The 144,179-nt window shown below is 41.4% G+C and overlaps 3 protein-coding genes across 5 annotated transcripts; 1 reads left to right on the top strand and 2 right to left on the bottom strand.

Moving 5' to 3' along the window:
* Positions 1-38,297: 38,297 nt before the first annotated feature.
* On the bottom strand, positions 38,298-51,628 carry RBX1 (ring-box 1). The gene is made up of 5 exons (XM_054582429.1): positions 51,469-51,628; positions 49,505-49,583; positions 44,906-44,976; positions 42,112-42,197; positions 38,298-39,272 (listed from the first exon to the last, which is right to left on the bottom strand). The coding sequence occupies exons 1-5, from the start codon at positions 51,544-51,546 to the stop codon at positions 39,260-39,262; spliced, it is 327 nt and encodes a 108-aa protein (XP_054438404.1). The 5' UTR covers positions 51,547-51,628; the 3' UTR covers positions 38,298-39,259.
* A 16,855-nt stretch (positions 51,629-68,483) lies between these two features.
* On the bottom strand, positions 68,484-105,858 carry XPNPEP3 (X-prolyl aminopeptidase 3). Of its 3 annotated transcripts, none has more exons than XM_054582426.1 (10): positions 105,697-105,858; positions 102,240-102,356; positions 92,440-92,847; positions 90,297-90,499; positions 82,931-82,993; positions 81,994-82,107; positions 80,477-80,562; positions 77,531-77,711; positions 76,336-76,456; positions 68,484-71,485 (listed from the first exon to the last, which is right to left on the bottom strand). In XM_054582426.1, exons 1-10 carry the CDS (start codon positions 105,758-105,760, stop codon positions 71,319-71,321), a joined length of 1,524 nt encoding a protein of 507 aa, XP_054438401.1. In that variant the 5' UTR covers positions 105,761-105,858; the 3' UTR covers positions 68,484-71,318. The 3 variants fall into 3 exon arrangements, with proteins under 3 accessions (XP_054438401.1, XP_054438403.1, XP_054438402.1); XM_054582428.1 differs by lacking the exon at positions 105,697-105,858 and adding an exon at positions 100,940-101,086 and having other exon boundaries at positions 102,240-102,318; XM_054582427.1 differs by having other exon boundaries at positions 71,425-71,485; positions 76,267-76,456.
* A 373-nt stretch (positions 105,859-106,231) lies between these two features.
* Positions 106,232-140,747, top strand: ST13 (ST13 Hsp70 interacting protein). Its single transcript, XM_054582425.1, has 12 exons — positions 106,232-106,482; positions 112,221-112,275; positions 114,091-114,166; positions 115,753-115,823; positions 121,175-121,241; positions 126,730-126,814; positions 126,950-127,060; positions 130,189-130,291; positions 131,372-131,488; positions 135,359-135,407; positions 137,700-137,812; positions 138,536-140,747. Exons 1-12 carry the CDS (start codon positions 106,373-106,375, stop codon positions 138,662-138,664), a joined length of 1,086 nt encoding a protein of 361 aa, XP_054438400.1. The 5' UTR covers positions 106,232-106,372; the 3' UTR covers positions 138,665-140,747.
* The last annotated feature ends 3,432 nt before the right edge of the window (positions 140,748-144,179 follow it).

The following is a 144,179-nucleotide window of genomic DNA, read 5'->3' as shown; positions in this document are numbered from 1 at the left end:
GGCTTTTCTGGCTGGGCTCGCTGCAGCGGCTCCGGCGCCCGGGACACCTTTGTGCAAGCGGGAGAGAACGCCGCTCCCCCAGCCAGAGCCCCGCCCCCGGCAGGGGCCCTGCACGGGCAGGCGCGGGGACCCCAGGCTCCTTCTTCCCCTGCCCGCTCCACGGGCAAGGGACCCGCCGCTCAGAGGCCGGATTAGTGCTGTGACTGCGGGCTGGGGAAGAGGATCGGCGAAAGTTCAGTGTCCGCGTCCAGGCAGAACCCTGGGGTGGGGGTGGGCGGGTGGGCCGAGCGGCTCCCGAGGTTACGCCATAACAAAGGTTAGAAAGAGCAGAGCCCGAGGGCGGGGTGGGCTAGCCTGCCCCCGGGCTGGGACGCCGCTCCCGCTGCCCCGGGACCTGGCCTCTCGGCCCCGGGACGCCAGCGCGCCCGGCCCAGGTGTCTGGGTGTGGTCCTCCGCGATCTTCCTGGTCTGCGGAAGTCCCTAGGGCGCCGGCAGCCGGGCCGGGAGGACGCGGTGCAGACCGTCAGCGCCGCCTCCCCGCGCGGAGACGTGAGCCTCTGCCCCCAGAGCGAGCACGTCTGCCTTTGTGTCTCCGGGTCTGTGTAAATGAAACCACTTAGTTCAGTTTAGTTTAGGTTTTTTTCTCTCCCTCCGATCGAGTTCCCTTTTCAAGCCCCACCCGGGCCTTTGGCAGAGCAGACTCCCTTAGGGTCCGGAGAAAACACTTGTTTATTTAAAAACAAACGCGTCCCAAGCTGAGCTGCGGTAGCGTCTTACGCGCCGCCTCCATAAATGGCGCCGGTGTCCCGACTCCAGCCAGGTCACGATCAGCAGACAGGTGTGACGGTGGGGGCCTGACTGCAAAGCCAAGGGGGCCGAGTGTGTGCCGGTGTTTTCCCCAGCCACTGGCACCTCAGGGCTGGGTGCTGGGCGCCGCACTGGGGCGCAGGGGACTCAGGCAGAGACCAGGATTACAGACACGGTGGCTGCAGGGAGCAAGCACGCAAAGCCAAAGGCCAGGTGATGGAGCCTGGGGCTGGGGAGTTGAGTCCTTTATTCCTTCCAACCACAGAACTGACGAGCCTCCTCCGGCCTCGGTCCTGGAATGCTGGGGCGAAGGCACAGAGACAGAGGAGACAGCACACTGGTCTCGGGGCAGGGTCTGTTTGACCTCAGCAAAACGCCTCTTTGTGCCTCGGTTTCCTAGTCTGTATAATGGGAATGGCAGTTTAAAATAGAGCATTTGTGCTTGGCAACTGCAGTACTGGGAAGAAACACCCCGGCCACCTTGATCCTGAGGGAGACACACGCCACAAACGTGCCATAGCACACTTCAGTATGGAACAAACCCAGTCACACGGGTTTCCATTCCTTCCTCGCATGAAATATTCTGAGGCTTCTGGCACCAGGCCTGTGCTGGGCGGAGGCTGCAGTGATGAAGGCAGCAGGCTGGGCCTGAAGAAGCCAATAAAAGACCTGACTCTTTCCTGTGGACCAGGAAGTAGGCCCTGGAAGCTGCTGGAAGCCAGCCTGCCAGGGGCCCTGTTCTGCCCAGAGCCTTTCTGTGTGTCAGGGCTCAAGGTAGTGCCCTGCCCTTGGAATGTTTACTCCCTGACATGTTTTGTAAAAGGCCACGTGGCCCGAACACTGTTGGTGCTTCTTCCAAATGGTGGTGAGACACTCAGGTTAGATGCTGAGAAGACAAACCCTGACCCTTCTGTGGGCTCCGAACGATCCTTCTTTCTTATGATCTCTGCAGTAAAGGCTTCTGAAGGGAGCCTCTTCCTCCCCAGCTTTCCTAAGTCCTGCGGTGAGTAGTGCCTGATGCAGTTTCAAGACTGGCTTAGTTGGTACCATCCAGGGCCCGTCCCAGGTGTCCTGTGGGTGAATAGTGAGTGAATGGAGGAAGTCCTCTTTTGTCTCCCTCTGCGTGTTCCCCACTGAGTCATAAGGAATTAGTAATCCTAGCTACCATTTACTGAGTGTCTCTGCTGTGCCAGGTTCTATGGCAGGTGCTAAATTCATGCTCTCATATGAGAGGAGACATAGCCAATCACTCAGGCAGTTCAGCCAACCCCAGGCGGCACCCTGGTGTTGGGTAGATGGACGGCAATGGGCTTCCCTCCCCGTCCTGCTGGGCTTGCACAGCACCAGTGGCAGCTGAGAAGCCTGGCGCTCCCAGTGCAGTGGCCGGAGTCAGTACCAGGGGCCCGGACTGCCATTTGGGAAGCTTGCAGGACAATCAACCCAGCCAGGGTCAAGGTCCTGCCAATCCTACCCCTAAATGTCCCTCAAATTCATCCAGGCCTCACCATTTGTCCCCAGATCACCACACATATCATCCTCTAAACAACCCCAACTGCTAGTTCCCCCTTTTCAATCCATCCTACCCTGAGACTTCCAAACAAACCCTGTGTCACATTTTTAGCCCATTTTCCAGCCCCCACTGCAGGCGTTAAAATGCAGCAGAACCGAACAGTGTTCACTTCCTTGCCTGCACAGCTGGACCTCCCCCAGGGGTCCCCCTGTGCCACACACCTCCCCAGGCAGGACCCAATGGCCCGGGTGCTCTTCACCTGTTTGCTCTTCTGGTTCCTCTCCAGGACTGGGAGCTCCTTGAGGGCAGGACTGTCTTATTACACACAGGCTCCCTAACGTCCAGCACATCATGCGCTGAGTGAGTTGAGCGAATGAAAAAATAAATGAATGACGGGGTGCAGGTTGGACCAACTTGTTCCTGTGGTTGGTCTCCAGTGAGTTTTCAACATTCACCTCAAGCAAATCATCATAATGTGGTCACACTCTCATCCCACAGCAGCAGAGAAGACTAGTGGCCGGTGTAGGGTGGGGGCTGGGCTGGCCACCCAGGGTTCCAGGACACCCTGGGAAGGCCAGAGAGAGCGGCGGAAGTCACGTGAGAAGAACCACCTTCCCCTCCCTTTCATCTCGAGGCCTGTCCTCCCTTTCATCTCGAGGCCTGTTTTTTTTTTTTGAAAGATTTTTATTTATTTATTTTTAGACAGAGGGGAAGAGAGGGAGAAAGACAAGGAGAAAAATATTAATGTGTGGTTGCCTCTCACATGCGCCCCACTGGGGACCTGGCCCGCAACCCAGGCATGTGCCCTGCCTGTGAATCAAACCGGCGACCCTTTGGTTCTCAGGCTGGTGTTCAATCCACTGAGCCACACCAGCCAGGGCTCAGACTGGCTTTTTTGACCACCCAGAAAACTGTCCTACACCTCAGGATGGCTTTGCAGTGTATAAATACCTCTGGGTGTCCTGTCAAACTTTTCTGCAGAGGACAGGGGAGGGTTGTGTGTCTGAGGTGATTTAATATTAGCTAGGGACTTTCTATGTATAATCTAATTTAATTCTCACATTTCTGTTTTGCAATTAAGGAAAATGAGGCACAGAGTTCAGTAACTTGTGAGGACAGAAAGGGTCAGAGCTGAGATTTGAACATAAATTGTCACCCTCCGCTATTATTTGAACTTAGGATAAAAAGTGGGCTCAGCGGCTCACTGGCTTGCAGGCCACCTGGTGATACAACTGGCCTTCCCTCCCTCCCAGGGTGGTTTAGAAGCAGAGTCTGAGGGAAACTTAAACAGCAACATTGTTACCATGGTAACGGCCCTATCACCGCAGCTGATTTTGCTGGTGGACTACCAACCGTACCTGCACGTGGCCTGAGAGGTTCAGGCCTCCCGGAAGTGGCCACACTCATTCAGATCCCAGGGAGGTGGGGGGCCGGCTAAAGGGGGCTGGCACAGGGGTGGGCCCCTCCACCCCTCACCCCCCACCCCTCAAACAGGCCAGGCCCCTACTACCTTCAGACTGAGGCAACTTCTAAAACACAAAATGTCACAACAATGGCCTCATAGAGCAATCACTCAGCCATGCGAAACCCTTCAGTGGCTCCAAATAATCTGCCACACTGGCGAGTTACCATTTTGGGACAAATAGAATGTGGACTGGCCATAATGTGTTTTTTCCTCTTTAAGAACCAACATCTAAATTCTACCTCTGCAAATCCTCTCCCATCTGGACTCTTTTCTCTCCGCACCTCCCTCCACCCCGCCAAACTGACCCAGAGCAGACCTACTTTCATCTTCCCCTTGGCCACTGCAGTAACTTCGCTGTTCTCCCACAGCTAGCCTCCATTTGCTCAACAAGTTATTTCTTCAACCTCTTGCTCTTAGCTGGAGGCTGTGCTAGGAGCTGGGGACTCGACAAGCAGCAAGGCTGACCCCTCCCCACCTCCTGGAGCTGGTCGGTGGTCTAGCAGGAAATGCACAGGAAGAGAGCCATTGTCAAACCCAGTGATGCTGAGGGTAAAGGTGTGGGGCGCTCAGTGTCTCTGAGATGCTCAAAAGGACAGGGTGAGCTGGGGGAGGGACTGGTCAGGGACGGAGAGAGGAAAAAGAGGCTTGGGGACTGGGCAGGGCTGGAGCCTGGAGGGCATCGTATTCCTTAGCCTGCAGGCAGAGTTCAGGGCCCGCCCAGGAGAGGCCCAAAATTCGTTCTTGTCCTAACCTGGCCCTGTCTCGGTGGAGCTAACCCAGGTAGCTCGGGGACCCGACAGCACGCTCCAGCCTTTGTCTCCTTTGCAGAGAGAGGACTGGGTGAGATAGAGTTTTAAGCCTTTGAACAATTTTAAACCCTAGAGAAAGGTCAGACTTGCGACACAAAAAGTACTTCTGCTTTTCCTGCAGCTTAGATTCCAGTGGAAGGCAAAATGAAAATAAAAAAGTAAGATACTTCAGAGTGCTATGGAGCAAAAGAACTAGGCAGTGTGAGAAGGCGGCAGTTTGGGGTAAGGTGGTCAGGAAATTTCTCTGTTGAGGAGGGTGACATTTAAGACCTAAAGGAGGAGAGGGACTGGGGAGCCACACAGACATCTAGGGGGAGAGCAACCCAGGCCGCTGCAAAGACAGGCCTCCAAGGCGCGAGCCACGGGTTTGAGGGAGGGGGCGGAGAGGAGGAGAGGGCCGGGAGGGGGGAGTGGAGGCCCCAGAGTGTAGACCCTGAAACCCTTGTAAGGCCTGCACTGCTACACCGAGGGAGAGGGGGAGACTTCGCAGGTCTGTAGGCAGAGGAGGGGCAGAATCTGACTTAAAGGAACCAGCATACGCTGCGAAGGGCCTAGCCGGCGAATGTGGAGGATGGAAGGTTGCGATCAGACTCTGGACCAGCCCCCTAGGGGCGTCTAGGGCAGCGGGTGTCCCAACCAAATCAGATTTGCACTGTAGAGACGTCACTCCCACCGGCACAGGGATGGATGGCCTGGGAGGCTTTGCTGGCCTGTACAGTGTGTTCCAATAAAGATTTATTAAATATAAATGAATAAGACAAGTTCCACTTCCAATCTCATCTTCTCCGCTTTCTCTTTCCCTGCCTGCCTTCCTTTCTTCCGGAAACATTTAACTAAAGCCTATTATATTAGCAGCAGTACTGGATTATAACCCACAGAGCAAAATATCCATAACTCCATATTGATACAAATAAGTAAATAGGGGCGTAGGGGAAGAAAGAGCTCTTTCTTACAGAAGGATTCCAATTAATAAGTGCAGAAGGAGTGAGGGAAGTAGAAACCCAACACTGGAACACAATATGAATTATTGCAGGCAAGATCCAGCAATGGATGCTAAAATTAGCGGGCAAAAATTCGAGGAGAAACAGAATATTTGCATTGTCTGAAACAAAAAAGGAAAAATAATAATTGGTCAGTGGAGAAACCTGGCAGACACTGTCTGAGCCAAGCGATTACGCTAACATCCCAGAATAAGGCACGCCAACACCATGGGCCCCCGATACACTGAGGAGAGCGGTGTGTCTGGTTGGTCTTCCCCAGAAGGCGCAGTCCCAGTCTAATCATGAGGAGACACGGAACAAACCCAGACTGGAGGCCATTTTACAAGACACCTGACCAATACTCCTTAAATGTGCCACGGTCCTGAACAATAAGGAAAGATTACGGAGATGTTATAGGTTAGCGGGGACAAAGGAGGCATGACAAGTAAACTCAGTGTGGGATCCTGGGTGGGATCCTCGAACAAAAACAACAACAAAAAGATATTAATGGCAAAATCAGTGAGATCTGAATAAAGTCTGTAGTTTAGCAAATAGTACTGGGCAAAGTTATTCTCTTTGTTTTGATCATTTTACTATGTAGGCTTATGTAATATATAACCTGAAAGGAAGCTGGGTAAGAGGATATACAGGAACTCTCAGTGCTATTTTTGCAACTTTTCTGTAAGTCTAAAATTATTTTAAAAAAAAAGTCTATAATAACCCTGGCACCCAGCTTGTGATCTCTAAATACCATTTCCCTCTAAAAGGGACCAGGGCCCTTGGAGGAGGGCTGGTTCCCAGTCTAGGGCACAATACCAGTGGAGTCTGTAACATCAGGAAGCGCCAGCTACAAAGATGCTGTCAAGACCCACAGGGAAGTTTGTATCTAAAGGACTTAGGAGCCAAACTGAAGAGATTGCCGCAGACTGAAGATGGGGTCATTTGAACATCAGTAATGATAACTGTAATAGACTTTAAAGTACATCAGATGTTTAAATCTATGAGTTTAAATCCACAATGACAGAAAAATAATATATATATTTTCAGCTGGATTTGTCGCCATTGCTGGGTGCTAGAGAACCAACTCATTTTGAAGACTAGACTATAAGAGGCAAGAAGGAAGCATTTATCCCTTCTTGATTTGTAATTCAGGGGAATCAAATGGGGTATGTGGGGAATTTTCTCTTCGTAGAAGTATTCCAGCTAATAGTACAGGGAAAATGATCAAATTCAATGATTTTCATCTTGTAACCCCTCACAAATTCAGGGACCTAAGTATTGAACAATGGTCATTTATGTTGTACAGAGAAAGACAGCCAGATATTACTTGTCTCCTAATGAAATCACACAACACCTCCTATGAATTAGTCTTGTCCAAAAAATTATAATCTGGATCTAATCAGTCTGTAGATAAAATTATCAGTTTATAAGAAATACAAAGGACAGAGAAGCTTGTTCAATTACAGCACAGGAGGGCAATCAGCAAAACCCAGACTGTGGGATATGGTAGGAGAAAAGATGTGTTTGCCAAGGAAACAGAGAGAGATGGAGGGGGAAACCGTGGATGGAAACTATGGAGCCTTAAGACGCATAGCGGTTAATTGCATGGCACTGTCCTCTTATTATCCTGGCCTTTAAAAAAACTGTAAAATGGAAACATCTATGCCACTTATAAGACTTTTGGAAATTTGACCATTGGCTAGTCATTTGATAACATTAAGGAATAATTGTATATCTTTTTTTGTAATGGTATCGTGGTTATGTATATGTTTTTAAAAAGGCTTTGAGATATACGCACTGCAATATTTAGAGAAGAAATAGTTGGTGTGTGGGACTTACTGCCAAGAAATACATAGTGGAGATGTGGGTGGGGCATGTCAGGCGTGGGCTGATTAGTGGGCTGATGAAGGTTCATTATCCTGGTCTGTCTATTTTTCCCATGTATTTCCAATATTCTACATTGTAAATCATTTATTTGTTTGTTTGTTTTTACATTGTAAAGTCTTTTAAAAACATCTGCAATGCACAACTTAGAACAACTATTAACACTCTGTAGTCTACTGGTGTCAGCCTTTAAAAGAAAATACATGTGTGCCCTGACTGGTATGGCTTAGTGGGTCGGTCGGCTGCCCTCCCCCGCAGAGCGGAAGTCCACCCTCTGATTCCCTGTCAGGGCACGTGCCTGGGTTTCTAGCCGGGTCCCTGGCTGGGGGAGCACGAGAGGCAACCAATGACCAATCGGTGTTTCTCTCAGACATCGATGCTTTTCTTCCTCTCTTTCTCCTTCCCTTCCCCTCTCTCTAAAAATAAATAAAATCTTTAAAAAATATATATCTATATGTGTATGTGCCTGTGTATTTTATAAAATTTGGATCATACAGCATAGACCCTTTTAGCGACCTGTTCCTATGTTCCCCTACCAATGAGTATGCTGTCACTGTATAATTTTTAAAAGTCTTTCATGCCTCAGGTGCTGCAGATGTGGATTTAAGCCTGAGTTCCTATGTCCAAGGCAGCCTGCGGTCTAGGGAGTCACAAATTTACAAAAATTTACATCTGTGACTCAGTTTGCTTCCCTGTATAATGGGTGTACCCTTTCTACATCCCAGCTATACAGTTTCAAGGACAGAATATTCACTCTGCTGCCCAGTCACCTCCAGGCCACTGAGGGACAGTGTTCTGGGCATGTAGGCACTTAATAAGTTGTATTAATGAGCTTCACTTCAGAGTGGGGCCTCCCTGCATTATTGTTACATCATTGTGATTTACACATTTCTCTGGGCAGCGTCCCTGCCCCCAGGCCGCATCACAGACTTTTCCGGAGCTCCAGAGCCCCTGGCACTTCCATGGCCGCCGTGTGGTTTCCCGCGGCCTTCCTAGCTTCGCCAGCAGACCCAGAGCCCCTCAGCCCCCAGCGCCTGGCAGAGGGTCGGGCAGCGAGGAAGCTTTCATAAGTGTGTGCAGCTGAAATGAAACATGAAAGAAAAGCCACCAAACCCCAAACCCGCATACCAATTCCTTAGCGACTTTGTACCAAACGAAGTGCCAAGGCAATTGAGGATTAGTCGGCTGAGTTGTGTCCCGAGTCCTTGGGAGGTGCAGGGGTGAAGGGGGTGAACCAGAGCAAACAGCCGGGAGGGGGACAGAGTGCGGGGTTCTCGGCTGGGGAGGAAAGGGAGCTGGAGGATGGGGCCCTTTCTCTGGGGCTGGTGTCTTCCCGATTTGGCAATCGCGATTGCTCCAGACCCAGCGCTCCCCCGCTCCCACACTTCCTCCTAGCCTTCTTGCCTCTCAGCCTGTGCTTGCCCCTGTCTGGTTTGCCCGGGGCCGTTCCCCAGGCCCACACCCTGGCCTCCCTCCTTGGCTGACCTGGTCAGGTGCAGGACGCTGTGGGGGGCGCGCCCTCGGGCTCGCTTGGCCTGGGGGTCAGGGGTCACACCGTGGGAGCTGTTTTGTCTCTGCTATAAATGAGGGGCATCAGTTCAGTTGGACTCCCATTCAGTGGAGCTAATGAGTTGCTGGGGAACGGGAGCCTCCTTGTTCTAGTTTATAAAGCCCCCAGGGACACTGTTGCCCGGACTGTGGCGCCTGAGCCCCTCCTGGCAGGATCTTGACCTGCTCTGTGTGGGCCCTCAGTCTTAGGCTCAGGGCCTGGCCTTCTGGTGAGACGGAGGTGGAGGAGGCTTGAGGTTATTGAATGAATGACTGACTGAACAATGTTAAACCAGCTGCACTGACCACAGGGCAAAGTAGAAAAGAGCAAGAGGTCCAAAGTCCAGTAGACAGATGTGGGTTCACATCCTTTTCCCTGCCACGTACTATGTGACTTTGGGCAGGTCACCTAAAACATTCTGAGCCTGGTTTCTCTACTGTAAAATGGAAGCAAAAAATTCTGCCTTGTTTATGAGTTTCATGTGGCCATCTTTGTAAAGAAGGTGGCACATAATAGGCTTAATAAATGGTCACTGTTTTTATAAGTATTGTTTACTAATTCAACAAATATGAATGAAATGCCTGTTATAGGCCACGTATTTGGACCAGACCACTGAACAAAACATGCCAGACCGCTTCCCTCATGGGGTTCACATTCAAGCAGAGGAGAGAGACAACAAATAACAAATGAATGAAGAAGCGCGTTGGAAAGCGATGACTGTCACATTGGGCGAGGGGGTGGGGGGGCGGGTCGGACTGTTATTTTAAATTGAGCGACAGAGTAGGCACTCATTGAGAGGGTGGCATTGGAGCAAAGGACGGAGGAGCGGGATACAGACTTGACAGGGTCTCACGGAAGAGTATTCGCACAGAAGCGACAGGCCCATGCAAAGCTCCCCGGGCAAAACAGGCCTGGGGTGGCTGGAGCTGGGGAGGGAGTCAGAGGTGGGGCGGCCAGATCACGTGGGGCATTGCCAGCCACTGTGGAGCTGGCTCTTAGACCGAGTGAGGAGGAGCTACTGTAGAGTTTTGAGCAGAAGAGCAACATGATCTGACTTCCATTTTAAAAGGATAACCTGGGCTGCCGGTTGAGCACAGACTGTGAAGGGTAAGGGAGGAGGCCAGGACAGCTGGGGCTGGGACCGCGGTGTGTTGCCAAGTGAGAGCAAGGGTGGGGTGAGAAGTAGTTGGATTCTGGATCCATTTGGAAGGTAGAGCCAGTGTGGTCTTCTGAAGGATTGGATGTGGAATGTGGGAGGAGAGGAGTCCAGGAGGACTTGGGAGTTTGGAGCCCGAACAAGCAGAAGGAATCCGCTGTCACCTGAGAGGGTCAAGGCTGGAGGTGAGACAGGACTGGGGAGGAGATCAAGAATTTAATTTTGGAAGCATGCAGAATGCACAGAGCAAGAGCAGAGCAGGCTTTTTGGACACCTTTGACAATCCAATAAGGAGTCACTATTAGCCATGACAGTTATATCAAGTGCCGCGTCAAGACTGAGGTACGGGGTATAACATAAATGTCCTTAAGTGGGGCCTGGAATGCCCAAAACCTCAGGTCTAGATGTTGGGTATGGACTCCATCCGGACACCGAAATGAGTGGGACCTCCATAACCGATGGGCACTAAGACCCCAGAGTTCTGATGACCCAATGCTCGAGATTGGCTGAATCACGGGTCACACTTGGAGCTCTGCTGAGCTTCCACTCCACTGCGTGCGGCCACTGCAGCCACCTGACTTGAGACCAAGGCCTGCCTCTCCACCTGAGGATGCTGCCAGTGACCGGGACTTTGTGCTGGAGACTCGCTCTTGTTTGCTGCTATTGCCTAAGCGCCCCACTCTCTGTATATAACCTGCAAATGACTCTATTGGCTTATTGGGCAGGTCTCTCCTAGTAAACCTGACATTGTGGAAAGACACAAATGTGTGTGACTCCTTTTGCGGACCCTCCCGTGCTCATGACACAGACCTAGATGTCAGACAGCCACACAGAGATTCTAACGGGCCGCTGACGTATATTTGGGAGTTGTTGGTGCTACAACGACTATTTTTCCTCCGCTCCCATGCCGACCCCTCATACGGCCGGTGAGAACGGCAGGGCAGGGATGATCCTCCCAGCCTAATGGAATGGAAATTCCATGAAGAGTACATGTAAAAATTGAAAATAGGTATTTAAACAAATACTTGCACATGAATGTTCATAGCAGCACTATTCACAAAAGTAAAAAGGTGGAAACAACTCATATTTCCATTCATTTAAAAATGAATATATAAAATGTGGTATGTCAAGCCCTGGCCAGGTGGACTGTTAGTTGGAGCATTGTCTCATACACCAAAAAGGTTGCAGGTTCGACTCCCTGTCAGGGCAGATGTCTAGGTTACAGGTTTGATCCTCTGTTGGGGTGCATATGGGAGGCAACTGATCGATGTTTCTCTTTTACGTCCATGTTTCTTTCTCTCTTTCTCTCCCTCCCTCTCTCACTAAAAAAGTCAGTAAACATCCTCTGGTAGGGATTGAAAAATAATAATAAAAATAAATAAATGTGGTATATCCGCACAACAGAGTATTATCCCGCCACAAAAAAAGAATGAAAGACCGCCCAAGTGCTCATCAGTAGATGAGTGGATAAAACAACTATGGGACATTTCCACATTGGAATTCTACTCAGCCGTAAAAATGAAGAAAATTTTACCCTTCGTAACATTATGGATGGACCTGGAGAACATTATGCTAAGTGAAATAAGCCAGTCAGAGAAAGACAAATACCATATGATTTCACTCATATGTGGAATCTACTGAACAAACTGAATAAACAGAGACGGGCTCATAGATGGAGAACAAATGACAGCTAGCGGGGAGGGGTAGGTTAGGAGATGGAGGGGTCGAGCAAAAGGAAAAAGGACTCATGGTCATGGACAACAGTGTGGTGATTGCCGGAGGGTGGGAGGTATACAGGGACTGAATGGTAATGGAAAAGAAAATACAATAAAGGTTAAATAAAAAAATTTAAAAAAAAAATGGAAGACTAATACATGCTACAAGGTGGATGAACCTTGAAAACATTATACTAAATGAAAGAAGCACAAAGATCACGTATTTCATTATTCCATTCATACAAGATATAGAGAATAGGTGAATCTACAGAGACAGAAAGCAGATTAGTGGTTGCCCGGGGCTGGGGGAGGGGGAAGTGTGGAGTAGTCACTTCATGAGTAGAGGGTCTCCTTTGGGGGTGATGAAAATGTTTTGGAACTAGACAGGGGCGATGGTTGCACAACATTGAAAATGTACTAAATGTCACTGAATTGTACACTTTAAAATGGTTAACTTTTTGCTATGTAAATTTCACCTCAATTTTTAAAAAAACAAACAAAAAAACCTAACTCTGAAGAACCCTATGCCAGGCCCAGTGGCTATTTTGCACAAGGCCCAGCAGCCTGTGTGGCTTGCCCACTGCGAGAAGAGTAGCTCACAGAAGCAGAGATGTGTCTCTTGCATGATCAGTTTAGGACAACTGGATTTCCCAAACCAGGAAATCTGGTCTGACAAGCATGGGATTCACACGTGAAATCAGGTCTGCCTTGGAAAACCTGTGGCTGGGGGTTGCTTTCCTCAGTGTTGCTCTTCGTACTTCTGGGTTTGTTCCAGTTGGGAAGGAAGGAGCGGGGGCAACCCACCTGGCTTCTCAGAGCTCCCATATTTAATCCTCAGGGTCTAAGTCTTCCAGGGCCAGAAAGGACTTTACAGATCATCTATAAGGAGTTGGAAGCTCCCAGAAGGTAAGTACCTTCTCCTATGTCACAGGGACTGTAAATGAATGAGCTGGACTGGGAGGGAAGGAAACCAACATTTACATAATGTTGCTGGTGGAAATGGGCTCCTTTCACAGGATTGCGAGGAAAGCATTTCCAAGGACCCATGCAAGGGTGGTTGAGATGGTAAGATTTATGGTGGAAGCAAAATCAAAGGACTGGCCCTGGGCTCCCAGTGTCTCATCTTCTGTTCTGCTGTGAAGGAAGTCCCGCCTTGTCTTCATCAAGCCCAGAAGAAAGGCCAGTGTCCAGATATTCTGTGCCATTTGTTCAGTCGATATCAAAGCTTAGTCCAGTTTAGTCTTTGTCCCCACCGGCTAGTTTAGTCTGTTCCCTGCTGCACTTCAGCAGGCGCTGTGCCTAGGCCCATGCTTGGAGTCTGCGTGGCTGCTGGGCTGTAGATGGTTGCTAGGGCCACATGGTTGCAATGAAGAGAGAGCAAACGAATGAGGCAAGTATATGTTATGGAGAAAGAAAGAGAAAGGGAAAGGGAAAGAGAAAGAGAACGAGAACGAGAAAGAGAACAAGAACGAGAAAGAGAAAGAGAAAGAGAAAGAAAGAGTAAGAGAAACTGAAAGGGAAAGAGAGAAAGAGAAAGAGAGGAAGAGAGAGAGTGCTTTGTGAGGCTGAGTATATTATCTCAGGCTTGGGAAGGACGAGGCACCCTTTCAAACTAACCAATGAACTTCCCAATCTTTCATGGGCTTCTGCTGTTTCCTCTCTGTAACCAATCCATTTCCTAGATCTTCCCAGGTTCTGTGGCCCTTATCCAATCTAATACTTTTACCAGGCTAGGCTCTGCCCCTTATGGTCACCATCTTAGTTCCTATTGCACTTGCCTCATAGTAGAAGCACCACCCGCTGCGCCATCTTGGCTTCTACTAGTCATGTACCCAGCAGAGGAATTTCTCCTGCTCTTTTATCTTTCCCTTGAGTAATCCTGGCTAATGACCTGTAACGATCTTTCCTGCCCACTTCAGTGATTAGGTCCTGAGGGCGGTGGATGCCCTGGAAAGTGTGTGAAGCTGCAGCTTGCTAATGAAGCAGGCTTATTGTCCAATTCAGCTCCCTAGTTTATTAGACTTGATGTCTGATTCCCTTTGCTCCCTTCCTTTATTGATATCTAGCTACCTGCACTAACAATAGCACCTATTCCATCCATATCCAGGAGCCTTATGGGCATTATCTCAACCACCCTACAAAACAGGTGCTAGCAGCTCCATTCTGCCTATGAGATTCAGAGATTCTCAGTGACTTTGCTATCATCACACAGCTTTTAAAAGGCAGGGCTGGTGGTTGAATATAGGTCTACCTGACTCTTTTTGCTAGGTTTTTATCTGCCTTGTTCACATATGTATCCCTAACATTGAGTGAGAATGATTGAGTCACACCAAGCTCTTTCCACTGTCCCACACCACCATCCAGATTCTCCCCGCTCAGTTACAAGACGCCCTGGGGCTCTCACATAGTTACTATGACAACTGAACTTTTAGAACTTTTAGAAACAACAGCTGCAGGCAATCCCGGACAAAACCAGTGAACTCTTCGCTGGCTAAACTAGAAAGTTAAGGCTTTTCTTTCAAAGCTGATAAGAGCCTCAAAGAACTAGAGAGAGATTTCCTAACATACTTTTATTGATATTGACCATGGTTATTAACCAAAGACCCTTTGTTCGCCCCACCATGGTCACCTTACCACAGATGTGTGGTACCTACTGACACAGGCGAGAAGGCGATGTGGGGATGGAGGCAGAGATTGGTGTGATAACAGCTAAGCCAAGGAACTCCAAGGATTGCTGACGCCACTGGAAGGTAGGGGAGAGGTATGGAGAGGGTTCTCCAGCGGAGCCTCCAGAAGGAACCAACTCTGCAGAAATTGATTTTGAACTCAAAATTGATCCTTGAAGACAATTAAATTCTAACCAGATCAAATACCATGTAAGAAAAATAATGTTATCAAAGAGCTATTCTCCTACCCACAAAGGAAAAATTTCCAAAAGCATCAGGTTCAAACAAGTTACCAGATGAATTCAACCAACTCTTTAAGAAATGATGATTAACAACGCCATTCAAATGGTTCAATATCCTAGAAATAATAATAATAGTACCCTACATTTATTGAGTTCTTATATGGCAGATACACTTTTAAGTGTAGGATTCTTTAATTGTCACAGTAATCCTGTGAAGAAGATAAATAATTGTCCCCATTTTAGAGATAAAAAATACTAAGGCAAAAGAAGTTAAATAACTTGTCCAGGGCCACACAACTAGTAAGTGGCTGATTCAAATGTGAACTGAAAGAGTTTAGCTCCAGAACTCACCTTCTTAACCACCATGCCAGGTCATCTCTTTCAAATTCCTTTTATGAATATTATATATTAATACCCAAATCTGTCAAAGATAGCACAGTATAATGATTGCTATCAGAAAGAAACAGCAGGATAGGGTGGCTGGGAAAGCTGGGTGGTCAGGATGGGCCTCCTAGAGAAGGAAGGAGATAAATGAGTGAATCATGTAAACATGGGTGTGGGAGGAGGGAACACTAAGTCCCTGGGATGGAATTAAGCCTGGTGTGTGCACACAAAATGAGTCACGTCTTTAAAAGCAAAGGATTCAGGTAGACATCCAGTCAAAATGGCAGCGTAGGCAGACATGGCTCACCTCCTTGCACAACCACATCAAAATTACAACTAAAATATAGAACAACCATCACTCAGAACCACCAGAAATCAAGCTGAATGGAAATCTGACAACTACTAAATCAAGCTGAATGGAAATCTGACAACTACAGAATTAAAGAAACTACATCCATCCAAACTAGTAGGAGGGGTACAGATGCAGAATGGGCTGGTCCCATACCCATGTGTGGTATATAAAAATTCAGAAGGGGTATCTTGGGTGCAAGGAGTCCCAGCCCCACACTAGGCTCCCCAGCTCAGGGTTCCAGTGCCAGGGAGATAAGTTCCTACAACTTCTGGCTGCAAAAACCAGTGGGGATTGTGTTAGTGGAAGAAAGAGTTGGAGTCCCAAGCAGTTCCTCTTAAAGAACCCACACACAAACTCACCTACTCAGAGTCACTCCCTCTGAGCTCCAGCACTGGAGGAGCAGCTGGAATAGCACCAGTGGTACATAGGGAGAAACGGAAGTGTCTGCCGTCAAGGTGAGCAGAGGCTGACTTCAGTGAACCCCACATGAGAAACAACCTAGAAGCAACCAGCTTAGAGTCACAGCTTGGCTTTGCCTGGGAATCTCCAAGCCCAGTACAAGCAGCAGCCCTCTCAGATTGCTTAATAGCTCAGGCAGGGAGCCCTGGGCAAAACACAGGTGAGGGCTGACCTTGGCCTTCACCACCCGGCAAATCCTGGGCCAAGTGCACTCAGTGGACAGCTACAGACCACGTCAGAGCACCACCACCCTGCCCCTGCATAGCCGATCCTCCATGGAAGGTGGAGGTTGGTGGTCAGTGGTCACAGCCAGTCCTTGCAGATGAATGGCCTGGGTAAATCCCTCCCATTGATCTGCCAACAGCAACCAAGGCTCAACTACAAGAGGAGGATATACTCCCCGACATTAGGGGCACATCTTGAGTACCCAGCTTGGGTGATAGGGGAGGCTGTACCACTGGACCCAACAGGACACCTACTACATTAAGCCACATTATCAAGATGCAGAGTTGAAGCAGCTCTACCTAATACATAGAAACAAACACAGGAAGCCTGCCAAAATGAGGAGACAAAGAAACATGACCCAAATGAAAGAACAGATCAAAACTTCAGAAAAAGAATTAAACAAAATAGAGATAAGTAATCTATCAGATGCAGAGTTCAAAACGCTAGTTATAAGGATGCTCAAGGAACTTAGTGAGGACCTCAGCAGCATAAAAAAGATCCAGTCAGAAATGAAGGACACACTCATTGAAGTGAAGAACGATATTCAGGGAAACAACAGGAGACTGGATGAAGCCGAGAATCAAATCATTTGGAACATAAGGAAGCAAAAAAACCCCAAAAAACCAACAACCAATCAGAACAACAAAAAGGAAAAAGAATCCAACAAAAATGAGGACAGTAGAAGCAGCCTCTGGGACAACTTCAAGAGGTCCAATATTAGCATCATAGGGGTACCAAGAGGAGAAGAAAAAGAGCAAGAAATTGGAAATCTATTTGAAAAAATAATGAAAGAAAACTTGGTGAAAGAAATAGACATGTAAGTCCAGGAAGCACAGAGAGTCCCAAACAAGTTGGAGGCAAAGAGGCCCACTCCAAGACACATCATAATTAAAATGCCAAAGGTTAAAGATAAAGAGAGTATCTTAAAAGCAGCAAGAATAAAGAAGTTAATTACCTAGAGGAGAATTCCCGTAAGACTGTCAGCTGGTTTTTCAAAAGAAACTTTGTAGGTTAGAAGGGACTGGCAAGAAATACTCAAAATCATGAAAAGCAGGGACCGACAGCCAAGATTGCTCTGCTCAGCAAAGCTATCATTTAGAATCACAGGGCAGATAAAGAACCTCCCAGACAAGGAAAAGCTAAAGGAGTTTATCATCACCAAACCACTATTATACAAAATATTAAAGAGACTCATTTAAGAAAAAGAAGATTACCACTATGAACAATAAAATGGCTAAAAATACATATCTATCAACAATTGAATCTAAATCAACAAACTAAGCAAACAAGAAGAACAGAGACAGAATCATGGATACGGAGAGTGTTTTGATGGCTGCCAGATGGGAGGGGGCTGGGGGAGCATGGGTGAAGGGGTGAGGGGATTAAGAAGTACCAACAGGCAGTTACAGAATAGCCATGGGGATGTAAAGTACAGTGTAGGAAATGGAGTGGCCAAAGAACTTACATGTATGACCCATGGACATGACCAATGGTGGAAGGATTGCCCATAATCAATAAAATAGAATTAAAAAATCAAAGCAAAAGATTTAAAGAATAAGTATTTATATTCATCTACAGGGCACCAGTTAAACAGACGAGAGATAGCTGCCAATGGAATACAACACAGTTATACAAAAGAATAAGGAAACTCTCTATGAAGTGCGATGGAAATATCCCCAGGACATACTGGTTAATGAAAAAAAAAACAAGTGAAATAGATTTAAAAAAAAATTTAATCTTTATTGTATTTTTTTCCATTACCATTTAGTCCCCTTATACCCGCCTCCCTCCATGAAATAGATTATATAGTATGTTAGCTTTGTGTAAGAAAAAGAAGGAAATCAATATAAGAAAGATGTCAATTCTTTTTCAATTTATTTACAAATTTAATATAGGCTCCCCTAAAGAAACAAAAAAGCTACTTTTTAAGAGCTAAGAAGGTTCTTGAAAAGAAGAATAAGGAATGGGACTAGTCCAACCAGACGTTAAAATGTATTGTAAAACTATGGTTTACAATTTGAAAATACTTTTTGTTTGGGAACATGAGTGGAGAGATCAATAGAATAGAATAGAATAGAATATCCAGAAACAGATCCAAATACACAGAAGAAATAATAGATTATTGCAATAAATTGTTTAGGGAATATTGAGTAGCCATTTGGGAACAAATGCATTTGTATCCTTCCTACATTACTTATACTAAAATAAGCTTCAAACAGCTCAAATATATAAATCTAAAATATGAAATTATAAAAGAACCCGATTAAAATTTTTTTATATTCTTGTAGGATTACGTAAGCATGACTCAAACCTAAGAAGTCGTCAACTTTGACCACAATCAAAATGTGTTAATTTTCCATGGAAAAAATAAAATCAAAAGATGACCAAATAATAATACATGCAACACATACGAGAGAGAAATTTCTGTAGCATAAAAACAATTCATATAAATTGAAGTGCAAAAGACTAAAATCCTGTAGAAAAACAGTCCCAGGATATGCACAAAAAGTTTGCAGAAAAGAAAATTAACATGGCTCTTAGGTATATTAAGAGATGCTTACCATCAGTTAAATTAAAACCACAATGAGATTGGCAAAGATAAAAATAGTTTGATAACATATATGGCCTATAATCTATTTTTAGTAGACATTGTGGAGCTAGATTAAGACAAATTTGCCTTGAGTTCCTGCAAGTCCTGGTCCTTCATATACACCTGGACCACCGCGGGAGGTGCCTGGCCTCAGCCCTCAGAGGCCCAGGCAAGGGTGCTCACCCACCATTCCCGTAACCCTCCCCTGCTGCCCCAGATACCATGCCCCCCATCTCTTTTCTCCACATGGCTGTGTGATTCTTTCTCTTAACAACCCCCTGCTTTACACATTTCCAAACCTTTTTTACTTGGCTCTTTGAAAAGCTAGGTCTTGGTTAAAAATCACCTATGCTCTTAGTCTTTGCTGACCTAGTTTAGGGTTTTCTCTGGGGCCAGGCAGGTAAGGAAAATGGGTGAAGGTGAAGGGCTAGTGGCAAGAGGTTCATGCCTGTGCCCGCACCGTGCGTGGCGAGACCTTGGCAAGCTGGAGAGCACCGACCCATCGCCACGGGGGCATGCGGGCCAAGCGTGGCCAGACCCTCAGAAGTTTCAAGCGAGGCAAGAAACCCTCCTGCACTGCTGGTGGAAATGTTGGACAGTTTGGCCGGGGGGCCTAGGAAGATTAAACAGAGTTAGTATATGATCCAGCAACTCCATTCTTAGGTACTTACCCGGGAGAACTGAGAAAAGTTCACACGAAAACTTGTACATGAACCTGCATAGTAACAGTGTTCATAATGCCCGAAAAGTAGAAGCAACCCGAAAGTCCATCAGTGGATGAAAGTCTGCACCAGCAGTACAGCCGCACCAGGGAACGTCGGCTACAAAAGGAATGACTTACTGACGCGGCCTGCGCCGCGGATGGACCTTGGAAGCAGTACGCTAAGGGAAAGCATCCAGTCACAGAAGCCCACGCGCTGTCTGATTCCTCTCAGGTGAAAGGTTCAGAATAGCAAGACCTTCAAGAGAGAAAACAGATTGGTGGTTGCCAGGGGGAAAGGGGAGATGGGATGTGATTGGTGACAGGCTCAGGCTTTCTTTTGGGGTGATGAACATGCTCTAGAAGTAGGTAATGACGATGGTTGTACAACTTTACAGATATACTGAAACCCACTGAACTGTACACGTAAAAAGGGTGGATTTTATGGTAGAGGAACTGCATCTCAGAAACAAAGAAACAAAGAGAGGCCGCGATCTGGATCTTTGTGAGGAACTGCCGGATGTTTTTCATACTGACTTATTTTTTGAACAAGAAAAGCAAACTGGAGATTGGCCCGCAGGCCACCAGTTCTGAGTCTTTAAAAGAAATCAGATCTCCTCCAAAGTCACCACTTCTCAGCCCCTCTCCTTCTTGTCGGCTGTTTCTTTTTCCTCATTCCTTCCCCCTCCTGCAACCGCCCCAAGGCTTCTTCCAGATCTGAATCCTTGGCTGTCAGTCAAATACCCTTTCTGTCTGCTCTGAAGTTCTTGCCTCTCAGCTGCAAGCATATTCACTGGCAACTGTGAGACCCAGACTTACTACTTTCTGCCCCTTCCCAGGCCCCCATTTGTTGTGCTGTCTTTGTGTCCGTGGCTGTAGCCTGTGCAACAGACAACCTGCCTTCTCGGTTCCGTGCCTGCCTTCTCCCTGAGTCCTTCCACCTTCCCTCTATCGCAGCCGCTCTTCACCCTGAGTTACTCTCTCACTGCGGCCTCTCCTTTCCAGCTGTTTGTTCGCGGCTCTCACTTCCTACTCTGACAGCCAGCTGGTCTTAGATTCCACTTCTCCCGCCTTCACCTCCTTCGCCCTCCCGCAGGGCTTCCACACTTCCTCACCTTGACCGCTCTCTCGACAACACCCTCCCTTCTCTGGACCTGTCTCACTGCTGCCTGTGCCTGGAAACCCCAGTTCGGGCCGGCCGGGCTGTCCTTCCTCTCCTCGGTACCCCAGGGCCCTGAGCTATGCTGGAGAATGTCATGTGGCCACAGAGTCCGGGGCCACTAATTCATGAATGTCAACTGTAACTGGACATGCCAATACCACACACCAACTACTCTGCCTTCCTCGTGGGCTCACCCTGCCGTCCTTCACCGTGGCTACTTAAAACCCTCTCCACAGCCCCCAGACCTCTGACTCCGCCCTCTATTACACGGAGGAACTTGAGGCCTTCCAACAGGAATGATCCATCAAGGTGCCCAACTGATTGACTGCACCTACTCGTCACCTCCCAATGGGAAGACATGTGCGTTTTCCATTTGCTATGGTTTGAATATTTGCATTTATAATATAAATAGTAACAAATTCACATGTTCCATCCTAATGCCCAGTGTGATGGTATAGGGAGGTGATTAAGGCATGCGTGGAATCTGTGCCCATAAAAGAGGCTCCGGAGGACCCCTTCCCCTTCTGCCACATGGCCAGTCTGCCGCCTGAACAGAGTCTTCACCAGACAGTGAATCTGCCGTTGGACTTGCAGCCTCCAGAACTCTGAGAAATAAATGTTTGTTGTTTATAAGCCACCCAGTCTATGGTACTTGGTTCTAAAGGCTGAACAGGCTAAGACACTGTCCAAGGCCAGTCCTCCCTGCTGCGCTGAATCCCATGCTCCAAATTCCACCTTTGGCTCCTAGATGCTCTCTCAGGCTTCGTGATCTCTCCACTGATTCCTGGCCAAGGGCAAGCAAGAATCCTCATTTGCCTACCTCCTTCCCACCAGCCGGTGACCTTATCTAGGAACTAGCAGCTTCCCCTTCTAAGTCAAAGTACTGCTTGAAAGAGTTGTCCACACCAGTTGCCTGAGTTTTCACATATACCACTTGCTCCCCAAAGCAACCTGGCTCCTGCTCCCAGATCCACTGAGATTTGCCTGGCAGACCCCCGTCTGCCTCATTGCCCAATCTAACCGACACTCTGAATCATTCGCTTGTGTGGCTCCTCCGCACAGCAGCTAACACCCTGTGGGCCTGCCCCGTGGCGGGTGATGTGATGGGGAGGCCTGTGGGAACTCCTGGGAGAGACATTTCATCCAGCCTGGGAGGGTCAGAGAGGGCTCCCTGGAGGGAGGGGACACCAGAGCAGAGCCCAGAAAGATATATATAAATTGGCTAAGCAGAGAAGGGGAGCAAGAGCATTTTAAAAGGTGGGAGAACCCTCAGAATTTGTGAAACAGTTAGAAGTTCAGTATTCCTGAAGTTGAACTGGGAGACATTATGAAGGACTTTCAAGATCTTGTCAAAGAGTTCGCTGTTTGGGTTTTATTTTGGAAGCAGTGGGGCTGCTTATGTAACCTAAAGGAGAGGTCAGCAAACTTTTTACATAAAGGGCTACGTGGCAGATGTCTAAGCTTGCTGCAGCTTCTCAGCTCTGACCGTGTAGCAAGAGAGGAGCCGCGGATGAGGCAAACAAATGAGCTTTGGCTGTGTTCCAATAAAACCGCACTCATGAACACCGATATTCAGATATCACATACTTTTTATATGTCATGAGGAAATGTATTCTTCTTTTGAATATTTTCTAACCACTTACAAACGTAAAAACCAATCTGAGCTCACAGGCTGTATGAAAACAGGTAGCAGGCTAGGTTTGGCCTGCGGGTTTGCCAACCCTGATGGAAAGCAAGAGAGCGGCCCAACTGGAGCTGGGCTTGCTTTAGAAGGATGGATCAGAGTGGGAGCCGGCACGCCAGCTGTCGGTGGGGGGGCAACTCGGTGAGTGGCAATGAGGGTGGAGCTAAGTGGGTGGGTTAGGGAGACCCTGTGCCAGGGAGGGCATAGGAAGCTCCCCTACCGCACCCTGCTTAGGGGGAGAGTTAGGTGGAATTGGCACCTTCCCTCCCTACCTCACTGTCTGGGAAATAACATGATCACGAAAAGCTACAGTAATGGGAGTATCGCCACTGTCTTCACAAAGAGGAATAATCTCAAGCCCGCTCTGGACTGATTCCCCCAAGGGTAAACCCCGGAGGCTCTCCACTACCACGTGCCCCCAGAGTGTCCAGAGACTCTCTCTGTTTTGGGGAGTGCTTATGTGTGCCGAAGGCATCGACACAGTCATTATTCATGTGCAATACTTTGGATAAACTAAGTGAGGCTTTGAGTCAGAAGGTCATCGCCAGCTGGGCAGTCGGTGGAAGCTCATGGGACTTGATGGTCATGGTCAAGCAGGTAATCTGCTCATGGGAGGTCTTTCCTCTAGGATAAGAATCACAGCTCATAGAATCACAGGGGAAAGGTGGCATGCAGCCCTGGCCGGTGTGGCTCAGTGGATTGACCAATGGCCTGCGAACCAAAGGGTCAGTGGTTCGATTCCCAGCCAGAGATCAAGCCTGGGTTGTGGGCCAGGTCCCCAGAATGGGGTGCTCAAGAGACAACCATACGCTGATGTTTCTTTCCCTCTTTTTCTCCTTCCCTTCCCCTCTCTAAAAATAAATAATAAAATAGTAAAAAAAAAAGGGGGGGTCATGCAGTGTCCACTCAAACGGTGGGCATCGGATGGTCCCAGGGTTGGTTGAGCTCCCTGGAGAGCGCAGGCATCCAGAAAGGATTCCAATTCCTGCTCTTCGCCTGGGTCAGGGAGGCCCTCCCAAGCCCCTCCTGACTCTTCCTGCACCTGTACCCCCAGATGTAATCTCTTCCCACTCCCGGTGAAACCTAACCCCTTATCTCTTTTTTCTTTCCAACCTACTGCTGACAGAGAAATACCCATTCCTCACTCAGGGGCTCGCTGCCTCTGTAGTTTCAAAATCCAGCTTGCATAGATGCAAACGCGCTCTCTGCTTCAGCCCTTCCCACGGCAGGATGGGGGGCAACCCTTAGACCTCATGTCCTGACACTCTCCCCACTTCAGTCAGAAAGAAAAAATGTCTCAAAAGCCAGTGCCAAGAAGGAGGCTGTGTTTAGTGCCTGTTACTGTCCTACTCAGGAGGGGCTTGTACAGGAGCAGACCGGCACTGCGGGTTGGGGTTGCGTTGCTGAGCAGCGCTGAGGCCCTTTTTGAATGTTTGTGTTTTCGTTTTGTTTTTGTTTTTGTTTTCTCATAGAGAAGTGTTTCTAAACAACTGTCCAAAGTAATATGTGTCAGAATTACCTGGAAAGCCTGCCAAAAATAGGAGCTGGGGGGGAGGGGGAGCCTGGGGATCCAGTGCCCCTGGCCCCCAGGCGTGTTTGCCCGCCGCGAGAGCCCTTCCCATTCCACCTTGTTTTTGTCTAATGGCTAAGATGGTATGTTCCTTGAAGAGGGTGAAGGGAAAGTGTTTTACTCATCTTTACGTCACTGTTAGTGTCATCCAGAGGTTGGCACCAATGCAATGCCAACAGGAATCCCCGATTTGGGGTGTGGTGAAGAAGGAAGCTTCATTGAGTGCAAAGCAGCTCACTTGTGATAGAGCACAGCTGTGAGGTGGCCCTGGGGCCAGACCCCTCTCCCGCTGGACAGCTCCGTGCTGCTCCTCCGCGGTGCGCCTTGCGCCGACCGGGTCTGCTTGGCTCTGCTCTGGGCTGCTCCGCTCTGCTCCAGCGAGACATCTTCGGTGTTTCCGCTCAGCCAGGGAGACGCAGTCTTGGGTGGGAAGGGAAAATGCGCTCCTACTTGAGTTTTGTATGATAAAGTGTGACTCATCAGCATGACTTTTTTAAAAAGAATTTATTTATTTATTTTTAGAGAGGGGGATGGGAGGGAATAGGAGAGGGTAACATCAATACGTGGTTGCCTCCCCCTTCTCTCCCTACTGGGGACCTGGCCTGCAACCCAGCATGTGCCCTGACTGGGAATCGAACTGCTGACCCTTTGGTTCACAGGCCTGCACTCAATCCACTGAGCTGCACCAGCCAGGGCACCATGACTGAGTGTCTTTTTTTTCCCCAGCCACATTCAGCTGGTGAGCAAGGACCACAATGGTGGACCACAAGTATAATCGGGATATGAAGGGACATGAGGACAGGAAAGGGGGCAGTGACCAGCTAAAAGATGGAGGGCCACTGGCTTAAGGATCCCAAATATGAAGAAAAATTGTCATATCAGAATAAAGGAAGGAGCTAGAAAAATAGTTAGAGGTAGAGGTCCAAGACTGGGATGTTTGACAAGGAAGTTCTGGAAGTGGCATTTTTCTTGCTATGACAAGGTCCAGGGTATGACAAGGGCAGCAGATGACCTTGGCAGCATAGAGGTCAAGGAACTGAGAGCCTAGGGTTTGGAGGAATTGTCTACGTGGGTGCAGAATTCATGAAGAAGAAAAGTGAGAAGGAGTAGGGGGGGGGAGAGAGAGAGAGAGAGATGGGGGCTCTGGGGACAAGGCTGAGGAAGGCAGGTGACTTGCAATCAGGGGGGTCATTTAAGAGCCTGTGAACCAAAGGTGGCAGTGGGTTGCGGAAAGGAGGGCGGCACAGCAGTCGGGAAGAGGAAGTGGGGAGCCTGGAAGAGGTTGCTCCTGCTTCCGGCTCTTTGGTACGTGGACCGTGGAGGATAAAAGAGTCCCTGTTTAGGGACTGCAAGGAAGCAGTGTCCTCAGGAGCGAGTCGGGCGACCAGAGACAGGTTGGGGATGGAGAGGGCTTTGCTGGGGGCAGGCCGCGGATCTCCAGCCGCGGTGGGAGCATCTGGCAGATTAGGAGGGAGACTGGGCAGGTTAGGGGTGTTCAGAGTCGAATGAGGCTGGGGCTCGGGCGGTGAGAGGCGACCTGGGAGCCCTGGCTTCGGGCAGCATGGGGTATGCAGGGTCCTGTCCTCCACACGTTCCTTTGACCCCTTCTTTTCTCTGTGGAAACTCACTCCATCGGTGATTTAACCCAGTCTCAGGACTCGGAACACTGCCACTGAGCCCTCGCCTCTTCATAGAGCTCCGACAAGCACATGTGACTGTCTGCTGGACACCTCCACTTGAGTGTTTCAAAAAGCCTTCAAAACAGAAGGCGTGAACCTTCAAATCTGCTCTTCCTCAAGTAAATGGCACCGCCATTCACCCTACTATTTAGGACAAAAGCTAGACATTACCCTAGAAAACTCCATTTCCTTTACCCTCCTCTATCCAACCCATCACCAAGTGCTAAAAATGCTTGCTTCAAAATCCACCCAAGCCCTGGCTGGCATGGCTCAGTGGCTGAGTGCCAGCCTGTGAACCAAAATGTCACTTGTTCAATTCCTGGTCGGAGCACATGCCTGGTTGCGGACCAGGTCCCCGGGTCGGGGCGTGTGAGAGGCAACTGATTGATGTTTCCCTCCCTCTTTTTCTCTCTCCCTTTCCCTCTCTCTAAAAAGATATAAAATCTTTAGAACAAACCCCCCAGTGTATCTCATGGCCTTCACCGCTGTTGCTGTTGTCCTTGCTGCGGTCACTTCTCCCCTGGTCCCCGCTGTCACATCGGCCCCCCTGCAGTCTATCCTCATGGAGGAGCCAGAATGAATTTTCCAAAACATATCAGAGCAAGTGACTCCTCTCCCTCGGCGTCCCGAAGTCTTCGCAGTAGAACTTCAGAAGGTCAGTGTCCGAGCCCTGCAGGATCAGGCCACTCTGCACCCTCACCCCTGGTACCCTCACTCCCACTGTGCCCCCTTGTTCGCTCCACCCCAGCCGCGCTGGCCTCCTCGCCCTTCTCAGCCGTTTGAGCTGTCCCCAGCCGGGGCCTTTGCCCGGAATGCTCCTTCCTCGCCACCTTCAGAGCTCTGCTCTGATGACACCACCTTCTCAGAGAGGATCTCCCTGTCCGGTCTGCCCCAAATAGCCCCTCCCTCCACTCGCCCCTTATTCTGCTTTGCTTTTGTTCATATATACCAATGTACTTCATATATACCGATGCACCTCATAGAACTCAACCCTACACTCACGCGATGATTTTCTCTCTGCCGGAGCGCGTTCTTGAAGGGCATCCCACATTTTCCTCTGCTGTATCTGTACGCGGTGCTTCCAACTGCTCCCAGCTCATAGTGGAGGCGTAATAAGTATTTGTTGAATAAACAGATGAATTAAAAAAGTCTATTTTATGTGATAATGGGCCTCAAGAGCTCATTGTGAATGTCAAAAGCTGAATACTGGCAGTTTTGTTGTATGCATTCCTGCCATAGTGATGCTAATTCTCCTCAAAGGCAATTAACCTTCTATATTAGGTGGAGAGTCAGGGAGGAGCAGAGGTAAAGAGCTTGTCAATGAGTATTTTTCCCTCCTTCCTTCCTTCCTTCTTTCCTTCCTTTGGTCGTTATTAGGTCTTGGGCATGGCAGGAAGAGAACATGTGTTTCTCAGCATAGTGACAAACATGCCCTTTTCCTGAAAGTCAGGAACAACTTGCTGCCCTCCATGGTATTAGCCTCTGGAAGCTCTGGAAAGAGGAACAAGCAGGCTTGAAACACCCACCATCATCCCCACTGGTGGGTTGCACTTTGGGGTCCAGGGACTGCGCACATCAGTGTTCATCTAGCTGAATCCAGGTTGGGGGGAGGGGGAGAGACTCTACCTGAACTTGAATTTGGAGAAGAAAGGTCATGCTTGTTTGAGAAAATGAAATATGGTATCTCAAGGAAGAGAGGTGGGGATGGGGAGTGAAAAGGTGTCCAGGAAGTAGGAGCGAGGCGGATTGGCTCTGAAGGTCAGTGTTGCCAGGGAGCTGGGGAGAGTATGGGGGGGCGGGGGAAGCGGGAGAGAGTGTCAGGCAAGAAGCAGTCCTTGCAAGGTGTGACAAGATCCTTTCGGATTGACAGAGCTCCTGGCAGAATGGACTGGAGCGGGCGGAGAAGGGGCAGGGAAACCAGGGACTCTGCTGGCAAGTGTCTAAGTGAGTGATGATGGTGCCTGAGACCAAGGAAAACAATGGAGAGAAATGCACGGACTTGACAGGAATTTGAAGGGTCAAGCTGATGGAGCTGGGTGTAAGTCAGACACGGAGAACAGGGAAGAAGGAGGAGCAAGGACACGTGCTTCTTGCTCCAGCATAGACAGATGTGGCGCCATTTATGAGACGGGGAGACATGGAGCGAAGAGGCAGAGGAGGGACAGACACTGAACCAGAGAAGCAAGAGGGCCACCTGGGGAGTTTTGTGTCACAGAAGTCAAGGCAGATGCCAAAACCAAAGTTAAAGCATGCGTGATGGGCTGAGGGCAAACCTTCGCCACATATATAACAGCTTCATCTTGAAAAGTAGAGAGGATCGTGAAGGGAATAGGAAAATGTCAAATAACCCAATAGAAAACTGCACAACTGATATGGAAGGGTAATTTGCAGAAGAAAGGATCCACATTTCCAGTAAACATATGAAAAGATACCCCATGTCCCTAGAATTTAGAGGAATGCCAATGTTACAGGTTGGGTGGTGTCCCCTCAAAAAAGACAGGTTGAAGTCTTAACTCTCAGTACCTCAAAATGTGGTCTTTTGGGAAATTGAGTTTTCACAGATGTAAGTAATTAAGATGAAGTCACACTTGAGTAGGTTGGGCCCCTAATTCAAAATGACTAGTATCCTTCTTATAAAATGAAGGCCATATGACGACAGAGACACAGGGAGAATGTCATGTGAGGACAGAGAATTGGAATGACACACTAGAGACTGACAGCCACCACAGACGTTAGGAAGAGGGAAGGAAGAAGCCCCCCTACAGATTTCAGAGGGAGCGCGGCCCTGTGAAACCTTGATTTTGGACTTCCGGTCTCCAGAACTGGGGGACAATAAACTTCTGTTTTCTTAAAGCCACCGAGTTTGTGGTGCTTAGTTACAACAGCCCTAGAAACCAATACAGTAAATTAAAACAACATTGAGATGCTTTTTTATTTCTCTCAACAGCTTGGCAAAAAAAAAACAAACATTATAATATCCAGTGCTGGCAAGGGTGTGAGAAAATCCCCACCCTAACTCCTGGAGTGGGATTTAGGGACAACTCTTTGAAGGACCATTTGGCCGTACACCATTGAATAAAGGGGAAAAGGCCCATGACCTAGAACTCAGCAGTTCCTGTTCTTTGTATCATGGAGAAATACATGTCGACAAAAAGAGTTATGTACAAGAATGTTCTTTTCAGTACTTATGTAATGGCAAAAGCCGACAAATCATCACGTCCACCAGTAGTGGATGGTCACAAAAAACTGGTTGGGGGTCTTCACAGGGAGTGGTTCATGGTGAAGTTAAGGAAGCTTAAGCTACAGGGTCTCTGACTTGTATCAGCGCCTTTAAATTCTTGAGAGGGGCTCTAGAAATTTCTCTGTGTAACTTTGTATTATTTTTCTTAAAGAGGTGTCCCCAAATGCAGGTGCTTCAGGCCCCATAAAACCTGAGCCTGCCACTCTTGCCCCGTGTAACACACAATGGCGGGTTAACAGGAACAGGGGGCAGATAACTAGAGAGGGGGTTTGCTGAGCGTCTGCATTCTTGCAGAGAAGGACTGAAAGACGGTTTAGCACACGAAAGATGACTTTAGTGGCACTTTCAGTGGAATGGGAGCTAAGAAATGGCAGACTGCTGGGAGGCATGGTGACAGATTGGGGACCGTGTCTGCAGGCAGTCCTTCAAGGAACATGGCAGTCAAGGGTGACAGACTGCAGGAAATCTCATGAGGGAGGGCATTTTAAGAAAGAGGCTTGAACTTTGTGTTGAGGAAAGGACCAGGTAGTACCCAGCGATGGAGTCAAGTAACAGCAATACTGAAAATATTTGTCATTTTGACAGCTCAGCCTCCACACACTCTTCCAATTTGGGGAATTATCTTGAGCCTCCACCTCCCGTTTTCCACAGAAGTGGAAATGGGTCAGACATCACCCACTTTCACCGCTGAGCATTTAGCATGGTGGGCACATGACCGGGCCTGGGCCTGTCTGAGGCTCTCAAGTAGAAGGCAGAGTGCCCCAGCGTGTCTGTGCCAGCCCATCATCCCTGTGGTTTGCTCTCGGCTGCCCTTTGCCTTCTTGGTTCTGGCCTGTTTTCTTTTTAAAAAATATTCTATTTATTTATTTTTAGAGAGAGGGAAAGGGTGGGAAAAAGAGAGAGAGAAGCACTGATGTGTGAGAGGTTGCCTTTCACACTCCTCCAATTAGGGACCTGGCCCGCAACTCATGCACATGCCATGACTGGGAATCAAACCGGCGACCTTTGGGTTCGCAGGCCAGCACTCAAGCCACTGAGCCACACCAGCCAGGGCTGGCCTGTTTTCTAAGCTGCTTCTCTGGCCTTCCTGCCATTCCACGAGCCATTCAATATTTACTAATAAATCTCTTTCCTGCAGAAGCTGGCTGACTAGTTTCTGCTCTCTGCTACCAGGAACAAGGCTGATGTAGCAGCTTTTCCCCAGTCTTCAGGGATATCGAAGGGAATGAACAGAATCTTTCTCAATCTCATGCTTCTTTCCTGCACATTTTTCTGGAATCTTTGACGTCTTCTACCAACTTGCTTCAACTACAATTTTATGAAGGGTGATATTTGATATGGCACAAAAGGTATGGGTTTCTTTATTGTGAGTTTAGTACTAACCCCAATCTTGTGCTCTGCCATCCAGGAGCCCAGGACCCGGGAAGTCAGAGATCCCTTTTCCGCATGACATAACCCACCAAAGGGGAAGGTTCTCTTAACTTTCAGCACTTGGAACTTTTTCCCTGTGTAAGAGGTAAAATGATTGAGTAGAAAGAGCATGAGATTTAGAGCCAGGAGACTGTGCACAAGGCACAAGTCCGAGCTTGCCTTTAACTAGCTGTGTGCCCTTAAGCACGTCTCCGAAGTGCTCTGAGCCCCAAGCCCCTTGTTTGTAAAGGGGGTAACTGTGCTCCTTCAGGTGAGGAACCCGCAGTCCGGATCCCCGGATGCTGTCATGTGGCAGCCCCTACTGAAGAAAGAGTAAGAAATGGCTCTCTTGCAAAAGTTGTTTGGCTTTGTTCCTCAAGACTTTAGAAATGTGGACCGAGGGAGGATCAGGGCCTGGGGCAAGGCCAGGCAGCTTTGGGGGTCAGCGCTCCGTGAGCCGGCTAGTGTGAAAGCCCTGCCCCATCACGGCGGTGACTCAACAGGACAGGTTACATGCCAGACTTAACAGAGGCTTGGGCAGCAGAGTGACATAGAAACCCAGAGACACAGAAATGAAAGCTCAAAGAAGTCAGCCGCAGTGGGAGCTCTGAGCAGGCCGGAGTCAGGGAGGAGGCGTAAGGGCAGAGGCGGGCGGTGGTGCCGGCTGCGGAGGCTGTTGGTGCCCTGCCCCAGACCCCTCTGGTCCTTCCCAGTCCACCTGCGGGGACCCCAGAGCTTCCCTGTACGCGGACAGCTTTCACCTCCACTACCCCCTGGGCTCTGCTGCGCAGCCTGTGGGATTTTTGTGGAGCTGTGGAAACTCGCTCAGCCTGTTGTGCAGGGTAGCCCAAGAGGGCCACAGATTTCAAACCTCCGGGGCCGTGGGAGTCCGTGGAGAAAGCCCCGCAGTGCTGCGGCAGCTCTGTGTGGCCCCTGGGCCGCCCCGTGGACCTGAGCCCTACGGAGGTAGCCCATTCGTTGGCTTTCCTTCCTCCCCTCTCACTTTGCCTCTCCCTCCCTGGCCTTCCTGGAATCTCTTCCAAAATAAACTACCAAGTTCTTGTCTCAGGTTCTTTGGGGGAATCTGAATGTAGATGGCAGTGCTAGAACAGAGAAGGAGAAATGGAACATCTCCTTCGGGTGCCAAGAAGCAGTGGACGTTGCTCAGGGACAACCAGATGAGGGCCTGTTGCCTCCTGAGTGACATTCCAGCCTCCACAGGCCAATTGCGCAGGTGGGAGGGCTTCCCATTAGCCCAGCTTTTCAGTGTATCTGAAGGAAACTGCTCCTTCCAACCTGAAAGCACCTAGCCTGCGTCCTCCTAAGCATATCCGCTGTCTCTTAAGCTCTACTGTGTGCCAGGCTCTGTGTCAGGCACTCCACTTGCATGATCTCTCATTCCCAATGAGAACATGCAAAGGAGGTATCATCCTCTTCCAACAGACAAAACAGTGTGGCGCTGGCATAAAGACAGGCAAGAGGACCAGGGGATCAGAACAGAGAGCCCAGGGAGAAATCTTCACATACACGGTCGACTGATGGGGGAAAGAACAGCCTCTTTCTCAAATGGTGTTGGGAAAACTGGTTACCCACATGCAAAAGAACGAAGTTGTACCTCTACCTCATACAATATACAAAATACAACTGAAAATAGATCAAAGAGCTAAATCTAAAACTGTAAAACTCTTAGAAGAAAGGCTAATAGTCATGGTGTTGGATTTGGCAATGGCTTTTAAAATACGACACCAACACCAAAAGCACAGCAACAAAAGAAAAAATAGATAAACTGGACCTAATCAAAATGAAAAACTTTTGTGCATCAAGGTACATTACCAAGAGAGTGAAAAGACAACCCATAGAATGGGAACACATTTTTGCAAATCATTTATCTGATAAGGATTTAATTATCCAGTTTATATAAAGAATTCCTACAAATCATCACCAAACAACCCAATTAAAAAATGGGCAAAGGACTTAAATAGACATTTCATTAAAGAAGATATAAAAATGGACCATAAGCCCTGGCCGGGTAGCTCAATTGGTTAGAGCATTGTCCCGATACATCAAGGTTGTGGGTTCAATCCCTGGTCAGGGCACATACAAGAATCAACCAATGAATGCATAGATAAGTTGAACAACAAATTGATGTTTCTCTCTTTCTCTCTTTTCCTCTCTCTCTAAAATCAATAAAGGACAATAAATAAAAAATAAAAATGGCCAGTAAGCATATGAAAAGATGCTCAACATCATTAATCATTAGGGAAATGTAAATCAAACCTACAATGAGATACCACTTCACAAATCTAAGATGGTTATTATTTAAAAAACGGAAACTAATGTTGTCAAAGATGTTACTATTGATTGAATTGTGCTCCCTCCACACCCCCCAAATTCATATGTTGAAGCTCTAGCTCCCAGTTGTGACTATATTTGGATATAGGCTCTTTTTCCTTTAAAGATTTTACTTATTTATTTTTAGAGAGAGGGGAAGGAAGGAAGAAAGAGAGGTAGAGAAACATTGACCAGATGCCTCTGACACAACCCCAACTGGGGACTTGGCCCACAACCCAGGCATGTGCCCTGACTGGGAATCAAACCAGCAACCTTCTGGTTTGCAGGCTGGCTAACTCAATCCACTGAGCCACACAGGCCAGGGCAGATATGGGCTCTTTAAGAGATAGTTAAAGTTAAATGAAGTCATAAGGTGGGGCCTTAATCCAACAGTATTGGTGTCCTTATAAGAAGAGTAAGAAGGGCAAGAGTTCTCTCTCTCTCTCCCCGAGTGCTCATGCCGAGGAAATACCGTGAGGGCTTAGCCAGAAGGTGACCATCTACAAGCCAGAAAGGGAGCTCTCACCAGAAACCAAATTTGCCAGCACCTTGATCTCGGACTTAGCCTCCAGAACTGTGAGAAGTAAATTTCTGTTGTTTAAGCCATGGATTGTAAAAATAGTGCACCCTCTGTGGAAGACAATTTGGCAGTGCCTTAGAAAGCTAAATATAGAATTTACCATAGGATTCAGCAATTCCACTTCTAGGTGTATAGAATTAAAAGCAGAATCTCAAAGAGATATTTGTACACATTATGTTCATTGCGGAAGTATTCATGATAGATGAAAGGTGGGAACACCCAAGGACCCATTGTCAGATGAACGCACAGACTAAATGTGGGACATACAGTGGGATACTATTCAGTCTGAAAAGAAATGAAATTCTGACACATGTTACAACATGGATGAATCCTTAAAATGTTATGCTAAGTGAAGGAAGTCAGACACAAAAGGACAAATATTGTATGATTCCACTTAAACGAGGTCCCTAGAATAGGGAAATTCATAGAGACAGAAATAATAGAGGTTACCAGGGGTTGTGGTGGGGGTGGGGAGAGGTGGGGAGTTATTGTCTAACAGGTAGAGAGTATCTGTTTGCGATGAAAAAGTTCTGAAAATAGTTGGTGATGGTTATACAACTTTTTAAATGTAATACTTAATGCTACTGAATTGTACACTTTAAATGGTAAATTTTATATTATAACTATTTTACCACCATTAAAAAGAAACTTGTAAAAACCAAAACCAAACAACACCACAAACAAGAGATTCAAAACATGGGAACATCCCAAATGTCCTTCAACAGATGAATGGATAAGCAACTTGTGGTCACCCACATGATGAAATAAAATGGAGTGAACTATTCATACACACGACAAATTTTGTTAAATGAAAGAAGCCAATCTCAAAAGGTGACATACAGTCTGATTCCATTATATGACATTCTCGAAAAGACAAACCCTATAGGGATGGAGAAGAGATCAGTGGTTGTCAGGGCTTAGAGTTGGGAAAATGTGTTTGTAAAGAGATAGCACAAGGGAAATATCTGGGGAGGTGGGCCTGCTCTGTACTCTGATTGTGGTGATTATAATAATCTGTATTCTGTTAAAATTCACAAAACTATTTGCCAAGATGTTTTTAAAAGTCAAGTTTATTGCATGATAATTTAAAATAAAAAACAGCCCTGGCTGGTGTGGCTCAGTGAATTGAGCACTGCCTGCAAACCAAAGGGTCGCCAGTTTGATTCCGAAGTGCAGGGCCAGGGTTGCAGGCCAGGTCCCCAGTAGGGGGTGTGCGAGATGCAACCACACATTGATGTTTCTCTCCCTCTCTCTCTCTCTCTCCCTTCCCCTCTCTAAAAATAAATAAAATCTTTAAAGAAAATAAAAAACAGATGAAGGACTCAGATTGAGTGACCTGCCCAAGGTCACATGGCTCCACTGTGGTGGGCTGGGACCTGGCCCCAGGTATATCTCCTTCCCAGGTCACCTCCTCTCCACCTCACTGCCTCTCTGAGGGGAAAATGAGAGGAGGGAGTGAAAGCCCTTTGTAAATAGTTAAGGGCTATACAAATGTCAAGGCTCTTTATTAATCAGGGAACCTGGCTGTTCCTCCAGCCTCAATTTAATGAAGACCATTATTATTATTGATTTGTACACTCAACTCTGACCTTTAATATATTAAGAACTGGGCTTCTAAAAAACAAAACAAAACAAAGCAAACAAACAAAAAACAATAGGTGATACCTTTACTCCTTCTTCTCTAAAATTCATTTCTTTTGAAGAGAAAAGCTAAAATCAGAAGATCTGGCCACAGTAAACTGAAAAGACTGCCTCCTCTGGTTCATGGGCAATGGCCCTGCAGGGTGGGTAAGCCTCTGCACAGGTAGGGTGAGCTGGAACCATTGTCACCAAAGAGTGGGCGAGCCGAATTCTCTGGGTGGGGAGGGGAGAGGACCTGGTGTCCACCCTGTGCCCAGGGAGGAGCAGGAGTCAGGATGACCCCGATTCCAAGTTTGCTCCCACCATTCCCTACAACGAGACTTTACAGTCACTCCAGCTCTGAGCCTGTTTCCTGATCTGCAACATGGGGCAAGAACAGCACTCATCTTATGGAGTCTATTTTGGTGAAGACAAAGGGGATGTGAAAGTTCCCATTGATGGCTGGCACATCAGTGACAGTCAATAAATAGTAAATCATGATCAAAATAAACATTAACAATAACAACCAAGCTCTTAGGCTCATATAACACAAAAATAATTTCAAAGTGAACCACCACTATTACAGAGAAATAATACTTACATGTACACCACCAGTTTAGTACTCCTTCCTGGCGGACCATCCAATTCTGATCAGAGAGTTGGCTTGGCAGGTGTGAACGAAATAAAAGCAAGGGCCATTTGTTCGTTCATTCCTTTGTTTATTAATCCAATGAAGGCTCAGCGGTAGGTGCTAAAGATTAAGAGGCAAATAGGACAGAGGAAGTTTTTGCTCTCCTGGAGCTTCGGAGTTAGAAGGGTAGACAGACTGTAAGCAAGTAATCACTTAAGTGACCAAGACAATTTAGGTAGCGATAAGTGTTTTGTAGACAGGAAAATGGACTGATGTGACAAAGTGAACCGGATGGCCATTTTCACAGGGTGGCAAAGAAGTCCTCCTTGGGGAGATGGCAGTTAATGTATTTGGAGATATGGGGGCAGTCCTAGGCCAAGGCCACGGGCAGGTGCCGACCTCCTCCAGGGTGTTTGGAGTTCTGTGAACACCAGAGGGAATGACATCCTTAGATTAGATCAGGAAGGAAGGCAGGGGCCAGCTGGCCTGGAGATGTTGGCCCAGGTGAGAAGTTTCAACTTTAAGTTAAATGAGAAGCCAGGGACAGGCTCTTTAAGTTATTTAGGTAATGATGCGAATATTTAAAGTGATCAGGCCAAGCTCTCCAAACTGAGGTTAGCTCTGCCAAGGGGTTGAGGAATTCATGCAAAGCTGGAAAGACATGGGCAGAAATGAGGGGTATGCCGTGACATTGCAGGCTGTGTGAGGTTCTGCAGAGCAGGGTGCGGGCCCAGTATATAGGGGGTGGGGATTGCACTCCAGAGAGCTGGGCGATTTTCATAGCGGAGTGCGTATTAAAGGGACATTGGAGAGCTCATGGCAGCTGTTGGAGAATCAGGCTCAGAAAACGGGCAGCCCCTGGGACCACAGCCAAAACAATGCCACAAAACTAGTCCAAGAAGGCGTTGGCTATTGGTGCTGTCATAACCCATTTTGCCACCTGCACTGGGCCTTGGGTGCTGCCAGTGCTGCTGCCCACAGTTATAATGGACGGCAGGGTGAGTGTCTCTAATTGATGATTAGGTGACCCACCTTGCTGCAGCTGCAAGGGAGCTGGAGAGCCAGGATAAGCACGTCCAAGGTCTATGGTGGGCAACGAATGCCACCTCCATCAAGGTGGGGGATTTCTCAACCAGTGGAAGGGGCATCAGACCAAATTAAAAACTCACTTCAGGATATAGCAAGGAGACTAACAGCAGTGTGGCCAGTCAAGGAATTCAACCTTCTTCGAGAAAAAAGAAGAGGGCTGGGCCCTGTCACTGGCAGTGGGAATGGAGAAGAGGACAGATTTTAGGGAGAGCACAACAGGAGACTGAATAGAGGTTAACGATTAATTAGGCGCAGAGGGAAAGGAGAGTATCTAAAATGCCTTGTGAATGCCTGTGGCCTCAGGAATTGGATGAGTGACAATGCCATTAACCAGGCTAGGTCACCCGGGAGGGTTATGTTTTCGGAGAATGATCATAGGTCAGGTATTTTTGAAATGCTGAGTTTGAGTGTCTGAGACACACAACCAAGGACAGTAAGCACAACCATGCAGTGGTGTGCTGGTAAAGGACTAACAAGCTCTCTAGGGAAAAGACTCTGGTTTGTGGCATCTCAGTTTCTGTGCGGTAAACACACTCTCAAGCTACCAACCTGAGGTTACTGAAAGCGAACCTGGGAAGAGGCACAGTCGGCTGTCAGGACCCCATCCGAGGGTCCAGGGCACTGCTCTAATGACAAGTGAGGAGGATAAAGTCTTCCAGAGAGAACAGAACTGAGACCAGAACCTTCAGGGGCAGACTGAAAAGGAACTCCTCCAGGGCACAGCTGTCAGAAGGAAAACCAAGAGGGAGTGGCCATGTCAAGAGCAAGCCCAGTCTGGGCCCTGTCAAGGTCTCCACAATTAGCTTCCATCATTCACTCATTCGTTCGTTCATTCTCTTCATAATCTTCTCCTAGACTGGGAGCTATCTGAGGGCAGACACTAACTCTGCCGCATCTTCTAGCTAAATATAGCACACAGTAGGCACTCGGTAAATAATTCCACTGGTACCTCAGGGAAGATTTATGTCCACCAGTTTCATTAGGCAACACAAAGATAACTGGCTAGGTATGTTACGAGGAGACATCCTGGCTCAATGTAAGAATCTTCCCAAGCAAGTCTCTAGGTAGACACCTCTTGTTTTGCCTGGCGTGGCAGGGGCTGTGGAAGGAGAGGTGGCAGAGGCGTGAGCACCCCGAGTTTTCCTGCCGCTCTGGAGTTAGCCTCTGTGAAGGGGCAGCAGCGGGAGTACCAGCAGCGAGTCCCTGGTTCCACTCATGCCTAGGTCTGCATCCCTAGTCCTTTCTTCGGTTTCATTACATAGCCCCTCATTCTCCAATAAGGTTCTCTTTACCTAAGCAGGAGCTAGACTAGACTTCTGTACTCAGCAACCAAGAGTCCTGATAAATACCGGAGAATTCTCAAATACATAATGTTATCATCTGTGTGAAAAGTAATGTGGTTTTCACTACTGAAAGTATTCATGCAGTGTAAACAACTACATGGCTTAAAAGAGAGGATTTCTGCCATGGGCAGAAGCCCTAAAATAACAGCAACCATAACAGCTACCTCCAGGTGAGTGCTTGCTGTGTGCCAGGCATGTGCAGCAGCTAAGTGGGGAAGCTGGGTTTGATCCAAGTTTATTAAGATTTAAAGTTCTTTATTACTAAGCTAGAGGTTTTCAAACTTTTTAGCCTCAGGATCCTTTTATGACTTTAAAAATTGTACACCTTACAGAATTTTTTTTGTATGGGCTATATCTCTATCTGATAGTTATCATAATAGAAATAAAAACCAAGACATTTGAAAGATTTATAAACAACCAAAACCCATCACATGTTAACATAAATATTTTTATTACAAGTAACTATTTTTCAAAACAAAAAATTTAGATGAGTGGCATTGTTTTACATTTTTGAAAATCTCTTCTATATCTGACTTAAAAGAAGACAGCTGCAATTCTCATGTTTGCTTCTTCACTCAATATGTTGCTTTGATTGAATAACATAAAGAAAAGCTGCCCTCAAACAGGCAGGCAGTTGGAAAAGGAACTTCATGAACCTCCTGAAAGGGTTTCCGGTGCCCCGGGAGCCCTCAGGCTGCTCTGAGAACCACTGCAGTAACCAGACTGCTTCTCAGTCAAAGGCTCTGTGCGGCCGCTGGGCAGGTCCACCACGGCCAACGCAGTTGAAACAAATTTCAAAGAGTGGTGGGTGGAAGAAACTTGAATTCTCTTGTTAATTCAATTTTAAGTGACACAAATTTTAAACTTGAGTTTATAAATTATTCTTTTGCCAGCAAAAATTACTAAGTTTTTTTTCACATTTACTTTTCTAAATTAAGAGAAAGCAACATATCATATACCAAGGTAACATTTGTATAGTGCTTTTAGAGTTTACAAAGCCTCTTCCTGGGCCCACATGATGCCACTGAGTCCTAAGGAGCCACCTGGAGCAGAAGTGACTTGCCCATGACTGCCATCAGTAATCGGGCTGTGGGCAGAAGCCTTGTGACTGAGTGACGCGCTCGCAGGACACCTCTGCTCTGGCTCTTATGAACAAACGTCTCATTTTCACAAGCTGGCTTTCCTATCTAGGAAGAGGGGACCCTTTATTTATGTTCACTTTTTTTCACATACACAAGAGACAGCATCTGTTCTAGAATCCAACTGGATTTTATTCGACACAGAACACAATAGGACTGCAGATTAGCAAACTGAAAAGACAAAGCAGAAAAGACACGGTTCTATCTAACTTATAATTAAGTAACAGGAGGGCAAGTCATTAAATGAATAACAGAACAGTTGAGCTTGATGGAAAAATATTCTTTTTCTAGTGCCCATACCTGAAAGACAAAGTAAATTACTTCATTAATTCCTTAGTAATTTCCTGTTTTGAGACTATAAAACCTGCTTAAACATATGAGCACATTTGATTAAAACTTTAAAGAGATGTATAAGTGTGCTCCAAGATTGGGTTATGACACTGGTCTCTGCCCCTTGTCGCATCATCCTCTGAAATATCTTATCTACTGTGGTCCCAACCCCTGTAGAGAAGGTCCCTCCCTGGGACTCAACCATATCCACCTGCCTCTCCTCCCAGTTACCAGACAGATGCTGGGCAGTACCAGGGAGGTAAGAGGAAGAAGTCGGAGCTGGTGGCTGCAACAGGGAACTCCACCTACGGGCTCCAGTCAGTGGCTCTGACAACTTGAGCTCTTGACCTCTCCCTACCTTTTTTCACGTCTACTCCAGTACTTAGGCAAGTTTGGAGTAAGGCAAGTACAGAGAATAGTACTAGAACAGCCTTCATTTTCAAAATCTATCACCAGTTGCCATTATGGCTCTGACCGCATTTAGCACTACAAAAAGAGCAAAACTACCGAAAGTGCAGAAAAAACTAAGCATGGATTTCAAGTGTTTTCTGATTTCCCCAGAAGCCAAAATTTGGCTCTAACAAGATTATAAAAGTAAACAAGGCCAGGGAATTTCTTTCTCATATAAATGGATTTCTTCAACACAAAATTCTTCATTATCTTACTTAATTTTTTGTCCTGGTTCTTTTGGGGCAGTTAGCCTCTGGGTAAAACACTTCGTTATACGGAGGAGAACCGGGGCACTAGAACTCTGGACCACTGCTTCAATCCTCCGCAAGGACTACTAGGTCTATCAACAAGATAAGCACTTTTCGTAAGAAATCCCTTGAATACTGTCTAAAAAAAGTTGTGCCAAACTCCATAAGGTAGAGCTCTTGTGTTTGTAAGTGAACTGGAGAACAACCCAGGAATTGCCTGTCAGATTAAAAGGATTCTATAATTTGTTCCTCACGGATTTGTTTTCCCAATGCACTGAAAACCACTGTCTGGCAAAGTCACTGGCTGCGTGAAGTGGCAGTGTCAGAGCCCAACAGGAGGAATTCTTCACACTCCCCACTTCTTAGGCTCAAACCCGGGCATATGCAAGGGGCTACATGAGACATTTTGGTCCAAAATAGAATCCTGAGCCAGCTCTAAGAAAGGGCAAGTCACAGAGTCCACTCGAGAATGCAGGGAAGTGCTTCTGCCTTGATACGTATCCCCATGATGGCTGGCACTTGGAACGCAGCTCCCCAAACAGGGGAGGACTGTCTTGTCCATTTTCTTATCTTACACATTGCTCAGCATACACTTTGCTGAATAGAGTGCAGTGGTTAAGAGTCAGACACTGAGTATTTGGCAGGTTTCTTAAAAATGAACACGTGTTTGATATGACCTCCAAAACTCTTTACCTAAGTAAATAACCAAGTCTAAAAGCAAAATAACTGTACCAATAAGGGACTTCTAAACACAACAAAGTAAACCCTATTTTTTGTTTTTAAAACACATTATAGTCTATTAATCAAAATTCACATTTAAATAAAAATCCCCATTCTCATAAAAAACCTGATAAAGAAAATGACCAATAATTTAATAGAAAAAGGGCATTTCACAGAAAAATATGAGGCATAAAAACACAAAAAGCTCAACCTCACTTAAAACTTTCAAAATGCAATTGAATACCACTTTTCAGCTATTAAGAGTAGGTAAGATGGAAAATGAGCCCCCCACTTTAGTCACTCCTGGAGGTAGCCACCAGCAAGAGCTTCTTAGCTTTCCTGGTTATCTCCATGTATGTACTTGTATGTATATGGCTGTATATGCACTGTTTAGAGGGAGTGCAATTTAGCACACATTCTTAGGAAAGGAAAATCTGATACTATCAAAAATAAAAATGTACTTATTCCTTACCCAGAAATTCCTCCTTTAGGAATTACTGCTTCAGACATATACTACTTGCACATATACACAAAGATACATGTATAAAGATGTTCATCCCTACACATTGTTTCTAACAGTGAAAAACTGGCAACCTAAGTGTTTATCAATAAGGATTGATTAAATAAATCACAGTACATCTATATGAAAACATACTCTGCAACTATTTGAAACTAGGTAGTTCTATAAGTATGGATATGGAAAAATCTCCAAAATGAAACAAAAAAGCAAAATAAATTATTATATAAGATGCTCATATGTATGCTAAAAAAAAAAATGTGTATATATATATATCCACCCAGATACATACAAGCCCATATATGGAGCCAGTCAGGAAAGCTAAGAGGCTCGTGCTGACGTTACCTCCAGAGGTGAGACTAGAAAACTAACAAGGGAGACTCATTTTTGTGGCCTATTCTCTTGAGCATCTGAAGTGTTAAAATTTTACCACACCATGTTTTACTTACATAATAGTAATTTAGTTGAGGTAGCCATAAATGCTACCTCAGAATTAATCAGCATGAGATAAACCAAAGAGACAGGATAGGTGGCCATGACTCTGTCTAAAACAAAGATGCCTGACAGCTGGCCCCTGGAGCCCAATCACTGACGTGGTTTTGAAAATACGTAAATGAATAGTTTGCAGATTCTCTTATTTTGTACTTTCATAGACCCTAGAAGTCGGGAACCTCTAGGTTGCAAACTTTAACGCTGACCATACCTTTGTGCAGTTTCCACATAAACGAGTCCTTAATTAAACAGAAGCTAGTTTATAAACAAGGTATGTTCCATGCGCCATGTTTTAAGACGAGGCACCTTTAGCGCGAGAAGAGACAAAGAAGGGCACTGACTAAAGCCCAGTCTTACAAGAGCAAAGCCGCCAGATACCTACTTTTGGAATTCCCACTCTCTGTTGTCCAGCGGACACACCTGTCGTGTTTTGAGCCAGCGAGAGATGCAGTGGAAGTGAAAAGCATGCTGGAAGAAAAGATACATTTTATTAAAAATAACTGTGTAGGCTCAGCCATCTACAGACAATGTGTGTCATATGCAGTGGAGTGGTTACAGGAAACAGGCAAACAAGTCGCAACCCCTACACTTTGGTTAGGTACAGGGACGTTGCCAATGAAACGTCTGCTAGAAATGTCATTGCTATGAAACGGAGAAACTACTGAGGAAGAAGGGTGTGTCTTCTAGCAGTGGGTTCCCCCGCTTTCTCTTAGGAAAGATGCAAAGTGGCATCCTTGGCCTATCCGGCCGGTAAGGACATCCTTCTACATTCCTCGGACACACGCTTGGAGGCTCCTGATCACACGCAGATTTCAAACTTCCCCACTCCTGGTCCCCAGCCACATCGCCTCTCCTTGGAGAACAGGAACCCCAGAAGAGTCTTCTCAGTCCCTGGTAGTGCACCGCCACTGCCCCCCACCCAGAGCGGACATGGCCATTTCCCTGATCTTCCCTCACCCACCTCAACTCCGTTCGAGGGACTTTATTTCCAGGTTTGTTCACAGACATAGTGCTATTACAAGAGCTTGGTGCTCAGTAAGTCTTTACAGGTGAGGGACTTTGTCTTAAAAGGGAATGAGATAAGAAATTAGAGTAAAAGGGTGTGTTAGGATGAACAAACTGCACACAGTAGCTGAAAGACCACCAGAGGGCTCATTTCATGATCAAGATGGGAGTTAGAAGGCAAGAGTACCAGGAATGCTGGCAACAGACAGGGAGCTCGGAGCTGGCTCTCAGATTCGGGGGAAAGGAAAGCCTGCGTGCCTTAACGCCCCGCAGACAGAGCTCGCAGCGCCTCCAACGCCTCTGCGATGGCCCTCACTCCCCATCCCCGCTCAGACGGGTCAGTCTTAAGAGAGAAGCAGCAAGTGTTCCCCCACATCTAACCTGTGATGGGTCAAGCTGAGGTGGGGACACGGCGGAAATGTTGATGCCCCACAAAACAATGAAAGCTTTTGCAGGATTGGTTTAATAACAGCCTTGAAATCTGGTCAGCAATGTCTCCCGAAACATGCATAGAACTTAAAATAGAATTCAGTAATTGAGAGTGGACTCCACAGCTAGTACACTACAGACATTCGACAGGATATTCTCCCAGAGTGACAGCTCCCTTACTGTGGACTCTCATACTAGATGCTGCGCGGCCGGTGGCAGCATCCCTGACGGTTTCTGATCCCAAATTTCTCCTTTAATAATCTAACATGTTATCGGTATGTTGAGCGGTCCCAAAGTACACGGATCAGTGCTTTACAGTTTACAGAAGATATTAACGTGTATTCTGTCATTTGAGCTTGACAGAAACCCTGGCAAGCAAGCATGAAGTATTATCTTCATTTTATAGACAGGAAACTGAAACCCAGACAAGTCAAGTGACCTGCCTATTTCACGGAGCTGGTTAGTAAAAGGCCCAGACCTAGAACCCAGGACTAGTCCAAAGGCTTCTGCCATACCATGCTGCCTCCTCTTCATGGCAGGCTCTCAGAGTTGGTCTCTCAGCAAAATTTAGGGGGTGCCCAGTCCCTTTTCCTTCCACCAAAGGGTAACAGGGTTCTAAGTATATGCCTTAATGCCAAGGAGAGCAAAGAGCCCGATATATTTCTTCATCCCCATAAACGACAAACGCCGTCCCTTAACCAGTACAGGCTTCTATGAACTGCTCCGAGGGCCTCTGGCAGAACTGAGAGAGCCACCACAAGGCGGGGTGAGCCCCAAGTTCCGACAGCTACCCTCTTCAGTAACCGCCACCACCCAAATTTGTGTTCATCTGTCAAACACTTATGCGTACTAAGTGCAAGGAGGTGTTCTAAGCACTCTGAAGATAAAATCACTTCATTCTTGATTAAATTCTATGCAGTCTGTTAGCCCTATTTACATGAGAGAACCCAGGCTGAGAGATGTAAAATATCTGCGCCAAGGCCCTTAGCCAGTCAAGTCACACGGATGCCAAGTCTCTTAGGCCTGTGCCACGCAGGGGTCTGTGGGTCCTCTGCCCCTTGGCACAGGAGATCCACACAGGACAATTTTAGCTCATCTGACTGGGGCTATATGGCTACAAGGATGAATTTTTCACACATGCTAGAAATAACATATTTGATGTGCGTTATCCTTCACAGCTGTCGCACCCTGGGAGGCTGTGCATTCAGTCCAACGATGCTGCACAGAACATTTCTGGCATGAGCCGTGTTAAAAAAAAAAATCCCCCAAATCCGAACTTTGTACATTTGCCACACTTAAAATGCACGTGCATGCTCACGCGCGTGTGCGCACGCGCACACACACTCACTCAGTTTATCTACCAAACTTAGTTCCAGAGGACACCTACCCTTACAAAAAGCTGTTACGAAGGTAAAGGTTTCCACCAACAGAGGAATATTCCAAAACCTGTGCTACAGGCTTTGAAAGCAATTCCCAAAGATGAATCCCCAAAATGTTGCTAACAAAAGTGGGCCCACTATGTAGTTAAGACAAACTAGTGCCTCTGAGACAACAATTTTTACCTTGTAACAGGTGAACAGTACAAAGATTTAATATCTTTTTTTTTTACTCTATTTGTATACATTCTGGGAGAAAGATGGGCTAGTCATTGTTTTTTCTAGTTATGTTTCAAGATAGGCAAATCAGGAAAAGTGGTAACGCATTTTTACAAGCCATGCTGATAGGGAAAGACATTTCCTTACATTACAGACTCCCCACGCAACGGTGCACTCTTCAGAAGTGGCAGACGCCTGGTTAGCCTGACATTCTATGCCTGTGGGAACAAGAGCAACAAGATCACAGCCTGCAGGAGCAGCAACTTTTCGATCTATAGCAGTCCTACCTGCATGGTTACCCAGAGGCATGCGTGAGGGGGCAGCGGGGTGACCTCCACAAAATCTCCAGTGATTAACTAGTCATAACTTTTTTAATGAATGTGAAAAAGGGTTAAGAACAGACAAGGCAGAGATGTGACTTAACAGTATGCTTTGCTACGATTTCCTACCCTTGTTTAAGAATGGAGTAATGAAGGAAAAGGCACTTTTTAATTCTGAACATAACCTGGCTTGTCCAAATGAAAGTGATTCCTCCTAACTTGGTAAATTTTGTAAAGTCTTAGTCACTTCGTAACACACTATCCTGGGAACTGGCATCTTTTCCCTATTCTGTGCTAATACTTCCTCGTAGGCCCTCCAAACACCCAGGCTTGCCTCTGTGAAGCTCCAAAGCCTAAAGGGGTCGGGTGGACACATGTGAACTGGGAAAGAAATGAGGTACGCCCTCCACAAAGACATCAAATCTCAAGTCTTTAAAGCACTGCCAAGAAAGCAAATCTGTTAGGCCAATGGGTTAGAGCTCTGGGGCCTGCCAATTAGTGATGCGTACAACCCCTGAGGTGATTCCCTGGAGTATAGAGAATAAATCACTGAGAATGCATGTATACAATATCAATTTCATAGAGAGGAAAGACAAGGGAACCTAAAAAGAATGAGAACCTGAGATCCAGAAATGATGAGTAAAGCTCTACTAAGGATAAACAAGGACAAGTATTACCAATGTATGCTTTATTTTCTCTGAAGGTGGTAACTAAATGGAGTCTCCCCTCTGAAGAAGAAAAATCTCCAGGAAAGACTATTTAATAGTAGACAATTACTTCAAATTTCTATAGGTGGAAAATAGTAAAACTGTAAGAAAATAATGCTGAGATGTTAATAGTCTTAGGGGAAGAGTTTTACTCTAATAAGGGTTCTTTCCTCGCCCTCTGAAAATATGAAAAGCAAAGAAATCTGAAATCTCAGAACTTGCTTTTGCTATGCAGATTCACATTACAAAGAGAATAACTTTTTCTTTCTGATAAAAGTGGAGATCCAGGGTCTACTGGATATTCAAGTATTCTACTGGATATTCTAGTATTCTACTGGATACTACTATACTGGATAGTATATTCAAGAATTTATTGGGCTTGTGAAGGCATTTCCATATAAAGGGATGGCTGAAAAAATAAATTCTGATGTCCTTCAGGTTGGATTCTCCCACTTACATGAAAACTATTTATTACGAAATTAGTTAAATAAAAGGCACAATTATTGAAGTAACAAAACTTTTTCAAGGTACATTATCATGTATATCATTTTTCTAGGTCTAGATATTTTTAAAGGGCTGTCTTTCTGTGCCAAATGCAAAGCAGGCTCTCAGTAACTGAATATGCAAACAAAAACCACTTCTATAAACAGAGAGAATGGGGAACAAAATGTGTATTTATTCATTATTAGAAAATCTCTAACAAAGAACAAAAACATATAGGAGGAACAGGACTGCAATCTAGAATGCCAGATAAAAGAGCATGAAAAATTACTAAATACAAGTATAAAATGTTCTCAAATAAAGTGTCTTCAAGCTTTTGGTGCAGAGAGTAAATCATTAGTTTAAACAGGGACAACAGGGACAGTCAACCTAGAGCAGACACACAAGCAGCAGGTCACAGGCTCCCATCACAACCCTAGCAAAGGCAGAAGCTTATTTCATGTGCTATACAACACTTGGGGACTTTTAAACTTCAATGCTGCTAAGGAAGCAATGGATTCATCGCGGAAGTGAACAGATTTCACACTTTGAAAACACTGATGAAACTGGTTTTAGGAAGAGAGTAACTTCTTCTGGATAAAGGCTGGGTCTAAGCCTTTCCGGATGCCCTCTTCATCTGGAATTAGATTACCCGGGGTAATGGAGAAAATAACCCTTAGTAGATTGTGTATTTCAGCAACTCTATAAAATACCAAGAAATGGGGCAATATAAAATAAATACGAAGCTGTGGTATCAATTAAATACGAGTATGTAGTATCAATTTGGATTCAAAAAAAGTCTTCAGACCAAGAATACTTTGTAGGACAGTCCAACTGGGGCACAGTCATACCACTCTTATTTATTTACAGCTATGTATATAATTATTCATATAATGCTAGATCAGAATATTTTAGAAAATGGCCATTGCTAAACCAAAATTCTTATTTTCATCCTTAACAATATCTTTTTCAAGAATCATATTCTATTTATTTTTGAAAGACAAGGCCAGTTGTGGCAATCGGATTTCTCTTTAGTGTCTGTATTAAACAAAAGAATATGTTTCTTAAGGATAGAGACTTAATCTCAGTTAGTTTTATTCTGGTGCCTAGCAAAAGGCCCAGGATATAAGTATTTATTGAATGAATAAAAGATACAACCTAAAAATACTTTCATAATTTTTGTTATAGGAGTTCAGTGTTCTACTTCTTCACTGACATTTAAAGATATGATAAGTAAATAAATAAGAATAAAATATGCCATAGGGTAGGTGTCTAACTGAAGCCTACATTGATCCCTTGAGTGATCAACTCTAAGAGAAGACAGGACATCAATGGCCTTTGTCTGTCATGGTTTTCCCAAGAAGTGCATTCTCTTCCATCCAGAGAGACACACAACAACTTATAGAGGTAAAAAGTAAAATTAGGGTTATATAAAATCATTAACTATTTACAGAAGAGAGCCCCAAGAAAGTAAAATTTTCTGTGGGCGCAACTCCCTGTAAAAATACATGGCAAAGAGATTGACAAGCATGTAATCAAACACCCCACCCAAACACATTTTAAAGTGTGCATGTGTTTTTCTGTGATGAGTTCCTTCTGTCTATATCAAACATTACAGTAGCTGCTGATCTGCTTTGCCCGTTGTGTGAAAAGATAAACAGGGTCAAAACTCAAAGAAGCCAAGGGCAATAAGCTACCAACACCTGCCATGATTGCTTTCCAGCACAAAATATTTGATTTGTGCTTCCCAAACCACAATGATCACAAACTATTATCCAATTTTGTATGTATTATTCACTGAGCAAATATTTAGTGAGAACCTATAATGTACCAGACTCTATGCTAGATGCTGGGAATATGGTAATAAATCACATAGACATGATAGTACACCAATTAAATTAAATGGTTGCTACAAAAGAAACTATAGTATGTCTTGGGAATACTGACAGAACTGTCATAGACTTTGTGTGTATGTAAGTATGGTCAGTGAAAACATCTTTGAGCAAGTCCGTGGTGAGTTATGAAGACGAATTATATTAGTTCTGCGTTACTCAATGAAGTAGCCACTAGCCACGTGTCACTATTGAGCACTTGATATTGGCTAGTCTGAATTAAGATTAGACTAGCCGTAAGTGTAAAATACACTTCAAACGGTTAGTACCAAAAAAAAAAAAAAAACCAAACAAACATAAAATATCTCATCTATATTGATTACATGTTAAAATTAATATAGTTTGGATACAGTAGATCAGATAAAATACAAGTCATCTCTTTCTTTTTACTTTTTTAATGTGAGTACTAGTAAATTTTAAGTTATATGTGTGCCTGCATTTGTGGCTCACATTTAGACTCGATAATGCTGGGTTAGACCAAAGCAGCAGGGAGAAGAGGCAGAGAATATTCTGGGCAGAAAGAAGGGGATATGCAAGGGCTCTAAAAAAGACCAAGAATGACAAGCCAGAGAAACTACTAGAGTGAGCAAGTGAGTGACTTAAAGTTGGAGAGGCAGGTGAGTGACTTAAAAAATAAGTGCCTATAATTTCAATTCTGGGAAGTTGAAATTTCTTTGCCCCACTTCTGATCTCAATAATAAACCATTTTAGCACCTGGATGAAAAAGTAATCTCAACTCTTCCTGGTGTGGTCAACATTCTTGTCCTTATTGCTATAAGATTACTAAGTCCGTCCATCAAGAGCTATAATCAAGTCCACCATGTAGAGCAGAATATGTAAATATACAAATGAAATTTCTTTAGTGCAGTTAACTATTTAGATGTTGCCTATTTAGATGTTGCCACTGATATCCTCTTAACTGTGTTTGGGACTAACACTGAAAATCCTTACTTCGTAGGCTTCTTTTTTTTTTGTAAATCTTTCCTGGCAAAAACTAGCTCTGATAGAATATCATTTTAGCTCAAAGTTTACTTTCCTCCTTTCACCTTTGTGTCTGCATATGAGATGAAAAATATAGAGGGATCAACAGTGCCTCTGGGTCCACAATTCATTCTAAATGTGGCCCTGCCATTTTTAGGCTGAGTAGATTTATTCTGAGATGGGTATGCCTCCAGAACACCATAAAAAGCTACTCTTATTTCAAACATACCAATGGACTAGATGCAGAAGACCCCAGTGCTGACTTCGCTTTGTATTTCCTTGGGAAGAATGATACTGGTCACATCAGGATAGCTGCAGTCTCTGTAACCTTCTGAATTTCCCTCCCATCCTCCTCCAATTACTTACAAAGATCCATAATGTGGTTCCTGCAGATGGCACAGTTATCAACCACAATATCCCAGGCCCACAGGGCTACTGCATTCCACTGCAAAGAGAAAAAGGGGGGGACAATACATTCTCCTTGTGATACACATACACACCCTCTAGCATTTCACACTGCAACTGCAGTTATCATCTCTTTGGCCACAAGGACCACCAAATAATAGTTTTTGGATATTCCTTTATTCTTATTATCAGATGGCAACAGTAAGCTACACATACACTCACCCATTCTTCAAAGGGTTGGGTATAGGAACACAAATTAATAAGCCATCTTTTAATTTTACTTTTTTTCCTACAAGCTTAAAATAATTTGGTCGGCCATATCAACGTCAGGAAATCAGGAATCATTTTTAAATGCCTGCTTCAAGTTTAATAAACACAGCTGAAATACTGTGCAGGTTCCCCTGGCAGTTGCAGAAGAGCTCAATTTCTGCATCAGTAAGTATCTGCTCTTCCAGGTAGCTTTGGATGCATGAGTGCGGAGGTGAAAACTAGGAACAAAATGAACTAAAATGATGACTGGATCACAAAATGGGTAATCGTGGGGTGACCTGGATAACTAATTACCCAGTGTCAGAACCCAGAACAAGATCATTATTTAAATCATACAATATTGCTTCAAAACAAACTCTAGAATTCACCAGAATTTTGTTTGGTTCCTACCATCAAAAAAATCTGATGTTCTCAACTTTTCATACTCAGCCTCTTACATATAGTTAAGATAACTCCAGTAAGAATTTATCTAAAAGTAGCATTTAAATAATTCAATCTCCTGCCTTCCGTAATTATAAATATTCCCAAACTCCCCCCACCCCAGTTTGGTCCCCTCCCAAACTGTCATCTCTTCCAAACAACTTCTTCAGCACTTTTCATTCGACAGCTTCAACTTGAAGGAAAAAAATCCTACTTCTATTATTTTTCAATATGGCTGCTGGCCTTAACTGAGCACGCAATGCCCACAATGAAACGCCAAAAAAGCAACTAGGAGGGTGAATATTGTGTTTAGCCAGATGTTCCAGGAATAACACCGTCCCTACTTCAAATCTTCATTTTGAACAGATTTATTTTATCTTGCGAGGGAATCGGCACTTTTCTCCCAAACTGCTGTAAACTACTTTAAGGCATTTCATGCTAAAGGAGACGTTCCACATTTTTTTGCTTCCCCACTTTTAGCAGGTCGTAAGCAACTAGTACTGAATCCTCCCTTAAAAGAATCAAGATTTGGGCTCGCATTTTCTTTTTAACAAATTACACCACGCTTTTTTTTTTTTGAGGGGGGATTCTGGATATGATATGACGGGGACGGCTTGTGTGACAAATCAACAGACCTCTTATATGCGCCAAGAGTTACACTCAAGACGCTTACTCGGCGGGGCTCGGGACAGAGAAGGAGCTAATGGAAATGGACGCCTTAATTAGGCGAGGATCGGGTATCGACCCCTCAGGGTCAGAGGGACCCCAAACTTCAGAAAGAGGCGGGGCAGGGAGATGCACCGGGATCCTCGGAGGCCTCCAATGCGGTAGGACTTCAGGTTCCCGGCTTTCGCCGCACTGCCCCATCCTCCACCCTCCGCATCGCTCCGACTCCCTCTTCACCACCACCCCCCCGCCCCCCCGCCCTCCGCCAAACTCTTCAGTGACAGCTCAGCCGCTTGGCTCCCGTAGCCCAGTCGCAATCCCGCGTATCTCAATAAGAACCTCCGTGATTGGCCCTTCCTCCTCTTAGTGAAACCAATGCTGCCATTAACAGTGGGTCACGCTCATGCCAATCAACCCTAAGACACGCCCCCCGGCTTCCTTGCGTGGTACCCGGTCTCAGGAACGCCCTGAAATGAAGCCCTTTCCCACGCGCCTCGGTCATCCTCGGGCCTGCCAGCCAGATCCGAGCCTCCCTAGCTTCCCTGAGGAAGGCGCTGGCGAGACCCAACCTTTTTCACTTCAAAGCGCTTCTTGCCCGCGCCGCTGTTGGTGCCGCTCGGGGTATCCACATCCATCGCTGCCGCCATTTTGGAAATACACGATCTGCTGTCCGTCCACTGCGCCTGCGCACCAGCGCACTCCTAGTTCGCACTCCGGACCCGGCGCGTCCTTCGGCACCCCACCCCTTACTGGCGCGCGAGGAGTGGGTGGGGGGCGGAGCACGTTGCCACGCCTCTTAAAGGCGCTGACAGAGGTTTCGCCCCTCCTGTGTCGTCTGGGGAGGAGACGGTGGCCCGAGCGGCTGGGGCGGGGCTGGGCGGGGCTGGGATAGTGAACGAGCCGGAGAGTAAAGCTCGGAAGGACTCGCTCTCGTCGCCCTCCTGCGGGAAGCCCCCGGCCACACTGCCTCAGCTGGGGCGGCGGCTGCTTCCTCCGCCAGGGCGCGACCTGAGGCCCTGGCCACGCCCCACTTTCCCGGCCGCTGCGCCCCTCTCCTGCCGGCAGGTTTTCCGCCCCGTTCCGCCGAGGACAGGGCGAGGCTGGCGTCCTCCCTTTTGCTGCCCGAACCCCAGTCTGCTCCCTGGATGTTCGCAAATCCTGAGCGGCTTCCGTGCCGGGCCTGAGGCCAGGGAGAGCTGGAGCCCAGGCACCGTTTGGATTCCTGAGCCCAATTTGGGAAATGCCCAGGATTTGACGGAGAGGAAGGAGCTACCGAACCTCCCCCAAGGGCCGAACTGAGCACGAATTCTCCAGCCCCGCCTTCTTGCCCACCTGAAATAACTGGCAGGAGGAAGGAAGCTCTGGAGCCTGGGAGATGCCATCTCCAGCTGCCCTAGAGTGGACTTTGGTTAAGGACTACGTTGTCAACTCCACGCACTTAAGCACACGTTTCCCGCTCCTTAGTTGGTCATCTGTGGGGTTCTTTCTCCCTAATTTCGGCCCTCTTTCCGCTCCTTGAGCCATAGCCATTCATATCTTTGGTTGCAGTACTTCTTGAATTTGTGTGCGGCATTCAGCTATTCTTACTGCTCATTCCTTCCCAGCCAAGGTTAAAGATGGAAAAGGGGGTCTGGTCTGAGGGTTACATAAAGTACAGGGGCTTTTTGGCTTATTTGAAATCTCCTATGTTCTCTCTGTCTTTAATTTGATTTTAGAGAAGGGTGCGGGGAGAGAGGGAGAAAAACATCGGTTGCCTCCCTCCCTTGCGTGGCTTGACAGTGGGTCGAATCTGCAACCGAGGTGTGTTCCCTGACCAGATCCACCCAAAAACCTTTTGGTGAGCTGGTCCTTAGTCCAATCAACTGAGCCTCCCGGCCAGGGCTCTCATATTTTTCTCTTAAAAGAAAATTGGATAGCAATGGAGTGTGTTGGCTCCATTTGGCGTTGTTCTTAGTTGTAAACAGGAACAACAAATTCCTGAAAACATTACAAATTTAACCAGACTTGGAAAGAGAAAACATTACGGGAACGCTACAAAGTTTTTCTTAGCTCGTTTTATTAATGATTACATTAAGATTCCCATCATCTATTTATTGTGTTCCTACACGCCCCTATATAAAGACTAGAAATCCTTAGTAAATTAGGATATTGGAGGCATGTTTAACCTTCATTCAACAAATTCATTGAGTATGTTCCAAGTGCTGTTACACGAAGGGAACAACAACAACAAAACCTTTATTTATTTATAAAAAATTGTGTATTCTTACATGTTTAAACTTCAGTCACTGCAAGGTACTCTCCATTCGATGCAGTACTCCTTTTTTTTTTTCTACTGCTCAAAAGTTTTTGAACTTGTCAACTGTGAGGCCTTTAAGTGCTTCTGCCGTTTCTGTTTCACCTCTTCCACATCAGCAAATGTTTCTCTTTGAGCACTTTTTTCATCTGGGGAAACAAATTTAAGTTACTGGGGTGAGGTCTAGTGAATAAGGAGAGTGGGGCACAGGGGTTATGCTGTTTTTGATCAAAAACTGCTAAACACTCAGCACGGTGTGGGCAGGTGCCCTTGTAAATCACCCATCATGAAATGGGCAAATGCACTGAAAGAGTCTTCAAAAAATTTCACTGAAGTCGAGCGCAGCCTCTTAAGGTAACGCCAGCTGGTACACTGATACAGATGGATTCTTAGAATACACACCAAGCAGGGGAACCCTGTTCTACAATGGGCCTGCTCTCCAGAAGATAATTCCGTGTTCTTTTCTTGTGGGGAGGGGTCCCCCTCATAAATAGGAGAGAGACAATGATTAAGGAGTCAAACGCCTGGTAGGGAAGCAATTGCACAAGTCAATGAATAAATTCATTAGAAAATCTCTGGTATCACTAAATGCTATGAAGAATACAAAACAAGGTAATGAGAGTGAGGGGAGATGGAAGTAACATTAATTTGGGTGATGAGGCCTCTGCGCAGAGTGATATTTAAGCTACAGTCCTTACTCTGGCTTAAAAGGCTCTGCATAATCTGCTACCCATTAGTTTTACTATGCAGTTCTTCTTTTAAAAAAATGCTACATGTACCTTCTATCATATTTTTCACTTGAATCATTTATTAGGTTTATTGCTTTTCATGTGTCCTTACCTTTGGTAACCCAAACCCCTGGAACAGTGTCTGGTACATTGCAGGTGCTCAGTATATGTTGAATGAATAAATTTGAAACTTATTGAGTAAAGGGAGTGTGGTAAGAGATGTCGGACAGGCAGGCAGGCCCCCAGATCAGGGATTTTATTGCAGATGTTAGGGGAAGATACTGGAAGAGTAAACTAGAGGGGAGGACTAACAGTGACATAATCTTAAAAATTTTTAGTTTTTGAGCTTTGTGAAGAAAAAGAAGGCATTGCAGGGATGCAAGAGAGGATGCAGCAGCAATTTCTAAGCTACAGTGGAGAGATGAATGATTTTAGGGGTGGTTCCATTAAGCTCTGAAAACCTCATGTGCTATCTGTCTTTAGAAGATTTGTCTTGCTGTGTTGATTGGCCATGGCAGTATGTAGACTAGATTCTGCTGCATAAACCTAAGAAAATGTATTGTGGGTTTCACACAGATTCTTATCCTTTATAATTTCACACAGGTTACAATGCAATAGGTTATAATTTTACTTTAGTTCTATTCCTTACAGCCATCCCTTCATTCAATAATTATTTTGAAATTGCTACAGAACATACTATGTGTCAACTACACCATGCGGGTCTAGATAAAAAGGCTTCTGATATTTTAAGAATTTGCAAAAGGCCCCTTTCATCATTCAACTTAGGGTGTAATTGTCAATTAATGACAGACAATTCCAGTGAATTTGAGGAAAGAGAAGTGCAGGATGCTTTGAAGTATTGATAGAAAGTAAGTCCAGAGAGTAGGAGGAAGTCCTCGTCATAGAAACAATGGTTGGAGGTTGAAGGATGAGCCAGACAAAGAGGAGTGGATACAGTAGTATGCTGATGAATGCTTTATTTTATTTTATTTTTTTTAGTCCTGATTTGTAGTTTTAGCAGCCAGATTTCAAAATTCCTGAAAGTTAAACAATTGCTCTTGTAAGCTGCCTCCAGCTGGCTCCAGCACTCACACACTGAGAGATGTGGAAGAATGGCATTCCAGGTAGAGCCAACTGTGTAGGAGGGGCTAGAAGCTGGGGAATGTCTAGTGCTTGGAATACCTGGAGTATAAAGAGAAAGAGTTATAGAAATGAGTCTTCAATGATATGCAGGAGCCAATTGTTAGCATCTCTTCCATATTTAGCAATATCATGTCGGTAGTTTAAAATTGGCCCTAATAATAGCATTTACACCATGGAAATCAGCGAATGCTACAAATCAGGATTCCCCCCTACCTGCCTCCACCCCCCACCCCCCACCCCCCAGCTCCAGAGTTGGTTGTTAAATATTTATCCCTGGTAGGGAGCGGGTCATGCAAGGCTGTCCGACAGAGCCATGCAAAGGGTTCTAGTCTTTATCCTTAGCGATTGGAAGCCACTGAAGGGTTTTATCCAGGAGATCACATGGTCAGATATGGCCTTTTAAAAGTGCTAGGCAGGACTTCCACTTCTGGGAAGTTGGAGTAGATACATTTTTCTCTCTTTTTCTAAGTAAAACTGGACAGAATATATTAAAGGTAAATAAACAAGAAGACTCTGAGAGATGGAGGAAAAAAGGCAGACCAGTTGGGACCTCAGTACTTGAGGAGTGACGTGGTAGTGAATTCCCTGGGTTTTCTTTTTACCTTATACATCCCAGACTTGGAGCTGAAGAAGCTGGCAAGCCCAATGAGTGCAGACAAACAAAAACCCCTAACAAAAGGCTGCTCTCCCTAGCAAACAAATGTTTTAGACAGTAACTGCCCTACTTCATCCAAACAACACAGAAAAAAATGTGGCCCCTCTCCCAACCATGTCGGCAAAGCTGAGTGGGTAGCCTAGTCTATAGGGGTCCCAGGTGTCCCAACACCTGTGCTAGGGTAGTATAAACCTATTCGGGAGTTGGAACCTTTATCCCTCAGCTGGTCATGAGCTCCTTTACCCATGTAGTATAAGGGTGAACCCCAACAGTGTCTTGACTTTCACTCTCACCCAGCACTAATGAAGCAGCCCTTCCCCTCCCTGCTGAGGTGGTGTTGGAGGATACCTAGTGGAGAGTCAGAACTGTCACTATCACCCACAGTCATGAGGCCACCACCTACCCACTGCAGTGTCAGTGGAAACAAGGTGGGAAATTTGAATTCCCATACTGCCCAGCGGTCATAAGGAGCACTTCTACCCTTCGGTGTTAATGGGGATTAAGTAGGGGAACCTAGGCTTCTACCTCCACCTTCCTCTGATGGAGTGGTGTCATAAAAAGGCCAATCGAAACAGAAGTTTTAAGTAAGATCTGAAGTCCAGTAATGATGCCCAGTGTCAGTTGAAAATCACTCAACTTACACAGAAATGTGAGATCTCCAGGTGAATGAAAAAACACTATCAATAGTTGCCAACACCAAGATGACAGAGGTGTTAGAATTACCGGACAGAGTTAAAAGCCACAATGATAAAAATGTTTCAGTGAGCAATTAACACATAACCTTGAAACAAATGAGAAAATAGAAAGCCTCAACAAAGAAACAGATATGTAGAGAAGACCCAAGTGGAAATTTTAAAACAGAAAAATGTAATAACTGAAATAAATATCTCAGTGGGTGGGCCCAACAGCAGAAAGGTAGTGATGTGGGGGGGGGGGAATCACTCAATTGGGAGACAGAACAACAAATATTAACCAATTTGAATGAGAGAGAGAGCATGTTGAATAAACAAAACGAAAAACCCCTGTAGAGACTCAGGAATCTATGGGAGTATAACAGAAGGTCTAACATTTATGTCCTCAAGAGTCCTAGAAGGAAAGGACAAAGAGCAGCAGACTGAAAAGGTAATTGATGCAATAATGGCCGAAGACTTCTTAAATTTGGCAAGAAATATAAATCTATAGATTCAAGAAACTGCGTAAACCCTAAACAAGATAAACCCAAAGAAATGAATGCCAAGACATGTCACAATTAAACTTCTGAAAACTGAAGACAAAGAAAAAAACCAGCCAGAGAGAATGAAACCTTACTGAAAAAAAAAAAAAATATTGAAATGACAGCCGACTTCTCATTAGAAATCATGGAGGCCAGAAATAAATGGAAAAGGTTTTTCTTTTGTCAGTGCAGAAAACAAAACAAAACAAAACTGTCAACCCAGAATTCTAATCGATGGATTATGCCATGATCATGCAATAGATACAGAAAATTTTTTTGACAAAATTCAACGCCCATTCGTTATAAAAATGTCAGAAAAATAGGAACAGAGAACTTCCTGAACTTGATAAAGAGAATCTACCAAAAAACCCTCCACCTAACATTGTACTTAACAGTGAAATATTGAATGCTTTCCTTCTAACATTGGGAATAAGACAAGGATAACCTTTTTTATCACTCTTATTTATTGTAGCACTGGAACTCCTAGCCAGTACAATGAGGAAATAAAAGGCATACAGATTGGAAACAAAGAAATAAAACTGCCCCATTTTTAGATGACACATAGTTTATGTGTCTCTAGGCACACACTATATGTGAAGATCTCAGGAATCTTTTAAAAAACTTTTAGAATAAATATATAAGATCAGCAAGCTCATAGGATACAAGATAAAACACAAAAATTGTATTTGTATATACTAGCTATGAATATGTTGACACAGAAATTTAAAATACCATATTTTGCCATGTATAATGAGCACTTTTCTTGCCCAAATTTTTTAGGGAAAAATAAGGATGCACATTATACTTTGTAGTACCTGAAATACCTTGTGTCTGTTCTTGTGTTTTGTAATTATTTGTTAGATAAAATTTTTTGTACCATAATATGTTCAAAAATAAATGCTAAAATTCCTTTATAATACAAAAAACAAGTATCTAAATATAATTAATTAATTAAGTAAGTAAGTAAGTAAATTAAAAAATGAAAACAAAAGATTTTTTCCTAAAAGTTTGGGCCCAAAACATGAGTGCACATTATGTATGGCAAAATATGGTAATACGTCATTTATTTTAAAAGTGTTTATCTTTTTTTAAAAATTGGTTTTAGACAGAGAGAGGAAGGGAGGCGGGGAGAGAGAGACATTGATTTGTTGTTCCACTTATGTAGGCATTCCTTGGTTGATTTCTGTATGTGTCCTGACCAGGGATGGAACCTGCAACTCTGATGTATTGGGAGGACCCTAACCAACTGAGCTACCCAGCCAGGGCAATGTGCTATTGTAATCATCAAAAAATTAAATAGATATAAACATAACAAAACATGTACAGAGCTGGTATGCTTAAAACTATACAACACTGAGAAAAATTTAAAATTTTTAAAAATAAACAGTGTTCATGGATTTAAAGATTCACTGAAGTAAAGACATCAGTTTTCATCAAATTAATATACAGTTTAACACAATTCCTCTCAAAATCCCAGAAAGTTTTTTGTAGTTATAGGTAAAATTATTCTAAAATTTGCTCTGACCAGCGTGGCTCAGTTTGGCATTGCCCAGCAAACTGAAAGTTTGCTTGTTTGTTTCCTGGTCAGGGAACATAACTGGGTTGTGGGCCAGGTCCCTGGTTGGGGCCCATGTGAGAGACAACTGATCAATGTTTCTCTCTTACATTGATGTTTCTCTCCCACTCTTTCTCCTTCCCTTCCCCTCTCTCTTAAAAAATTTATTTTAATTATATGGATAGGCAAAAGAACTACAACATCTAAAACAATTTTGAAAATGAAGAATCACTAATTTTGAAAATGAAGAATCGTTTTGAGGAGTAACTTTATCTGCTTTCAATACTTACCCAGCTACAGTAATCAAGACTGTGTGCTGCTGGTAGGTGAACAGATATATAGATCAATGGAACAGAAAAGGAAACCCAGGAAAAGACCCACCCAAATATGTCGTACTAAATTTTAACAAAAATGCAAAAGCAATTCAGTGGAGGAAAGAGCATTTTCAATAAATGGTGCTGGAGCAATTTAACAAAACAAACAAAGTCCTTGACCTATTCTCACCCCTTATGCAGAAATTACCTCTTCATGTATCAGGTACTTAAATGTAAAACATAAGACTATAAAACCCTTGAAATAGTACGTGAGGAGTAAATTTGCAGGATTTAGGGCCAGAGTTCATAGAGTTAACACCAAAAGAAATGATCCATAAAAGGAACAATTGATAAATAGAACTTCATCAGAATTAAAAGCTTTTGCTCTGTGAAAGCCTTTGTTAATAGGATGAAAAGACGAGCTACAACAAACAAGTGCTGGCGAGGTTGTAGAGAAAAGGGAACCCTACTGCACTGTTGATGGGAATGCAGGCTGGTGCAGCTGCTGTGGAAAACAGTTTGGAATTTCCTCAAAAAGCCAAAAATGGAACTGCCTTTTGACCCAGCGATTCCACTGCTGGGATTATGCCCTAAGAATCCCAAAACATCAATTCAAAAGAACCTATGGACCCCAACGTTCATAGCAGCACAATTTACAATAGCCAAGTGCTGGAAGCAACCTAAGTGCCCATCAATAAACGAATGGATCAAAAAACTATGGTATATTTACACAATGGAATACTACGCAGCAGAAAGAAAGAGCTACCACCCTTCGCGACAGCATGGATGGAACTGGAGAGCATTATAGGTGAAATAAGCCACAACGTGAAAGACAAATACCATATGATCTCACCTATAAGTGGAACCTAATCAACAAAACAAACAAGCAAGGAAAATATAACCAGAAAAATTGAAAGAGGAAAGAAACCAACAATGATGAGACAGAAGGAGGGAGGTGGGTGATAGGGAAAAGAAGAGGAAGGGTCAAATCAAGGAACATGTATAAAGGACCCATGAACAAAGTCACAGTGGGGAAGGATTGAGGGTGGGAGGTGGGGGCGGGTCGGGCAGGGGAAAGTGGTGGCAGGAAAATGGAGACAAACATATTTGAACAATAAAAAAAAAGACAAGCTACACAGTGGGAGAAAGCATTTGCAAACCACGTATCTGACAAAGCAGTGATATGTAGAACATAGAAAGAACTCTTAAAAGTCAACTGTCAAAAATCAAGTGATCCAATTGGTAGAGGGGCAAATAACAAAGACCTATTTCATCAAAGAGGATATACAAATGGCAAATAAGCACAGGAAGAGATTGTCAACATAATTAGCCATTAGAGAAATGCAAATTAAAGCCACAAATAGATATGACTGCACACCTATTAGAATTGCTAAAAAAAATAACAAAACAAAACTGTGACAACATCGATGTTGGCAAGAATGCAGAGAAACTGGATCCCTCATACATTGCAGGTGGAATGCAAAATAGTACAGCCACCCTGGAAAACAATTTGGCAGTATCTTTAAAACATAAACATGCCTTGGCTGGTGTGTCTCAGTGGATTGAGTGCCGGCCTGTAAACCAAAAGTTCACTGGTTCAATTCCCAGTCAGGGCACATGCCGGGGTTGCAGGCCAGGTCCCCAGCTAGGAATGTGCAAGAGGCAATCGAGCCTCATACACCAGTGTTTCCCTTTCTTCCTCCCTTCCCCTCTCTCTAAAAATAAATAAATAAAATCTTAAATAAAGTAAAAGATAAACATAGAACTCAGCAATTATACTCCTGGGTATTTAAAAGAAATAAAGACTTCTGATCACATAAAAATCCATACACGGATTTTAGCAGATTTATCTATAATAGCCCCAAACTAGAAACATCCAGATGTCCCCCAATGGGTCAATGGTTAAATTGTGGTTACGTCTATACCACTTGGCCATAAAAAGGAATGAACTATTGTTACATGCAACTGAGGACCCGCTAGAGAATTATGCTGAGTGAAAAAAGTCAATCCCACAAGGTTACATACTGTATGAGTCTATTTATGTAACATTCTTTAAATGATGAAATTATAGAAATGGAGACAAATCAGTGCTTGTCAGGAGAGGTATGGAGGTGGGAGGGAAGTCCATGTGCCTCTAAAAGGGCAACAGGAGGGATTGTTGTGGTGATGGTGATGCTGTGTCTTGACAATATTTCTGTCAATATCCTGGTTGTGACGTTGCCCTACAGTTTTGTGAGATGTTGGCGCAGGGGAAAATTGAGTATGGTGCAGACAGGACCTCATTGTATCATTTCTTACAACTGCATGTAGAATCTACAATTATCTCACAATAATAAATGAAGATAAAATGCTAGGCATCATTTTAAGTTACAGACAGTACTGAATAATGTATTATCTGTGCCTTAGAGGAGCTCATAGTCCATCTCATGAGGAGCTGGGCCCATAGGCACAAACTCGTACGATAGACACAAGGTTCCTAGTTTTGGACTTTCCACCATTCCTCAGCCTTGTTTGAGTAGAAAACTTCCCCCTGTTCCCCCCATTTCTGCCCTTACCACCCATTGGGCGTGATCACAACCAGCTGCATAATTTACAGAGCGCTGCACAAAATGAAAATGTAAGGGTCTTTGTTAAAAAATTATTAAGAATTTCAAGACAGCAATAGAGGAGCATCCCCTTTGGAGCCCAGAGCCCTGCACATGACGGCACAGGTCACATTCTTGTGTTGCTGGCTCTTCTTGCGACCCTGGTAGAGTTGCCAATCACCGTCTCACCTCCCTTTGCAAAAGACGGCTCCAGATGACCCAGAGGTGTCATTCACCATACCTCGCCACCCTGGTTGCTTCTCCCGGAATCCTTGCAGAGAAGTCATATAATGAAGCAAGGAGAAACAGAACTCATTTTCACGTGGGATGAGTTGCTGATTGAACAGCTATTTGTTGGGTACCTACCATGCGTCAGGCCCTGTGCTGCATGTAGGAGTTTCAATGGAGAGCAAGGCATGTATGGGTAGTCCTAGCTCTCATGTAGCTTATGTCCTACAGATAAAGGCAGACAGCAGTCATGATTACAAATTGGGTTAAATGCAAAATCAAAGAATAAGTGAAGATGCTGCGAGCAAAAATAACTACTTGCAGAAGGATGGGAAATGACACAGTGCAGTAGGGTTGTTAGGGGCTCAGGTTCTCAATTCAAATCCTGGCTTGCGCAAGTTATTTGAATTTCTGAGTCTTGTTTTTCTCATTTATAAAATGAAGACAGATCAAAATTGTTGCTGCAGAGACTAAATGAGATAAGGCACGCAGACTGCCTGGTAAGAGCTCAGTGAGTGTTAGGGTTACAAATCACAGTTTCAAGTTCAAGGAACTGAATTCCATTCAGATCTTCTACTTACTATATGCTATTGGGTGAGTCACATCCTTGGGGAGCCTGTTTTCCTCGTCTGCAAAGTGAGGTTAGTGACTTAGGTACAGGCTTATTGTAGTACGAATAAGGTAATAATGGTAGTGAAAGTGCTATTCCAAATGTAGCGATTTTATTATACAGCTGGGGTATCTTCTCTGACCAGTGGTCTCCCTTCACAAAGGCAGTCTATCCTTCCTCCTTCCTGCTATCCCTGTAACTAACTCTGTTGTGACACGATTCTGCTTTGTAATTGTTCACAAGCCAGTGTCTCTTAGCAGACGAGGGGCTCTTTGAGGCAGGGACTGTGCCTGTGTTTCCCATTCACCTTTGTACCCCTAGCACCTGGCTCAGTCGCAGCTCAGTAAGAGCTGAGTGACTGGTGAAGAGTACAGGCCCTGCCCCTGGGTGTTGCTGCTGTAGGACACTCGGCCCTGGGTGCCCCTCAGCTTCGTGTGGCTGCCCAGTCAGTCCTGAGCTGCCCTCGTGTGTTTCCCCCGCGGCAGGGGAAACTGCTCGCAGACTTCTTGCTGTTGCCCAAGAGAAAACATCTGTATTCCCTCTCTCTTCTACCAGTTGTTTCTAGTACAAAACCATATTTGTTACTAAAAAAAAGAAAAAGCAAAAAAAGATTAGCAAGTTCTCCCTCTCAGGAGCATGCTCCGGCCTTTCCCATCCTCTTTCTCTTCCCCCTTCTCCTCTCCTTCCCCCGGGCCCCTCCCTGTGCCTTTCCCTCTCCTCAGCTCCAAGAGCCCTTCTTTTGCTTTTGTATCTTGTTTCCGGAGCCCACGCAGCCCAGCTGGCTCACTTCTGCTTCCTCTGTAACTTTCTAAATAAATATTCTTATAATTTGAAACAAACAAAAAAAGGTCTATGGGGTCTATGTTGGCACTTTCTATGTTGTTTATTTTTCAATGAGCTGTTTATTTAGGGTATCATTTTGGTATTAATCATTGCCTTTTTTTATTTATGTTGTGCTTATATATGTTAATATGAGATTCTCCAGACTAAGATTTAATGTAGAAGGAAACAGGTACTTTTTATTTTGTATAGAGAGGGAGGACATTCCAGCCTGTAAGAGAGTAAAGGAGAGAGGGTTTCCAGTGAACTGGTATTTTCCTTGAAAATGGAGGGGAATGTATTTAACTAAGTTTGAGGAGGTAAAGCACTGAAATTGTAGAGTGTGGGCATGGTTTGGAATGGGTGCTGGGAATCAGCATGCTGTTGAGAAAGCACCCTGATCTTGGAGTCAGGAGACCTCCTTTTAAATCTCACTGCACTCACTAGCTGTGTGATCTAAGGCAAGTCACCCCATCTTTCAGACTCCTCTGTAAGGGGGCTGGACAAAGTCCCTAACATCCCTTTTAGCTCTAAAATCCTGAGTCTATGTGGGTGCTAGCTCCCCCCACCAGTTCTTGTTCGCCTAATGGGGCAGCACAAAGTAAGGTGTTCTGTGACAGCATTTCAAACATTTGGAGCCAGCTGTCACGCTTCCCCCTACCTTTCTCTCTTCCACCCAAGACAGCCTCTGCTCTTCCAGCCATTTTTTATGAGGCTATCTTCTTGTATCTTTCCTGGCTATGTCTTTTTAAAAATAGGTACCCCCAAATACACGACACCTCAGACATAGTCTGATGATTCCAGGGACCGTGAGATTACAAACTCCTGTTATTTGATGATCCTAATTTAGCTTTTTATTAGTTCTTATTTGAAATACTTAAATACTGTCAACCTCAATCTGCCTTTCGCCCTCCTCTTCCCCCAGCCCACATGCTAATATAGTTAAAATTTTTTATTGTGGTAAAATATACTTAAAATTTATAATTTTCATCATATAGTTCAGTGGCATTAAGTACATTCATGTGATTGTACACCCATCACAACCATCCTTTTCCAGAACTTTATCATCTTCCCAAACTAAAACTCTGCCCCATTAGACACGAACCCCCTTCCCTCCCCCCTCAGCCCCAGCAACCATTGTTCTAATTTTGGTCTCCATGATTTTGACTACGCACCTCGTAAAGTGGAATCATACTGATTGGTTTGTTTTGTACCTGGCTTATTTCACTTAGCATAATGCCTTAAAGTTTCATCCATGTTGTAGCATACATCAGAATTTCATTTCTTCTTAAAGTTGAGTAATATTCCATTGTATGGATATTATACCTTTGGTTTATGCATTCATCCGCTGAGGGACATTTGGGTTGTTTCCCTCTTTTAGCTATTGTGAATACTGCTGCTTTCTAATTCTGTTAGAAGTAGAATTGCTGAATCAAATGGTAATTGTTTAACTTTTTGAGGAGACACCATACTTTTATAAATATTTTTGTCAAGGTAGACTCTTTCAGGCTTCTGCAGGTGGACTCTGCTCCTGATGTAACTACGTTAGGCAATGCCAAATACAATTTATTATATATATAGTGACCCCTCTGGTAAAGAAATGTTTACATATAATGTATAGTTCACTGCCTAGATTAAAAATCAGTGCGGTGATTGGCCATAGTGTATTGCAGATTTCAATCTATATAACATGCAGGGAAGCATAACCAAACATTTTTTGACATACATTCTAGGCTCCCCAATCCCAACTTTCCTAAGAAAAGAAAGGTAGCATTTAGTGGCAACTATCCAGAGCTACTGGGCTTTAAAAACTGGTAGAAATCTGGATCAGTATTTACATAGTCCCACAAATTCTTATGTCCAAGGTAAGCTCTAGTCGGCATAATTCTAGATTTTATGATCTTAAATACCCTAAGTGATGTGCCTTGACATTGGCATGCTGGGAGATACTGATCCCCTGTCCTCAGAATGGCCAGATGCATGGAGCTTGGAGCAGCCAGAGCCCCCTTACCTGTCACCTTGTCACCAGGCACCCTGGACTCCCATATGGCCAAGGAGGGGTGCTACCACCTGGCCGTCCACTTGAGCAGCAGCTGGTAAGTACGCTGTTGCTCATCATAGACAAGGACGCCATGGAGTTGCTGGAGCAGGTGGTGTTGCAGGCACCTGAGGTCGTGCTGGCTGTGGGTGTCACAGGCCCGAAGACTGGGCTCTGCAGGTGCAGGTCCAGATAGCCCTGCTTTCTGCTTCACATACACTGGGTACTCCTGACCTTTGTGGTCAAAGCTATAGGCAGCATGACTGTTCTGAAAATACACGTACAGCCCTGGCTGTGTAGCTTGGTTGGTTGGAGCATTGTGTCATGCACCAAAATGTTGTGAGTTTGATTCCTGGTCATGGCACATTCCTAGGTTGCTCATTCGATCCCCGGTCATGGCATGTATAGGAGGCAACCGATCCATGTTTTCCTCTCTCTCCCTTCCTCTCTCTCTAAAAAAATCAATAAACATATTCTCAGGTGAGGATTTAAAAAAATACATGTACATTCTGCAAATTATAGCTTCATTATCTTGAAATATTTGATGTCATTTTGAGTGGAAATCAATAGTATAAGAAATTTAATATTTCATTTTGTCAGTGAAAATAAGTTCTCAGATACCTTAAATTTAATATCAATGGTAAATTAAGATTTAATTCAGATACCATACAATTCCCTTTAATAGTATACAATTCATTGGTTTTTAGTATATTCATGGAGTTGTGACGCTACCACCACTAATTCCAGACCATTTTCATCACCTAAAAAAGAAACTTTGTACCTATTAGCATCCACTCTCCATTTCCCCCAATTCTGAGCCCCTGGCAACTAGTAATCTACTTTCCGCCTTCACTGGTTCACCTATTCTGGATATTTTATATAAATGAAATCCTATAAAAAATGGGGTCATATAGTATGTGTCTCTTGGGTCTGGCTTCTTTCACTAGGCATATTTTTAAGATTAATCTATGTTGTAGCATGTGTAAGTATTTCATTCCTTTTTATGGCTGAGTAGCATTTCATTGTACAGATAGACCATTGTTTATCCATTCATGACTTCAACCATAAACTTTTGGGATTTTTAAAGAGATTTTATTTATTTCTAGAGAAATGGGCAAGGAGGGAGAGAGGTAGAGGAACATCATTGATGTGCAAGAACCGTTCCCTCTTGCACACCCCCAACTGGGGACCTGGCCCAGACATGTGACCTGACTGGGAATCAAACCAGCCACCTTTCAGTTCGCAGGCCAGCATTCAATCCACTGAGTCGCACCAGCCAGAGCAAATTTTTGAATGATAATAAAAATTTTTTTTGTCACCTACTTGTGCAAACAAGTTTGTTATAGATGGTTTTTATGAAGAACTGAAGACATTATTACTAAAAGTCTGGATCAGGAATTGTATGTAGGCATTTTACCATTACCAAAAAAATCATGTTCCCAAAAGTAAGCTATGTCATTTATTGACGTTTTAAAAATTATGTTTTGGAAGTGTTTCACAAATTAAAATTTTTCTATAAAAGAGCCTTGATTGGTGTGGCTCAGTGGATTGAGTGCCTACCTGGGAACTGAAAGGTCACTGGTTCAATTCCCAGTCAGGGCACATGCCTGGGTTGTGAGCCAGGTCCCCCTTTGCGGGTGTTCAAGATGTATCTCTTCCACATCGATGTTTCTATCCCTCTTCCTTCCTACCTCTCCCTTCTCTAAAAATAAATAAAATCTTTAAAAAAATTAAAATTTTTTTCTATAAAACATTACTCACTTTTAACTTTCTTATATATGTAATGAATTTTTAATTCAAATCATATGTATCTATTCCTAAATCCTCCGGTTTATTCCATTGTACCATACAAAAAATATCTTCATGTGCCAGGAGTGAAAAATGTTGGAAAGCATGCCTTCCAGAATGTCTCAGATTTTAAATAGGATTCCTAATGGGGAGAGAAGGCTACACACAGGATTCTTTATATGGTCCATTGAGAGAGTTCACATATATATTTACTTATTTTTGGTTGTCATGATTTTTAATTAAAACATTTTCCTTTGTAGCTCTCCACTAGCCAGGCATTCCGCGGCACCGCTGTTGTCGTCTATGTCACGAGGGTGGTGGCCATCAACATTGCCGCCCAGACCGGGCAGTCCAGTCCCCGGGATCTCTTTAATGGTTCCAGAGTTCTCTAGCTAATCAGTGTGTCTGTTGGGCAATGTTGGCAATCTCATCGAAAGTGGTATTCCCGCTGTGCTTAATCTCTTTTTGCTTCCTTCTGTTTCTGGGTGGTTCTTTGAGGGCTTTGCCACAGGGCAGAGGCAGGAAGGTACTACCTCAGACTGGGCCTGTCCCCTCGTAATGGTCAGTTTCACTGTAATCCTCAGACCCTTCCATTCACTGGCCACTTTGGCAATGTTATTACATACTGTTTTTGGAGACAGGCCCAGGGGGCTGATCTTTGGGGCCAGGGCAGATGTGGCACTGACTTCCCCACCAGGGCACCTCAGGTATATGACTTTGATCTCGTTGGGGATGAACTTCAGCAACACAGTGGAGGCGGCTGGTATCAGATGAACCTGGATCCGGATTTGGGAAGACCAAAGAAAGTTGCACCTTCACCTCCTCTGAGCCAAAAGCCGAAACTGAAAGTTCACATATTTAAGTTTTGAAAATGACCCTACTTCCCCACAAAATTAAACTTTTACAAAATGCTGATGGCTAGTTCAGTCTTGAGTGCTACAGGGGCTGCCTGAAGACCTATGGGTTAGTTCTGGGGAGAGTAAACCATTTTTGCCCCCAAATTTCTTGAGGTATAATTGACAAAATGTGAAGATATTGTGAAAGGATGTCCCCCATCTAGTTAACATCTCAACTCACGTATTTATTTTTTTGTGAGAACATTTTCTGGTCTACTCTTATTAACAGATTTCAATTATATGAGACAGTGTTATCAACTATAGTCATCATGTTATACATTAAATCCTTGAGTCAATCTTTTAATGGGCTGGACCTAATCCATTGGTTTTTTTCCCCCTTCTATGACTATTTAAGACCATTTCAAGCCAGCTATCATGATTTTGTGACAGCAATTAATGGATACTCTGTGAAACAAAATCTTTTGTAAATCACCCCTGGCCGCTGGCTCAGTTGGTTGGAGTGTTGTCTTGCAGGCCAAAAGGTTATGAGTTCGATTCCCAGTCAGGGCACACACTTAGGTTGCAGGTTCAACCCTGGGTCAGGGAGAATATGAGAGGTGACCCTCATCAATGCTTCTCTCTCACATTGATGTTTCTCCCTCTCTTTCTCAAAGCAAAATATATCCTTGGGTGAGGATTAAAAAAAATTTGTAAATCAAAATGTTCTCCAAGTCAAAGCTGTGGACTCTGGATTTGAAAATAACACACATGTGCTACGCTTTTATTGTTTTATAATTTATTTTTAAAATGACAGTAACAAACGATTCTCCCTTTTTGGGGAATGACATACTATATTCAGTGAAAGGGCCTTAAAAGTAACACATTTGTCCAAATCAAATTTATATAATTGCACAAAGTCATATAAAGCATTAAGAAATGCTGAGAAAGACTACAGTTCTCTCAGCTCCTCACAGGTACAGTCCAGGAGGCCTTGATTCCAAGGGGACCCCTGATCCGCATGGCACTGATGCTCGCTCCAAGCTCCTCATACGACGGAGGCAGAGGCCTGAAGAGCAGTCAGGAGGACCCACGAGCTTTGCGACAACGGAATTCTGCCCTCATGTTAGGGCTTCTTGATGTATTCATCTCCTCATTCTCCTAGGAGCATGAAACACTTTAGCTTGAAGTGTATTTGCCCAGGCTTAAAACCCACACAGAGAACGTGACGTCACCATCAGAAGCAGCTTCCTAACTTGGAAATTAGGACTATGGGAGAGTAGAGGTTTTTACTTCACAGTCCCAGTTTCCTGATTATGGGGGATGGGGGGCATGGACAGCAATTCCTGAAATTACTTCTGAAATATTCCTGAAATAAAAGTATGTGGCAGAGGCTCTCTAGATATGCTTCCTTCATTTAGATGAAATTGTTAATGATTCAAGCTCATCTACTCAATTCAGGGAGAAAAATTCCAGTGGAGCATTTGAAAGGTTTTTTTAAAACTAAAGTTTTTGTTCTAGGAGAGCCTGGTATAAAAATGAAGTACTTACTACACTCAGACATGGAAGGAAATGTGGGGCATGTCTGGGGTGTGGCGAAGAATGGATGAGATTCCTGCACGGTGCACAATCAGTCGCTCACAAATCCTGGCCCTATCAGACAGCCCCTACACATCACCCGGAATGTTCACGATGCCATCTCATGAAGGTTCTGACAGGCTGATTCAAATGTTCACCTGCAATGGTTAGTCGGGACTCAAAGCACAATATACCTGGATCAGGGACTAAAAATCAGCACAACTCCCCAAGAGCCTTCAAACTGTTACTTGTAACACCTGTACAACTTGACTGGAATCTACCTGGAAGGAGTCTGTTTCACGTCCGTGAGTGCTGCTGTACATAAAACCTGCCAAAGCATTTAGTTAGAATGTTGAAGACCACAGAAAATGACTTTTAGGGAGAAAAGGAAATTCCTTATTCCAGGATTTGAATGAACAAAGGAAACCCAAACTAAGGGCTGTTAGGGCCACAGAGGCCCAGAGTGCGAAGCCTGAGTTGTGGATTTCTTTTCAGTCCCCCCCATCCCCGCCCCTTTGGGAAGTAGCACAGGGAGGACGCCTCCAGCTGTGTGGCCATCCGTTCCCACAGCTGCTTACATCAGGTTAACAAAGCCAAGCACGGTGGGTAAACGCTGTCAGGACACGATCGATCTGTATCACTTTGGTTAATTGTATGATCGTTGTCTCCTGATGGGAGTCACTGCCTGTCTGCTTTGGGTTCCGTACCTTGGGTTTTCCTGGTAAAATGGACGAGCCTCTGTCACTGCAGTGAGTGCTAATCCCCTAGCCTGTGCTTTGCTAATACAAATGTTTTCTCAAAAGCCCTCAAATTGGTGCTCCAGTAATCAGCATGTTTTATACATCTTAGGTTCATACCCAGTTTTAAAAGACACATACTAGTTCTTAAAGCTTCTCTTTTTGACAGAAGCTCCCAAATAAACTATCTGCAAAAATCTAGCCTTGTTCAGTTTGCAAACTGAGTTCCTGTATAATTCTGTATTGAGAGAGATACGACTCTTCCAGTGCTAAAAGCAGAGAAAGAAAAAAGTCTTAGGCTGTTTATAGGCACTTGGTGGGTTACATATTTTGTTTTTGTTAGCACTAGAGGAAATCACAGAATGATAACAGGGATATCTCCCTGAAAACTAGGTGCTGTTCCTCTCACTTTAACTAGGTAAGTAACGGATCTGCCCTTGGCCAGAGCAGCAGCTTCAGGAGTGTGCTACAAGGGCAGGGCATGAAGAACCTACAAGGGAAGCATGGATGTCTGCGGAAGGAATCACCCTCAGACTGAGAACGGATGGATGGAGGTCTGGATCTGCAGCAGACACTTACAAACTTTTCTTTCTCTTCCATGTCCTTCCTTTTCAAGAACCTGAACATTTTCCAGGCCCTAGGCAACCAAGTAGCAAGAAGGCTCAAAACCGTTTTGTCTAACAGCTAGTATTGCTGGAATCTGGATGGTGGCTACACAGTGGGATTGCAGGACACCAGTGCCATGAGAGCTCTTCTGGCTCCAGGAGGCATGCAGGCTCCAGAACAGGTTGGTACCAGCACGAATGGCATGCATTCGCCACGCACAATCACTGACGGGTGGCTTTTAGCTTAGGCAGAGACCTTGGTGAATTGCTCCGATTACAAGCATCACACAAATATCTTATGCTATTAGGTGGATCTCAGGAAAAGCACTGAAAGGAAAAGACCTGGAGAGGAGAAATTTTCTGTGCATTTAAATGTGTTAACTGGAATGCATGAACATATATAACCAAGAACTATCTTTATGTTTAAAAATTAAACTTGTCTGGGTCATTAATTCTACAGAATTAATGTTATTAAAGTTGCAGTAACGTATAGTCCAAATATTCAATTTTCCCCATTTCTAGTTACTTAAAACAAAAAAAGACCACACACACCATTACATACATGCACACAGTCCCCACACTCCCAAATGAAACCCACATATAAACACACACACAGAGACAACACTCAGAAAGCTCATGTGCACAGGTGCCAGTGCACAACCCTTGAACCTGAGATGCATGTGGGCTACAATGAGGGTCAGGAGGCCCTGCTGCAGATGTGTTCGATGTCATTTATCTCTTTGGGACAATCAGCAGAAAGGATGAGAGGTGAGTCCTGAGTCACCACTACATCATCCTCAATCCGTACACCAAGACCACGAAACTTCTCTGGGGCATCTCTGTCATCCTCGGGAATATAAATGCCTGAGAAGTAGAAAAAAGAATGTGCTGTTCATAAAAGGCAGTCACGGGATGACTTGGGGCAGACAAGTTAACCTCTGTTATAATTCATCTGTAAAAACTGGGATCTTAACAGTATCTACCCAGGAGTCATGGAGACTAAATGAGATAATACATATAAAAATGTCTGGTACACAATGGTCAATAAATGTTGACTGTCATTACTAAAATTATTATTATAGTTATTTTGTAGACTAGACTACAGGCTCCATACATCTGCAGTAATGTTGATCATGATTCTGTCATATTTTAGAGGCTCAAGCAGGCCACTAAAGTTATTTAACACACGAATATGTCAATATATGTTGGGAACTGGTAGATTACACAAGTGAATTCTATCTCTGCTTAACAGTCCCGTGAAAAAGGGAACTTTGCTAAAATAAGGACATAAGGTATTTTAAAATGTATTTAAAAAACACTTATTTAGAGATTATTAGATTGACCAACCAGAAGATGCAGAAATATGCAAATAAGCCCTCTCAAATAAGCCATCTAAGTGTAACTGGTACACACTGTAAAGCAAAAGAAACAGGAAGATTTTAATGAACATTTGGAAAATTCTAAGAGCCCAAGGTACTCTTTCTTATCATGAAGTCAGACAGAAAACAGTCTTTTCACAGTAGAGAAACTGTAAACTTCCTCACCTATACTCACAGTTCCTGCTCTGTGATAAAAAGAAGTGATCAGCAAAGAAAAATGTAGTCAAAGTCTAAGGAAGCACTCATGTACTGACTAGATGGGACCAAGTGGTATGTAAGGTCATAGATAGCAATGTATGACTGGTGGTATGAAAGATGCATCTCAACTCTGATCCCATCCAGAGAACGTTTGTTGAAGGGGTAGTGCACCAACTACCGGGAACGACATTTCGTGGACAAGCTAAACTGGCATTCGAGAACAAGGCTCCTGGTTTCGAGTTCAAGATGGTGATGTAGAAATATCCTGAGCTCACCTCCTCTCATTGACACCAAAACTACAAGTACATATAAAACAGCTAACTCTTGAGAACAACCTGAAAACTATCAGAACAGATGTTCTACAACTGCAGATATAAAGAAAAAGCCAAACTGAAAGCCTAGTTGACGCCTACCCTATCCTCTATTCCCTATGTGGTGACTCACAAGTGGGAGGGATATCATAACTGTGGAGGTCGTCCTCGAAGAGTAAGGGGTCCAAGCCCTAGCCTGGGGGACCAGCACCAAGAAGAGGAGTACCCAAAACATCTGGCTTTGAAAACCAGCAGGGCTTAAGCCTGGGAGAGCAGAAAAGCTGTAGGAAACCCAAGTTGTGCTCTTTCTGAGTCCTGGCACAGAGGCAGCAGTCTGAAAAGCACCTCAGTCATATGTGAAGATGGTACATTGACTGCTTTTAGGGTGTGCGCTAGAGGGACAGGGATCTGTTGGAACTTTTTCCTGAGTAAGAGGTGTTGGTGGGTGTCATTTCCCTCCTTTCTTTAATGAAGCTGGTCTGACACTGGCAGGTATCACATCTGACACTCTCCATTAACCTTGCTAACACTGCTCACCCTACTCTGGCATTTCCCTGAGGACCCACCCAAGCTAGCATCCCTCCAAATTTGCTCCTGCCCTGCCACACCCAGTGGATGGCCTTAGTGGGTGGTACCAGCACACAGCAATGTGTCTGCACCAGGGTAGCTGAGTCTTACAGCCAACCACGTTGAAGGCCTGCCCTGCTCACCAGTGAGCCTGCAACAGCTGTGGCCGGGCCTTCACAGCCAGCAGGCCAGGGACCAGCCTTGCCCGCCAGTGTGTCCATTCAAGTTGTGGCCCAGCCACAAGAGCAGGCCATACTAGTCCATGCAGGGAACACATCCACAGCACCTGGCTCTGGTGACAAGGGGGATTCCACCAGTGGACCCCCCAGGACACCTTCTAAATAAGGCCACTTTTTAACACCACGATATTTCGCTGACCTACCTAGTATATAGAAACAAACAAACAAAATAAGGAGAGAAAAGATTATGTTCCAGCTGTGACGTATGTGGCTCAGTTCGTTGAGCGTCATCATGCAAAGCGAAAAGTCGCTGGTTCAATTCCTGGTCAGGGCACACGCCTGAGTTGCAGGCCTGGTCCCTGAGTGAGGCAACCAATCAATGTTTCTCTCTCACATTGATGTTTTTCTCCCTCTCCTTCTCCCTTCCCTTCCTCTCTCTCTAAAAATAAATAAATAAAGTCTTAAAAAAAAGGATATGTTCCAAACAAAAATGCAGGCTAAACTGCAGAAAAAGAACTAAATGAAACTGAGCTAAGCTGTCTACTAGATAAAGAGTTCAAAGTCATAGTCATAAAGATGCTCACCAAATTCTGCAGACAAGTGAATAAACTCAGCGAGAACTTCAACAAAGATATAAAAAAAGACCTATCAGAACTGAATAATATAACAACCGAAATGAAAAGTACTCTGGAGGGAATCAGCAGAAGATCAGATGACGCAGAAGAATGGACCAGCGATCAGGAAGACAGGATAGTGAAAACCACCCAAATGAAAGATCAAATATAAAAAAGAATTGAAAAGAATGAAGATAGTAATTTTTGAGACAACATCAAGTGTACTAACAGTTGAATCACAGAGGTCCCAGAAGGAGAAGAGAAAGGGATGGAAAAACCTATCTGAAGTAATAATGGCTGAAAACTTTCCTAACCTGGCCAAGGAAACAGACATCCAAGTCCAAGAAGCGCAGGGTCCTAAACAAGATGAACTCAAAGAGATCCATACCAAGACACATTTTAATTAAATTGTTAAAGATAAAGAGAAAATCTTAAAAGCAGCAAGCTAAAAATAACAAGTTACATACAAGGGAATGCCTATAAGATTATCAGCTGACTTTTCAACAGAAACTTTGCAGGCAAGAAAGGAGTTACACAATATATAACATGATAAAAAGGGGAAAAGCCTACAACCAAGAATACTCTACCCAGCAAGGTTATCATTCAGAATTGCAGGAGATCAAGATTGTCTCAGACAAGCAAAAGCTAAAGTAGTTCATCACCACTAAAAAGGCGTTACAAGAAATGTTAAAGGGAATTATTTAAGCAGAAAAGAAAAGACCAAAACTAGAAATAAGAAAATATATGAAAGAAAAAAATCCTCACTAATAAAGGCAAACATATAGTGAAGATAGATAGTAAACCAACTACTTATAAATCTAGTATGAAACAATTAAAATAGCAGTAAGTACATATCTATCAAAAATTACTTTAAATGTAAACTAAGTGTTCCATTGAAAAAACATAGGATGACTGAATGGATAAAAAAACAAGACCCTTACATATGCTGCCTACATGAGACTCCAGATTGAAAGACACAAACAGACTAAAAGTAAAGGGATTTAAGAGATATTTCATGAAAATGGAAACAAAACAGAACAAAAGAAGAAGCTGCAATAGCAATATTTATAGCAGACAAAACAGACTTTAAAACAAAGACTATAACAAGAGACAAAGAAGGACCCAGCAATTCCCCTTCTGGGTGCTTATCTTAAGAAAACAAAACACTCATTCAAAATTCAAAAAGATATGTGCACCCCGATGTTCACTGCAGCATTATGTACAATAGCCAAGATATGGAGCAACCTAAGTGTCCTTAAATAGATAAATGGATAAAGACAAAGTGGATATATATTTACATATTACTCAGCCATGAAAAAGAATGAAATATTGCCATTTGTGAAACATGAATAGACCTAGAAGGTGTTATGCTAAGTGAAATAAGTCATAGAAAACCAAATATTGTATCATTTCACATATGTGTTAAATCTAAAAAACTAAACAAATGAACAAACAAAACAAACACACTCAAAGATTCAGAAAAACAGACAGTTGCCAGAGGGTTGGGTGGTGGGGGTATGAGCGAAAAAGAGAAGAGGATTAAGAGGTACAGAGGTACAAAGTTATAATATAAGTCACAGGCGTGTAAAGTACAGCATAGGGAAAGTAGTTAATAATCCCACAATAACTGGTGACAGATGGATAGTTGACTTTTTGTGGTGATCATTTGTAAGGTGTATAAATGTGATATCTCACTATGTTATATACCTTTAACATAATATTGTATGTAACCGTACTTCACTTAAAAAGAACTTTACATTCCAGAATGAATAAAAAAGCCATGTCCAGCTATAATTACATAATTTAGAGATGAAAATACTTGAAATCTAAGAATGAAATGTTTTCACAACAAAAAACAGCCTCCACTGACTCTTGTAATGTCACTCTTCACACTCTGCCATGACTACCATTTCTCTGTGGAAATCTGCCCAATGCCTAGCATCATGCGAGCCAGGAACCATTAAATCGCCAGCTTTCTCTGAAGCTTAGGAGAAAGGATTTGGATACTAAGAAGTAGGGTAATGTGGGCAGTTCAATGCAGTTTGCAGAGGAGGTGCAACTAGGAATGCGGTGAGTCTAAGCGTCTGAGTGTCGTTCAGCAAGAAAGCGCTGGGAACCTCAGCAGCGTGTGCAGCCCACCAGTACTGCCCAGAGACTAGCAGAGAAGGGCCCTGGCAAAGGCATGGTTGATAAAGATTTATTTTTTAATATCTACTTATAGAGAGTAGTCCCCCTCTGTTGTTTGCTGGAGAAGTCAAATTAAATAAATTGTGTTATGTTAAATAAGAAAGCTCAAGAAAAATCTAAAATAAATTTCCCTTCTACATCACGGAGTCATTCTCTGCCCCCACTCCTCATTTAATTATGTTGGTTCAGGTGAGAATAAATGATATTTACCTTTTTATCTGCCACTACCATTGCGTGTCCTAAGGGGTCACAGGCTGCTGGCGCTCCCCACCCCCTTACCTGGCTCCACCGTGATCACCATGCCGGGCTGTAGGGGGAGGGAGCGGGGCATGTCTGGAGTGTCATGGACGTCCATCCCGAGGTAATGGCCAACGTGATGAGGGCAGTATTTTCGAGCAGCCTGGAAAAGACAATTGCCATGGTGTTATTAGAGCAGTGACGCCTTAAGGGGAAAGTTGGGCATGTATGAATCAGTGAGACACATGTTAATATGTCCTCCATGGTTCTGTTACTTATGTTTAACCTCTCCTTGGGCTACTGCTTAAGAGACCTGACCAACTGCACCTCTCATATGAAATTCTGCTGGTGTACATGAACTAATCCACATTTTCATTCCCACTCTCTGATACGCTGCCTTTGTGCTGACTTGGGTAACGCCAGCAGCAACAATGGCAAATGGAAATCTCTCTTCTCGGGGGTGGGAGGATGATTATGTTAGAATAGTTCTATTTTCAACGTTTACACACCCCTCTTACAAAGTCTACTCTGGAGACCCTAAGGATCTTACAGCAATGTGTGGAACAGGCTGAAACATCAGATAACGCAGTACTTATCAGGCATTTACTGGCCTGGATGTTTCTATCTATTAATTAAAGATTTGCTGGCCTGCACAAGAGGAATTTAAAGTTTCTCTCCTATTGATAAAAAAAAAACAAAAAACAAACCCTGGCAGCCCATCTGTGGAGATGGGAGATGCCTTAATGTCCTGTTTGGCTTGACCACTCGGCATTTTAATTTAAAGCTGAGGCTTTACAGTTTTACGAACACCATTACATTTTGGATGCAGATGAAATCCACTAAAGACATTCCCGTGAAGATACTGTTAAAGTCTCAACTATGTCATTAAAGCAACAAACACCATCCTTTTTGACCTTAACCTTTTCAAAATCACCACAAAAGAACTAAGAGTTAACCTCTCCTCCTTTTTGCGTCCTTTTCCACCCTGTCTGCACTAGACTTCATTTTATGTATTCTGACGACTGAGCTATTTGTACAGCGTGCAATGAAGCAGAATGTGCTGCCACCTTCTGGGAGGAATAAGTACTGACTCCCTTTGTTGTAAAGCACGTTCAATCCAAGTTCCTTTTACAGACGAAAAATCACAAAGACCATTTCTAAATCTGATTAGCTTGACATAAAAACCGAGCAGCATGCAAGATGTTCTTGAGAAGTGAAGTCAAAAGAAGTGAGGTACCTTGAAGGCATTATTTTCCTTAATGTTCTTCATGATCCCCAGCTCTTTAAGCTTCTGTCCTATCAGGGTCAGCATCATGCTGTAGATGTTTTCCAAGCTTGTTCCAGGGGAGCAGAGAGTCAGACAATCTCTCTGGATCTCTAGAACAGCTTCGTAAAGTTCTGCCTGAGGGGCTGTAAACCTGGGGACAGGAAAACCAAAGAATGTGAATTGGGAATTAACTGATATTGCAGGAAGTTTGGGACAAGAGAAAAATTCTGAGATGTTAATAAGTTAAATTATAAAGAATGAGAGGAAGGGACAGGAACAGATAACCAGTTAATTGTTTTGTGCCAACTAACAAAAGATTGCACATATCTGAATGGATGAGGGAGCTTTAAATCAATTTCCAGGCATCTATGAGCGAACCACCAGCCACCACCACATCCAGCACATACATGGATTTTTAGGACTGTTACCTGCAATGAATCAAAAGTAGTAAATATTTCACCCTGGCTGGTGTGGCTCAGTGGGTTGAGTGCCAACCTGTGAACCTAAAGGTCACCAGTTCGATTCCTGGTCAGGACACATGCCTGAGGTGCAGGACAGGTCTTCAGTTAGGCGCCTGTGAGAGGCAGCCAATCAATGTTTCTTTCACACGTGGATGTTTCTCCCCCACTTTCTCCCTTTCCCTTTCTCTAAAAATAAATAAATAAAATCTTTAAGAAGAAGGAGTAAGTATTTCTTCCTCTGGACTGGGTTCCTATCCTAGAACTGTGCTACCTTCACCTCCCACCCTTATCTGTAGCCAATGTTAGTTCTCTCAAAACAACTTAACATCTTTCTTTCCCTAAACATAATGGATAAAAGCACCTGTCAACTCTAGGACGGTGCACATGCTGCCTCTCCACCAAGCCCCACTGCTGGTGGTTTAGATGGCATGCCCCATGATCTAGTCCTTTGATGGCTAGAAGGATGGTCCAATTAATCCTTCCTTTAAAAAACAAAACAAAAAACCTTTCAGCTGTGGAATAATTATGTTTTGTGTAACATTTACTTCTAAGTTTGATTAGAAAAACTCCAAGGTGATGATGATGGGGCACTGTAGGTATGTAATCAGTACCCACACACCATTACTGACAGGACCTTAATCACAGCCTAGATGTTCAACAGGAAGAGCAATAACCCTTCAAACTGCGGCAGAAACAATATTTCCGTCATGAGACACAGATGAGGAGAGGCCAGAAGATGCACCCAGCTATGGATGCAGTCAGAGGGCCAGACCAGGTCACTCAAGATCCTTTCCATTTTTTACCATTAAAAAAAAAAAAAGCTTAGGGACCCACTTCCTATAGGCGAAGCAGATGTCATGGGTTAAACCAGTTGATACTCTGGTTACTAGTAGCTTATAGGTGTCCTTATAATAATTCTTTGCCCTGGCTGGTGTGGGTCAGTAGACTGAGTGCCAGCCTATGAACCGAAAGGTCACGGGTTTGACTCTCAGTAAGGCACATGCCTGGGCTGCAGGCCAAGTCCCAGGCTGAGGGTGTGCAAGGCAACCAATCCATGGATCTCTTGCAAACCGATGTTTTTCTCCCTTTCTTTCTCCCTTCTTCTCTCTCTAAAAATAAATAAAATCTTAAAAAAAATAAAAAGAATAATAATTTATTCAGCAATCATGGGGAAAAATGATAAAATAATTACACTTGGATGGCATATGATATGTATTTTCATGTACTGTTGCTGTGAGTGTAAATTAGTACAGCCAATTAAATCAAAGGTCTTCAAAGATGCTCATAAAATCTGAGCTTGTGATTCTGCTTTAAGAATCCATTCTAAGAAAATATCTGAAATTCAAAAAAAGATGAATGTACAAAAATACTCGCTGTGACTTTTTTATGTAATTATAGATACAGTGTAAATGTTCCCTAATAGAGGAATATTTAAACATAACAATAAAATGGTATAATGAACACTTACACACCCAACTCTCAGGTTGGGTGACTATCAACACTGTTATGTTTATATCCATACTCCATGCCACCACAGTACCACTAAATATTTTTAAAGTTTTTTAAATGTAAAATTTACGTACACTGGAATACACAAATCTAAGCTGTGCAATTCTGATCAACCATGATGAAGCTGGGTACACTGAACCCCTAAGTTCTGCTGAGGTTTCTTTGCTGGTGGAAGCAGCCCTTCTACCACCACCTGAGATTAACCTTGTTTTAACTGAGAACCTACAGGTATCTCCCCTTAGGCAGTTGCCTGGGTACTTGCTTCTGGACTTGTAACCAGACTGTACTCCTAGCAGGACCTAGCAGGTGAAAAGACTGTCCCACGAGGAGGTGCATAATAATCCAAAAAGAACTGCATAATTTTTCCTATTTATATAGATAAAAATTTAAGAATATGTGTGGAAATGGATAGTAACATGTGGGATAATGGTGGGAGGAACACAAAGTTGCATCAGGCTGAATTTGTTGATATGGGTCCACGAAGCAGATTCTGGAGTCAGTGTTATAGCTCAAGGAGTCAGAAATGCTCTAATAATTTATTTGCTTGGTTGGCTGAACCATGGGCCAAACTGTGTCCTACACTAAATGAGGTCAAATGCCACAACTGCCTTGCTATACTGGAGAGAGAGTTCCTCCTTAAGACTGCAACATCAACTCCTGCATTAGTTTCCAGCCTGCCCTAAAAATGTATGAGTCAATTCCTTAAATGAGTCAATCATTATCCATCAATCAATCTACTTACCAATCCACACACACACACACACATGATGTTACCTAGGTGTTTCTAGGTACCCGATTCTGTGATATGAATGAAACAATCTCAGCAAATAATCAGGAGCTTTGCAAAGGCAGTTAACCTGAGCTAGAGAGGACCTGTCTATCTTTTTAGCCATTTATTCTAAATATGACCATACTCCAAGAGCAGTGAGATCTGCAGAAGCCTTACTTGCCATTCACAGGCCAGGTTCGGGTGACGTCACTCACATAGCAGGAAGATTCGCACCCTCCATCCAGCAGCACCATCTCCCCGTCCTGGAGCAAAAGACAGGTCAAAGTGGTGCCCTCTGGATTGTCAGTTGTTCCTTCTTTTAATTTAAACTCTTTGTGCCTTTCACGTTACATCCATTTTTTAAAAGCTCTAACTTAAAGGAGATTAATTGTCTTTGGTTCCTTCTCATAAGAAATAACAACTAAATTTTTGAAATGAATTCAGTAGTTCAGGAAAGGTGCCATCGTATAGCGGTTAAATGCACTGGCTCTGGAACCAGAATGCTTGGGTACGAACTTCTAGGTGTAAACATCAGCACATCATAAATGTCACCATTACCGCTATCACTACAAATTAGCAATATCCTAGAGAAGGATTTTATCTACAGCTTTATTCAAATACAATTACTCTTAACCATTTAACTTCAGAATATCATTTCCCTTTCTGCTCCCTATCAAAATGCACGTGGAGGAAGAAGAAAACTTTGGGTGTATCTGTCTTGCAAGTTGTCATGTTACATTGAAATGATCTATTTATGCCCTCAAAGATCGGGCATTTCTTATTATCTCTAAATAAGCACAGAACTTGGCACCCCACAGAGTAATGATCAAATGAGTGCATATATAGTAGCAGTAACTTTGAAGAATGGAGGCGATTTTTGTTTCTGGCAAAAAGATGGAATAAATTTCCTGTAAGAAGACAATGAATATTATCAAAATTATTATCATAAAAAAAGTTAAGTCCCCTAAAATACATATAGCATATATAATGCTTATATAGTTCATAAGCAAGCATACTGTACGTGATAAAAGCGTTCCAAAAAAATCAAGGGAATGACAAAATAAAAAATGTAGGCTATCGGAGAGTGGCCCATGGGAGGGAGGCAGGACGGCAGGGCACAGCGTGCACGGTAGATACAAGGCATTGGTAATGTTCTGCCTCTTGAGTGAGTGGTTCAGGGGCATTCAATGAAAAAATATGCTCTATAATTTGTTTGCTATGTATTCTTTTGAATTACTATTAAAATGGATAATTAGAAGTGGATTTAAAGGCATATACAATTCTTTACTTGTATAGTCACTCGGAGAGAAGAGCCATAAAAGGTCACTTCTCTCACAGGTAATGAGGTTGTCCTTCGACGCTGTCTGCTCCTGTGTGCTTGGCTCACCGCAGCTACAGCCCTTATGGGGGTGTGTTAGAAAGAAAATGAGCAGAAGCTTTAGGGTAGAGTACTTGCCACTGCACTAGTTGCCTAATTTTTAGTTTATTTTCCTCACCTATTAATGGCATGCTAATAATTGCTCCTATCTCACAGTGCCAGTGTGAGGATCAAATGAGATGTCTGCAAAGGCATTTTATAAATCATAAAGCGCTTTCTATAAATGGCAGTGATTTTGTGAAAGCTGAAGGTTAAGGGGCCCTGAGGTTAGTGAGTTTTCTACTAGGGCCTCTGGATCCAGAGGAGCAGCGTGTACCTTGATGAGTTGATTATTCTTCACATAGTGCAAAGTGTTTGACCGATTACCTCCAGCAACCACAGGTGGGTAGGCTAAGATGTTTGCTCCCCTGGCCCGGCATTCAAATTCAAACTGGAAAACAACAGCAGCAAAGTGTGACTAAAAGTATGACCGAAGAGAGGATGTCCTTAGGGCTGTCCCAGCCAAGGCTCTCCGCAACAGCCACAGCTCCACTCGAGTGCTCTTTCCTTCAGTCATTACTGGAAAACCATTCATCACATCCAACAAAACTTCTTAGGGCGTAATTTCAGGCCACTTCTCTTATTCTTATCCCTGTTATTCAATCCTACTTTTAAATCTGTTCTTTTCTTCTGAATACCCTAAATATCCTGTGATTTTCAAATTAAGTACAGAAGAGGACACAGAAAACCTGTGATAGAGGCTGAGCAAAGAGATACAGTCATGTTATGTTACTGTTTGTTTATTCTTAAACACTGGAATATGGCTTGCATTTTTAACAGCTATAAATGACTAATATCAACATTTCAAATAGCTACCAACCTACATGCTCTGGAAAATTTTAAAAAGATGCTAGGCACATTGTAAGTTCTATGAACCTCCCTTGTCCTAGGATGGAGCTCGAGACTGGCAACCACCTGCTACTGTCTACAGCCTGGTCTCTGCTTCTCTGCCTTCACACTTACTTAGTCTTCTCGTCACACACTTGTGTAAGCTTTGCCTTCTTCAATGGTTCTACTCTGAAATTTTCTTCATTTAACTGTAGCTTTGCACATTTAAGACTCACCTAATAAATTATCAGTGATATTTAAGAACCAGATCCTCTCCACTGATATCCTGGTCAGTTCCACGAAAGTCAAACGGATGCCATCTGCACACTAATGAAATTACTTTATATTTGGCTTCCCTAAGAGCTTTCCAATAACTTAAAGCTCACCTTTGCATAAAGAAAGCTTTCCTCCACAGGGGCTTTACTGGCAAACATGGTCTCTATGAAAGCCTGCAAGGGAATGGAGGATAAAAAGAAGTCTCATTTTATAACTATATTGCTTATTCAAACAATCAAAATACTGAAGTTCAAATGAAAAGCACCCTTTCCCCCAATTTTGTGAACCTGAAGTTGTGACTTTGTGGGCGTGGTAATATAGATTTCTGAAGGGGAAAATACTGCTTTCAGAAATATTTGACGGATGACAGATTTAGTGGAAGGGCCCCAAATCTCCCAGTCAGAATACATGCTGTATGCTAGAATAAGCTACATGGAAACACATCTGTCATTTATGTAACGAAATGCTTCTGTAGCCCTGGAATGTATGAGATTATGGATGGGAATGTCCAGTCTACAGTAGGGTTTCCCAACCTCAGCGCTATCAACATTCTGGGCTAGATAATTCTTTGTTGTGAGGGATATCTTATTCAATGCAGGATACCAGTAGCTTCCCAGTGACAGTTATTGACAAATGCGCCCTGGCAATTAATTCTCCGTGACAGCTACATATATATATACACATAATGTGTGTTTTTCCATTTTTATAAACATGACTGTTTATAATTTACTATGATACCTTGTTCCAAATAGGGATTTTCTAAAAAAGGGTTTATTAATTATTTATTTTTAAGGAGAGGGGGAGGGAAGGAGAGAGAGAAGGAGAGAAACATTGATGTGTAAGAGAAATACTGATCAGCTGCCTCTCACACATGCCCCAACTGGGACTGACCCTGCAACTCAGGCATGTACCCGGACCAGGAATTGAACCAGCAACCTTTTGCTTTGTAGGATGATGATCAACCAACCTGAGTCACGCCGGTCAGGGACCCAAGTAAGATTTTGATTAACTTACATGAATACAAAAAATACAAGATAGCATAAATTCTTGGTAGGGTTAAAGAAAAGCAAGGTTTAGGGAGATGAAGCTCAAAAAAATAACAACGCACACCGCAATTACCATGGCTGCTGAAGACGGGCCACCAATTTATCTCGGAGTTTTCTAGCAGCCAACAAGAAAACTCTGGCAGTTACGTAATTTCCAATGTCTGTGGGACAAAAACAAATCAGTTGCACGGGGACATGACTATATGCTACTGCGAGTAGAAAGGAATTTCTCTCGAGCTGTTACATTCTAAGAGCGAAGGCAATGTATGAAGGAATGTCTGAATAAAATGCTTCAGTATACATGCCATGACAGCACTGTAAAGCCCAGCAGAGGACAAGCAAGTGGGATGGCCAGGGGACTGTCTGCATGGCTTGCTCCCCTTTCTCATTCTGATCTTTCTCCACGTGTTCTGTCCCTCTAGGACCCCCTAAATTAGCGCTTTCCATCATGCTCTCTCTCCTGTTGCTTCACTTCACAGCATTAAATTCCAGCCGACTGTTTATCATATGTTCGTCTCCTGTCTCTCCTCAATGTGAATGTAAGGACAGGGACACATGGATGATTTGTTTTGCTCACCGCTGTATCCTTAGAACCCAGAGCGGTGCCTGGTACCACAGTAGTTATGCTACTATAAGTACCTGCTGAATGAATTAGCAATTAAAATTAAAGTTAAAAGTAGTTATCAAGACACACACAGATGTTGATAAATAACTAGTTAACACTAGATATTTAGTATGAAGCTAAAAATGAAAAACAATGTGGCAGTGCTAGTGAGGCATTTCATTTAAAAGAGGGTTTTCTTTATCTTTTTCTTAATTTCCTTTCAAAGATTTACTGAATAGCACAGAGAATTTTTGCATTCATGGCCCCTTTACACTGCTACGTAGACTTAAATGAATAGAAGAGTTCTTCTTGCTTTCTAGGGGGTCAACTGCCTGATCGTGCTTTCTTTTTGTACTGAATGTGCCTGTGATGAGTGCATTACTTCACAGACGACAGCGCATGGATCAATGCTACCTATCCTTACTCTGTGTGTGATGTCCTTCCTGTAAAGATCAAGGGGCAGACTTTATGGCTGTCGCTTCTCATCAGGGTTGTCTTCTCACAACGTAGTTCATACTCCCAATTGACACTTGGTGCTCTCACTTCACCAGGTGCTATTTAAATATTTGTATTTTGATTCTTTAAAAATGTGAAATGGGTTTTGTGGGGGGGTTTTTTTTGCCTTTCACTCTGCATCTCATAATCAGTACACATCATGAGTAGACATTGTATAGCTTATGTGCAGGGACAATGAAAAGAAAAAGCAGGGATGATTTCATAAAGGTGTTGGGTGTGTGGTCCACATGTGGGTGATGTGAAAGTAGGGAGAATGTGACATTTGAGACTGTTCAGTATGGCTGGAGAGTCAAGCATATGTGGAAGAATGAGCCATGAAGCTGGAAGAGAAGGCAGAAAGGGCCAGATCATGAAAGGCCACAAATGAGCATGTTGAAATTTAATCCTAAAAACAACAAAGAGCCACCAGAGAACTTTAAGTAGGAGAGGGGCAGACTGATTTATAAAGATCACTCCAGCTGGGGTAGAGTTAGATATAGGCACTAACAGAGGCAAGGAGACAGATAGCAAAGGGATACTAGCTGTCCTATTGTGCACTAGGCACAGACCAAAACAACACATCTTGGTATTTAAACCCAGGTCTGTCTCTTTTCCACTACACTATTCTGCCTCCTTAGGAGTGAACTTGGGGACTACTTAATTAGATACAAGGGCTGGGGAGAACTATTACATAGATAATTTTCCTATTTCTAATGTAGCTGGGTAGATGTTGCTATTATTAACCATGAAAAAGAATGCAAGGTAAGAGTCAGTTCTGGTAGAACTGGCAGAGCACAAACTTAGATAATTATAGGAAATTCAGGTAGAGATGTCCAGGAGGCAGGATATATGTGCAGCCGTAGGAGAGGTCTGGCCTGGACAGGTCTGACTCTCATCCCACTGTTACTTCTGCCCATACATACTACCAACTCTCCGTTCTGTAAATGTTACTTAACTCGAATGGCAAGGCCCTTTACTTGTTTTAAACCAAAACAGACTGCAAGAAAATGCAACTGATCAGTATCACATAGGCGCAAATTCTATTGGCTTATGCCCCAAAAGAAGGGAAATCTGCATTTGGGCTGAAAAAATATAAATACAGCATAATTATTTTTTTAAACGATTTTATTTATTTATTTTTAGAGAGAGGGGAGAGGAGGGAGAAAGAGAGAAAAAGAAACATCCACGTGTGGTTGCCTCTCACACCCGCAACAGGGGACCTGGCAAGCAACCCAGGCACGTGTCCTGACTGGGAATCAAACCAGTGACCCTTTGGTCTGCAGGCTGGCACTCAATTCACTGAGCCACACCAGTCAGGGCTAAATACAGCATAATTATTCTTAAGGAAACTATTTTGCCCAAGTATCCAAAAATCTTTTAATTGTATTTTATTGATTATGCTGTTATAGTTGTCCCAGTTTTCCTCCCTTTACTCCCTTCCACCCAGCACCTCCTACTCCCTCTGGCAATACCCACACCATTGTTCATGTCCAGAGGTTATGCACGTAAGTTCTTTGGCCACTCCGCTTCCTATACTGTACTTTACATCCCCATGGCTATTCTATAACTACCTATTTGTATTTCTTAATCCCCTCACCTCTTCACCCATTCCCCCACAGGCCCCTCCCACCTGGCAACCATAAAAACATTCTTCATATCCATGATCCTGTCTCTGTTATACTTGTTTGCTTAGTTTGTTTTTTAGATTAAATTGTTGACAGGTATGTAATTATTGCCATTTTAAAGTTCATAGTTTTAATATTTTCGTAATTAATTCCCTTTAACATTTCATATAATGGTTTGGAGATGAAGAACTCTAGTTTTTTTCTTGTATGGGAAGCTCTTTATCTGCCCTGTGATTCTACATGATAGCTTTGCTGGATAGAGCAATCTTGGTTGTGGGTCCCTACTTTCATGACTTTGAATATTTCTTGACAGTCCCTTCTAGCCTGCAACATTTGAGAAACCAGCTGAGTCTTATGGGGACTCCCCTGTAGGTAATTAACTTCCTTTTCATGCTGATTTTAAGTTTCTCTCTTTATCTTTAACCTTTGGCATTTTAATTATGATATATCTTGGCATGGGCCTTTTCACAATCATCTTGTTTGGGACTCTGTACTTCCTGGATTTTTATGTCTATTTTGTTCACCAAATTAGGAACATTTTCTTCCATTATTTTTTTCAAATAGATTTCCAATTTCTTGCTCTTTCTCTTCTCCTTCTGTCACCCCTATGATGCAAATGTTGGTCCTCTTAAAGTTGTCCCAGAGCTGCTTATACTGTCCTCATTTTTTGGGATTCTTTTTCCTTGTTGTTGTTCTGATTGGTTGTTTTTTGGTTCTCTATGTTCCAAACCACTGATTTAATTCTCAGCTTTATTCATTTTACTATTGTTTCCCTGTAAATTGTCCTTTATTTCAATTAGTATATCCTTCATTTCTGACTGGATCCTTATGCTGTTGAGGTTCTCACTAAGTTACCTGAGCATCCCTATAACCAGTGTTTTGAACTCTGTATCTGATAGATTATCTCCATTTTAATTCTTTTTCTGGAGTTTTGATCTGTTCTTTCATTTGGGCCATGTTTCTTTGTCTCATTTTGGCAGCCTTCCTGTGTTTGTTTCTATGTATTAGGTAGAGCTGCTATGACTTCTTGTCTTGGTATCATGGCCTCAGGTAGTAGGTGTCCCATAGGGTCCAGTGGCACATTTTCCCCTATCACCCAAGCTGAGTGCTCAAGGTGTACCCTTTGTGTGGACTCAGTACACCCTCCTCTTGTAGTTGAGCTTTGGTTGCTGTTGACAGATGAATAAGAAGGATTTACCCAGGCAAGTCAGTTGAATGGTTGGCTGTGACCACTGACCAAAAACCTCAACCCTCTGTGGAGGATCAGTTGTGCAGGGGCAGGGTGGAGATGCTCCAAAGCGGTCTGTAGCTGTCCACTGGGAGCGCAGGCCCTGGGGTTTCCTGGGTGGTGGAGGCCAAAGTCAGCCCCTCATCTGCGTTTTGCTCAGGGCCACCCTGCCTGAGCTTAGAGCAATCTGAGATGGCTGCTACTTGTGCTGGGCTTGAAGGTTCCTAGGCGAAGCCACAGTGTGAATCTAGGCTGGCTGCTGCTAGTGCCAGGCCTGGGGCCACTCAGCAAGAGGTACAGGGACTGGTGGCTCACTGAGACCAACTGTTACTTGTTTGAAAAGATTTCAGAATTTATGAAGCTTGAGCCAAGACCAGCCATTCATATGGAAAAGTTACTGTTAACCACAGAAAGTTGGGTGGGATGGAGCCTCAGGGTATCTCCAGGGTGGGGCAAACAGTGTTAGCCAGGTTGATGGAGTCTGAGATACAGTCGTACCTGCCTGCTCTGTAGCTCTGTCCACTTTTCTGTCTGGGAGAAACCTGTCCACCAGCTCTCACCTTGATGCCAGCCATTTCAGTTCCTCCCTATATGCCACTGGTGCCTTTCAAGCCGCTACCCTGGTGCCAGAACTCAGACGGAGTGAGTCTGAGTACATTCATGTGTGGGCTCCCAGCAGAGGAACTGCTTGGAACTCTAGCAGTTTCTTCCACCAACTCAATCTCTGGTGGTTTTTGCAGCCAGAAGTTATGGGGACTTATCTTCCTGGCACTGGTACCCCGAGCTGGAGGGCCTGGTGTGGGGCTGGGATTCCTCACTCCTGAGATACCCTTCCTGAATTTTTACCTACCACATGTGGATGTGGGACCATACTGTTCCACATCTGCGCCCCCTCCTATCAGACTGGATGGATGCCGTTTCTTTAATCCCATAGTTGTCAGATTTCCATTAAACTTGATTTCTGCCAGTTCTGAGTGACGGTTGTTTTATAATTTAGTTGTAACTTTGATGTGGTTGTGTGTGGAGGTGAGCCATGGTTACCTATGCCGTCATCTCAACCTCAAGTCCCCCCAGATCCTTACAGTGTAATTCTAGACCAGAACTGGGAATACTCAAAGAATATGATCATTGGTAGAGGTTGTTCATTAAGAAAACTAAGTGCAAACTCCATTTCCCTATCTGATGTCTTTACTGGGTTGGTAAATAACGGGAACAATAGATTAGATTTAATACTTCTGAATTTTGGCATAACACTTAAAAGAGCCTCTCAGGGTATAGTGTGGACAAGTGACAGAAGTGTGGATCAGAGTACTCCTAGGTAGCTTTATAACTGATTTTACACCTTGTGCAAAGACATCTGGTCAATGGACTGATACTTTTTCTGGATAGCTATCCCACAGATCTATTCTTAGCTTCTTCTCTTCCTTACTTTAAAAATCAATGACTTGAAGAAAAACAAAGACATACGTTTATCACATCTGTAATTGGTTTTAAGTAGTCTTTGCTGTGTGGCCACAGCTGGAACACTGGCCGTGTACTTGAAGAAAGGCCCTGACAAACTAGAGCACATGCTCGTGAGAGTTACCAGTTCGGCGCAGAGCTAAGGGAATCAATGTTTAACTTTGGGAAGACTATAGGCAGAACTCAGAAAAGGAGGCTTCAAATGTTGGTGTGCTATTATTTTATGAAGTTAATTCAGTAGGCCTGGAATTAGCTTGAACTATTTTGTAAAAGTTCCTGCATGTAAATTGCTCCTGGGAAAGGCCTGAAACATACTGATTAACAGTGTTGGTAGGAGTTTCAGCACAGTTTGTATCAGTTTTTAGTATTGGTTTGTATTTGGTTTCCATGAGAACTCCAAAGGACTTAGTTACCTAGCAGGAATCTGCCAATATAACCAAAACCAGGAAAATCTCTAGCTGAGATTCCATTTTGGGCTCCCTGGTTTCTAGGTGTCCCACACATGCATCTGTGGTTCCTGATCCAGGAGAGAAAATGCATCTTGCCCAGGTCTTACTAAGGGAGGACAAGAGAAGCCTGCACCTGGCTTCTCTGTGAGATAGCCACTGGCTCTGACAGGTATTCTTACGTTAATGCTAGTTAACGCTGCTGCTATATTGTACTCTTTTCCTGTAATTGTAGATTTGTCAGCATTGTCATTTTGGGTCCTATGAGTTTTTTAATCAAACTGTTTAACCACCACTAGTATTGCAGTTATTATGAGGAAATAAAATTAATTCATGTTGCTCCAAGGAGAAACAACTAAAATCATGGGTAAAAGATACAAGGTGGCAGATTTACTTTGCTTTGCAAGGTTCTGAGCAAATCTCTATAGGTTTTCACTAAATGTGAAAGTAGAAACTAGATGTTTACCTGCCGTGAAATTGTCACATTACATATACAACCTCAAGGTGTCCACTGAACCTAAGAGCCTAGATTTTTTTTCATCTGAAAACAGCTTTTCTGGTAGGAACCCACCTGTGATGTCAGCTTCCCAGCAATCTGCATTCGTTCAATTTCAGCAGGAGATTTGACCAGTCGGAGGCGCTGTACCAGCTGCTGGACAGCGCGAACTCTGTTCTTGCTCCTGGCTTTGACCTCAGCCACATGCTGCATATAGTCCAAGTGAAGCTGTGCATGAGCAGGCCTCATCCAGTCATACCAAAGTGTGTTTGTCTCAGCTTAAAATGAGATGAGGAAAAATAAACTTAAAATAAGACGAAAAGCAACATCAACAAATATCAACTGCCATAATGACTTCTAAACTAGAGTCAAAGCTATAAAACTTGCAGTGTGAGAAACTTAGCAGGGCCCACAGGCGGCATGTGGTCCAGGAAGGCTATGAATGCGGCCTAACACAAAATTGTAAATTTACTTAAAACTTTTTTTTTTTTTTTTTTGCACATCAGTGTTCATTAGTGTTTGTGTATTTAATGTGTGGCCCAGGGATGCCAAAAGGTTGTTCACACCTGCTAGAGGGTTCAGCGCAAACTCTCTCAGGACTAAAGTAATTGAGGGGCATGATCATAAATCATTGGAAAGGCCATTCCCTGAAAATGGCAAGATATTCTAAGACTGAATAGACAGCTCTTCTGCCCCAAAACTTCACTGTTCTTAAAGATAGGCATTGGAACTACCTAGGTGGAACTAAGCCTTTATTCAGGCTTTGATTTTATTTATTAACATAACAATTACTCTGAGCCAGAGGCATTGTTGAATAATTGAACACAAAGGACAGAAAAATGTACTCAGATCATGACTTTATGGATAAAAGAATTTCCCCCGTTTACCAACAATCTCAGTATTGGTGAAAGTAGTTCTTTTCTCGGAGCAAATGTTTATCGCTATAGAAGCACTATAGTTGATAGTATGTGCTAATCCACTCTTATCCAGGAAATCTTTCCTTTCCCATCTGCTATGTATTCTCCTTACAGACAAGCGCTGTTCACCTTTTAACTATAGAGACCCAAGGAAATGACCTATATTGGCCTGAGATAAAATAGGATCATTATGAAAATAATTTCCCCTTATACCAAGTCTCCATTTCCTTTCATTTTTTTCTGACAGTTGCTAATGAACAGCAATCCCAACAACTTAAGTCTAAAGGGTTGTATGTTTTATACAAAGTATTTTGGAACATGACAGCCAGCCATTAATTTAAGAAATCATAAAGCTACAAAGAAAATGATTCTGTGCCCCATATTCAGGAAGACTTTGAAGATGAAGAAAGTTCTGCTAGCTTAACTGGGTAATTAAATCTGTAAAATAGAAAATATTTTATAAATAAAAAGAATTCAAACATATTAAATACACATATTCAAATAAGTATTTTCTCTCAAAGGAGTCTTTGTAGCAAACAAGTCCAGTAAATTCCATGATTGTTGAAAGCAATTTTGGAATTCTGTTTTAGAAGCAGACTTCAGAAATGGTTTATATAAACCACACAAGAAAAACCAGACTAAAAATTTACAGTCCTACATTATTTTGTCTAAAATATTGTCCAATTTCATTATCTATCTTACTTCACACATTTGACTGTGACTTTTTGATACTTTTTACCAGAATTAATGTAGAGAAAGTGACTGTTTGGAAGGGTATAAACTGTGTATATGAATCACCTAAGAATCTTGTTAAAATGCAGATTCTGATTTGGTTGGTATGGAGTAGGGGCCTAAGATTTTACATTTCCAATATCTACTATGCATTTACAATCTTAATATGCATCACTAGGTAATTTTGATGCTGGTGGTGCATGGATCATTCCTTGAAAATACTGCCTCCTTTCGAAGAGTTGGCAAAAGCTGTAAGAAGAAAGTCAATAGACTGGTCAGTAATCTTGAAGAGTAGCCCATGCCCGCTCTTCACTGTCAATGGAAATTCTGAGATTTCAAATTAGGACAGTTAACAGACCATGTGAATGAATGCTCTAATAAGATCTAGCAAACGAATAGTCTTTCAAGTAGCCCAGTCTTGTGGAAAAGACTGGTGTTCCTTTCTTGGTGCTGAAAGGAAACACTGCTATGGATAATCACTTTAGGACATGAAGAGTGTTGTCTAAATAGGCAAGGAAGGCCTTAACCCCAATCTGGCCCATCCTCTGACTTCTGCTCCCATCCGTTACCTTTCAACTTTGGTACTAGATGTTGGAATTCTTCCAGTGTATAGGCTTCATCCACACCAGTCAAAGCTACTGCTCCATCAGTGCCAGATCGTGGGCCATCCCAAAGCTCTCGACTGGGGTCTCTCCGAGGCACAAAAAGCATGGCCTTGTGTGCTGGTAGCTGTTTGCCAGGGAGGCTCTGAAGGACCAGAATGCTATCGGGCTCTTGGAATCCACACAAGTACAGGAAATTGTTGTCTTGGTGGAAAGTATAGGGGATGTCATTGCTCATGTAGTACGTAGGGTTGGATAGCAGAACCACTGTGTGGTCCGTCCCACTCTGCTCTTGTGCTTCTTTGTGGATTAGAGACATTAATTTGTGTCTGCGAAGGGCATATTCCACTTGGGATAGTCCTGGAGTCACCTCCCCTAGAAATGACAAACAACAGTGATGCTTTGCATTTCTACAGTGCTAAAGCACCTAAGGTAGCTTACTATTAGATGGAGTCACCCAAGTTCATTTTTTCAATTTATGCTAAATCTCCTCATAGCACATGGGGAATATGGAGATAACTCAGGTTTAAAATTTCTATTCCAGCCCTGGTAGGTGTGGCTCAGCGGACTGAGCGCTGGCCTGTGACCTGAAAGGTTGCTGGTCTGATTCCCAGTCAGGGCACAGGCCTGGGTTGTGGGCCAGGTCCCCAGCTGGGGGAGTGTGAGAGGCAACTGATCAATGTTTCTCTCCCTCTCTTTCTCCTTCCCTTTTCCTCTCTCTAAAAATAAATAAATAACATATTTAAAAAATTTCTATTCCACTGTAAAAATCTGGAAAAAAAAAAAAAAGGTAGTTAAACATGGTTCTCCCTGAAAAGATCATTATGCCTTTAGATCTCTTCCAGCTCTGGTTCATTCTCTTACTCACTTAATCACATATTTATTGAGCATTACTACGTGGAAGTCATTGTTCTTCATATAATCAAAGCTGCCCTGAAGTTTTAATACATAAGATGAGCATTTAATCAATGTTGTGAAGTTTCAATATAAAAGATGAGGGGAAGGGTCACATTGTTTGGCTATGACTTCCCCAAAAGAATGTAAGCTTCATGAGGACACAATTTTTTTAAAACAGATTTTATTTACTTATTTTTAGAGAGAGGGGAAAAGAGAGAGGGAGAGAAACATCAATGTGTGGTTGCTTCCCATGCGCCCCCTACTGGGCACCCGGCCCACAACACCAGACGTGCCCTGACATGGAGTCAAGCCAAAGACCCTTTGGTTTGCAGGTGGCGACTCAACCCACTGAACCACATCAGCCAGGGCTCACAGATTTTTGCCTGTTTGATCAATATTATATTCCTAAGAGCTAGCATAACAACTGAAATATAGTGGGCACTTGATAAATATTTGTCAAATGATCTACAGTTTTTAACATAACAGATTTAAAGCCAAAAACCTTCCCTGATTCAAGAGCTACAATAAACTTCTGAATTCTCAAGGCATAATAATGATAACTTTCTAGTAGGACTTTTCATTTTCTACCTGTATTAACAGTGAGCTGGGTATGCATAACCTCCTTCAGGGTCAAGGCCACCTCTGTATCCTCTGAAAACCCTGTAGCACTCTCTTCTTCCTCTTGGGGATGTCATGAGAATCAAATTTGGTAGAGCATGTGGTTCATAAGGAGAATTTTTGGAAGGTCATGGATTCATTCTGCTAACTGAGCTGCATGTCAGCACGTACAAACTTTTGACATACAATTTCAAGAGGCTCAGATGCCCTTAAACCCACCCCTAAAACCTACATTAACAAATAATGAAGTGTTACATGTGAGTTGTTAATTTTAGTGCTGTTAGTAACCTAGCCTGGCTGCTATCCCAGTGATGACTGAATGAACGCTTCCCTTCTGAAATGGAAATGATGCCTGCTTTCATTTTATGTTCCCAAAGCAAAAGGACTACTGAAAGAATCACTCACAAAAGCTGTATCTTTCAGCCTGTGGTTAGCAATGATAATAGGAAAACATCTAATGCTTATCAAACGCTTACTATGCATCTGGTACTATTACTTACATCTATCGGTTCATTTAATCTTTACAATGATGCTACAATATTAGTTATTACTATTATTCCTTGTGGGAGCTAGTCTCCATATACAAGTATGGAAAGAAAGCCATGAGGGACTGCTGTATGAAAAAAGTTCAGAACTTTTGGTGGATGGATGATATGATCCCTGTTATGTTGGGGGAAAAAAGGAGAAAAAAATTTAGAAAAGAATCACAACTTTTATACTGGTAATCTATGGGGAGTGAGTTAAGACTGAAATTTTCTACTTAACATGCTTTATTATATTATTTGAATTTTTAAATGAGTATATACTTTTATAATTAAAATCCAAAATAAAGAGAAAAAAAGGCTAAAAAAGGCAAAGTCCACTCCACACTCATAAACCTGTAACTCTTTGTAGTCCATTAGATGAAATTCAAACTCTTAAGCCTGGATGTTAATGTCCTCCACTAGGTGACTCTAATTTATCTGGCCAACTTTTTTTTTAAAACAGCTTTATTGAGATGTAATTTATATTCCACACAATTTACCCACTTAAAATGTACAATTACATGGTGTTTGGCATATACACAGAACTGTACGACAATCGCAATAATCAATTTTAGGACATGTCATCCCTGCAAAAAGAAACCCCACATCCATTTCCTCCCAATCTGCCCCAGCCCTGGTACCCACTAATCTAGTTTGTCTCTATCGATTTGTCCATTGTAGAGATTTCATATAAATGAAATCACACAGTATGTGCTCTTTTGTGACTTGGCCAACTTATTTCTTATCATTCCCCCAATTATTCTGAAATTAATTCTTTCTAATGTCTTATGTAAGTCCCACCTGCTCTTTCCCTATTATCTTGCTCGCCATGTGTCCCCTTTCTGAAATTTCTTCTCCCTCCATAACAATTCCACTCCAAGATCTTAGGTGCAATACATGTTTGTTTTTAGACTCTACTCATTCAAAAGGCTTTCCTGATTAGCCCAAATCAAATTGATTTGTCTCTTTGAATTTTTTAAAGTTAATTATTTCATGTCCTTATATATACACATGTATAATTGTACATAAATATAATCACAGCATAGTGACTCTTTTAATTAACATTTTCGCCCTTTTCCTTAGTTGTTTGACTCCTCCTCCATCAGTACTGTGCGCGCATCTGTCATCTTGTATGCAACCTTTCCTATTCTCTTAACTCATAAAATCATACACACATATACCACATACCTGCATTTAGAAATTTTTTCATCATTAGTGTTTTACAAAAATGGAATACTATACACTCTTTTCTCTATCTTGGTTTCCCAACACAATACCGCATGAGAATCCCTCCCGCCACGTCATCTGGTATAGCTTCAATTAATTCTGCCTAATGTCTTCATAATATTTCTTTTGATGTTATCATAACTTACTGAGCCATTTCCATACCAGCAGGCATTTATATTGTTTTCAGGCTTTTGCTGCTATAATAAACATATCTGTGCATATATTCTGGTACTTTCATGCCCTACATATTGGTGCTTTTATTTCTATGGGATAGTCCCAGGAAAGGAATTGCTGGACCGAAGACCTTTGAATTTACTTAGTGCTCTCGTTCAGCACACGTAACTCAGTCAAGTAATAACTGGAACTAGTTTTGTTTCACCCATGTATAGATTACCTCTCCAGCAAATTCTGTAGTTTGCGTTGCACTAAGAAAATATTATTTTTTAAAAATTTTATTTATCTACAATCAAAAAGTTTTGTTTGTTTTTTTTTGCTGAAGTTGGTAAGAAATAAAAGATGAATAAGACATGGCCTTATAGGTCAGTTTGAGTCAGGCAAAAAGAACAGAGCTGGGTGTGAAAGAGCTCACATCACATTTCTTTCTTTCGGGTTTGAGCTGGCTAAGAGTCTCTAAGGGCTCTTGGGCAGAATACTGAACCTTGTACCAGAACCAAAGAACAGCTTAACTATTTATCCCCCTGATAATGATTCATGTTAAGTCTGCCAGTTACCCAACACTGGAAATTTCCCAATTTGCCCAAGCAGTAAATGCTCTTTTATAAAAGCAGAGGCTGGTTTTAATTGGTGGATTATCCAACCTTTCCTTATGTCTTTTTACTTTCTCCTTTTCCTGTGCTTTGCATTGGTTACTCTATAGCTAAAGTCCATGTAATAAATTCATTTTAACTAAAACAATAAATTCATTTGTGTTTTTCTTTTAATATTGGAAGGTAAGGAAATTCAAAATTTTAATGACTTTAATTAATCTATGTGTTAGCTCTCATTTTCATTAATAACAGTACATACATTTATATGTTAGAAACTAATTTTTGAAAAAAGATATAATTATTTTGTTTTCAAAATACAATTAAAGCAGCCCTGACTTGTATAGCTGAATGGGTTGGACATTATTCTACAGACTGAAAGGTTGCAGGTTCAATTCCTGGTCAGGGCACATGCCTGGGTTTCTGGCCAGGTCCGTAGTTGGGGGCACTCAAGAGGTAACCAACCAATGTTTCTCTCACACATCAGTGTTTCTCTCCCTCTTGCTCCCTCCCTTCCGCTTTCTAAAAATAAATAAATAAAATAGTTAAGAATCAAATCAAAGCAGGATTAGAAACCTATCTTTTATACCCTTCAAAGCATTCTTTGCTGGATCCAATTTCCTATCATTGACTATAAGAGAAATATTTAAAACACTGGCTATATTTTCCCAAACTTACTAATTATCAATACCATGGGGTAGATTATTAACTAAATGCTTCCAAGCTTCTGAAGTCCCCAAGTGTCAAAGAACTCTTGGTCATAACAGAAAAATTATCCAAGGAAAAAGACACCTTTTCTTATCATTCCAGGAAAAAAAAAAAAAAAAGGTGAAGTGATGAACTTTAATCCTAGAAGTAAACCTGGTAGTTGTTATGCCCTTTGATCACAGAACTATTACAGTTACACTGTGCTGAGTTTCTTCTGATAAAACTGTGTCTGCATAGACATTCTGGCAACTTTGTCAAATTGTAAAGTATTAAGAACCAAAGTTAGTATTTTTATCATGTGGAACCAATTAAGGATAGAGGGGCCATTCTAACGAGTTTGCTTAGGCACTCAAGTGCCTAGACGTCAGGAGCTTGGACTGTGCAAACAGCAAAGTGTCACAATTCTGAGATTCTGCAGCCAAGAAGAAAAGCTCTCCTGGGACATTTAAGGACTGAACCTCACAAGAGAGTAAGAAAAATGTTCTTCATATTTTATCAGCCAAGCAGAAAAGCCAGAGAGGAAAGTTTTATAAAGACTGAAAAATGGATGGAAAGATGCAGGTCTTTGGTGCAATCTAGGTATGTGTTTTAACTATTTCCTGAAACTAACTGGATTAGGATTTGAACATGGTCTGATTTTGGAGCAGCATTCTTGGTAATAATTCTTCTTAATATCAGGTAGTTTTTATTATACATAAGGAAATAGCTCATAACCTGATCTACTACTGTGTAGTTGGAGAATGGGGGTAAAGAAAAAGCGAGTAAATACTTCCTTAATAAAATAAAGCACAGACCTCTCTGAAAAAATAAAATAACCAAAAAAATAATTAAAAGTACTCTAGGTTTTATTTGAATATATTGAGAAAAATCAGCTAGACAGAAAGAGTACATATTGTATGATTCCACTTACATGAAATTTAGGTACAGGCAAAATAATCCATGTTGGTAAAAACCAGAGCAGTGGTTGAGGGGAGAGGCGGGGATTGACTGGAGGCGGCATGAGGGAAGTTTCTGGGGTGATGAAATGTTCTGCATCTTGACAGGGTGTGGGTTATATTCATGTATACCTACAAGATCTGTGTAATTCATTGTACATAAATTTTACCACATTAAAAGAACGTATATCATTCTCTAAATTTGGAAGAACTCTAACATCACAATTTCTCTCAGTTAAAATTTTTATCAAAAGTATTGTAACAGGTCTGGCTGGTGTGGCTCAGTGGACTGAGTGCTGGCCTGCGAACCAAAGGGTTGTAGGCTTGATTCCCAGGGCGGGGCACATGGCTGGGATGCGGGCCAGGTCCCCCAGCAGAGGGCGTGCCAGTGGCAACTATACATTAATGTTTCTCTCCCTCTCTTTCTCCTTCCCTTCTCCTTTCTAAAAATAAATAAATAAAATCTTTAAAAAATTATCTAAAAAATTATTGTAACAAAAAGAGACTTTTAAAATATTTCCAGATACTATTCTTTGGCATAGGTATTATGTACTGTTTTGTGGTTAAATGTGGACTCTGAGTCAGAATTTGGTAAGTTGAAATCCTGGCTCAACAACTGGGTTGGCAAGAGCTACCAATCTGCTCTGTGCCTTAGTTTCCTCATCTTTAAATTGGAGGTAGCACCTGCTTCACAAAATTGTCAGGAGGATTAAATAAATAAAATGCTTAGAACAGTAATCACAATATAAATATCAGTTATAACTATTACCACATAAAGATTTATACTTGAGGTTGTCATCCTGGTAATCTAAAGCCAGGCAGGACCCTGGAGGGGTCAAATTTACATGGATAACCACTATTCCTATCAAAGTAACTATTTACCCAGAGGCCTTGAAAGTCTTTGGCTTCCCCACACAACAACACGAGTCTCAAGAGATTCATGAGCTTTTAATAGTCAATTCTTTAGAAAATTTCTGATTCTTGTCTGGGGTTGATCTTTACCTCAGAAAATTTTGCAATATGAATGAGAAATATGCACAAAGGTTAAAGAGAAAAATAGACAAGTCATTTATTTTTAGTGTACCAGCATTTAAACCACATGAAAATGGCGGGGGGGCAGTGTATTGTTTGAATTTTATTTTCAGTGTTAACATGTTTCATTTTCTTTTTTTAATTTGAATTTATTGGGGTGACATTAGTTAATAAAATTATATAGGTTTCAGGTGGACAATTCTATAACTCATCACCTCTATGAAATCTGTTATACTGCAAAACTTTCTTCTTCTCCTAGTACTAAAAACAAAGAAATACTCTATAATTCTGCATTAGATGGATGACAGTTTATGGACTTTCTACAAGGCAGTTACCAGAATAACACACTTTGAAATGAGTAGTCAACATGTATCATACATACAGGTTAAATATATAGGTTTAGTCACCTAAAAATTTATATACACAAAGGCTCCTGTCTTTACTCTGCATTAAAATCTAATTCAGAAGATAAAAATGAGAAAAATGCATAATCAACATGAATATATAGTTATTTTTAAAATCCTGTAGGTATATAGGAAGTGAAAAAAAAGATACATTACTTAATAAAAACAGGTAGGCCTTGAACTTAAATTTAAAAATTCGAGAATACAAAATGTTTTTAGACTATTTCTCTGCCTCTTATGTGTAGTCTATCTGTAAAAAAAAATGTTTTGAAATGGCTAACTGTCAAGTCATCATTCAGTATGTGATTGATGGTGGTGATGATAAAGATGTGAATGGATTTAAGAACTGAGTGTATGGGGATGAGGACATTTTGTGTGTACACACACACACACACACACACACACACACACAATTTTTATATAAGAAATAACTCTAGAAAGATACATTTCCAAAAATCTCAATGATGGTACTCTTTGAGTGTTGGAATTACGAGTATTTTTTTAAAAACGTATGCTCACTGGTTGGAGTGTTGTCCTGTACACCAAACGGTTGTGAGTTCAATTCCTGCTCAGGGCACATACCTAGGTTGCGGGTTTATCCCCAGTCGAGACATGTATGGGAAGCAACTAACTGATGTTTCTCTCTCACACTGATCTCCCCACTCACTGCCCCAGGTCAATGAACATATCCTCAGGTGAGGATTAAAAAAAAAATGTATGCTTATTTGTAGTCTCTGATTTTTCTATACTATATCCAGAACTTTTAATATATGCCTTTAATTTTTCTTAATAATTCACTCTTTTTTCACCCTACAAACATTTTAACAGTTCCGTATGTTTTGCATCTCTTCATGGACAAAGACAACTGATTAATACTATTTACATAGCTCTTGCCTCCAAGAACTGTATTACCTGGTATTTTCTTTAACACTGATAATTGTTTTAAGATTTAATCTTCTTTCCCTTCTCATTTACTCCAATGTCCAAATCCTACGTCCAGCAGAGTAAAAATTAGGACAGGCATCCCTGTCTCTCATAGCTGATATGAACACATCTATGTGTATGAGTGTGTATTTGTGTATATTAATTTACATTCATTTTTAATATCATTAACATGTATATAACATATATAGTAAACAGTTTCGATCCAGCGGCCATTATTTTGACAATGATTACTAGTTTCAAGGCCTGGAAAATGCAGCTCACCATGTAAAGGTATCTCATCACAAGAGATCAATAATTTTCAAAGCCAGTAAAAACATCAATTCTACTTTTAAAAAATAGATTGAAGCTACAGGTTGACCGACAGGGGAGAGAAATACTTAAATTTATATCAACTGAGTTGCTATTAAGCTTACCTTACAGCTTTGAAAAACTCTGATTTCTTGTGTGTTGCAGTGGTGAGCTGCATTTCCTGAGTCTCAGCTGACTTTCCAGCAGGAATTCCAGTCTGATGGAGAATCAGCAAAGGAAGCCCTCACTGAGAGACACATGGGTGTTGTTCACTGTTGGAGACAGTGAAAGAGTAACATATTTCTAATGGCAGTTTAGATTATTAATATATGCTTACATGGAAAATACAGGTTTAACTTCTCATGGCAGAAGCAACAATTAATTTTACTTGAAAACTTGGCTGCTTTTTCCACAAAGCATTTGGTTTTACTCTTCCTACCTCTTTGGGATGATATTCATTCACTATAGTTCACCGCTTAACTGCCTTTTTTTGGAAAGCTTTTATTTATTTATTTTTAGAGACAGGGGAAGAGAGGGAGAAAGAGACGGGGAGAAACACCAATTGGTTGTCTCTTGGACACCCCCAACTAGGCACCTGGCCTGCAACCCAGGCATGTGCCCTGACTGGGAATCAAACCAGTGACCTTTCAGTCTACAGGACACTGCCCAGCCCAGTAAGCCACCCCAGTCAGGGTCCTTAACTGCCTTTTTAACAAAAGAAGATAAAAACAAAAATCTTTAGGCATGAATTTGAGTGACAGTAATGACAGATCTAACAGCAAAACTGGACTTGTACAGCAGAAAGAAAATTTAGAAAGGTAAACTTTTATCAAGTATAAAAATAAGTGAAGTAAATAAACATGAAGTTTTGTATCACCTTTATCATTGCTATCACTTCTCAAAGCTGTGACAATCAGATATGGAAATTTTACATAATCTCTATAGAAATATTTTTGTTAAACAAAATTTTGAAGTATTTAACACTTTCAAGAAAAACATGTTTTCTAAAATGTCTTTAACACAGTTCGCTAGGAATCAATAGTTAGAACACAACTGAAGAAACTATGTCTTAGAAAGCAATAGAACTTTCTTTAAAAAAGTCCTAAATACATAATTTTCACTGATAATTTTGAATTGTAAGGCTTATAGTGTTTATCACTCTAAATGGTGCTGTCAGTAGCGTACCAGTAGCCACATGTAGCTATTTAAGTTTATATTTAAATCACTTAAAATAAAACTTAAAAATTCAGTTCCTTATTTACACTAGCAACATAGTAAGTATACAATAGTCACTTGTGGCTAGAGGCGCCTGTATTGAATAGCACAGATCTAGAATATTTCCAGTGCTGCAAAAATTTCTACCGAAGAGCACAGCTCTAGATAAAGCTCCTGAAGAGAGAGAGAGTCATTGTTAAAAGGCCTTACCTGGTCTGAGGAGGTGAGGGTGTGTGAAGGGGCTGGGCTGGCCTAAGTATCGATTTGGAATCCTCTTCTCTGGGATGGGCTGGAGGGAGTATCTTCGCTGTGAACAGGATATGCATCCTGAAGGAAAAGCAAAGAGGGTGAAATAGAACAGGGAATAGAGAAGTCTTCACAGTATATGGACATTTATCTAAACGTAAAGAGGATGAGCCCTGTCAGTGTGGCTCAGGTGGTTGGGCATTGTTCCGCAAACCGAAAGGTTGCCTCGGTTGCAGGATTGGTCCCCTGGTGCTGGCGCGTACAGAAGGCAACCCATCAATGTTTCTCTCTCACATTGATGTTGTTTCCCTCTCTTCCCTTCTTTTTAAAATAAAAAATAAAATAAAATAAAAGTAAAAAGGATGAAATGGAACAAGGAATCAAGAAGGTCCTCACAGCATATGTACATTTATCTATCTCCAGCACTAGAAAAATGTAAATTAGTATCATCTTCAATATTTACGGTATATGGCCCTTCCTCTGTGAAAGCCCGAGCCTGTGCTGTGCCCAAGGAATACAGAAATGACCTCATTTTTACCCTTAGTGACTTTGGTCTACTACAGCAGCAGTTCCCAACCTTCTTAGCAGAAGGGACCAGTAACCGGTTTCGTGGAAGACAATTTTTCCACAGTGGGTTGGGAGGGGATGGTTTTGGGATGATTCAAGTGCATTACACTCAAATTCACCCCCCACTGTGTGGCTGGGTTCCTAACGGGCCACTGATTGTGGCCCAAGGGTTGGGGACCCCTGTTCCACAGTATAACAGAAGTCTACAGTGTGACTAAGGTACAAATAAGGAGTTATAGGAACAGAAAGAAGGCAACAAACAAAAGCAGGGAGGGGTTAGAAAGTATTTTCACAGAGGCAGTGTGAAGTTATGTCCTCAAGTTTAGAAAAAGAAAAATGAACATTTTTAAATTGAGAATTATGTGAAATGTGAAAAAATACGCACACACTATCTCATTAAGTCTTGGAATCTAAGGTAACTCTCTGCCTTCACATTTTTTTTGAGCACGTATCATATTACCTCCAATTATTTTATATTATCTCCAATTATTTTAATTCTTTGTATTCCATGATAGTGCAAACACCATGAAAACTAGTATTTTTTTTTTTTTTTTTTTTTGTTCAATACTGTTATCACTAGTGGCTAAAACTATGCCTGGCTCAAAGTAGGCATTCAGTAATTATATACTGAATACATAGTATAAATATATAATTTTTGAAATATTTAAATACATGTTGTTTAGTAGTAACCTTTAAGTGGGCAAAGACACCATCATCTCAAGTGATGGACCTGTGGCATGCAGAAAGCTTGTATAGCAGGTGACTTCTCCAGAAAGCCTTCCCTGACACCCTAGTTCTGGGGCAGGTGCCTCTCATGATTGCTTAGCATCCAGTGTTTCCCCTATCAAAGCCTTTTTTATATTTATTATTTATTATATTGTAACGGGGCTACTTGTTTTTATCTCTTGACTGAAATAAACAATATGTTAACTTCTTGAATACTTTCTTCACATAGTTTACAAAATCTTCATTTTTCCAAACCAAAACATGAAACAACTGGGAAGTAAGTTATTAAGGCTCAGTAACCTAAAGATCATATTAAGCAAATGGCATGCTGTGGCCATCAATGACAGGCCCCACTGATTTATGAGGTATTGCCTGAGGCTTCCAGAGAAACACAAGGGAAATAGTCCTGAGGTTTCAGGATGGTCTGGTATGACTCTGGACCAGCTCCACTTGGAAGGTCTGGTCCCTGCCCCAACCACAGAATGATGCCATAAGGAGTTCTGTGTCTTCGCATGTTCCCTCTGCCAGGATAGCTCCATTATTCTAGTCTGCTTGGTGAAAACCCTCTGCCAGGTCTCCAATCAGTATCTCCCAATCTTGAAAGGCATGCCCACATTTCCACTTTGCCCCTCCCTGCTCCCCCAAAATATCACTTTTTCCTTCTCCCCACTACAGGACCTCTAAGTTGAGTATGTAAATTCTATTACTTGCTTTTTTTTTGGTCTGTCTCTTTTGATGGTAGAAACTTTTGATGGTAGATACTGTGTTAGTTTCAGTTCCCCATCAGTAAAATGAGAATATCTGCCCTTATTGGACTTGTGAGGATCCAAGTAGATCATTTTTATTTGAAAAACCTATGTATATGGGACATAAAATGGTAATGTAAGGGGTGATTAAATTTACTTATTCCATTGTGGCAAAATGAAGCATAATGAGTATCTCTCAAAGACCTTGGTTTGTATAATAGGGTACCTAGTCCTAAACCTTGATTAATTAGGTTTTACATAAGCCTTAGCAAATTAAAAAAAAAGTCACATGCAAAGGATGGTTCCCGCTCTAAATCATAGGTTGTGGCTTGTATGATTAAGACCGACTAATTGTGACTTGGGGTGCTGAACACACAATGCAATATAATGTATAATTGTACACCTGAAACCTTTGTAATTTTTTTAACCAATGTCATGCCAATAAATTGAAAAAAAAAAAAAAAGACTGACTAATTGCACATCCATTCACCCACTCCCATGGAGAGGAATAGCTTTTTGCAGCTTAACTATTGGAAGTGAAGAGCAAGATCCGTGCCATGGACAATGATTACCTTTTATTTTCTTTTTTTAGAGTAAGTCTTGATTTAATTACCATTCCATATTTAATACATTCAAATATACCAGCATAAGAAACGTCTCAAGACATAGCTTTGATGTCAAATACCTTATGTTTTTGGTTTAGTCATTGTTCACACATTGGCCCCCAAAACTGAAATATGATCCAATGGATGACCCACCTGAAAGGTACGTGATTCAGCTTTCACTGACCAAGTTTTCTGTTCATGAGATCAATTGCTGGCGATACAGTACACCCCCCCCCCAAATGGGCCCCCTTATGTCTGAATTCCATCTTGTTTTTACAAACAGGGCTTTTACAAAAAGAGTCTTTCCAAACATTACCTCTTCTGAGAGCAACTGTTCAAAAGATTTATGTTACTAAACACGTTTCTTGCACATTCTGGACCCGATTCTCAAGTCAACTCTTTGAAAACACGAAAATAGGATTTTAGGTTAACCTCACAGAAGCAAGAGCGACTTGATGCGAGACACTTTTTCACCTAGGCAAATGTGATAACTGACACTACTCCTGTGAGTCCAAGTAACTTTGAAGACAGTCCCTCTAGGGTATGGCCATACTTTTTTCTCTGCAGTCATCTCAGCTTTCCAGAATACCTCAACGGAAGAGAGACTACATGGCCCACCCTCTTCCAGGCGCAGTAGGTAAAAAAGAAATCCGAGGAGCATACAGAGGGTTTAGGAGTGGAGGCCCCAGCAGAAGGGTCCGCCAAACCAGCGATCGCCTGAGACCAACTTTGATCACTCTGGGGCGCCTCAGGGGACGCAGTGGGATCGAGTCTAACCTGAGAGGCTGCGGGCGCTGGCGATAACGGGAACCACCTTAGTTGATGAGAGTAACCAAGGCATGCCGGCCTCCCACAAGCTTCAGAAGGGAAAAATGGAAAACAGCCGGAGAAGCGGCTGCCAGCAGGCCTGCGTCGCCAGGAAACCCAGCCAAGCGCCCCTCCCCTTCCGGCCGGCGCTGCTCGCCGGGCTTTCCTCCCACGGCGGCGCAGACATGACGTCACGCCAGAGCGCTGGGTGACCACCGCTCTGGCCAGACGGCCCTTCTGGCGTCATGTTGTCGTGCTCCACTTAATAGTCACACTCACAGAATACCCCCTTCCAAGTGACTTCCTGCAGGGGTGCTATCTCCCGCCTCCTTCAAAGTACCATGTAGGGGGTTGATCCATCCTGTGAACTGGCTAAAAATTGAGAATGTAAGAAAGCGTGCATGCAGAAGCAGGCAACAGTACGAACAGCCACACTTCTAGAAAGTTCTAAGTAATGCGCAGGAACAGAGGTGAGAGAGTGAAAATGAACAGGCCCAGGACCCGGGGTCACGAGACCATTGGTGGGCGGAGCCAGCGGCCGGGGAGGTTCTAGTTTGTTCTGCCTCGCGGCAGCCGCCCCCTTTTACACGGTCACGCCGAGTTAGCAACCTTAGCCGCGCTTGCTGCCTCCCGCTACTTTCCGGCCATGGATCCTCGCAAAGTGAGCGAGCTTCGGGCCTTCGTGAAAATGTGTAGGCAGGATCCGAGCATTCTGCATACCGAGGAAATGCGCTTCCTGAGGGAGTGGGTGGAGAGGTGAGACCCGGGCCTGAGAACCGTTGGGGGTGGGAAGAGGGACAACCGGAGAGGGAGTTGGGTCGGAGTTGGCCCGCGGAGTCGCCGCCTCTCTGGGGCTCGCTCCCAAGCTGGGAAAAGGAGGCGACTTCCGGGGGCTAATGGAGAGTCGGATAGCTTAGTATTGAGGCGGAGAAGGACGAGGCGGAACGGGGTCTCTGCACCCTGAAGTCGCCAGGGGTGTGTCTAGGGCGAAACGTAAATGCAGACCATTGCGGGTATTTAGGCACTAGACTCGAGGGGGAGGGGTGAGAGCTGCAAGACTTGATTTCGCATGGAGTTTTTCTTTTCTTGAAATCTCTGGTGTCCTGCTTAGGTTGCAGCGGCACACAGCAGCTTCTTTACGGACTATGCCTTTAAACAGTGTTGTAATAGTGGTTACAAATTTAATTAGTTATAAAATGATAGGTATATTTAATTCCCTTAAAAATTACAGCGATTCTGACTGCCTAGAATTACGTGTTTTGGGAATCAGTTCTACCGCCGTAGTGCCCTCACTTCAAACACTAAAGAGTGATCTTTGAAGCACCGATTTGTTTCCAAGGTTCTTGTTTTCTTGAGAGTACTTCGCCACGTGCACGGAATTAATTGAATAGGCATGGTGCCAGATACCAGGAAACGTATTAAATACAGTCTAGAAATATAAGTACGGAAATTTATTTTGATATTTACCATTTAACAGAAATTAGTGTTCTACACATGGAAGGGGAATTAAGGGAGAAAGGAAATCTTACCCGAAGTGATTTTTAAAAATCACTACTACTGTTGGGAATTTAAGAGATGACATACAGATTGCACCTCAAGGTGGTAAATAGCGACAGTACAAGGCAGTGTGACTTGGAGATAATATTACCTAAACATTGATCTGTTTACTTACCCATGAATAGCACGTATTTGAAACACTTTATTCCAACAAGCTTGTTCTCGGAAAGAAACATAAGTTACAATCTATCAATGTCTACGAAGGTATAATTTTTGTCCTGTAAGAAGTCTTTAAGTACTTATTTCCTCACCAGTTTTTCTTTCTAGCTATTATAAGATTTTTGCCCTTGCCTTTTATATATAAAATTTTGAGAACACTTAAAAATTACGGTAGCAACTTAATAACTGCTGTTAGTAATAACTTAATGATCCAAAAGCATCACTTAAAATATTTGTATACTTTTGTCTTCTTATACCTGCTCATTAGAGGAAAGTGCCTACAATTAATAAGCTGTTCAAATTCCAGGTAAAGAGAACATACACCACAGGAAGAAATAGCTGGCATCAAAAGTGAACATTATACTGAGTAGACAATGTTTTGTTCCACTCCTAGAGAAAAAAGGGGGACATTGAAGATGTTAAAACTTACATAAGAACAGTGTTGTAACTTGTGCTTGGAGTAATTGACTATGTAGAGAATTCCAGTTTAAGTTCTGGATAGTATTGTCAGGCATTATTTCCAAAAATTAGCCATGTTTTAATGTTTTCAATAGGTAATTCCAGTTTTTCTATCTGGTTCTATTTATCTTTTTTCTTTGTCATCCTAAATTGTTGGTTTAAGTATAGTATGGGATAGATGGGATAGTATAGTATGGGATAAAGCATCTTGGCATGTGAAGGAGCCTTATCTAAACTTTAATTGAATTTTTAACAAACTATTTCTGTTTTAATTTAAATTTGAGTTTTGTATTCTCTGGGGCCTTTGCGTGAGAGTTACCAGTTCCTTTTTTGTCTGCCTTCATAACAGTCTTCTTAAAGCAGTTTAAGATTACAGGAGATCTGGCTGAATGTAGAGATTTCTAGGTCCAGGAATATTCCTCAAGTTGAAAGCATTTCAGAATTCTTTCCATACCAAATTAGTCATAGATAACCCAGGTTTAGACAGCAAAGGACATTTGCTTACTTGCCGTAGTTTCTACCATTTTTTATAGCTTAAAATTTTATTTGATGCTGAGAATTTATTAGCTTAACCTTTTAAATTGGACAAAAAGAAATACAAAGAAAAAAATATTTGGCCCAATACACAGTGGGGCTCCAAGGAGACTACATTCTCTTCAGTATTTGTTTTTCTAGAGGGAGAAGCAGTGTGTGACGCTATTTCCTCCCACTGCAACTGGTTTACTTTGTATACTTCAGGTGCTTTTCAGTAAAATTTTCTTTTTTTTTTAAATCCTCAAGGCGAGGTTTTACTGCTTTTAGAGAGTAGGGAGAAAGAAACATCAATGTGAGAAACATGGATTGGTAGCTTACTGTATATTCCCCCCCCCCCCGCCCCCATGGATTGAACCTGTGGCCTGGCTGGGGATCGAACCCATAACTTTTTGGTGTACAGGATGACGTGCCAACCAACTGAGCCACCTGGCCAGGGCTTCTCAATAAATACTTTAAAAGAAGTGAACAGAGAACCCTTCTGCCCTCAATGGATTTAGGATGTAGTACCCCGTTTATTGTATATGTGCGTAAGTAACTAGCACAAAGTTTCTTGACTATTACCAAGTTAAAAGAATTACGACTGGTCTTGTGTGATGCCATTTGAGGAAAGTCTCTGTACCAGCCCTATTTGATAGCGTGAAACTGGCAAAGTCCCATTTGCAAGTTTTGTCAGTAAATAAAATTTACGTGTCTATACGTTGGCGCTGTCTTCAGAAGTTAACTAGAATTTGAAATGTGAGAAACTGTAAATTTAGCTTATGAATAAACTCTTTTGTGTTTTCCTCCCAAGTTTTAACTTTTTTTGTTTTTTTGGAAACAATTTCTAGCTTACAGAAAAATTGCAAGTACAGTGCAAAGAACTTCTTTTAACACTGTGCCCCCTGATACCATTAAGTGTGTATTTCTTCAGGAATACAACCATCATACTCAAGAAACGAATTACATACTGCATTTCATTGTCATGTCTTTTAAGCACCTTCATTCTGACACAGTTCTTCAGGCTTTCCTTGGTTTTCATGACCATGGCAGTTTGGAATATTAACTAGTTAGTTATTTTGTAGAATTTCTCTCAGCTTGAGTTTGTCTGATTTTTTTCCATAGTACTAGATTTAACTTAATATGTGTTTTTGACAGGACTATTGTTTTCTGAAGCTTTAACATAAGTTAGACTGTTGTGACTGGTGTTTGGATGTCACTCTAAATATATCCCTGGATGCTGCATTTGAAACTTGGGCAAAACACAGCTTAAGAATCCTGGTATATTCCTTAAAATTTAAGTGGAAAGAACTACTCTTTGATTACTGTGTTCTTTTGAAAAGTAGATTTTCTGTAGAACAGATTTTAAAAGAATTTTGTCATGTTTATAGGCCTGTTCTTTATCGTTGAATCATTTTGCTTTGCTCAGTGGAAGCTAAGATGTTTTGGATCATGAAATGATTCATTTACTGGCATATGGGAGCCACTTTTCCTTATTAAGGACACTAAGTAAAGATATTTACATGACTGAATGGTATTATAAGAAATTTTTAATTTTGTGTATTTTAAGATTTTATTTACTTTTAGAAAGGGGAAGGAAGCGAGAATAGCATCAATGTGTGAGAAATAATAGCGATTGGTTGCTTCTTGCATGCCCCCCCCCCCCCAACTGGGGACCTGGCACTTAACCCAGGCATCTGCCCTGACTGGGAATCAAACCGGCAGCCTTTTGGTTCATGGGCTGGTGCTCAGTCCATTGAGCCACACCAGCCAGGGCCTAAATTTTATTACATTTGCTATTTTATTTATACTTTTGCTGTGCGTTGGCTTCGTCAAAAGATAACATTGAGAATGAGAAGGCAAGCCACAGGGTGAAAGAAGGTATTTGCAACATGCAAAACGGACAGGGCTAGTATGTGGATATACAAAGAACACTTAGAAGTAAGTGTGACACAATCCAACAGAAATGGGATGAGAGTTGAACTTGACAAAAAAAGTCTATTTAGATGGCCAATAAATACAGGAAAAGGGACTCATTTGCAATGAAATACCACTGTACACTTATCAAAATGGCTAAAAATTTAAAAGATGGGGAATAGCTTAGTGTTACCCAGTGTGTGGAACAAGTGGAATTCTTACTGCTAATGCAAGTGTAAATTGGTTAAAAAACTCAGGAAAACCAATATTCATTTAAATCCAACATACATATACCCTATGTCCAGAAATTCTACCCAACTAAAATGTAAGCGTGAATATAACTCTAGTTATAAAGAATAGACATGCAAGAGTATTTTAGAGTAGGTTCCTTTCTGATTTCCAAGTTAATAAATCTTTTTGTTTTACATAAAAGTTAATGGCTATTTTTAAGGCAAATTTTAATCAAGTCTTTGTGACCTCCAGCTTTTACTATTATGGAGTGCTTTTAATCTCCATATATGGAGTGCACTGAACATTTTAATCATTGCACTGTTGCATGTAGCCCATATGTTTTAGAGTCCACCTCAAATGGAGCATATAGCACTAATATTTTGTAGTCTTTCACGCCCCCCTTTTTAAAAAAGATTTATCCATCTATTCATTTTTAGAGAGAGGGAGAGAAACATCATTGTGTGAGAGATAATTGATCTGTTGCCTCTTGCACGTGTTGGGGATGTGGCCCGCAACCCAGGCATGTGCCCTGAGTGGGAATCAAACAAGTGACCCTTTGGTTCGCAGGCCGGCACTCAATCCACAGAGCTACACCAGCCAGGGCTCCCCCCCCCGCCTTGTTTTGAAGTTAGTTGTACAGTAAGTCCTTACTTAACATTGTTGATAGGTTCTGTGACCTTAAGCAAAATTACATGTAGTGAAACCACTTTTACTATAGACTAATTGATATGAATAAGAGTTAAATTAAGTTCCTACGGCATTTCATCAATGTTATAAAAATACATGGATATTTGTTGTATGTAATTCATGGTGTTGCCCTCGAAGATTGGGTGAAAAGGGCTTGCCAACGTGAAGAGGAAGTACTGATGGGCTAAGTTTAAAGGAAAGTTGAAAATCTGTAATGTGAGGAGCATGTGAATATAAACAAGAAGAATCTTTTTCTTTTTTAGCCTCACCTGAAGACTCTTTTTCCATTGCTTTCAGAGAGAGGGGAAGGGAGAAACAGAGAGAAAGAAACATAGATAGGAGAGAAGCATCGATGGTTGGACTGGGGATTGTATGCATCTGGGCTGGGGTGGGCATCAAATGTACAACCTGGGCATGTGCTGACCAGGAACTGAACATAACCCTTTTGTTACGAGATGAAGCTCCAACCAACTGAGCCACGCTGGCCAGGGCAGCAAGAAGAATCTTTACAGGTCCCAACCAAAGCAAACAAACATTTTGAATTATTATACAGCAATTTCATAACTATTTCCTAAATTGCCTTTTTGAATTTAGTTGAGCTTTTACTGGGTTTTAATATTATCTACTGAATTCTAAACTAATAACTTGGTCAAATAATTTTGTCATTGAATGTGTCTTTGCCTTTTTTACTTTTCCTTTGGGAATGGGCACAGAGACACTGTATAATTACATTTATTAGGCTTGTTGAGGTAAGGAATGGGTAAGATTTTCTTTAATCATTATGCTGAAAAATAAGTAAAATTTTAAGCTGACAAACTCGTAATACTGAATTCAAATTGACTTTCTTCTTTAAGGTTTGAAAAGGTAATCATCTAAATGTCTTAACTTTTTTTCCCAGTGTAAATAAATACTGCTTGACTTAGTGAATTTTACTTCTCTAAACAAATACCATCCTTTTTTTCATCTTCCTCAAGCATGGGAGGTAAAATACCACCGGCTACTCATAAAACCAAATCAGAAGAAAATAAGGTAAGTTACGCGTTTTATCTATATGTTTAGTAATAAAATATCACAAGGTTTCTTAAGGGTGTTTTTCAAGTGCTCTCAGATTACCACTCTTGATTTCCCCAGGATCACTTGGAAATAAGAAATTTGTAAAATTTCTGTTTGGACATCGAATACCTGAAAACTGATTTAAAACTGGGAGTTTTGGGTTGAATAGTGTTCATTGTGTTTTAGGATAAATAAGAATAAATACTCTCTTTATTCATAACCTGTTAAGTGGTAAGTTCTGTGACTGAGTGCATTTGCAGTTTTTGTCACTGTATCTTTAGCATCTAGCACAGTACTTTTGTATTGTAGATATTTTATTAATATTTGCAAGGTAAATGAACAAATAGTCCAAATCAGTAATTTTCCATTTTTTCTGCCCTGTCACCTGACGGGGTCTTTTTGAGTGTGATCTATGGAGTTTCTGTTTATTTAGAATCCTGAACAAGGCTCATCTGGCATATGAAACTAGAAGTGATGCCTTTTTTAAAAAAATTTTTATTCATTTATTTTTAGAGAGAGGGGATGGAATGGAGAAAGAGGGAGAGAAACATTGATGTGCCAGAGAAACATAGACTGGTTGCCTCTCACACACCCCCAGCTGGGGACTTGGTCCACAACCCAGGCACGTGCCCTAGCCGGGAATTGAACTGGTGACCTCTTGTCCCTGAGGCGGCCACTCCATCCACTGAGCCACACCAGCCAGGGCAGAAGTTACATCTTTAAACAAGTGAAATGGAAGCAGTTAAACTAAAACCCCAAAAGTAGTTGATTTTTTGTTGTTGTTTAGATAAATCATTTGTCAGAGTTTGGTAGTTTCTGAGCCCTAGGTAGGATATTTTGCCATGTGATAAAGATGTATTAAGACAAAGTTATATTTAACCTATACTTCTAATCTGTTTAAAAAATGTTTATAATGGAAAGTATTTTGATTTAGAAAACATGACTGGTCTGTTTCTCAATGTATGCTAAAGCATCTGGTATGGTACCTTGCACATGGGGACCCAACAAGTGGATATACAAACCACACGGGTTACTTGTAGGGTGGGAAGGAAGTTTGGGTATACTCTGAATTCTTTGAGTTTTCATCATTTGTGTGTTAACAGTTCCATAGTTCCTCATTGGCCATTCCAAAACTCAAAAACTCATGAAACTATAAAATTCTTAAGTAGATTGGTTTTGCAGTAAAACATCTGAGTAAACATGTAACTCTTGATAGTTTTAATCTCACTTATTATGAATGCTCAAACTTTATTTTGCAGAAGTATCATGTTTGATTATGAAAAGTTGTGGGCTTCAGTGCCCCTGAAGGTGTTCTATAGTATATGCATCAAATTAGTTTTCTAAAATCCAAATTTCTTTTTTAAGATTTTATTTATTTTTATTTTTAGGGAGAGGGGAAGGGAAGGAGAAAGAGGGAGAGAAACATCAATGTGTGGTTGCTTCTCACAGTGCCCCAGTAGGGACCTGGCCTGTAACCCAGGCATGTGCCCTGACTGGGAATCGAACCAGTGACCCTTTGCTTTGCAGTCCAGCACTCAATCCACTGAGCCATGCTAGCTAGGGCCAAAATATTTTAAAACCTAAAACTCATTATACAAAAGGTTTGGATGAGGGACTGGACTTAACTTTGAGAGATATGAAAACAAAACTAAAACTTGTTTACCAAAGCAAAACAAGAAAGCATGCATGAAATAAAATACATGGGAATAGTTCATATGTAAAATTGTATAAATGAGTATATATAGGGTATGCTATTAAATACTGATAGTATTTTTGTCTTCCCTTTGCTAGGAAGAAAAAACAGATAGTAAGAAGGTGGAGGAAGACGTAAAGACAGACGAACCATCAAGTGAGGAAAGTGATCTAGGTGAGGAGCTGATAGTTTGTACTTGCTAACCCTCGTAAGATCATGTGTTAATTTTTACTGGCTATACATCAGTGTTATCTGTTAGAAATACAATTTGAGCTACATATGAAACAAATTTTGTAGTAACCACATTTTAAAAATTAGGTGAAATTAATTCAAATAATATACGTTAATATACTGAAAATATTAATATATTTAATGTGTAATCAATATGGAAAAACTGTTAATGAGATCTTTTTTCATATTAAGGCTTCAAAATCCATAGTGTATTTTGCACTTTAGTACATCTCAATGCAGATGTTACATTTCTGTTGGAGGTATTTGATTTGTATTCAGACTACGTAAAATTTGTAGTTGAAAAGCTGGGACATAAACCCAGGGTGTTCTAAACATACGTAAAAGTTTTCCAGTAATGGCATCGAACCAAACAATTATTTCCTTTTAATACTTGCATCCATGTTGATAAAACTGGTTCATTTCAGAAGAGTGTTACCTAATGCCATGAGTTTGGTGGGATTTCTGTTGATTTTTAAGACAACGAAACTGATCAAATAAATCATTCTGTAAATTTTGAACTCCTTTGAGACTATAAATGTATACTCCAATTATTAGCTGGGCAATCTCTTAATTCACTTACCCTATCTAAAATTAGCTTTAAAAAAGTACTTAAAATTTTTCAAATTTAGAATCAGTTGATCTTTGTTATTTTTAGAAAGGGTAAGATACCTTTTTAAGTCTTTTAATTTTCTAACAATTTCCATAACTGTATTTCTTTTTTACCAACTCTCTCTGAAAGCATTTTATTTTTTTGTGCATGAATTCAAACTTTTATAATTAGACAAAGCTACAGTTCCTGCTAGAAATTAATTTAAACAAACGTTTTTTGTTGGATGTTCTGATTTCAGGTAGCTAATTTAAATTTCTTTTTTTGAGTGTTAAAAGTAAACTCATTAAATTCAGTGTTTGCTAACAGTGTCTCATTTTTTAAAATTAAAAAAATTAATAATTAAACCTAATTGCTAGGTTTGCTATAGCAAATTACAGTTGTCCATCGTGAAATTTGCAACACCCCTCTTTATACTTGTCACTATTTTCATTATAGTGTGCTAGCTTTGGGGCTTAATTCTGCATTGGTATTATACCTTTATTTAGATTTAAAATTTATCCAAACTTCTTTAAACAACAGAAGTAATTATATTAAAATTAAGTGTTTTGTCATGATTTATATCAAAATATCACTGTAATTTGAGATACCTGCATAAGGTATTTCTTAAAATACTGGTGTGTAGAACATTTGAATTGAAACCATTTGTTGAAACTGACTAAATCATTGGTATGTCAATGTATAATACTAGCAGTTATGCACTTGCCTCTGTTCCCACTACAAAACAATCATAAATACTCTACAAAATGCAACAATTAAAATGAAATGTACTCTTACCAAAACACTAAAGTATTAAATTGAGAAATATTTTACAGTACATTAATTTAAATAAAGTTAACAAAATAAAATATTCAGTTAATCAGTTGCACTGGCCATAGTTCATTAGTTTTTAATAGTCTTGTGTCATTTTCTTTTTTGGCAGAAATTGACAATGAGGGTGTGATTGAAGCAGACACTGATGCACCTCAGGAAATGGGAGATGAAAATGTAGAGGTAAGTTTGATGGCTTATTTTCTGCTTTTTATACAGAATCTGAAAGTCCCACCTATTGCAGTGATTTTATGACAATTCTCCCAGGAAAAGCACAAATAAATCTTTTTCTGAATTAAAGCATTTAGGAAAGCATTTTATTTTGCTAAAAATATTTATAAAAATTCTCATTATTTTAAGTCCTACTCTCTAATAATAATTGAAATCCTTGTTTTCTATGTACCTGGTTTTTCATTTGCATCTGATTTGACTGTAGAAGTGTCTGTTAAGGGGATATCTAATACCAAATTGTTTTCCAAAATGATTTTGTCAGAACAGGTATGATAATGCAGTTAAAATGATGCAAATTGGTTCTTGGGAAAGGGTGTTGAAAAAAACTTAGTGCAATAACATATTAACGTACATGTTTTATATATTTCTTGTATTAAAATGGAGGGGGTGAGCCCTAGCTGGTGTAGCTCAGTGGATTGCGCACCGGCCTGTGAACTAAAGGGTCGCTGGTTCGATTCCCAGCATAGAGCACATGCCTGGGTTGCAGACCAGGTCCCTAGCAGGGGATGCGTGAGATGCAACCACACATTGATATTTCTCTCCCTCTCTTTCTCTCTCCCTTCTCCTCTATAAAAATAAATTAATTAATTAAAATCTTTTTTTAATTCTTTTAAAAAAAATGGAAGGGGTGAGAATTTACGAAAAATGTGTAAAAAGGCTATTCGACGGTTGATGTAAAAAAAGTTTGAAAAACACTGTAATGCAATAATAGCAGCTTAAGAGGTTAGTCCATAACCTCACCAACTCTTGTTACTGTCAGATTTCATCTTTGCCAATCTTGTGTGACATGCAGTGTCCTTGTGACTTTTAATTTGAATTTTCTTGATTTCTAACAAAGTTTAACATATTTTGATGGTTATTGATTATTTGCATATTTGTAAAGGCCTATTCTGTCTTTTCCCATTTTTCTTTTGGCTTTTTTTTTTTTTTTTTTTTTCTTTTACTGGTTTACAGTTCATTTTATATTCTGGATACTAACAGTTTGTTGTCTGTATGTGCTCCATGTATTTTCTACTAGTTTGTGGCTTGTCTTCACTTTATGTTGTCTTAATAAACAAAATCTTTTAGTGCAGTTAATTCTTTTATATATTATGCTTTGTTGCCTTAAGATTATAAATGTAACATTGTTTTTTCCTTCTGAGAGTTTGATACATTTGCCTTGTGTGGGTCTGTTTTGGTAATCTGTTGTTCTGTTTAATTTTTTCAGTGTATTAATGACACATTGTGTTGCATAGCTTTATGCTAAGTCTTCTTATCCGGTAGGGCAAAGATTCCTCCCACCCCCCAAAAAGCTGTTTGAGTATTTTGGCTGTTCTTGGCTCTTTGTTCAATATAAATTTAGAATCAAACTGTTGTTGATTTCTTCCTAAAAAAAAATAAGATTTTTTTTTCCCTATTAAAATTGCGTTAAATCTAAATCAATTTGGGGAGAAGGTACATCTCACTATTGACATTAGCTATCTATGAGTGTGGTATCTAATTTTTAGATCTTTCTTGGCATTATTCAGTAACTTATATTTTATTTTCTCCAAAATGATTATCACTATTTTTTTTAATTTACTGGTTGATTTTAGAGAGAGGGGAAAGGAGGTAGGGAGAGACTGAGAGAAACATCGATTTGTTCCACTTACTGATCCATTCATTGGTTGGTTCTTGTATGTGCCCTGACTGGGGGTTAAACCCACAACCTTGGCATATCGGGTTTATGCTCTTACCAATTGAACTACCCAGCTAGGGCAGCCTCCATAAATATCTTGTACATCTTTAAGAATACATGTAAGTATTCTTAATGTCTTACATGTCTTAAGAAAACATGTAAGTGTCACTATGTGGGAATTTTTTAAATTGTGTGTTCCATTTATTGATGGTGCTGTGTCATCTCAGTGTGTCTAGAGTTACAATTCTCTTTGCTTATCTTGCTGGGATTTTTGGGGCATCTTAAATTCTAGGATTGTTAACTTTCTTTAGCTCTGGAACATTTCCAGCAAGTATCTCTTTGAAATGTTGCCTCTTCCCACTTCCAGTCAAGATGGAGGCGTAGGTGGACATGCTTTGCCTCCTTGCACAACCATAAGTATCACAACTAACCCTCAAAAAAAAAATAAAAGAAGCCCCAGAACTGCCAGAAAATGGAACTGAATGGAAGTCCTACAACCAAGGAATTAAAGATGCCATATTCATCCAGATGGGTAGGAGGGTCAGAGACAGTGAGCCAGGGCGGAGAGGTGCAGTGTGGTGGCGGAACAGGCAGTCCCACATGCATGTGTGGTGGATATGAATTGGGAGGCATACCTTGGGAGCAAGTGATCCCAGCCCCAGGCCAGACTGCACAGCCCAGGGTTCTAGTGCCAGGAAAATAAAGCCTCATAATTTCTGGCTATAAAAACCAGTGGGGGTTGGGGCAGTGGGAGAAACTGCCAGTCTCAGGAGAGTGTGTTTAAAGGGCCCACATGGTCCTAGAATGTGTGCAAACACACCAACTCTGGGACCACAGCCAGAGGGGCACCAGTTACATAAGGGAAGGGGGTGAAGTGACTGGAGATCAGGTGGGTGCCGAGCAAGCCTCCAGTAGCCAGGCAGCAGCATTGTCCCCTCTGCAACCCCTACCCTATGTACAGACACAAAATGGTGAAGTGGGCTACCCTGCCCTGGTGAATATCTAAGGCTCCACCCCATGCAGAGTGAGTCAAAGCAGCTCCACCTTATACACAGGAACAAACACTGGGAGGCTGCCAAATTGAGGAGACAAAGAAATATGGCCCAAATTAAAGAACAGAGCAAAACCCCAGAAAAAGAACTAAGCAAAACAATAACCAACCTATCAGATGCAGAGTTCAAGACACTGGTAAAAAGTATGCTCGCAGAGCTCATTGAATATAGCAGAAACATAAGGGAAGAAATGAAGACTACACTAAGTGAAATAAAAGTCCACAGGGAACCAGCAGTGAAGGGAAGGGAGCTAGAGTTCAGATCAGCAATTTGAAACACAAGGAAGATGTAAACAATCAACTATAGCAGAATAAAGACACAGGAATTAAAAAAAAAAGAGGACGGCTATGACATTCCAAAAGGCACAACGTCTGAATCACAGGGTTGCCAGAAGGAGAAGAAGAAGATGAAGAAATTGAAAACTGATTTGAAAAAAACAATGAAAGAAAACATCCATAATTTGGTGAAGGAAATAGACATACAAGTCCATGAATCGCAGAGTTAAATCCAAAGAGGACCACACCAAGACACATCATAATTAAAATGCCAGAGGTTAAGGACAGAATCTTAAAAGAAGCAAGAGAAGGAGCATTACCTACAAAGGGGAAACGTTTCCATAAGACTATCAGCTGATTTCTTAAAAGAAACTTTACAGGCAAGGAGGAACTGGCAAGGACTGTACAAAGTGAGGAAAAGCAAAGACCTACAACCAAGATTACTCTATCCAGCAAAGCTATCATGTAGAATCAAAGGGCGGATAAAGTGCTTCCCAGAAAAGATAAAGCTAAAAGAGTTCATCATCACTGAGACCTTATTATGTGAAATGTTAAAGGGACTTATTTAAGAAAAAGGTCAAAACTATGAACATTAAAATAACAAACACAACTATCAGCAGCTGAATCTAAAAAGCAAAGACAAAGCAAACAACTATAACAGGAACTGGATTGTAGATATAGAAATCACATGGAGGATTATCAGCAGGGAAGGGATGGGGGGGAAGAATGGGGGCGAAAGTACAGAGATTAAGAAGCATTATTGGTAGGTACAAAATAAACGGGGATGTTAAGAATAGTATAGGAAATGGAGAGGCCAAAGAACTTAAATGCATAACCCGTGAACATGAACTAAGGTGAGGGATTGCAGGAGGGGAGGGGGTTACCAGGCAGAGGGGGGCAAAGGGAGAAAATTGGGACAATTGTAATAGTATAATCATTAAAATATACTTAAAAAAAATATTGGCTCTTCCCCATTCTCTCTACTGTCTTTCCAGACTCCTAGTTAGATATATGCTAGACTGTTCACTGTTAAGTTCCATTCAGGAGTGCTCTGTCTTTGGTCCATTGATATTTGAATTGTGATGCTTCTGTTTTTCACTTTGATACTTTGATTACTTTTAAAGCCCACCTGGCTATTTATAAGTCTTTTGCTCCTTAACTCATTTCAGAATTTGCCTTAATTCTGTTAAACCCATTAAATTCTTTTGCTGGTCTTGGTCTTCTGGGATTTTTCCTGACTGTTGCTCATTGAGATACCTTTATTATTTGTGGGTTTTATGGGTTAATTTAACTATGAGTTGTTTGAAATTTCACCAGTGGAAAGTTTCTGAGGCATGGGGGGAAGGCATGTTCCTCTAAAGGAGATTGTGTTTGTTCCTGGCCATTGGCTCAACTGGTTAGAGCATCATTCCAATAGTTTGAAATGTTCAAAGTAACCTTTCCATGAACATGATATGTATCTGGTGTCCTTTGATAGATTTTTACATCCCCCTCCCCCATGAAAGATTCATGTGAACTTAGAGTGGTATCTTGTTCTGTTACGTTTTAAAATTGATTTTTGCTGATGTGGAGAAACTCTGGGTTTGTTTTTTATGCTGCTCGTGTTTCTGAAAACTTCATTGAATGATCTTAGTTGATCTGATAACTTGTTGGCTTCCTTTGTGTTTTCTAGGTAAATATAAATAAAGACGACTTGGTACTTACACTTCTTAAACCTATCAAATCATTGTTTTAATTAGCCAGCACCTCTAGTAATATTTTGCAGAGTAGTGGTGACGGAGTGGGGATTTTTTTGTTGTTAAAGAAACCTCCTAACTTTGCATTTGTTTGCTGTGCTTGTCTTAAAATAATCATTTACTGTCTGCATCTTTTACAGTGTTTATTTTGTCTAGTATAGATGCTCAATAGATGTTTGCTGGAACAGATTATGAGATATTTCTTTTCTGAAGATTGAAGCCTAAAAGGAAGTAGCTTTAGTTCTTGTGAGGAGATTGAGTTTTAATATTTGTGAATAACTAGAAAGAAATTGGTAAGACAAGAGCAGAGCAACATGGCTTAGGTTGGGATGAGGGGAGCAAAAGTAATGTCTAAGGCAGAGTATGATGAGGAAAGTTTGTCCTTTCATGTAAATGATTAAAACTCACCCTGTATAATTTCTTACTCTTCAGTTATCATAATTATTCTCTTGGCTCTCTGGAAGCTGGAAAAGAATGACTAAAAATGATATTTGTGATTACCTCATTCCTAGAAAGTCCAAATTGCTTTCTTCTTCTGCTTGCTCTCTCTACAACTCTAAACCTTCCTTCATGTTTCCCCTAGATAACCGAGGAGATGATGGATCAGGCCAATGATAAAAAAGTGGCTGCCATTGATGCCCTAAATGATGGTGAGTGATTTTTACTCTTTGCTACATTTCTGTGAGATTCTGGATATTCTCTTCTTTGCTGCCACCAGGTAACTGTGAAAATAGTGGGAAGGAAGAAGGGAGCTTAAGTTTATTGAATGTTTTATACTAGGAAGCAAGTATCCTATTTTCCACCCAACCCTTCCTCATTTAAGAGGCGGAAGTCACTCAGGTATCAATTACCTTACCTTGGGACATAGACATATGTCAACATGACTCTACTGTCCTTGAATCTTTCTCCACTGGGAAGAGTCTTTTAAAAGGTGGAAAGTGAGAGTGGAATGAGGAAAAGTGCCAAAGCAGGGCGGGGGCTAAACGGGGGCAGAAAGAGACTTGACTTTGGTGGATGGGCACACAATCCATTATTCATGTGTGTTGTCAGGTTGTACAGTTGAAACTTGTATGTCACCCCAATAAACTCGAATGAATGAATTTGTGTGTGTCATTGATTCAGTTGGGGGACATTATTGTTTACCTTTGAAAAAAATCCTCTTGTTCTGATCAACTCTTAATATTCCAGTAAGCCTCTTTTTTTCAGGAGAATAAAAATACATAGAGCCCTGGCTGGTGTGGCTCTATTGGCTGGAGCTGAGTTTGTGGGTTCAGTCCTCAGTTGGAGCATGTATGGGAGGCAGCCAATTGATGTTTCTCCCCCCACCCCCAAAATCAATAAACATTTTTTAATTTAAAAAAAAAGTAAAAATCACATAAAACTTGCTATGTCTTTTACCAAAGGGGATGTAAATTGAATCTTTGGGTCTGAATACATCCTTGGGGGCATGTATGAACTATAAAAGGTAAGGGTACAATGCAAAAAAAAAAAAAAAAAGGTAAAAGGCTTTGAAGAAAAATGTTAGAACAGTGGCCCTCAACTTTTTATGTAATAAAACCCTTGAGAAATGATGTGCATAGTCATAACACTTATGTTCTTGTTTGCATGTTAGGTCCTACTCTTGAAAAAATGCTATCAGGGGAAAGTGCTGATAGTATTGTTAAAATTTATAAGAAAAAAACTACGCAAACGCCATCATAGCAGTGTGGTAGTGTGTTGCTATACCATCATTGAGTAGATGCTGATGTGCATTTGTTGTTTTTTAAATTTTTATTTATTTTATCCTTACCTGAGAACCTCTCCTACATACCTCAACTGGGGACCAAACCCACAACCCAGGCATGTGCTGTGACTAGGAATCGAACCCATGACCTTTTGGTTTACAGGACAATGCTCCAACCACTGCGCTGCACTGGCCAGGGGGCTGGTGTGCATTTGGATATCATCCATACACTCAGAAGATGACTAGTTTTATTTTCAAAAGAGTTCACTATTGATTGCTGTTTCAAGGTGGCAAAAGTAGGTTTACAAGATAAATGTTTATTATTAATAAACAAGATATGTTTATTATTTTCCATGTGAACAAGTGTAAACCTACTTTTGCCAAATCTTGTATTTTTTTTGCTAATCACACCATCATCTTAGTTTAGGTTCTTATCATATGTTTATGCTATTGGAATTGCCTTAATAGTTGGCCTACCTGAAATGTCTGTTTTCATAATGTTTGCAGTTTGCTTTATTGAGATGATTCTTATTTAGAATTGTTTTTTGTTAAACACACTCCCTTACTTAAAACCTGTGACTAATTTTTTGCATATATTCTGAAGATCTTCATCATCACATTAGATCTGGTAGAGTCAGACCCCCATGTTTACCTTCTCAGACTTGGTCTCTTCTTTTTGAATATTTAAACCTTTTTGTTCCAGCCAGACCTTACTGTCCTACAGTTTTGTTTTGTTTTTTTAATTTATGCTCTTCTTTTTTATAAAGTTCTTCACTTGTTTTAACTTTTCTTTCTTCTTTCGTTTTTTAATCCTCACCCGAGGATTCTTGATTTGAGAGAGAAACAGCTATCAGTTGCCTCCTGTACATGCCTGCGCTGGAGATTGAACCCACACCCTTTTGGTGTACGGAATGGCATACAGTCATGTGAGCCACCCAGCCAGGGCTGTTTTAACTTTAATTCATACCCATCGATGGATCCCGGCCACTCCTCTTCCTGGCCATTCCTTTTCCACAATGTAAATTTTTAAAAATTTTCTTTTCACGTAAGGTTTCTATTCAACATTTATTTTGTGCTCTTTATTGTGCAGTTTTACTATATTTTAATGTGTATTTCATTTGAAACCTCATACTGCTCCCATTTTACAGATTAATGAATAACCCGAGGGCTAGAGAAGTTTTGACTTCACCAGAATCTTAGTGTATAATAATAATAACTAATTTATTACTTATGTCAGTTAGGTCTACTGTCTGTATTTTTAAAAACTCATTTTCTTATTGACTTAGCAATAATTAACAAAATGGAAATAAAAGTTACTGCTACCTAAAGTCATGTTCTTGTTTTTCCGTGTTTCTCACCAAGTTATATTCATGTGAATATTTAACCTATTTTAATTTTAGAATATATATAAAATTTTATATTATATTCTAAAGGAATAGAACACTAGTATTCCAAGTCAGAGATTGTAGGTTCAGGTCTTCCCCACCTTGGATTTGGAGGGGCAAGAATGTAGTTAAACACTAGACTCACGGAACCCCAGTGCTTGGGTTTAAATCCTAGCTTTGGCACTTAATAGCTATATAAACTTAGAGAAGTTACTCATTACCTGTTTCTGTTTTCTCATTTGTAAAATAAGGATAAGAGTATCTACTTAAAAATTATGAGGAGTAAATGAAAAATTATGAGGAGTAAATGAGTAAATGTGTGTAATATGCTTATGGTACCACGTAAGTATTCTTACTAAGTATGACCTTGGTGCTTCTAGCTGTTTTAGTAAAATTTTATTACGATTTTTCATTTTAATGTGTTTATTCAAAAAATATCTATTGAAGGTTTACTATGCTCCAAACAGTATTTTAAATGCTGGATATACAGTGAGAAGTAAAACAGACCCAAGTTATTTACTTCATGGACCTCACATATTACTGGGGAACAAAAAATAACATTTACTATACAATGTCAGGTGATTATAAGTACAGAGAAGAAAATTAGAGCTGAATAGAGATAGTCAGTGATGAAAGCTGTGTTATTTACATAGAGTGGTTTGGCATATTAAAGAGAGGAAGCCACGTGAAGAAGGACTTTTGAGGCAGAAGAGCAAGCACAGAGGCTAACTGGGTGGGAGAGCATGTGGAATGATAACACACGCAAGGAGTAGCAGAAAGGCCCCTGTAGTTGGAGTGTAGTAAGTGAAGGGGTAAGAGCATAGAGTTAAGGACAGAGAAGTGCCTGAGAGTGTGAAATGGGTGGTGGGAAAGTGGTGTGGGGGTAGATAGGTCACTAAAGACCTTTGTAGACCACACTAAGGACATAGGATTTTATCCTTAAGGATGATGGGAAGCAATTAAGGGTTTTTTGACCAGCGGAGTTTTATGGTGACATGAATTTGTTTTTTGTCTCTTTTCTTCTTTTTTATTTTTTTGTTGTTTTTTATTTTGTTGTTTTGGATTTCCTTTTGAAAAAAAGATGATTCTTGCTACTTCATATAGATCACAGTGGATGGCCAAATAAGGGCATATTACTTTGTTAGAGAAAGAGAAGCTAAAACATAAGTTGATGTGCCAGAAATACATTAGGAATATAACCTGTGAAGGGAAATGGGAGAGCAGAGTGAGCCAGACGAGTCTGGAAAGGCAGCGAGATGATCATGGAGGTCTTACCCTTGTGTAGGAGATGGAAGGAAGGTTGTGTAGGAAAAGTCTTCAGCTATGGATGTGTTTCTTAAAAAGTCTTGGGAAGCCAAAGTTGGACATTAAAGGAGTTACACGTCTCACAGGAAGACGTATAAAATATACGAAATAAAGGACAAGGAAGAGACCTGCCTTGGTATTCTTAACTGTATTCAGTCATTAGCTAGGAGTAGCTTATGAAGTGACAGAAGATGGGGTTTTCCATCAGTTACACTTCCTACAACAGATTTAAGGTGCATTTTCCTGACCTCACAGAGGGAAAGCAAGAAATCGAGACTTATTTTTGTAGGTCTGGTGGCAAATGACAGTGCCTTGGATTAGGGTGAACTTTCCAAAATCCTCTCTTGTTTCTAGTGCGCTTAGCGTCTTGTCTTTTTCACAGCACTCCTAGGTAAAAATATTTCCATAAGAGTTTCGTTTATAATACAGCTTCAGTATTTATGTCCTAACACTTAGTGATTGCTTGAAAGTAATTTATACAAATGATTTTCTAGTAAGTTGAACATACAGGTTGAGCACTGAACAGCTTCTCATATCTTGGAATCAGGTTGGACACTGCCACGCTCGTCTCCCATTCCACATCTGTTTTTCTTTAGTTCTCCTTATAGCAACTATGCAAAAGCAATTTTTCAAAGATACCAAAAGGAATGTAGTGTTGAAACTGAAACTTGTGGAGCCAGTAGTGTGCTAACAAGCTGTCCTGTGGCCCATTGATGCACTGAGGAAACCTTGGGATTAGGGTGGTAAGTGGGGAGTCTTGAGGTTCTGTATACATTTTGGAAGTAGAGATAAGAGGATTTAGGTTTTAGATTGGGGAGTCAAAAATGACTCTTAAGATTTTGGGGTTGAGGTAGATCAAGTACAGGTGTACCTCAGAGATAATTGCGTTTTGGATTCCGGACCTCTGCAGTGAAGCAATTATCACGGTAAAGTGAGTTGTAATCTTTTACTAATGGAGGGTCTTGCCCTCAATTTGTTTAAAAAAATGCAATATCTGTGTAGCACAGTAAAATGAGAAGTGCCTGTAGTTGCCAAGCTATTACCTCTTGTTTTTGTAGAAAATTAATGGAACATAGCCTTGACCATTCATTTATGTATTATCTGTGACTGCTTTCCCACTACAAGAACAGGATTGAATAACTATGATTATTAGGGTCTGCAAAGCCTAAAATAATTGTTCTGTGGCCCTGCACAAGGAAATTTGCCCGCCCCTTAAACTAGACTTGAATGGAAGAGCGATTTATTTAATTGGGGATTTATGGGTAAGGGGTAGTGACTGGATTTGGAGATGGGATAAGAATTAAGAGTTCAGTTTTGAAACTGGTAGATTATAGTTGTTTATTAGCTGTCCCAGGATTTTTTCATAAGCCCTATGAATTAAGGAATACGTCTTTCGTTAAATTTAATTTTATCCTTTTAATTGGATAAAAGAAAATTAAATTAATGGAATAAAATTGATTCCTTAAATTTGATCCATTTACTTTTTCTCAATTAAAATTAATACGAGTCTGAAGAGTACGGTATTTTCTGTCTTGAGTGCTTTACAGTATAGGCTTGATAAAGGTTTACTTTGAAGAGCTAGTTTTGTATATTAATTTAGAGACTAGTCTTTTTTTTTCCTGGTCTGAATAAAGAATATGAAAGACTAATTGGACAAGAGATCGACAATTTTTCTTAATATTTTTATCCTCTGGCTATTTCTCAGTAACTTTTATTTCACTTTAGGTGAACTACAGAAAGCCATTGATTTGTTCACAGATGCCATCAAACTGAATCCTCGCTTGGCCATTCTGTATGCCAAAAGAGCCAGGTGAGAACTCTAAGCAAAATAGCATCCCCTAGTGAATAATTTCTGATCATTTATTTAATAGACTTGCTTCTGTAGCAGTCCCAAAGATATTACTGTTTTAAATGAATATTTTTTAATATCACACTTATTTTTTAGTGTCTTCATCAAATTACAGAAGCCAAATGCTGCCATCCGAGATTGTGATAGAGCTATTGAAATAAACCCTGATTCAGCTCAGCCTTATAAATGGCGAGGGAAAGCACACAGGTAAGTAATAGAATTTATTTATTTTCAGAACTCTTTATTTAAATCTGCTGTTTTTTTAATACGTTTTCTAAAGTAACCCAAAATTGCCTAAGGATTTAATTTTAAAGTAATAATTATGAGGGGCACCCAGAAAAAACAAGAATTATCTTCTGGAGGGCAGGCCCCTTGGTAGAACAGGCTTCCCCCTGCTAGGTGAGTGTTCTAGGAACCTATCCATGTCAGTGTACCAGCTGGCGTTGTTGTGAGAGGCTGTTCCCCTTCAGTGAATTGTGTTTGCCCGTTTCATGATGGATGATTTATTAATGTACCTGCCTACAACATGTTGATTATTAAGCAGTTTTTGACCAAGAACAATATGACCCCTGTGCCCCACCCTCCCTATTTACCTGATCTCGCCCTGAGTGACCTTTTTCTTTGTTTTCCTGAATATAAAAAGTCCTCAAAGGGAAACACTTTGCCAATGTGGAAGAGGTAAAACAAAAATGGCAGAAACACTAAAAGGCATCAAAGTCGACGACTTTAAAAATTGTTCTGAGCAGTGGAAAAAAGTCTCTATAGGTATGTTGCATCAAATGGAGAGTACGTTGAAGGTGGTTGAAGTTTAAACACATGAGAATAAACACAATTTTTTATAAATTTCATTTTTGCGGGGGGGATTCCCCCTTGTATACGTATCCAATATGAAGAATTGAGAAAATATCATAAGAAACAAATAAAATCAAAGTTCTTCACTCCTTTCATTCAAAGAAAACCACTGTTAACAGGTTTTGACCACATAGAGCCAAATTTAAGGTAAGGATTTTTTTTAAAATTATCTAAATTATCTTCAAGAAAAGAGAGTGGCCTTTGTTAACCAAACTCAAAAACAAGCAGGACTTTGTCTAAAAATAAATGACAAAGATTTATTCAAGTGTTTTAGGGGGTTTGCAAAGCAGAAAATACAAAAGCAATACCCAAAGCTGAGGGTTCCCAAAATAAAAAGTACATTCTTGAGAAGAATCAGTTCCGCATTCATAGCCCCCAGATTGGTCCAAGATGGTAATCATCAGATGTCCTGTTGTCCACAAAATGAAACATTTCTTCTTGAGGTCATTCTGAAGGTTTGACATATGTCCAGGGATTGTTGTACAGTGTATTGGTGTACATCCAGTTATTGACGCAAGACTGGAAAGTTTGAAAGTTTTAAGTTCCTGGAGTCAAAAATAATCATTTCTTTATGCCTCAGCCTATTGGAAGCTTGACCACAGTGACTGTTTTCTTCACTCTATTTTTCAGCTTGTTGCAGGGTCCTTAAAAATGTTCTCTTATTATCAGACTATTTCTTTGCAACTTACATTAACAACCAATAAATTACAGAAGGCATTCTCTAGCCTCCTACTACTTCAGTCAATGCTAAGTCACCTGAAAAATCAGAAAAGGGGGCAAATAAAAAGTGAATTTAACCCAGATTGTAATCATTCCTGGCAGCAAAACAATGTTGTACAGAAATAGGTATTTTTTGGATTGGGGATAAAGTGTTCGATGATACTGACATCTTACGTGGAATGAAAAAGTGCTATACTTTAAGTGTAGGTAGAGATTAAAATGGATATGCTTGAGACAGCTGTACTAAGGTTGATTCAAAAAGTAGCTCTAGTGGTTATTAAGACACATGTCAAAGATACAGATAAAGGATTGGAAGAAAATTTATTAATGTCCCATCGGTACAGAAAAGCTCATGTATTACTGTTGATCCTCTTGAGACCCTGGTAGTATATGGGCACTTCCTTGCCTTCTGGTAGAACATACAGTGAGTTCATCTTGTACTTTGTTTGTCCCAGATTTGTAATAAATCATTTCTCTAAGAAACCATAGTTTATTTTAGTAGGGGTTATATTTATAGTGACAAAAGTTTGACCATTACATGTGCTTATTGCTTCCGGGATATCCTTCTGTCATTTCAATGGACAGAGTTAGGAAAAAAACATTTTTAAATAATGATTTTTAAGGAAAAAAATTACCAATTTCTGATGTCATACTTATTTTTAGTTGACGTTCAGCATTAAATACATTTTGTATTTTTGAAACTATTAACCTGGGGTCAAAATTTTCATCCTTAATATATTTACCTACTTGTGTTATCCTACCATATACATAAAATTGTTCTGAAGTCATACCTTAGAGATAATGTGATCTCTAGGTAAAGTTTAAAGGGTTGTTTTTTTTTTGCTGTAGTTCTTATTTATCCCACTAAAGATAAACTGTGGGATATACTCTCCCACTGTGATTTATGTTGTGAATGTGATTAGCTCCTTTTCTGTTTTTAATTGGGTTTAGGGTTTGCTTTATTTCTGTCCTTTCCAGTTCAATTTTCATCCTTAAGTATGTAAAGCATTTTCATGTTTTTTAAAGAGTCAAAACTGAGTTTGAGTTCACAGGTATAACCAAAGAAGTCTGATTTCCATTGCAATCCCCACCAACCTTTAGTTTCTGATTTATCATTTCCATACTTTTTAAGTAAAACGTGCACATGTGTATTGTTTTCTTAATATAGAAGGGTAGATAGCATGTTAAACATATATCATGTTAATTGTTTTTTTGATGAATTGAAAGTGGTGGTTCTACATATTTTTTAACCGTTTAAACATTTTTTTAGTAGAAAGAGCAGGTTTAAGGTTAATCATAAAGGAAATTTAAACTCTTTCAAATTTTTATAAGGTAGAACACAGTAATTAAATTGATTCATGAGCCCTGGCTGGTATAGCTCAGTGGATTGAACACTGGCCTGCAAACCAAAAGGTAGCTGGTTTGATTCCCATTCAGGGCACATGCCTGGGTTGTGGGCGAAGTCCCCAGTTAGGGGGTGTGCGAGAAGCAACCACACATTGATGTTTCTCTCCCTCTCTTTCTCCCTCCCTTCCCCTCTCTATAAAAAACAAATAAAATCTTAAAAAACAATAGGTGGATTTTATGGTATGTGAAATGTGTATTAATAAAGTTTTTTAAAAAATGGTTCATGAAAATTTATAGTTTAATATTTAACAAATCTTTTCTGTAACAATACTTTTTTATATTAACAAAGAAGGACACCATGCTATGTAAATGAATATGTATAAAAGACTCCTAAAATGAGTTTAAATCTGTTTCAGACTTCTGGGCCATTGGGAAGAAGCAGCCCATGATCTTGCCCTTGCATGTAAATTGGATTATGACGAAGATGCTAGTGCAATGCTGAAAGAAGTTCAACCAAGGGTATGTTAAAGTAGAGAAAGGGAAAAGTCGTTACTGTAATGCTCCATGGTTTTAGTACTTACCAGCAAAACAGATGGAAAGAAACATTTGGAAGTTATCATCTATAACTTCCCTCTATAATCACTGAAGTTTGTGTTCAACTCAGGAAATATTAAGTTTTCATGCTTTCATTTTTCATGCTGTGTTACAGCAAGCTCTATTACTTAATTTGCAAGCCTAAAATAGAATTATAACCGAAAAGAAATGAAGTCAGGACAAAAAAAAAAATCTGTAAAATGTGAGCCAAGATTGAGTTTATTCTGTCCTTATTTACCATAGCTATATATAGCCACAGTACCAAACATGAGGACTGTGTGGTAGTTAACAAGTTTCACTCTTTCAAAAATAATGATTGTGAATCCAAAAGCTAGAATATTCTGTCTTAAGATAATTTCTGTCTAAAATTGTCAGTTAAATTAATATTAATGCATTTACATGGTAAATTTTCAGTTTTGTTTTTCCTTCTCATAACAGGGCCAGCTCAGTAAGGTTATTGTGTGAGATATTCTAGAACATGAGGGTCTTAAAAAATCATAAATAAGCTAATGTAATGACTGAGTGTGAATCCTATTTACTTTATTCTCTGAGTAAATAGTAGATTCCACCTATTTGTCACCTGTTCTTCTCTCTCAATCCTTACATCATTTCTATAGACTTAGATGTTTCTCCTCCCAAATCCCTCATTTTATGGATGAGGAAAAGTTAAGTATAGTTAGACTGGCAAATAACTGGCACATGTGTTCCCAGTTTCTGCCTTCCTATGGCAGGTATCGGATAAGAATTGTGCACTTTGAAACTTAATTTTTTTCCGTACCCCAGTTAACTGAGATTTATAACTTAAAATCCTAGCCTCATTCCTCTGTTTCACAGTGGACTTGTTAAAGCTTGAGTTGCATCAAGTATTTTTCCTATCAAATCTGTTGTTGTTCAGAACTATGTCTTAAACACTCCTCCACAAGAAAAATAATTCTTTAACAAAACTAGATATGTGTTGGCTTTATTTAACTTTTAGAATATTTTTCTGTGGCTTTTTTCCCCTAGGCCCAGAAAATTGCAGAACATCGGAGAAAGTATGAGCGGAAACGTGAAGAGCGAGAGATCAAAGAAAGAATGGAAAGGGTTAAGAAGGCTCGGGAAGAACATGAGAGAGCCCAGAGGGTAAAGTTTCTATAGTTAAACCATTAAAGGGGAAAAATACAGCAGACTAGAGCTTTAGGATGTTATTTCTAATTCTTGGTTCTTTTCTTAATGCTGCCTGAAGTTTTGTAGGATAATGATGAAGGGAGCTTGCTTTCCCTTTATTGTTTTAATATCTGGAGATGCTTTTAGTGTTTAAAATTTTTTTTTTTTTTAAGATTTTAGTTATTTTGGGAGGGGAAGGGAAGGAGAAAGAGAGGGGGAGGAACATCGATGTGTGAGAGAAGCCCCTTGTGCATGCCCCAGCCTGGGGCCGAACCAGCAACCCGGGCATGTGCACTGATGGGGAATCAAACTGGGATGGTGCCCAAACAAGCCATGCTGGTCAGGGCTAGTCTTTAAATTCTTGTTCTTCTTGTTCTTTTTTTTTTTTTTTTAAGTATATTTTATTATGCTATTACAGTTTCCCCAATTTTTTCCCCCTTTGCCCCCCATGCCTGGTTCCCCGCTTCCCTGCTGCAGTACCCCCCCCCACTCCCCCCGCAATAGTTCATGTCCATGAGTTGCGCATGTAAGTTCTTTGGCTTCTCTGATGCCTGTACTGTTCTTAACACCCCTGTCTTTTCTGTGCCTACCCAATTATGCTTCTAAACCCTTTTCCCCCTTCTCCATCCCAGCTGATAACCCTCCAAATGATCTCCATATCTATAATTCTTTTCCTGTTATAATTGTTTGCTTTGTTTTTGTTTCTTAGTTTCAGTTCATAGTTGTGAGTTGTAATTTTAATGTTCATAGTTTTGATCTCTTTCTTAAATAAGTCCCTTTAACATTTTATATCATAAAGTCTTGGTGGTGATGAACTCCTTTAGCTTTATCTTTTCTGGGAAGCACTTTATCTGCCCTTTGACTCTAAATGATAGCTTTGCTGAGTAGAGTAATCTTGGTTGTAGGTCCTTGCTTTTTCATCACTTTGTATAGTTCTTGCCAGTCCCTTCTTGTCTGCAAAGTTTGAGAAATCAGCTGATAGTCTTATAGGAACTCCTTTTGTAGGTAACTCTCTGCTGTTCTCTTGTTGTTTTTAAGATTCTCTGTCTTTAACCTCTGGCATTTTAATTATGATGTGTCTTGGTGTGGACCTCTTTGGATCCAACGTGTTTGGGACTCTGTGCTTCCTGGACTTAATGTCTATTTCTTTTGCTAAATGAGGGAAATTTTCTTCCATTATTTTTTCAAATAAGTTTTCAGTTTCTTCTCTTCCTCTCCTTCTGGCACTCCTATTATTCGGATGTTGGCCTTTGTGCAGATGTCCCAGAGTCATCTTAAGCACTCCTTGTTTTTTTATTCTTTCTTAAAATTTTTTTATTCTATTTTTTTAAAAAAATTTTTTTACTCAAATACATTTGTCTCCATTTTCCTGCCACCACTTTCCCATGCCACCCTCCCACCTCCTACCCTCAATCCTTCCCCACTTTGGCTTTGTCTATGGGTTCTTTATAAATGTTTCTTGATTCGATCCTTCCCCTTCTTTTTCTCATTACCTCCCTCCCTCCCTCTTGTTACTGTAGGTAGGTTTTTTCTTCTAGTGTTGCTGGTTACATTTTTCTTGCTTGTATGTTTCATTTTTTTTTTAATTCTTAGTTTTTTATTTTGGTTAAATGTTTATTTCTCCCTTATATTCCAAATTGTTGATTTGAACCCTGGCTTCCTTCCCGTCACTGTTGGTTTCTGTGGACTTTTCTTTATTTCCCTTAATAGAGCCTTCATTTCTGCCCATATGCTTCTGCCATATTCAGTGAGATCTTTGAGCATTCTGACCACCAGTATCTTGAACTCTGCATCTAATAGGTTGGCAGTCACTGTTTAGTTCTTCTGGGGCTCTGTTCTGTTCCTTCATCTGCACCAAATTTGTCTTCTGATTTTAGAAGCCTCCTTATGTCTGTGTACTAGATAGATCCACTTTGATTGCATTTTAGCGTGCCTGTTAAGTTGTGGGGCAGAGCCTTAGGTATTCGCGGGGTGGGGGGCAATCATGGCTCTGTGGGGGAGGAGTCAAAGAAGGGACAGTGCTGCTGCTGGCTGACTTTTGGGCACTTGCCTGGGCTTTGCCCCATTTCCAGTCACTTCACCCACTTCCTATATGCGACCGGCACCCCTTCAGCTGCTGTCCTGGTTGTGGTTCCCAGGGTGGATCAGTTTGCAGTATGTTCTAGGCTCTCCTGAAGCTGGCAGTTTCTTTCACCGCCGCCATCCTCACTGAGTTTACTACCAGAAGTTACGGGGCTTTCTTTTTCCTTTTCCTGGCGCTGGAGCCCTGGGCTGTGTGGTCTGGCTTGGGGCTGGGTTCACTTGCTCACAAGGTGTCTCCCTGAATTTTATCCACCACATGTGAATGTGGAGCTGCCTGTTCCCTTAGTTGTTGCTGCCTTGCTGCATCTCCACCCCGACTCTGTCTCACAGTTTCTGCCCCTCCGTACCCATTTGGACGAATAGAGCTTCTTTAAATCCTTGGCTGTTGGACTTATGTACAGTTCTGGGTGACTTTCTGGCAGATCTGGGTGTATTTTGTTTTTAAGTTAGTAGTGTTTCTTATGACTGTGCAGTGAGGCAAGGCATGTCTCCCTACGCCTCCATCTTGACTGTAAACCTAGTCTTTAAAGTCTTAAATGAGTTTATATTTCACCATCTTACAATCATGTATAGGGATTTTTCCCTGTAAAGTAATAAAAACTTGGCAATAATTATGTTTTCTTAAAGATGCTTGCCCTGATGTGCTAAATTTTGTGATTCCTCCATTCCAGTAGTTAAGTCATAGCTATTTAAAATTGGTTCTACCTATTTATTTAGTTACAAGTCTTCTTATATAAAATTTAGGGAAAAAAATTATCCATAATTTATGAACAATACTATTGCTGCTGTTTTTAAGGTTTCTCCTACTTTTTTAATATATTAGCCTTTTGCATTGATACGATTAGTTCACATCTTATTTTTAACATTGTTGAATAAAAGCACATAAAGCTGTACTGTATAACATTACATTCTAATTTTTTGTCATTTCATATTTTTTAGCATCATGCTTGATTTTGGGGATTATGGTTTATAGTCCTCTTTTTTTTTTTTTTTTTTTTTTTTTTTTAGAAAGAGGTGGGAGAAAGGGAGAGAAACATCCTTGTGTGGTTGCTTCTCATGCGCCCCTTACTTGGGGACATGGCCCACAATCCAACCATGTGCCCTGACTGGGAATTGAACCAGTGACCCTGTGGTTTGAAGGTGGGCACTCAGTCCACTGAGCCACACCAGCCAGGGCTATAATCTTCAAAAGTAATTTTTACTTTTATATGTATATCCTTAATGACTTTATAACTGGTTGTGAGAAAAATTTATGTATGTTTGCTTTTACTTTGTGTTGAAGAAAACAGCAAAAACCAGTAAATCTATAGTTGTATTTGTTGTTGAGTTATGTAGGGAGAACATGGAAAAGATGAACCTGGGAAACAAAAATTATGGTAGTTTTAGTAATCTAACCATATGCTTTTATTTTGGAATTTAAAAATAGTAAGAATTTACTTTTTATAAGCATGGACAGACCTATCAGTATTGTAAGTTACTTTTCCGGGGTTCCCCGCCCCCCCAAAGTAGAAGTGAAAAGCACTACTTGGAATTGTCATTGGAAGTGTAATGCTCATTGAGAATTTAATTGGAAATTTGGGGAGGGGGTTATGATGGGATGTATCCATTATTTCCATTTGAAATTTGTCATTGTTGTAAGTCCTATATACTACCTTATTTTACTTTTTTTTTTCTCGTGATTTTTGCATGGATAAGGGTAGAGATGGACAGCAGGACTCTTTTCCTCCCTGATACATAACTTATTTCTTGTTTTTTCTGTTAAAGGAGGAAGAAGCCAGACGACAATCAGGAGCTCAATATGGCTCTTTTCCAGGTATTTTTAAAGAAAAAGTGAACCTACTAATATTGTAAATAACTGGAGAATAATCTGATTTAGAGGCTCTGATATGTTTATTATATTTAATACCATTAGTCCCTGGGACACTGAAGAATCTTTAGAATGTTAGCTTCTAGAAATAGAGTATATTATTTTCTTCACACTTTGAGAAACATACTTTTTAAAAAGAGCTGACATTTATTGAGGCCCAAACACTAGCTTTGTTTAAAGACTATAATAATTGATTATGATGGATTCCAAGTATTTGTAAATAGCTATAATGGAATTTTTTCCATTGCTATTCATGAGATAATAGGTAAGAGCACTGTGTATAATTAATTATTAAGCACAAAAAATGTTTTAAGTCCAGTGTAAAAATAATACACACTTTTCCCTTATAAATGTCAAGTGATGAGAAATTATTAGTGAAGCAAAGCCTTGCATGATACCATAGTCTTATATAATACAAGTAGAAGAGCAGGCTAAAAGGCACTCAGACAATGAGTGAATGCTTCCTGAATGAGGCCGTATGAAATTTATATAAAAATCAGGAAGATTTTTTAAAGTTCATAATTCTAATGGGTTTCAGCTGTTTAATAGTAACCAGCTTTCTCTTAAGAAGTGTTTTATAGCTGCACACCACTTAGGGTTATATGCCTCTGGACCAAAAAGGTGGCCTCTACTCTGAAAGGTCATGTGCAAGCAACTTTAAAAAAGAAAAAATGAACATACATTGGGGATGACTTGAAGTTTGAAGAAAAGGCAAGGAAATTTTAGCTCATAGCTTTCTTTCTGTTTACAATACAATTTTATGTCCAGTACCTTTGTTTTAGAAAATGACCGCTAATGTAGACTAGGTCCAGCGATAACTTTTTGTTATATAGTTGTTACTACCTAGATTTGACAAGAAGACTGGCTTATTAATATTATATTGAGCTGGTAATTTTTTTCATGGCTAGAAACTAGTTTCTCAGTCAGTAGGAGCAGCAAGAGAAGCTAGAAGTTTGTAGATCCCTTAAATCTCCTTATCTGTGATTGTTAAGTTATTTATGGGTACTTATAAATTACTGAGGCAGGTGCTAATGACTTCATAATCCATGTTTTTGCTTTTTGAAAGCTTTATTCAGCCACTCTTGATTTATAGAATACATTACCTGTATTTTCCTTTAGAATGTCCTTATATTGATATAATTGTTATTTCAAAATACTTTAGTAGTCATAAAGATAGTTTAAAAAAAAATGAGTAGAAAATAATTTGGGCATATTCTAAAAGTAGAATTCAATCCTTTTTGCTAGAGCATTGTTCTAGCAAAGAAGAAACACCAGGCGTGCTTGTTAAAAATGCAGATTTTCAGTTTTACTTTCAGACATTTTGATGCTGTCTTGTGTAGAGATAAAAATCCATAGCTTTTTATAACAAGCATTTAGTGTAGTCCTTGAGGGCATAACTGCTCGAGGGGAATGTAGGTTTTTATGTTTTTTTTGAAAGAACAACTAAACTCTTACAAATTAATTTGAAATCGAAACAAATATTAAAGAAACTTTGTAATTCCAAGGTACTTAGCTTTCTTTTTATTTTAAAGTAAGATTAGCTTTTGTTTTCTTAAGAGTTTTATTGATATGGGAAGAAATTAATCCAGAGGTAACAAAGTCTGATTTACAGCCTATTTTTAAGAGGTAATCTGAAGGTTAACAGTTGTATCATGTTACATCCAGTTAGAATGTTCAGACTACTTTGTGTTAAGTAGCGTCCTCCTTCTTTGTGCATGTCTGTATTTTAATCCGTAGTGTCAGCATAAGAAACATCCAGTCCTGTAGAGAATTTTTGTAGTTTATTCGAGCCAAAACCAGTGACAGTTGCTGGGAAGCAAGCTCTCAAATGCTGCAGATAATGACAGTTTTGCAGTTTCTCTTAAGCACTTTAAATTAGGGAAGGAACATAAAGAACCTGACATGAAGTAGGGAGAAAGCAAGGTGGAGGTTGGATTATAGAATTAAGTGTTTTCTAGAGGGTGGTTACTGTTTATTTTAAGGGTTTGTTATCCTAGATTGACAAAAACAATGGACAGGACTGGCTTAAGGCAAAGATAAACCTTTTACCAAAGAAGTTACATGCCTCAAGCCTAACGACCCACTAAGATCTGCCCAGTTAGGAATTTATGATTGGATCACCCTGTGAAGTTACTTTTATGAAACCCCTTTTTTGCCCACAGTAGAAAATAGTGTGCTATTAGATTACTTGAGAATTTGGTCGGTGTCTGTACAGTTCTTTCATTTATTTTTTTGTAGGTGGCTTTCCTGGGGGAATGCCGGGTAATTTTCCTGGAGGAATGCCTGGAATGGCGGGAATGCCTGGGCTCAATGAAATTCTCAGTGATCCGGAGGTTCTTGCAGCCATGCAGGTAAGATAGAAAAATGGAGCGGAACTTCACATCACTGAGGCATTTCTTTCATAGTTCTGTGTGGAGACAAAGGTTACTCTGTTAGCCAAATTTTATTGATCTGAATTACCAAATAGCTAACTATGTACTTCTGACATTCATTTTCTTTGAGAATGAGTAGTTTAAGGGGGTTTTTTTGTTGTAGTTGTTTTTGCTTTTTTTAATCCTCACCTGAGGCCATGCTTATTGATTTTAGAGAGAGGGGAAGGGAGGGAGCAAGAAAGGGAGAGAAACGTCTATGTAAGAGAGAAAGCATCCCTAGGTAGTTTTTAGTAAGAGCCTCAACTGAAACCTAGGCTTGTGCCCTTACCAGAAATCGCACCTGTGACCTTTCGGTTTACAGGACAAAGCTCCAAACACCTGGGCCACACAGACCAGGAGAGTAGCTTAAGATTTTATAAATTAGCTTACAGGAAATTCTTTGTAATGCTTGGTAATTATATCCAGTTGTTTTTTTTCTTTGAATCAAAATTATATATGATTTTTTTCATTAGTTAAAGTGACATAATTGAGTTTGACTTTGAAGTGCACGTTAATAATATTTATATTTGAAGGACATGTCCAAACCCCAAATAACTTGACAGTGACAAAATTATAGAATTTAAGCTAACAAACTTGTTGACCCATAGAATTTTTAAATACTTTAAAAAAAAACAACAAAAAACAACACACCTTTCTTTGCAGGATCCAGAAGTTATGGTGGCCTTCCAGGATGTGGCTCAGAACCCGGCAAATATGTCAAAATATCAGAGCAATCCAAAGGTTATGAATCTAATCAGTAAATTGTCAGCCAAATTTGGAGGTCAAGCGTAATGCCCTTCTGATAAAGCAAGCCCTTGCTGGAGGAAAAGCAACTTGGATCACCCAATGGATGTCGCAATAATACAAACCAGTGTACCTCTGACATTCTCATGAAGAAAGCTGGGGTGCGTTGAAGAGAATCCCTACCCTCTGCCCCAAATGCATCTGTAACATTTGGCAGTGGTTTGCCATTATAGTATTCTTTCAGATAATGTTTTCCTACTAGGAATTACAAAGCTTAAACACTTTTAAATCTAAAAAGTATTTAAAAACACATTAAAAGGGTGTGTTAAACCCTACATTTTTCTTTACTAATCATTTTGGTCTCTTCCTTTGAATTAATTGGGCAAAAGATACTTCAGTATGGAAGATTTATTGCTCAGTTTGAGTGAAATAAAGATTTATTAGTGGGAGACAAATACAACATTTAAGTAGTTTGAGTTGAATATATGGTTGCTGAGGCATTTTGATTTCTCTTTTTAAATGCATTATTTGTTAAAAAAATGATTTATTTCAATAAAACTACTGGGACCACCAGTATTGCAGTAGGACCTGGGTAGGGACTGGAAGTACTTGGTAGGGCAGCAGCAATCGTACTACATTTTAAATAACATGTACTCTTGTGCAGATGCATTTAAATCTTACACTGTGGTGAAAGGATGATTTTTATAATGCTGCAGTAGAGGTGGATTACTGATCTCTGTTGTCTGATATATAAAATAAATAATAAATGTTTCGTGTTATTTCCACAGAGGAGAAATAAGGAAATACTTTTCTTTTTATACTTCTATGTTTAAAATTATCTCTTCTGGTCAAAAAATACCCAATTCTTTGTAGCTTTGTACTTTCTTTTACATTTCCCTCCTCCTTACTCTTTGTGCTAACAATAGTCCTTTTTCACTGGCATCATCGCTGCTGTCATTCACAGCATAACTGTGCAAGCATATTTAATGCTGGGTTTAATTTAATATGTAATGCATATAACTATGTAGAGTAATACCCATAACAGCTGCAGTTTTCTACTTGGCTAAGAGATTTCATACTTAAATACTAGATTTCTACTTGAGGAAATTTTACCATATCAAAAGATGTTGAAAGGAGTGATTTACTTTGGTGTTTGGTCTTCTACTTAGGAAATACCAGTTGAGTTTGTATTTGGAGAGAGTACAAGGTTCTAATTAATTGAGATATGTAGAGGGGAACCTAAGTTTTTGATCGAGCATGAATTATAAAATTGATGAGATCCATGGTGGTTCTTCACTGTAGTGTTGTTGGTATTACGAAAGACTCATTGTTTTCCTATTCAGTTCTTAAATACTGCAACCATATTTCCATCCCTCCTTCCCTCTTCAGGATGAAGATGATAAATTTTCTGTTGTATATTTAATTCCTATATTAAGTAAATCTAAGTCCCTGTACTGTACCAGGAATTCCTAGGTTTCTACCTAAAAGCAGTTTTAAGGGATGAGGCCCCCTGTACTTGCTTATTTGAAGAATCAGTGCTAAGAGCAGTGAAGTAAATTCCATGGAATACATTTTTGAAATAGCATATATCTGAAGTCTTAATTGATTCAGATTCTAACCCTTTGCTGTACACAAGCGGATAGAAATGCATCTGTTATATAAGTAAGAAAAAGCTGTATGCTAATCAAGCATGCTTTTTAAACCTTTAAAAATACTCAGCATATAAACTAGCATTTGAGCTTGCCAGTGTCTTTTTGTTAATGTGTGTTCTCTTTTCTCAAAATTTCTAATACACGCTGTGAATAACTCAAGACCAGTTGCTTTTGAATTCCTTATTTGATTTGGTTTATTTAACTATACGTTACGTAAGTATGTTTTAACATTGGAAATACTACCATAAATGGGTAGAAGTAAAACTGGTTTTCTGAAAATGTGTTCTGTGCTTTTAGATTTTTAAGTTCCACAAATAAAGAAATGCTTTCATTTTCATAGAAAATATCATTTATAAACAAATGTTCTTGTGCTAATAATGCTGTAAGAAGGAAAAGTGAAGGAGTTTTTTCTGCTTAAAAATATATAGTTACTGGATATTTCTAGCTACATTAAAAATAAACTATGATTTTAAACTGGATATTGACTCCCCCACCCCACTTGTTTTCCCCAGCACGTGTTCTATTTCTTTTGTCTCTAACACTGATCTTAAGTGTTTGGGCATAGGAGGCTTCAGGTTATAAAGTGCAGTTAACAAGGACACCTTCTCCGCCTTCCCCCCCAAAATACATTAGCCTAAGTCAGTGATTTTTAACCTTTTTCTTCTCATAGCACACAAACTAAATACTAAAATTCTACAGCAAAACAAAAAATACATTTCCAATATGCCAGCAAAAAGGGTATAATTTTGATTGATTTACCAAAAAAAATAATAGTAATTACCTACCCTTTTTGTTCCAAAGTAACTTTAAAATATCAGGTGCCTATACTTGTATATAAGGACTTCTGGTACTAAGAATTAACCAATCGAATGCAACCTTATGTGGCCAATAAGATGCAACTCTATTGTATGACCTATATATTTATGGTTCAATGCAGGGCATTCATACTGGACAGCTGTTGCGTTGACTGTTGTCATTTTTTTTTATTTGAAAATCTAAGGGAAAAGAGGTCAGTGCCCCTGAGTAAATAGATACCACATGTTTTAAAAATTCTTGCAGCACATCAGTTGAATATTGCTGGCCTAAGTAAAACAGCTTTAATTTTCCTTTAGGTAAGCAGTCCACAGGTAAGCACTTCTACCATACTCTGGTAGATTCCATTTCTAGGCTCAAGGGTGCTTTCTCTGGAGCATGTCTTTTATCCTGTGGAAACATGAGACGGCTCCAGGGAAGCATGTGCTGAAATACTGAGGTTAATAATACATGGCATTAGCATTTTATTCTCATTCTTTTGGTCAGCTGCTTCTTGGTCTTGACACCAGTATTATAATAGTCCATAGTGGTGTGGTCACATGCCCAACAAAAGAATTACATTACCACAGAAAAGAGAGAGAAAAAGACTTTGGGTAACATCTGACAGTCTGCCACACTGGGAAATACTGGCTTAACGGGTTATAGGGAAAAACAACAAGAGATTTGATCATAGCTGAAATTAACGCACCCAAGCAGGCACATACATCAAGTAAGTAGTACTTTGTGCCAAACCCTTTGTAATCAGTCTTCAAGTATTAACTCAATTTCTGATAATGACCAGAAGTACTCCATTTTATACAGATGAAAAGAACTGAAACACTTAACTGCCCAGGATAACACCCTTGATTATTTGTGGAGCTGGGATTTTCACCAAGCTTAGGGTTTTGAAAGTCTTCCTCTTAAATTATGTGCTCTGCTGCCCCTCTCTGTTTGAGGTTTCTTCTTACAGAATTGTTCATTGCTTCAAGAAATTGAAAACTAAAATGTACTCTTGAAAAGGAGTATCAGAAATAGTGGAGTGTGCTGATGTGCACATCCAATAGGCATTTTTCCTGTTAGGGATGTAACAGTTGAAGTACTTAGTCCACTTGTGGCAGACCCAATAAAAGGAACAAGAAAAAATTCTAAAAATTACGGTGTAATTTTTTAAAGTTCCATCTGTATCAACATTAACCAGTGTAGCATTTAGGGAAGAAAATTTCCTAAAGTAGGCAATAACTAGTTAAAAATAGCTGTAAAACTTTAAAAATGATAAATTTAAAATGAGTAGGGCATGTAGAGTTGGCAAGTTTTTAAATACCTTGGCAATTATTCAGTAACACCTTTAGTGCTGATGTTACCATGCAAATTTCATAATTTTCTATAAAGTATAACAAAATATGTGGATTCTAAGTATTAGGCAGAGCCAGATTAGCAAGGAGGTAAATATTTGCTCTGAAAATCTAGGTATGTGGTATATCAACTAGAATGCCTTTAAAGGTCACTCATCCAAGTCATGAGGATATTTTGGGTTGCAGTATAGAGATCTTAACCAATGTGATTAAAGTATTTCTACAAATTTTGTGAGAACACATGACCAGATAGTAGTAGCCATATAGGTGAAATGATTAGTTCTAGTTTCCTTTTAGCTCATTTGGTACTGATGGCTCGGGTGTAAATAGAGTAACACTGAATTTGTTAATGCTGCTATAATTTAGGGAGCCCTCTAAGGAAAATACATAATTGTGAATTCTAAATTAGATGTAGAAATGTTTAAAACAGGAAAAATTTCTAAAAATTGGAAGTAAACAACTTTTGTAGAGTTCCATTTAATAAGTGATGTACCTGCACCAGAACTACAAAGTTCCATTTAGTGTGTAATGTATGTATGTAGTTGCTACGTTTGTTTTTTAAAGACTATTTTTAGAGGGGAAGGGAGGGGGAGAAACATCAATGTGTGGTTTCCTCGAGCGCACCCCTTACTGGGATACCTGGCCCGCAATCCAGGCATGTGCCCTGGCTGTGAATCGAACCAACGACCTTTTGGTTTACAGGCTCAATCCACTGAGCCACAGCAGCCAGGGCTAATTGCTACATTTTTTTTCATTGCGTACTCATGATTCTGTAGTTTTTCTAGTAGGCGATAATTCCATCTTGATCAAATTTTTGTGATAGTCGGGCATGCTGCTAGGTTCACGCCGTGCAAGTGGGAATTTGGGAAACTCAGTTACCATCATAAAGGGAAAGTGCTCAAAAAGTGTTTATAAATGGGTGTCTACATATTGCAATATACAGGGCGGTACAAAAATAGATTTACATTTGTGAATGAATACATGAAACAGTTCATTGTATATTTTTAATATTTTCCATAGGAACAACTGTAAACTACTTTTGCCCCACCCTGTATTCTTGATCCAGAGCTTCCAGGTTGATTAGGCATCAATTAGAACTTGTTCTCTGCTTAACATTTTCAATGGACCAGCTTATCTCTTTCAGTGGCAGAATTCTATCTTCATTGCCCTTTAGGGTCTGTGCCTTGATGTCCAGACCCAAGGAAGTGCTGGGGTTATTCCTGGAAGCCATTCTTACAATAGGGTGTCTATCAGTAATTTAACCACACATGCAGATAACACTAAACTACATATTTTCCCAAATAATCTTTCACTTAGTTTGTGGTCGCTGTCACTGTAAGACCACCTTAAATGAAGGGGGAGCTTGAGTGGAAAGATATCTTAACCAATGGAAAAATACTTGGTGAAAACATGACCAGGTAAATTGTTCAGGCCTTCTAAGGAGTAAGTGTGATAAAGGGCATAAAGTACTGACCCTGGCATGTAGTAAGCACTTATATTATCAGCGAAGGTTGAAGGTATTTCAAAAACTAATAGAGATGTGACATTGGTACCCCAGTAAAGAAATTCTGAAACCCTTACAATATAACTTGGTGTTAGGTTAGAAATGTTTTCTCCAGCTCTGTATATATAGGTTGGGTCTTCACTTTGCAATGTGACGGAAAAAAATTTTGTAAAGTGCAGCTCCATAAATTAGCTTTTGTAATCCTCACAGCAAATGAGGTGGTTAGTACCGTATTAACACTCACTTCACAAAGTAGGAAATCA

Source organism: Pteronotus mesoamericanus, unplaced genomic scaffold, assembly GCF_021234165.1.
Source record: "Pteronotus mesoamericanus isolate MK-2021 breed Mesoamerican mustached bat unplaced genomic scaffold, CSHL_Meso_final contig_702, whole genome shotgun sequence".
Taxonomy (NCBI): Eukaryota; Metazoa; Chordata; class Mammalia; order Chiroptera; family Mormoopidae; genus Pteronotus; species Pteronotus mesoamericanus.
Note: the sequence above shows the minus strand (reverse complement) of the source record. Positions and strands in the feature narration are given on the sequence as shown.

What these genes read in the sequence shown, in the direction of transcription:
- RBX1 (XM_054582429.1), bottom strand. Translation starts at nt 51,546, where the DNA reads ATGGCGGCAGCGATGGATGTGGATACCCCGAGCGGCACCAACAGCGGC. An exon ending in AGCGCTTTGAAGTGAAAAAG is followed by an intron (nt 49,584 to 51,468) that starts GTTGGGTCTCGC and finishes TTCTCTTTGCAG; the next exon opens with TGGAATGCAGTAGCCCTGTG. An exon ending in TTGCGTGGGGAGTCTGTAAT is followed by an intron (nt 42,198 to 44,905) that starts GTAAGGAAATGT and finishes CTTTTCTTCCAG; the next exon opens with CATGCTTTTCACTTCCACTG.
- XPNPEP3 (XM_054582426.1), bottom strand. Translation starts at nt 105,760, where the DNA reads ATGCCTTGGTTACTCTCATCAACTAAGGTGGTTCCCGTTATCGCCAGC. An exon ending in CTGGGAAGCTGACATCACAG is followed by an intron (nt 82,994 to 90,296) that starts GTGGGTTCCTAC and finishes ATTCCCTTGCAG; the next exon opens with GCTTTCATAGAGACCATGTT. An exon ending in AAAGCTTTCTTTATGCAAAG is followed by an intron (nt 82,108 to 82,930) that starts GTGAGCTTTAAG and finishes GTTGTTTTCCAG; the next exon opens with TTTGAATTTGAATGCCGGGC.
- ST13 (XM_054582425.1), top strand. Translation starts at nt 106,373, where the DNA reads ATGGATCCTCGCAAAGTGAGCGAGCTTCGGGCCTTCGTGAAAATGTGT. An exon ending in CATTGATGCCCTAAATGATG is followed by an intron (nt 121,242 to 126,729) that starts GTGAGTGATTTT and finishes ATTTCACTTTAG; the next exon opens with GTGAACTACAGAAAGCCATT. An exon ending in AGGTTCTTGCAGCCATGCAG is followed by an intron (nt 137,813 to 138,535) that starts GTAAGATAGAAA and finishes CTTTCTTTGCAG; the next exon opens with GATCCAGAAGTTATGGTGGC.